This window comes from Dipteris shenzhenensis, chromosome 26, assembly GCF_047967505.1.
Source record: "Dipteris shenzhenensis isolate YYH24624 ecotype China chromosome 26, Dip_SZ_1.0, whole genome shotgun sequence".
Lineage (NCBI taxonomy): Eukaryota > Viridiplantae > Streptophyta > Polypodiopsida > Gleicheniales > Dipteridaceae > Dipteris > Dipteris shenzhenensis.
This window is the reverse complement of record NC_141621.1, coordinates 51299911-51444089: the sequence shown is the minus strand read 5'-3', so window position 1 is coordinate 51444089 and position 144179 is coordinate 51299911. Positions and strand designations below refer to the sequence as shown.

Here is a 144179-nt window from a genome sequence, read left to right as displayed (position 1 = left end):
GCCAGGTTTGCTCATATGAATGCATAGTACATGCACATGAGTCAGCTGTATCTTTTGATGCTTTGAGCTTTGAGTTTTGGTGATATTTCACTCTACTGTGGCATACACATTTGGGTGCACCTAGTATTTGGTGTGATTCTATCTTGCAGGCACTAGCATTTGGGATTTTGCTTTATTTGCATCATGGCATCCTCTTCCATGTCTGAAAAGGAGTTTTTCAACATTAAAAAGTTTGATGGGACAAACTTTTCTTTGTGGAAAGAACAGATAAGGGATGTGCTTCTTCAAAAGAAGCAGATTAAACCCTTGGCAGGGATTGAAGCTAAGCTTGCAAATATGTCTGAGGATGATTGGAATGAGTTGGATGCATTAGCAAAGTCTACTATTAGACTTCATCTTGCAAAGTCAGTTTATTTCATAGTAGTAAATGAGCAAATTATGGAAGATTTGTGGAAGAAATTGTGTGCCACTTATGAGAAGGAAACTGCCTCTAATAAAGTTTACCTCATGAAGAGGTTGTTTGAGCTGCAGATGAAGGAAGGGGTCTCCATTGCTTCTCACTTGAATGAATTCAATATTATTTTCAGCCAGCTTCAGGCTCAGAAGATGAATTTTGATGCGGAGACTAAGGCAATATTTCTCTTATGTTCATTGCCATCCTCATGGGATACCTTCCGTATAGCTGTCAGTAACTCCGCACCTAGTGGAGTACTGAAATTTGATGATGTTGTGGGTAGCTTATTGGCTGAGGAGATTAGACGAAAGTCTATGGATGGCAACAAGCAGGATGCAGCCTTAAATGTGCAAAGGGGCAAATCACAGTTTAGGGGGAAGTCCCAAGAAAGAGGGAAGTCTCGTAGCAAATCTAGGGCACGAAACACTGAGTGTTACCACTGTGGCAAGAAGGGCCATATGAAAAAGGATTGCTACAAGCTGAAAAGAGAGCAAAAGGATAAGAAAAAGAATGCAAATTGGGGTGCAAATCACAAGGAAGAGAGTCCAAGGGAGGACAAAGGAAAAGTGAAGATCGAGGAGATCAATGCCGTCACACATGATAGTGACAATGACATTCTCTTCATGTCTAGTTTATCTGCAGAGTTGCTTACCACTTTAGATGATGCATATTCCCAGGATTGGATTTTGGATTCTGGTGCTTCATTCCATGTTACTCCCCATAGGGAATGGTTCTCCACTTATGACAGTGGAAGACAGGTTGTGTGCATCTTGGAAATGACTATGCATGTGACATAGTGGGAGTAAGTGACATAAAGTTTTCTTTTGCACATGGGTCTGCATTTGTTTTGAAACATGTGAGACATGTGCCTAAGTTGACCAAGAGTCTTATTTCAGTGGGTCAACTAGATGATGCTGGTTTTCACACCACTTTTGGCTTTCACAGAAGGAGTATGTTACAAAAGTATTGCAGCGTTTCAATATGGATTTTGGATTCTGGTGCTTCATTCCATGTTACTCCCCATAGGGAATGGTTCTCCACTTATGACAGTGGAAAGACAGGTTGTGTGCATCTTGGAAATGACTATGCATGTGACATAGTGGGAGTAGGTGACATAAAGTTTTCTTTTGCAAATGGGTCTGCATTTGTTTTGAAACATGTGAGACATGTGCCTAAGTTGACCAAGAGTCTTATTTCAGTGGGTCAACTAGATGATGCTAGTTTTCACACTTGGCTTTCATAGAAGGAGTATGTTACAAAAGTATTGCAGCGTTTCAATATGGAGGAGTATGTTACAAAAGTATTGCAGCATTTCAATATGGAGGGGGGGAAGGCAGTGAGTACTCCATTGCCTCCATATGTGAAACTGAGTCATACAGATAGTTTTCATTCTTGCTTCCGTTGAGAGCACTCTCACAAACAACTGGTTCTTTTTCCTTCAGTGTTGTGCATGTACAGAATGTAGCCTCCTTGCAGACTATTCCCAACAACGGAACCAAAAATGTGTAGCCTCGAAACACATTTGGCATCCACATGGCACTGAAAGCCACTAAGGAGGTTGAAACCAAACCTCTAAGGAAACGACCTAGTGTAACCTATCCTACACAAGGAAATGCAACCTCAAATCCTATCCTCCTTGCAGACTATTCCCAACAACGGAACCAAAAATGTGTAGCCTCGAAACACATTTGGCATCCACATGGCACTGAAAGCCACTAAGGAGGTTGAAACCAAACCTCTAAGGAAACGACCTAGTGTAACCTATCCTACACAAGGAAATGCAACCTCAAATCTAACCTAACCTAAGGAAAACAACAAATAGCAAATAATGAAAATAGCACAACTATCTTGCTCTCACCTTCTCTCTACACACCTATACTCCCATCGAACCATGTGCAAGACATGGGTGTCATATGAGGTTCCCATCCTAACCATATGAAGTCTAGCCACACACGTATGTCCTGAGGGATAAATCAAGCCTCCATGAAGTGGGTAAATAAGGTATGCAATCCACATGTGGTGGGATAAATCAAGCCTCCATGAAGGGGGTAAATGAGGTATGCCATCCACATGTGGTGCCACACATGAAGAACCTCTAAGAGAGGAGAAGGAATGCCACTCAAGTGATCACAAGACGCTCTTCTACTCTGAACCACACACATGAATGCATTATATCTTGTGAGGATCATCGACCAAGTCTTGATGCATGCAAGCAACCTTAAATCTCTCACTCTCAAGGGAACTTGCATACAATAAGACTCATAAGAAGGAGACAAGCACTCATGCTGAAGCCTCACCAAAAGGACATAAGTGCAGATTCCAACAAGGGCTAAAGGGAATGAGGACTTATCCCACCATGCTCTCAATATATATAGATAGAAGAGGCTAGCCCTTGTGCCATGTGTCATACAATGAGAGGCTAAATGGATTGCAACAAATAGGATGTGGAGGTGGATCTAATCCTCCTACCCTATGGTCCAAACCATATGATATATGCACACCTAAATGCAATACAAATATAGTGCAAAATGTGCACATATTCCTAGCATGAATCTGACATGGATGGCCAACAAGTTAACCCTAGAAATGGGTTAACACTCTTATACGCATGCAAAAAATACATTTAGAAGTAAGTTTTCTACGATTCTCCCCAGGTCGAGTGCATCATATTCTGGATTTGCCAATGGTGAAGAGGCCTCTACCTCTCCCCCCCCCCCCCCCCCCCCCGATGATTGCAAGAGGAAATGCTTCTAGTACTAGAGCTGGACATTGCATCGGAGAGATCAAAAGATTTGGGAAAGAGCAAGAAGACTTTTGTGGAGGAGACTGGATTCCAACTCAACCCATTATCATCAGAGGAACTCCACTCTTGAACAATGAAGCACCAAGCATGCAAAAGCTAATGCACGCTGTGGGAGCATCACAGAAAAGGATGTCAACCAAACTCACACTGGTGAGAAATCAGACATTGAAGGCCCATCCCAAACTCACCATCATCCCTTGAGCATCCCACTTGAGGAGCCTTTAATGAGTCTAAAGTGCAAAAAGGAGCACATTAATGTGCTGAAGAGAGAAAAGATCTTGTGCGCACATCAACAAAACATTCTTTAGGTACAAGCATTTCTCAATGATGAATTATACATGGACTCCATGGATTGGTTAAAGACACATGCATTGGTAGATTCCTTACTAGGTCTCAACCCCTAGCCTTGCTTATGGAGACATGGATTAGAACTCATTGGATACTAAAGGAATGAATGTCCTCAATGTTAGATTTCTCGGGAAAGGCTACTTTGTTATTCTGTTTGAAAAATCTAAGATGGCAGAGAGAGCCTTGGGCCATGATCTATGGGCTATTAAAAATTAGCCTCTATATTTAGAATGGTGGTCAATTAACTTCTCTCTTGGCAAACAAAGATCCCCTAAGATCCCTGTTTGGGTGGAGTTACCTAACTGCTGCTTATGTCTCTGTAATTAGCTTCTAGCTCTTGTATCAAGTTGGGCAAGGTTATAGGTATTGAAAAGTAGAAATTCATTAACCCTCGAGGCAACCCACAAGCATGTGTGTGCTAATGGGCATGGCTGAAGAGCTGCCTAATACCCTAGTTATAGTGAATAAATATGGGTTGGTGTTTAGAGAGCAAGATCTTGTGTCTACAAAAACTTACCCAAGTCTTGCTTCTTGTGTTGATTGTAAAGTCACACTGTCAAGAATTACCCTCAAAAACAAAAAAAACACATCTATCCCTACTCAAACACTAGCTCCTTTCAAGGAGAAATGGATCCCCAAAGAAAAATCAACAGATTCAAGGGAAATATATTTTAAATTTAAAAAAAAACATGGACATTCTCAACTCAAGAACCCATATCATACAAAAAGGAAAAAACGTGGAGAGTGTCAAAGAAAGAGCTCACAATGAGAGCTTGATCTTGATTGATGAGTACCGTATGACAAAGTCTTAGCGATTTTCACTCTATTGCCTCTATTAGGAGGTAACAAAGTACTCAGTCCATTGCTTAGTCCTAAGACTCGGTCTTGTTCATGGGCAAATGACCAAGCCTCTGCCTCCCCCTCCTAGATTCCCTTACCCATATCATACAAAAAAGAAAAAACATGGAGAGTGTCAAAGAAAGAGCTCACAATAAGAGCTTGATCTTGACTGATGAGTACCATGTGACAAAGTCTAAGCAATTCTCACTCTATTGCTTGTATTAGGAGGTGACAAAGTACTCAGTCCATTGCTTATTCCTAGGACTCAGTCTTGTTCATGGCGGACGAATGAATGAGCCTCCCCCTCCTAGATTCCCTTACCACAAGTGGAGAGACATTGAATCACTTCTTGTGTTGGTCTACTCAGTCAATTTCTTATTCCTAAGACTCGGTCACCCCCTCCTAGATTCCCTTAACACAAATGGAGAGACATTGACTCACCTTTTCTCTTGTTCAGCACTCAAAGGAATTAGACACCAATCTCTCACCATCTAAGCAAGCTTGTGGTAACTCATGCTTACACCTTGGCACTTTTCATCCTGTGCAACATATGGTTTCACCTTTCCACCTTCTCGCCACCATTCTAGATGCCCCCCCTCCTATCAAAGATTGTACCACCCACATGATGAGCATTCAGCATTCCACAGGCCCCCTCCTCTTGTCCAAGATTGTACCACCCCACCTGCCCATTCAAAGTCCCTTCTATCTTGAAAACCAACCCCTCAACTATCTTATTACTTTGCAACTATCCTATTAGGACCTTGCAACAAGCCTTATGTGTATTATTTTCCCTCCCTTTCTCTCAATGAGATCTTTGATATTGAGCATATTATTGTCATCGTTCACTCCTAAACTATTACCCTCATGTCCCCCTCTTGCTTCCTCTCGCTAAGATGTCATGTCTACAAGCATATTATTGCCATCATGCACTCCTATACTATCACCCTCATGTAGCTCACCACTCCAAAAATGCATGAGGTCTTTTTAGGAGAGGCTCTCTTACATTTGCATGTGGAACACCTCTGGTCAACTAAATGGTCTATTTGCAAGGACATTTGGGATTTATCTTATTCATTATGCTAAAATACCACACAACCAAAAAACAAGTTTAGAAGGATTTCCCATTGAGAATCAACAATCGCAAAAAAAATGATTCAAGAATACAAAGCACTCCACCATTTCAAAAGAAAACAAAAGTATCCTATATTGAAGCCCAATGCTAGATTGATTGCCTAAGATTTGAAAGTGCATTTTAGTGGACACAATTACTCAAATGCTTCCTCTTACAGTTGCAACTAATTTGTCAGATTGTAACTTACCAAGGCATCAAAGGTGTAAGCTTCCAAATCCTAAGCGGTGAAATGTTTGCAACATGCCGAGACCTTCAAGCTATTAGAGCCTAAAGAGCTGCTCTCAATACTTAACCCATTGTTGTAGTTATGACCTTATAAACCTATGACGTAGGCTATGACGTACTCACTTGCAACTAGCGGATCCTTTCCAAGCGTTTCTTGACCACGTCCCCATCTGGGATCCCGAAAAGTGTTCACATTGGGACTCTAGAATGTTAAACCTGCTAATCCCCCATTACACATGGCTAGAGCTTCTATAGGCACTGCCTGCAAGAGACCCACAATTGCGAATAACGTAAACGGTGGATCCCACCATGCCAAAACTACAAATAGTACCACAAAGTGCACTAACTTGTGCAATCAGGTTCCATAAGGTGCGATTAAAAGAGGTTGTGGTGAGGATGACTTGAGGGAAAGTTGTAACTACAGGGACTTCTTTTATCCCTCCTAGTTCTCCTAGATGGACCCGGGTGTGATTTTTTGGTGAGCTTTTTCTCATGAGCTTTATGACTTTCAAAAATCCTTTCTTTTCCTCTCACCATTGGTTGGATCATGAAATTTTGAGCAAATATCCTCTTTACAATTCCTCGGGATGACCTAAGAAAAATACATAATATCTTTTTAATAAACCCTCTAAGTGTATTTTGCCAAAGGAATATGGTTTGAAGAGCTTGCCCCATTGATATTCCACCGGTGGAATACCCTTGGAGAACCTACGCAGAAGGGGTCATAACTTTTGCTCCTTAGCTCAAATTGAGGAGTTGTAAAAAGGAAAAATGTTCAAAATTTCATGATCTATGCAATGGTAGGATTAAAATTATACTTTTTATAATTATAAATTAGGACGGATTTCTAATTTTTGAGCAAAACCATTTGAGCATTTGAGCAAATTGGATCAGAATGTAGTTTTTTTGTGTCAAAGTTTATGAAAACAATCCAAGTGTATGGACCCCTTTTGTGAATAAAGGGGTCATATTGCTTAAGAAAAGAAATGATATCCTCATTTCTGACTAAACGAGTTTTCTAACTCTTGAAGTTCATGAAATGAGGCCATGATTATGAAACCGTTTTGTAAATGAAGGGTCCATATTGCTTAATAAAAGAAGTGGTTATCCTTGTAAACTAATAAACCACAACCACCAATAACCAAAAAACAAATCTTGAAGTTGCTAGACCCCTTTTTTGATTAAAAGGGATGTATAGTCCACAAAAAAAAAAAAAGATTACGTTTGACCTTAGCAAAATCCAGTATTCTGCATCTTCGTTATACTAGCTTAATTTTAAGTCAAAATATTTTCCACTCATAGTTTTCTAATTATTATATATTGACAATTTTAATATGTTTCCAACCTACATCACTACAAATGAAGATATGATTTATCACATAAAAGACACGTTCAAAGTTTTGTGATTGTAAAATCATCCTACAAGGCATCCCATCACAATTATCACAATTATTCAAGTATCAAGTATGTTTCCAACCTACATCACTACAAATGAAGATATGATTTATCACGTAAAAGACACGTTCAAAGTTTTGTAATTGTAAAATCATCCTAAAAGGCGTCCCATCACAATTATCACAATTATCAAGTATCAAGTATAGAAATAGCCCAAAGTTTCCATAAGGAGTAATGAAAAAGACTCCAAAACATTATGTTGGTGGTTCAAAATCTCCATCGCAAAAAGTATTATTATAATAGTCCTTTCAAATTTTGTTCAACATCATGAAGGTGTGCAATCTGCAAAAACCAGGCCTTGAGGCATGCAAGATAATGCTGTGAAGATCTCTTTTGTACTCAAGTTAGCTTGGTGACCAAAAATATTATCTTTTCTATCCATATAAGTAATATGTAAATAATATAGCCCAATTTTAAGTCAAATACACTCACAATATTTTCTATTTTGTTATTTGTTGTATATTCCAATACATGTTCATATTATTTCAAATAAGTTTTCAACCTATGCAAATGAAAATGAAGACATGATTTATCACATAGAAGACATGTTCAAATTTTTGTGATGTAAAATCATCCTTCAAAATGTCCTACCACAATTATCAAGTGGAGAATAATTAGCACACTATCCTTGTGGTTCAAATTACTCATGGAAAAAAGGATTTCTTATATCCAATCCAAGGTACAAAAGGAAATGTAACAAATATAGCCAAATTTTAAGTCAATATTTTACACTCATAGTTTGGTATTTTGCTACTAGACGTGTTGAGTTCATGTTATTTCAAGTAAGTTTCCTACAAAGCGTCCTGCCACAATTACAACAAGTAGAGAAACAAACCAAAAATTTACACAAGGAGAAATGCAAAAGGCTCCAAAAAAATTGTTCTTCTGGTTCAAAATCTTCATGGAAAAAAGGATTATTATAGATATCTTTTCATTTTGTATTCAACATCATGAAGGTTCAGTCTTCAAAAAAATACCATTTTTGTGGTTCAAAATCCTCATGGAAAAAGGATTATTATAATAGCCCTTCCATTTCTGTTAACCATCATGAAAGTACAGTCTCCAAAAACTAAACCTTAGGGCATGCGGGACAATGCCTGGAATATCTCTTTTTTACTCAAGGTGGCTTGGTGAACAAACATATTATTTCTGCTATCCAATCCAAGGTATGAAAAGAAGATGTAATAAATATGTTTGCATGGAATATAGGCATCCAATTTGCATGATCGTCCAATGAAGTCTTCACAATTGTAAGAAATGTCAACCTTGTATTCAATACCTTTTTGCATTGATCCTTCTGTAGAAACAATGAACTCAACATGCTCCATGGCCTTCACAATTGTTGCGTCCTTAACAATGCATTTCATGACCAATGACCTCTGAATTCTATCTTCCATTTCTTTGGAGATTTTGTTTCGCCATCTGATTGCTTTGCCATCTCGACGCCGAGGTCGATCTTCATGCAATACTATTGTTTCATCATGGGCTTGAATTGGTGAAGCACAACTTGCACCCACCATCGGAGTTGACACTCCTAATATGACAAACCCCGAGCTTGTCAACCTGGCAATCTCTACACTTGTCAAGGATGTTCCTGATTGAACCTTCCACCTTCTTGGTGATGGTCCTGGAATACCTGTAATGCTAGTTGATGGCTTCCACGTGTGGGTTACATCATTTCCACAAAACCAAATCATTTGGGAGCGCACTCCAATTGGTGTTTGAATCCTCCCAAATAATGATGGTGCAACAACTCCACATCGATTTTCACGATCCTTTATATTGACAAGCTTGTTACATTTTCCTCCTTGTCCACCAAGCCAAGCCTAGCAACGGACTTGGCTTGTTACAAGAACTCTTTGTAATGCCCAATTTCCATCATGCACTTCATATTCTTGTACACTCTTGGAATAATCATCCTCAAAACTCTCTGTTGCAAATTTAGTACTAGATTTTGGAGACATGGAGTATCTTTCCTTATTTGCATAACTGCACTTAGGGCGGTGACTATCATCCTCACATATATTTGAAGGCATTGACTTGGCCTTTTCCTTCACACAGTCTTGTCATCTCCATCATTAAAACATACTTCAGATACAACACCCATTTCCTTTGCAACATTACTTGTTAGATCAACAACTGTTTTGGCACTAATGTCAATCCAAGATTTTGAAGATCTTTTTTTTAAGGTCTCTAGACTCGGCCCACTTTCGATAAACTGGCCCTTCAAAAAAGATGTGTATCTAGAGCTTTGTAAAATTGCATTTGAGAGGTCACTAATAGAGGCATTGTAGAGACCAACATATTTGACATGGTTCAATCCAGCCCTCCAACTACCATGAATAGACTCTGCTAGATTTGTTCGAGGTATCAAGTACTTCTCGTTATCTAACATACTCTACAAACCAAGCATTGCAGAGATATTGTAATGGCAAAATTACATTATTAACATGATAAAAAAAAATTCAAGAGAAATACAAAACCAACCTCTATAATGTAGTGGCCCAAATGGGAAATCCTAGCATGCCACCATGCAAACCAAGTTTCAAGCCGTGGCAAGTCTGAATCACTTGCATGGCCTACATTCCACCATGCCCTTAGGCTTCTCATTTTGACTTCTGCAGCTTGCTCTGTAGAGGCATCCTTCCAGCATCTACATCGGATTTTAAATTCCTCTTGGCTGCCAACTTTTATACATGCCTTTGCATGGGAATGAAGACTTTGCTCTCAATGGAAAAGGCAAGAACGCTCTTTCCCTTCCACTATATTGTCAGGGCCACCATTGAAAGTGGCACGTACAGCTCACCAGTTGGCTTGGGCCTCATCTGCCATGAACCCTTTGAATTCAGCATTGTCAAACCTTTCTAAAACCATTACTTTGTTGAGAGTATCCCAAAATAGAATTTGTGCATCAGTATCTTCCACCTTGAAGTCACAAGTTGCAATTGTTTGCAACTCTTGGATAAAAGGATTATACACATGGCAAGCCATGGTAGTCCAATCTTTTATTCGCTTCACAAAGTCAAACAACACCCAACAATGACCCAATTCTCCTCCAGGTCTCATTTTATTTACCAAATCAACCCCTAAACCAGAATCTTGGGTAGACATTTTAAATACATGACACCTACTGAATGAACTATGTTGCAATTGTCCAGGATACACTACACTTTGGAAATAATTATATCTACAATGTCTTTTCAAGTATAAAATTCCATCTAGCCCATCTGACACAGGTCGAGAGTCACGTCGACCCTCCTCAATCCATCTTGATAATCTATACATAGACATAAAGTTGGTCAATATTCATTGTCAATAACATAATTTAATAAACCAATGCAATAACAAATATTTTGGTAATTACATTCTTTTGTCGAGCAAAGGTTCACATTGTTTTAGCAAATCTTGTAGCTCAACATCCGACATCTTAATCCCATCTTGCACTTTTTTAGACAATAAAGTTTCCAGAATAATGTCTTAGAAAATTATATTTTGTATCCCTTTAGGGCATACAGCACCACTAGCCCTCACCATTTTAGAAACTTTGGTTTTAATGGCATCCTTTGTTCTTCTAGTCGAACCATCTCCAATGGGATGATTATGATGGCCATGGTGTATGACTGCACGAGTAAGATTCACACCATCTCTACATTCTGGCATGCAGAGTAACATTTCACAGTAACATCTCTCCAAGCAAATTGATGGATGACCACAATGTATACATGATAAGGAGCCATATGATTCAATTGACACATTTGCTGGGGCCACTCTAATAAATCTCCCATCCCATTGTGTCTCATTCTCTATCCCAATTCTTTTTTTATAACCACAAGTTACATTTATACAACGGAGGTGACCTCCACATTCCTTTCTATGAACCACACGAGGAAATACTATATTTGTTGTAATAGGATCACTCCAAACATGACCATCAAATTTTGACTCCGTACCTTTTGTGCGATGTTTCATTGAAGTAGCTGGTAGCTCAAAGAAAACATCACCATCATAAGTAGAAGGCAACTCATCCACAGTGACATGCATTTCAACCTTCTCATAGGCCTCACGCAATCCGTTCTTTATAGATAGTTGCATAATAATCTCAATGATACTATGTTGTTTGTCATTCTCAATGTTGCTAGCTGAACCATGTTTCCTTGCCTCATCATTTTTGTTGCAAATAGAGTAGAAATCTTTTTTGTTTTGGTGCACTAGAGTCTTATGAAGTTCAGTCATCAAGCTTGAATCTTTTTCCCTTCACGGTGAAAATATCACCAAACTGCACATCAAGGTGAAACATTTTGTATCCATCGTCATGGACTTCGTATTATTGCAGCTCCATTGTCAAATTAGACCCATTATCACCAAAGTGCTGATGGACAGATATGGACCCAAGTGTGATTTGAAAATGGCTAGCAAGCACCATCTCTGACAACACTCCTCTACCTATGGAAGTGCGAACAAACATATGCAAAGATCTATCCTCATTCTAAATTATGACCGATTCCATAAGGATGGAATGGTTGAGCTGTGCAACTCAATGAGATGAAGTCCAAAGAGCGAGATCAACAGCAGAGTGTTCGTTTTAAGAACTCATTTGAAACAAGAGTCTGCCGCAAGAAAAGTTGCTCACAAATGTTCTTCACATAGTGCCCATTGTTTATACTCACAACTTTGTAAGATAGGTCTTGTGAAAGTCGGCACAAGTGTGACAATGGTACTAAACCATGATGTAAATTTTAGCCATCATTTGTTAACAACAATATTATAATACCATGGACTCTTAGACCTTTTAATCCCCATTATTTCTTTGACACGTATGGGAGTTATTGCAAGCCATTCTCACTAGCAATGACATTTCATTATTGCTACATATTCATTCCAACAATTTGATATAAGTATTTTAAAGTTGATAGATAGATATAAATTATAATTATGGTGAACAAGACATGGTTGGTTAGCACATCTCTAACCTTTTGAATATAAATTATGATGTTAAAAATATGCCAAAATACTGTTTCATCGATGAAAGGGGTCTATTGAACTCTATTTTTCATCAATTATTAATGAAAGGTAGAGGCCAATAGACCCCTTTCGTCGACGAAAGGGGTCTATGGGCCTCTATCTTTCATGAACCATTAATTAAATCTAGAGGCTTGAAGAAAGGGGTTTATTGGCCTTTATATTTCATTATTTTTTCCAAAAGGGGTCTATTGGCCTCTATCTTCCATTAACAATAAATAAAAATTATTTTCTCCAAAAGGGGTCTATTGGCCTCTATCATTAATTGAATATAAATCAAAAAGATATTTAATTGTATGTCGATAAAAGGGATCTATTGGGCTCTATTTTTTTTAATTTTCAAAAACAATTATGAAAAATTATCAACCTCACACAGTAATGATGTTTAATTAAATTATCACTCATCATTGCTGCATTCTCATTAGTAGTCGAATTCGTATGATAATCATTGTAAGTCATGGTTTCTATTAACATCATAGTTTGGTAGCATTTCTATAGCCAGTATGTCATCCCGTCATGATGAATAAAATAAACGCATTGATTGTAATGATTTGAAATAATAAAAACGAGTGCTAGCTAATAAAGAGGCAATGTTAAGTACTTGGGTCAGTCGAGGACATGTGGTGGTCCCTTGCTAGCAAAGGTAATCTTTATCATGGAAGAGGGATGATTATTTCTACAAATATCAATGTGAACTTTAATTTTTATGAGAGCCCTTAAGAAAATTAAAGGCCAATAGACCCCTTTCATCGACGAAAGGGTCTATTGGCCTTTAATTTTCATGAGAGCCCTTAAGAAAATGAATGGCCAATAGACCCCTTTCGTCGATGAAAGGGGTCTATTGGCCTTTCATTTTCATAAGAGCCCTTAAGAAAATTAAAGGCCAATAGACCCCTTTCATCGACAAAAGGGGTCTATTGGCCTTTCATTTTCTTCTTCTTCTTCTTCTTCTTCTTCTTCTTCTTCATCGTCTTCGTCTTCCTCTCAAGCTCTTCTTCTTCTTTATCATCATCTTTTTTCTCTCATCCTTCCCTCCTCCATCGCCCTCCTCCCTTGCTTCCATTCCCCTAATCTTCCTTTGCTTTTTGTGCCGCACATCTTCCCTCCTTCGCCTCCCCTTTGCCCCCGATCTCCGCCCCTAGTAGCTTTCTGGGAATTTCAGTGCCTCTTGGCTAGTTTTGTGCGAATATTGGGTTTTCGGAGCAGAGAGGTTTAACTCCTAGGAGTAGCCCTCACGCAGAATTTGGTGGCTTTCAGTGGGCATGGTAGGGCTCGACCGAGACGCGTTGCCTCCCTCGCTCCCTCGCTCTGCCTCCCTCGCTTTGCCTCCCTCGCTCCCTCACTCGGCCTCCCTTCGTTCCCCAAGAAAGATTTCAGAGAGCATCAGCTTCTCTCCCCTACAAACTGTCACATCTTGATCTTGCCGACCATGACTCATGCTTGGAGCACTGCAACATCAAGAACAATGGCACTTTGAGAGTGAACAAGCTAGCAAGCAAGCTAGTCTAAAGAGTTTTGGAAAATTTCATGTGTTTGACTAGAAGTTGAAGGAGATGGTCCTTCGATGAATCACACAATTTGACACTGATTTCTAGAGATACTTTACAGGAACACTGTTGCCTCTTTGCAGCGGTTCTTTGCCAGCAGATGAGAGGTATTGAAGAGAAACACACAGCTTACACAAAATTTATTCAAAAATCTCGTGCCTCCTTTTCCTCATGTGCCTCTTCCCACTCTTGTTCCATTTCTATCTTCCCCGCTGGGGAGTCTACAGATTGTGCTTTCATAGCATCTATGGATGCATTTGAGTTATGTTCATGGATGGAGCTTCGCGCCTCCTCTGCTACAGTCTCCCCATTTCTTTTGCGCCCACTCAAATCCACAAGTTTGCATCCTTGCCCGTGGCTTCACCCCATGGTGGCTATTTCCATCAAATCGAACCTTTTAATGCTACACTACTTTCTACATATCAAATTCATCGGCCGCTCGTGAGGAAATCGATTAGCTGCAAATATATGGGCGAATCGAGGAAACAAAAATTTGCAATGGTCCACTTTTTACTGTGTTCGACTAAACGCGCTACAATCTAGCCTCTGTCGAAAGTCTGGCTCCCTTGCTCTGCCTCCCTCGCTCCCTCGCTCTCCCTCCCTCGCTCCCTCACTCTACCTCGCTCCCTCCCTTGCTCCCTCCCTCGCTTTGCCTCTCTCCCTCCCTCCCTCCCTCCCTCCCTCGCTTGCCTCCCTCCCTCGCCTTGCTCTCCAAGGCTTCTATGATTTGCATACTATGTTTGCAGCATCAACTTGGATATTTTGAAGTTCGATACCTCTCAAGGCTTCTATGATTGTTGGTTGCCTATTTTGAGTAGTAGAAGAGACTCAATAGGAGTTTAATGATCAAGATTCTTGGTGCTTTTCCCCAATATCTCCCTTGTGATATTAGGGAGGTTTTTTGTACGTATTTTTTGAATTAAAGATGTATAAAATGCAAAAAAACATGTCTTTTTTAGTCAGTCATTGCAAATTGTTGACTAGATCATTATTGCACAGTGAACATATATACCAAGCTATATAAACAAAATACACTATGTGGTTTAAGGGCACATCACGTGGTATTCCTATACACCACATGATAGTTTGACATATGTACGCATAGCACTTGGAGAATTTTTAGTTTCCCTTTTAAACACATGCACTATTATGAAAATAAGGCAAGGAGGGGGAGGCAAGGAGACGAGGAGGCCTTAGGAGACACAACACAGTATATTCGAGATATTTTTGGTCTTGTATGCTTAATACTTTTCTTTCTATGCTTTTGTTGTCCTGCTAGTCTCCTCAAGCCCCATCATCTCGCCAAGTGCAGCTTCAATTAGTAGCATCACGATCAAGCTTCAGGTATTTTCTATTTTGAAGCCTCTTGGGCTTTCTTTGTATGCTATTGAAGTAATGCTGGGACTTAATTGACCTTGTAAGTCTATTCTATGCCATGCAATGACTTTTTTTTTTAATTCATTTGTGTCACATTGGCAGGATGGTAAAAATAAAAACTTCTGAGAGGAGGGGGAGAGGTGGAAGAGGAGAACAAGGAGGCAAGAGAGGTGGAAGGACAAGTAGCAAGAGAAGTTTGCAAGTGGAATCTACACCAAATTTAGAGATTTAAAAAGAGGTTGAAATTGGAGTTGAAGAGGATAAGGAGATGGAAGACTTTGAAGACACTACTATAATTGTGGAGGAATCTTCTAAGAAGAGAAAGAAAGAGGATAAACAACTAGATGAGGAGTTTGAGCAAGAGTTTCCTGCTGCACTTGATATTGGCTAGCGGAAGGATGTTATTGAATCTCTTGCAATCAATCCTGGAAAGATTGCTCCCTTGATCCCATTATGTCGTTGTGTTGTAAACACAAGAGTGAGAGGCCTACGAACTGATATGGATAGCCTAAAGCAAGCTCTAGAGGCAGAAAAATATATTCAACAAAAAGGAATGTTTATTTTATCTACAACACTTCCGGATGGTGTTTCACAAGAGGTGACAGATGAAATTGAACAATCATGGGATTCTTATTGGAGGGATGTAAATGCAAAATTTGAGGCACAGGTTGTTGATGATGCTGATTGGTCATTTTTGTCTCGAAAGATGTTTTTTGTGTGGGAGGGGAATCACCGTATTGTTGCATGGATGTCTCTAATTGAAGAGAAATTCAAGACATCAAAGGCATGGCATATTCGAGTTTTAGCAAGTTTTATTACTCCAGAGAAAGAAACAAAAATGAAGCTAATAGCTGCTCTTCAAAGGTTCAATCTGTAAGTGCGAGTTCTTGCTTATATGTGTTACCTTTTTTCGAGATTTTAGGGGTCTTGTGAACAATTCTTAATATGTTTGAAGCTATATATTTTTTATTTTTCAGCCTTAATGAAACATCAATTATTAAAACAAATCTCAAGGATTATTTGTACAACATGAAGACAATGTGTTTGTGTGATGAGAATGAGTACTTATCACTTTTTTTTGAGGAAGAAAAAAAGACACTTGGGCAAATGAAAGCAGTAAAGTATCAAGTACTTGGTATCCTTTGACATCTCTGATGCTAGGGAGAATGGTATTTGTAGTAAGTTTCATACCATTTGTCATGGATGTCTTTTGAATTAGAACTAACTAATTCATTGTACTCATTCATTTCTTTGGAATATATTTTAGCCACTATACAAGCAAGATTATGAGGCAAATCTAAAGGAACTTCAGCCAAATTTGAGTGTTGTTGATATGGAGAAAGCATTAAAAGTATTCGAAAGGATGTGAATCTCAAGTATGGTCGAAAAATGATCAAGGTATGGTTAATTTAATGATTCTTAACATAAAGTTGATTTTTTAAAGTGTTCATGTGTTTTTTGAGATTGAGAAAGAACTCATAATATTAAAAAAGGATGTAAATATGATGTTTGTTTAGAAAATGATCAAGGTATGATATATGCATGTATTGTATGATCAGAAAATACAGTTGAGTGTGACGACTACATGTATTGTTTATATGTAGATTTTGTCTATTGTCAAACCAACAAATGGTGAAGATTAGAGCCTCCCATTTGATGACAAATCATCCATTGTCACATTGGAAAAGTTGTATAACATCTCCATTGCAAAGGTCTCAAAGGAGACACAACTAACAACCCTCATAATCTTAGGGTCAGATTCAAATTTGAGAACAAGTTATGGAAGTATTTCTTGGGGTGCAGATTTTGTCATTCTTGATCTGCCTACACAACTAGAAGCTCTTGGAGTAGAGGATTCCACGTCTCCATCTTGGGATTTATTAACAGAGGACCATGTACACTACTCCTTGCTAGTAGCAACCACAGTTGTTTCCGATTCTAGCTAGATCTTAGTTATGTGTGCTCCTCATGTTCTTCATTTGGTTGAACGTTATGCTAGGATCACTAGATTGGAGTTTGCATGTCGAATGTACATGCAATGCTTGGATACATATTGTACAATCAAAGTTGGTAGTATTGATCATAACAATGACCTGTTGAAAGAATTTATGCTCTTGTATAATGAAATGGCTTGTACTAAGTATAAGTTTAATTCTTTTCTTGTCTTTAGGTGGATGTTGTGGCTTTATGCCTTCTTCATCGGGCTGGTATGTCTTGTGTTTGTAATCCTGGAAATGCTTCCGTGGTTGGTACCAAATTGGGCATTGCTTTTGGAAGTAGTTTGTTTCATCATTATTTACCAACAAGTGAGCAGACTATAAAACATGGAGAGAGTATTCCATGGAGAGGTGCATTGGAGAAGGCTCCATGCATGATGTTGTACTTCTTGGAGTTGTTGTGTCCAATTTCTAGACATGTGGTGGACTTAGGTGCTCGGACTGGGTTCTATGCAAAAAGCATGTGTGCATTCTGGGAGAGCATGCTTATCTATTGAGAATGATCCTAACATTTGCAATGCTATATTGCAACCATTTTTGGATGGGCAAAAAGGAAAGGGAAATGTGTTAAGCAACCATGGGACTCTAAATGATTCCGAAGATATGGAAATGGTTGTTAATCTTCCAGATGACCAGTAAGTATGTTACTCTCGTCTTTTATTTTTTTAAACCTATTTGTTGAAGAATATTATTATCAATGAGGCATTGATATTGATTGATCTATTTTAGCTTTTTGCCTTCTTATGCAAGTGCTATGGCTGAGATGATGTGTAATGACATTGCATTCAATGCCCCCATCAAAGAGAGAAGGCATCATCACAATATCTATGTGGATGACATCAGTAAAGAAGATTGAGTCTAGTGATTTGACATGAGTTTTTCCCTTCAAGCAATTCATTTTGCTTGTGATGCCCTAGTATTAAACATGCATAACTTTTGTGGTGTCTTGCACCTATTTCATTTGCTAGAGATGTAGTAATCATATTGAAGAACTATTAGTACATCATGTGAGTACCCATGAATATTAATCTCAATATCACATATTCAATTTTGAGCATGTTGGTTTCATAAAACTTTTTCTATTTGCTAGAGATGTGACAATCATGTCATATCTTAGTTAAGGTTTGCATGTCAAAACTATGAGTTGTGTACAAATGACCATCATGGTGAATTGAATCTTAAAGTATCTCCTTGATGCAACTAATAACTGTTTCGGCATAGATGCATGCAAATTTGCACCCTAAATTCTTCACCATGTGACTTGCAATCATTTCATCGATAAATCACTATCTATCATGATAGTATGAATGATGGATGATATAGGTGGAGGGTGTTGAAATAAAGTAGACATGAAAAGTAGCTTTGTGAATAAAGGGATCTTATAAGCCCTAAATACTATTGGAAAGAAATGTAATTAAATGTATATAGCATCTTTGTGGGGTAGTTTTATGACTAAAGGGTGTGTGATGTTAGCGGCATCTTTGTGGGGTAGAAATGTATATAGTATCTTCTTGGGGTAGCTTTATGACTAAATGGTGTGTGATGTTATGATAAAATTGTCTACGAAATCACAATATAGGCCATGCTCAGAAAAATGTGCTCAGACCAAGACGCTCAGAGAAAAGACATACCCTAAAAATTAGGGTGCGGTAGGCTGCCTAAGGGGAAAGGCAAAATGAATTATGAAATTTATAATAAGTTAATTTAAATTAACAATATTTTAAATTGAACTGAAAAAAGTAAGTTGAGAATATTAGAATTGTATGCTTTTTTCCTTTTTTACATTTAAAAAGGAAAGATATGCTTTTACCCAAGAGTTTTTATGCTATTTGAATAAAACCTTCATAATTGACATTAATTAAAATCAATCTAAGGGCTCATATTCACAAGGGCTAAAATCAATCTAGGGGCTCATATTCGTTACACATGGCTCACAAAGAAAGAAGAAAAATATGATTTCTGTAAGTTTTGACTCCTCAGTTGTTCTTGGGTCTGTTTGCGGTGTGGCAATGGCAAAGTTTGGGATGGACGTCCATCGTGTGTTTTGAAGAAAGGGAAATACCTAACTTTAAACTAAGCAGGCAATAGTAGGTCCAAGCAAATGTTGTGTGTGTTTAAGCTTTCCCTTCTTGCGAGTACCTCAACATAGAAACAGATAAGAATTTAGAATATGCAAAAGCAAAAGTCAACAAACAAGGTAAAATTCAAAACATATATATACATATATATATTATACTTTATATAAGCACACATAGTGTGGGCGGGGAGGCGACACACTTCCTTCCCCAAAGAGTTATAATCCGAGGGAACGGGCCCTTCCCCATGCGCCGAGATTGGAATCATCGAGAATATTAGCACCGATATTGAGTATCACGAATATGTAAGAGATTGACACATTACTTAAATCTCAATGGGTGTGTTTGTATTGTAAGTTGAGCATCCAAATTCGTGTATGCACCAAGTTTGTATGTCTGCTTCACTTTTTGAAAAGATGCAAAAAACACGTCTGAAATGGAAACGATATTAAAAGATGGTATTATTGAACAACAAATCATTAGTCTAGATTTTATTAAAATTATATATATAAATTGCTAGATGTAGTGTTGGAATGTAAATGACATTTTCAAGAATACATTTCAGTTACATTAATATAAATTATTTTTACATGCAAGGAAAATCAAAGTTTCCTTCACCATATAAGTGTAGCACTTCAAGATCGGATGATGGGATCGACTTTGATTTTTTTTCTGTGTGTCTATATTAGCTTGACATTTCATCTCCTTTTTTTGTATGTAAATATTCTTCTCATCAAGAGACTTCTGGATAATCTTCCAATATTTTTTTTTTGGATTTCTTGATTCATGGGTACTTGTTGACGATGCCATTGTTATGAAAGTAATTATCAAGAAGTCAAAGCTTACTGTATTGAGCTGTATGCCTATGATGCCTTGCTTAATACTAAAAAATCTACTAGATCTCGATCAATTACACACTTGAAATCACACAAGTCACTACATCATTACGTTACCCAACAAAAACATCCAAAATCTCTATGCATGAGTGCATTAAAGAATTGTAATATCGATGAGTGCATAGATGTCCTAGATCATCCGTAAGCTAATTCTTACACAAAAAACATGAGGACAAGGAATCGTACAAATCTCTAATCAATCCACATCACTGATTTTCCATTTGCGTGAGAAATTTTGCAGATCATTCAGACATACTAAGTCCCAATAAAATGATAGAGATTTTATCTTGAATGGGTTTGTGGGCAACTCCCATGGTCAAACTTGGATTTGAGCCCTTTGAATTTCAGCATGGTGAGCTCGTATTCTTGTAAACATTGCATGGAAGAGTTGCCATTTTCAAAGAGAATGGCTCTAGCCCCCCTCTAGCCTCAACACAGCATTAACACCATAAGAGGACTCCCTCTTCTTGAAAGGTGTAATGTTGAGCCTTAAACAAATTCTCATGTAACTTGGGAGCTATTGCCCTGCATTGGCAAAGTCATCACGTGATCTTCCTACAGAAGAGCAGGTCCTCTTAGTGATGATGTACATAACAAAAAGCAGGCCGAGGAGTCAACGCTCAGGAGTATGCAAAACTTTAGGACCATGGGGATGGATGAGAAGAAAACCGTAGCCCATTGTAAGTGCTCTCCATGCCAGCAAGTCACTTGAATCTACTTCGAGTTGACCAGTGACTCTTTGATCGATAATGTCCATGCACCACATCTCAGTGATGAAGCTCTAAAAATAACACATGCTCTGAAAATGAAAATAAGCTTCTCTCGCTTTGCCCCTCATCCCTTTCTCCCAACCCTCGGCTTCTCCTCACCTTCCTCCCTCATAGGCCGCTCAACCTTATCTCCCGAACTAATAGCTGCTTCTACAAGCAAGGCATTTAAATGTGTAACTCTCACAAGGCAATTAGGCGATTTGAAGCAACCTCTAAACAATATTATCATTGCCCTCCTTCAAGTAGGCACTACTTCATAAAAATTTTCAGAAAAAAATGCATTTACGCATACTTGAACATGGAAGGCTCGAGGACAAACCTGTAAAACAATCTAGGTAGCCGAAACATCCACCTCTAATGAATACTAATTCAAATTTCCCAACATTGATCCAAGCTTCACCCGATAGGCTAGAACAAAAGTTTGACAACCACTTCCGATCAACGCCATTTCTACCACAACGCTGCATTGCTACCGCTTCAGATCAAACATATGATAAGCAATTCCTACCCAACTTTCATCAAGTAAGACTAATTTGAATTTCCCAACAGATTATTTGATGAGCTCTCAATATTAATTCTTTAAGTAGCGATGCAACGAATGTGTTGCCAATGGGGTCAACTTCTGGTAATGGAGTTTCTATCTCTTGGGTCTATATATCTGACTTGCCTCATCATCTACTAGACTCACATCATTCTATTTTTGCCCCGCCGTAGAATTCAATCAATACCTTTTTCTGAGCTCTCTTTTTTTTTCCTTCAAAGGCTCAAATTTCCTTGTCGATGTTCTCATCCAAAACTACAAAAGCATCATCTTCCATATCTTGGATGGCGGTAGCTCTTCCCTTGGATTTCAAAAGAGTCAAGAGAGGGAAGAGAGTTTATCGATTTGGTTCTGCTTTGTCCATTGTCGACTCCAACTTTGCTTGGTAACGATACAGCCAGGAATAGTACACGCAAAACCTTAACTTCAAATTCTTCACAGTTGTTGTCGAGAATAGGATGCGAGATGGAAGAAGAAGATGGGTGAACATTGTTAAAGGTGAAAAACCAATAGATCAATCACTGCTCATTGGTATGAAATCTATCTATCTAGTAATCCAGCAACATGTCCTCCAAATTTGTAGTGCTAATATAAAGCAAAAAATCAAGAAAGTCCCACCATTATATCTTTAGGAAGATCAACGTCAAGAGATTATGACATGTGGTTATATGAGGGCTCAAAAAATGAAAACTTCCCTCTAGGCTACCTACCATAAAAAGAGAAAAAGTGAAAATTTCAAGATGTATATGAGAGTTACAACTTCTCCCTAATTCATATTATGGTAGGAAGGAGTTCAGTAGAGACCACATTTCCTTAAAAGTACTTAGGTTTGGAGAATTGGAAATATTCTGAAAATCCCTCCCTTGCCTTCCCATATTTGATATTGTATTAAAGATTAATTTATGATCGATTATAATGGCTTCAAGTATGAGGTTTCCAATATCTTTTTTCTACTCATCCAAGGAATATGGTATACATTGTTATATGAGAGCTTCAAATATGGGATTGCTAAAGATTAGGGAAACTCTTTTAAATTGATTGAATTACCATAATCCTCAAAAGAGAGTATAGTAGTAGGGAGGTATTTATATGAGTTTCTAAAATGTTCACTATTTGTTCATATATAGATGATGTTCTCTAAAATGAGGGTTATAATGAAAAATAAGTAAGTATATGGCTCCATAAATGAGAAATTAAGAAAGAATTGTATATTCCTTTGAGAAATATACAAGCATGGTTGGTGTCAAAAATTATCCCTCGTACTTTTCTGCTTGTAGGTTTTTGCGCGAAAACTACCCACATCCTTTAAAAGAAGGCAAACTTTGCAACCTCCTACACAAAAGGGGTGTGAAATTTGAAAAGAATTCATTTATGACCCTACATTTGGAAGCCCTATTTCTAAAAAAATATCACTCTTTGATCTTAGATTATGAAAAAGAAAACATATAATTTTCTTGTAATATAATCTTATAATTTCATTCTTCTAAATTCAATAAGCTAGATTTGTGATGCATATTTGTTCTCTTAAACTTCTTTATTAGTTTGCAACTTTTAATTCCTGTTTTCTAAAGAACATTTATTTTTCATCAAATTTCAAGGAACTATTGTACAATTGCATATGCTAATACCTTTCTATTCATTTGTAAGTAGAGGCATACATAAAATGCAAACATCTCAAGTACCCTTGAAAGAAACAACTAAAATGGATGGCATAGCTTATGTCGCATCCATCTTTCTAGAGTATGTATGATTGGCCTAATTGCTTAGAATAATAGCCTATACTTCATTCCACTAACAATTCAAAGGCATGGATTATTTGTCTAAACAAACTAGCATAAAATAAATACCATGCTATTTGTATTTGGGAATAACATTTGAGATGCACATAATACATTTCCAAAATATGCATATAAACATCTTCATAATTGGAAACACATGCAATTAGTTATCTGTAAATATGGTACAAATATATTTTATTAACATATTAGCACTTTTTTTACACTTTTTTAAAAATGAGTTTAGATTTCCTTTGCACATTTTAACTTATAACAAGGATTCTTAGTTCTTGAATCAAAATATCAAATAAAAAATAAGTCACATTGAGTCCAACAACTTTACATTAAGAACTACATTTTGAAAACCTATACAAGTACAATGAAAGAATGGTAATAGTCTACATCTTTAATAAATACTCACCCTCTCCCAATGGACTCCCTTGCTCCACCTTTCTCATCTTCTTATCCATTGGAGTGAGGATTTCCTGCTTCTCTAGTTCTAGAACCTCCCTTTTCTCATCTTAGATTGTAGGTTAGGGCTCAATAAAAGCTACCTATACTCTACCATTATTAGAGACGGACGTGGCACCCACATTATTACACAAAAGCATACTTTCATCATCTATTCACAATGCTTTTAGGTACTATATATTTTTTGGCACTAAATAAAGGCATATCATTGGAAAAAATAGTGGATCATTGGCAACCAACTTGCCTTGGAATGTGAATCAAAATGAGCATTGGTATACGTGCCAATACTAGCATCGGTATATTTTATAATTATTGATGATAATTTTGATGATTGTTGAGGACAATTCTGATGATCATTGGTATATACACCATTACTAGGATTGGTATATTCCACGATCATTGGTGACACTTCTGATGGCAATAGCATCATGTATGCCAATTTAACAAATTTACTAAAAGCGATTTTCTTTATATCTCATAAAAATATTGCTTTGTACTTTTGATAATTTGAAAGATAAAAATTTTGAGAACTTCCATACCAATTTTGGACTGAAATACATTTATATAATCATGAAGATGAAATCAATGAATCAAATCTTATTTTGCAAATACAAGCTAATTGGCAAAGGTAGAAAATCTCTATCTATGATAGATTAATCAAGAAGTAGCATCTACATGAATATTTGCATCTTTAATTAAGTCTTGCATTCAAAATAAGTCTATCTCACTTCTATCCCTAAGTCTTCTATATCATTGGGATTGATAGTAGCTAAAACTTGATTATTTGATGGTGACGATGATGCAATAGAAGTAGTAGATGATGATGGATCACCTTTTGAGAGTTCTTCTCCACCAGTAGTAGATGGATCAATTGGAAACACTGGCATCTCTATATACATGTCTATATCTTCAAAATATTATTTAATTAGGGCAACAATTGGACCACATAACACCAGCTTGGATCATAACAATATGGATGAAAGATAATCTACATTCACTGTAGTAGAAGTAGTAGAAGATAATAATGAATCATCTTTTGAGACTTCTGCTATAATAGTAGATGGATTAACTAGAAACATGGGCATCTTCGCATCCACATCTCTATCTTCATAAAATGATTTACTTTGGAAAATAAATTGGACCACCTACCATCATCTTGGATCAAAATAATAAAGAAGAAGGATCACCTATGTTTGACACAATTATCAATATGATTCTTAGATCAAGAGATATGGCTTGATCAAGAAGAGTGGGCAAAAAGGTGATGTGGCAATCAAGTACACATGTAGTGTGTGCCTATGGAGCACTATGATGATTGTGCACAATGTGCCTAGAAAGGGTTATGCATGATTGGCACTATGTTTGGCACATGATAGTGCTAATAGGGCAGATGACATGGTAGTATGACATAGTGTGATCACATGGCAACATGGCTTGTGACATGGTAGAGTGATGTGGCACTGCAAACTTAGTTGATGATGTGGCAAAGAAGGCTAACATGGCTACCACATGTCAAAATATGTGTTAGACATGATCACAAATTCATGATTTACCAAAACCATAGAAACCAAGAACAAGGGAACAAGTAGGGAAGAGAAGAGAAAGAGAGAGTGACACTACATGGAGTCCAATCTGCCCCCCCGAGATGGTGGCTTTTGCTTCCTATCTAGAGTATTTATATTTGTAATTCCAAAAAGCAAAGAGCCAATAATAGTACATCCAAGAGCATCCCTTGTCCATAATTGGAGGGATTTCTCAACATAGCTCCATGAGCTCAAAATATCACAAGGCTTAATATGCCCTCGTCCACAATTAATAAAATAAATTAGCCCACGGCTTGATATTCATTACTTACAATATGGCCCATGGCCTTTAGTAACCATTTGATACTTCAATCAATCCAAATCACCTTCACCATCTTCGCTTCCTTATTATCCAACTCATCATCTGTACTCAAGGTGCCAATTGTGTTAGTTGCTATAATCAATTGATGAATCATCACCCCAACTAATCCCAACACAATTGTATGCTTGATATACAGACATCAAAATACACACATTGCGACCCATTGCAATATCACCAGTAACACTAGCAATATTAGTATTAACATGGAATCACCCCCAAAACTAACAATCTAGCCTAGCAAAACATAGGTAGTTAGCCATCCCCAACTAAACTCCACAAAGCATCCACTAGGACCCCCACCACGTCTAGTGTGCTCCTATGAAATACTTTGCCATAGTTACACTTGACTAAAATAAAAATAATTTCCATAGCAAGAAATATCAGAAATATAATTCCATAACATCCCTCTTTCTTGGATTGCAATTGACCTTATTTGTGTATTTGACTTTCTGAGTCAACGAGTAGAGATGTGAAGAGTACTCTCTTGGATATCCATAAAGTATTATCATGATCAAAAAAGATTCTTCAATAGAGATTAACCTCCCATTAACAAAAAAGATAATGAATTTTAGCCAATTCAAAACTTATGAAATATTATTTTTATTCTTATCCTGTACTAAGAGAAAGCACTATATCGCATCCATTCATTGCTTATGTTATTTTGGTACAGGTCCAAGCATTATATTTGTCATATTTATCAATATCTATACCGTCCCATACCTATATGATATTGAGAAATAATAACAAATAAAAAGCATAATTCTTTTTCCTTATGATATTTGAAATAATAACAAATACAAAGCATAATTCTTTTTCCTTATGATGTGAGTAGCAGTGAGTGACATATACTATGGGTATATGTACGTCATTGTCTAATCACACATCAAAGTTTTCGACTTAACTTGGTAGCTAGTAATGATCAAATATGTATTTTCTTCAACTGCTAGAAAATACATAGAAGATATTATCTGACATACCAACTTTTTTTCATTATCTAGAAAAGCAAATTTGTAAAGAAATTACTAGAGCAAAAAGCTTGCCAGCCAACAATCATGCCTTCACTCTTGCTTAGCAAAAATGTCATATGCTTTTTCTTCACTTTAATTTTCTCTAATTCGGTTCACTTTAGTAGAACACTTTATCGAAGCATACCATATTTATCACATAATAATAATTTTGCTATCTGCAATTAAGCTAGGATCGGTGTCTACTCAAGCAAGCTATGAGGATAAAAGCCCTCTAAGTCATTGTATTTCTTATTTCATACATACGACACATAATATAAGTCTTCTCATCCTTATCAATGCACATAATCATGCTTATTTAATCATTAAAAAAAAATTATATCCTAGATCCTATATAGGCTTTCAGATTTTATTCTCCTTTTTATGATATTTTAATATTATCTATCACTCTTCTTTAGATTCAATCAAGTCCCTTCCATCGCCATACTATTATTTCTTGTCTCTATATGAGTACCTCTATGGGAGTAAGAAAAATGAAAATATGACAAAACAAAAATATGGGAATAGATACATATATCCTTTGTCATTTCAAATCTTTGCTTGCTTGGTTAAGCCCCAATCAACTTTCTGTTGCTTCCTGTTCAATCATTGGCTTGATATCTTTGTGGTTCAAAATAGATTCCTTGTTGAGCCTCTCTTTCATAGTGACCCCATCATATGCAACTTAAGAAAAGCGATTAAGTAGAAAGAAAGAAGAAGGATAAAAGATTTATAGCCAGGGAAATTAATATTCACTAGCTTTGCCGACTCCAAGTCATACACCCACCACCGAAGCATGTCCTCCTTGTAGCTATTTTCTTCCCTCTTCTTCAGGTCTGTTTTTGGGAGTAGGTCATCCAACATCATTGTCAAATAGAACAAAAACATTCCAAAGCCTTTTGGGTATGCCATAGATTTGTAGTAGGTGGACCGGCGTATAGATCAGAGCAAATAATGAATCAACTACCTATTTCATTTTTTAACATGGATGCCTCCCTTATATTTGTAATTCCAAAAAGCAAAGAGCCAATAATAGTACATCCAAGAGCATCCCTTGTTAAACAATTAGAGGGATTTCTCAACATAGCTCCACAAGCTCAAAATATCACAAGGCTTAATATGACCTCATCTATAATTAAGACAATAAATTAGCCCACGGCTTAATATACATTACTTATTACAATATGGCCCATGGCCTTTGGCAACCATTCTATACTTTAATCAATCCAAATCACCTTCACCATCTCTCCTTCCTCATTATCCAACTCATCATTTGTACTCAAGCCGCACCAGTTGTGTTAGTTGTTACAATCAATTGATGAATCATTACACCAACTAATCCAACACAATTGTACGCTTGATATAGAGACATCAAAATACACACCTTGCAACCAATTGCAATAACACCAATAACACTAAAGATATTAGTATTAGCACGGAATCACCCACAATACTAACCATCTAGCCTGGCAAAACACAGGTAGTTAGGCATCCCAAACTAAACCCCACAAAGCATCCATTAGGACCCCCGTCGGATGGCAAAGCATCCACTAGGACCCTTGTCGCATCTGGTGCGCTCCTATGGAATACTTTGCCATAGTTACACTTCACTAAAATAAGATAGTTTCCATAGCAAGAATATCGAAAACACAATTCTATAAGAGTCACGGATGTCCATGTGTGCTTTCTTCCATTGTAGAGCATATCGCTAGTGTTCGCATTAATGTTGCATTGCATAAAGGCGTAAATAGAGAGAAATAGGTGAGTCTTGCATATCAAATGTGGCGACCTCTTTTGAGAGATTGTTGTAAAAAATAGTACAAATCACTTAGTCACTTGACTCCATTTCGTAGTTATGTAAGAGTCATTCAATTTTCAACCTACTTCTTATGCTTAAAAAAATGTGGTTCCTGATCAATCTATTAAGGGGGTTGCATGCTAAGGTGGATAATTGTTGCTTTATGCAGAATCAACTTGACACTCTATTACCAATGGTGTACATTAAACATAAGTTATTGAACAGTTTTGAATAGATGTTTAATATTCAAGGTTTCCAATTAGTAGAATTATGGTAATTGATTCATTTTGCAAACAAGTGAAGCTCATCTTTGGTCTTGATAAATTTAATCAACTATTCACATGCCCTCTCATGAATCAACTAGGGTTTTAAATACAAGTATGATCTCTATTCAATACTTCCATGTATTGTAATTGGAGTTGTCTAGCTGAGTAGATGACTCTGTACTGAGATTGCTAAATGTAGACATGATGCAAAAAATGTACTCAAACTACTTGTGAAAATATTGCGTGTATCAACTACAATCTTTGAACTACCAGAGTGAAGATAGAAATCCACTCTAGTGAAGATGGAAAATGCAATATACCCAATCTATTATTACAAGTCTTGATAGGTCCTAAACATGTGCATAAATGCTAAGATAATAGCTGGGTAATGCTTTATAATGAAGGCATGTGAAGTGCAAAATGAGTACAATGCAATATGCCCACTAATACAATGCCAATACCTTTGAAAACTCTAAACTCTACTCAGTAAATTGTGGATGGTCAGGCTTAAGGATATGTGATAAGTGTAAAACTGCATGTGAACGAAGGGATTGACTACAATAGGAACTCGTCGGGTCAGTTCAAGCAATGGACTAATTGGTTTTTAGTCTCCTCTGAGATTACCTAAGCTATCCTAATCTACGCTACACCAACCATCATAGCAATGAAAAGTAAGAAATATTATCTTTTCCTAGTCTTTTTTAATGTATTGGGTTGGATACATTGATGGAGAGGCTTTAATGTACAAAAGAAGTGGTTTTAGAGTAGAGGCTCAAAAAATATCAAATACCAATGTCAAAACTTGCATGTGAGTTAGCAATAATCACATAGAGCTTAAAAACCTAGTCGATCTACCTTTTTGGACCACCCTTAAATTCCTCATGGATCAAGAGAGATGACTTGATCAAGACGAGGGGGTAAAAAGGTGATGTGACAATCAGGTGCACATTTAGTGTGTGCTTGTAAAGAGGCATTCCTGTGGAGCACTATGCTGACATGGTAGTTGTGTGCACATGGAGAGTGCACATTGTGCCTAACAAGGGGCAATTTCGCCTAATTGGCACTGTGCCACATGGCAATAGGATAGGGAAGATGACATGGTAATATGACACGGCTTAGTGACATGGGTTAATGATATGGCTAAGCTAACATGGCTTTGTGATGTGGCAGAATTGATGATGTGGCAAATAAGGCTAATGTGGCTAGCACGTGCCAAAAACTTGGCGAAGCCTGCTATGTATGGTGATTTTGACCTTGTTATTGACCAAAGGTCATCCTGTTCTCCACATGGCTATGACATGGTATATCGTTCTGGAGGAGGTCTATAGGAGATGTTGGCAAGGTTCTGTCTTCCTTAAAGAAGATTTTGTAGATGTTACCAAGATTCTGCCATCCTTCCCAAAATTTTGTTGATGTTGTGTTCCAAGCATCGAGGTGTGCTTTTTGTGTTTAAACTAAAGAGCTTTGTGTTTGCCCAAGAGCTTTGTAGTCTCATCCTTGCCATGCGTTTTAGCAAGGTTTTTATTGCAAGGTGTGTTGTTGTGGCAAGTCCATTGGAGTCTAGTTGTTGTGCATTGCTAATACCTATTTGAGCTTTCTTGTGTTGTAGAGTCCATCATTCTACTTGAGTTGAACTTGTGCTACATAGAAGAGGTAAAACCTGTGCATTGTTGATGCTTATTTGAGCTTTCTTGTGTTGTAGAGTCCATCACTATGAGGGTCTTGCATATCAAATGTGCCAACCTCTTTGATTGGAAATAGTACAAATGATCGTTTACTTGAGTCCTTTACATCATTCTAATTGCAAGGGCTAGAAAAGTGAGAGAGTCATTCTCTGATGTTCAAGTATTGAGTCAAGGTTTCATTAAATTTTGAGGGATAAAGGGATGGAACTTTTTTTCATAGACTACATAAACATTGAGCTCCATTGATAGAGTTTCATTGTTCCTCATTCACCTTCACTTACATTTTAATGTTTTTACTTCCTTCCAATTTATACATTGTGTTTCCTTCTACAAGTTACTAGAACATTTTTTTGTAATATTTATATGAGCTACTTTAAATTTTCTCTAAATAGGGTGCAACCATCTGCAATAGGTTCATTCAAGGTTTTCAGAAAGGATAGAGCAAAGAAAGAGAAGCATTGGAAGGGTCGCATTGTTGGGTTTTATAATACAAAAAAAGGATTTAAGGTGAAAGTTCAACACGTGTACATGGCTCGAGACATGAACTTGGATCCTGCCGGTCAAACTTGCTTTCCTTCAAATTGTCTCTCTCTTTTACATTAACTTTTTTTCATTTTCAGTTCAATTGTGTATTCTAATGATTGTATGTGAGCATGCGTTTTGAGAGAGGGTGTCTTGTGGTGATAATAGAGGGGGAGGGGGGGAGAGAGAGATAGAGAGATGGAGGGGTTGAGGGGTGTTAGGGGGAGATAGTAGAGGGGAGAGATTTGTGAGAGAGAGAGAGAGAGAGAGAGAGAGAGAGAGAGAGAAAAGTGGACGGATTGTGAAAAGGAGAAGCGAGTTTACTCAAGAGATCAACCTTGCCTTAGAAGTAATGCTCATGAGTACTAGTGATCTCAAAGGGGAAATCCTATACATGAACTTGGCAATGGCCTTGAGAAGAAGCATCCATTCATAACAATAGACCTTGTGCATATGTAGAAGGATAGTAGTATGCACAATTTCGACGCTTGGACTTGGTTTTAGTTTAAATTATACTTTGAAAGCCCCCCCCCCATCCCCCCTCCTCCCCGAAAAAAAAAGGAAAACTTTTTTTTGTTGAAAATTTAATAAATCCTTAACCTTTGCATTTTTGTTTTATATAATTCAAAGTCTAGTCAAAATCTTATAATGCACTTACTAAAATTGCTTAGATGTTTGATTATAGCCAAGTCTAATCTTCTTAATCACTTGTTCACTTATATCACCTATCTATAATTTTAACTTATGCATGAACCTTTTTTATTTTTGAATAATAGATTTGTTGATTTGATGAAGTGAACTCTGTCATACTAGTTTCTATTTAACTTGACTTACTTGCCTTGTTAACCCTAAAGAACTCTAGTAGGAATTTGTCAAAAATTAGTACACATGCACATGAGTATGTGCGCGTGCACACACACACATACACACCTTCACATGCCCATGCACACAAATATGTGTGCGCACATGCATGCGCACACGCGCACGTACACGCATGCACACACGCACGCACACACACATGCACATGCACATACATACATAGGTGCACATGCACAACAACACCCACACCCATAGCCATAGCTATAGCCACACCCACACCCATGTACGTGCATACACACACTCACATGCCCTGTGGTTGCATCTATGGTTGCTGGCACAAAGTTAGCCAATGCTTGTCCCTTAGATACAGAGATGAGGATATTGCAAGAGTTTTTGCTAATCATTTGGCAAAGGTTTTGGGCTCAAGACCCAACAAGCCAATTGATTGCAAAATCAGAACAAGGTCCTTCATGGCTAACATGCCTTGCAAGGTGTAGGACTTTGAAGTTGCTAAGGAGAGATTAAATTCAAGGTCATGCAAATGGCCAAGGAGAAAGCCCTTGGCCCTGATGAGATTCCCGAAGAGTTCTTCCAAGTCTACTGGGACACATGCAAACACAGCTGGTTAAGCTCACAAATTGGTGCAGGATTAAGGGCATGATGCCCATAGAACTAAACATGGGTGTTATAAAACTGATTCCGACGTCTCACCATAGGTTATCTCCTGGGCAATGGAGGCCATTGTCCATGCTCAATACGGTCCGTTTGGCTACGGTGTCAGTAAATGGCTACCATTATTAGCGGTTTGAATTGAAAAGGTCGATAAAGCAAGGCTGTCCATTAGCCCCATCACAGTTTGCCATAGTCACTGAGCCTCTACTAGTGTAGATCGACAAGCAACTCAATAGTAGAAGCCTTTTTTGGAAAGTATGGACGTTTTTGCCACACTATTAGACTCTAAAGTCAATAAGAACAAGACGCAAGCTCTTTGGCTTGGTTGGGATGAGGAACCCCCATGGACAGCTAATTTTGAATTTAATTGGATTTCGAAAGGACAAGTATTGAGATATCTTGGGTGCCCAATCGGGATAGGAGTCTCCCTAAAAGACAAAATTGACTGGGCAATCAGAAAAATAAAGGACAAGTTTGATAGATGTGCTGGGAAAACCCTTTCTCTTGTTGCTCGGGTCACTATTGCAAAGCATATGCTAGTCTATGTGCTTTCAGTTATTCCTTTTTCCAAAGCAAAGTTAAGGACAGTTGACAGACTTGTTGCAAACTTCATATGGGAGGAGAGGTGGTACTCAATGAAGTGGGAGCTAATGACAGCCCCAAAGGAGAATGGTGGCCTAGGGCTGACCACTATGAATGACGTGGTGTGCAGTATGTGGCTATTACAGCTTCGTAGTAGCAGTCAACCATGGGCAACAATCTCAAGATTCTTCATCTGCATAAATGCTCCAAAAAAGATTGACTACCCTTGGCAAGATGTGATGCTATCAGAGTTTGCTATTAAGATTCCCCAGTCCGAGCTACTTGCCAGGTTAGTGCAAATATGGAAGGGTAAATTGAAGGGCTGTTAGTGGGGGGGACTAAGGTCGCTTCATGGTGATGCATACCTTTGGAGATCAATTTGGTTGACTGATTGGTCATCAGTTACAGGCCCAACCCTCCTTAAGAGTTTCCCTCGGCTTGCTGCTTGGATGTTCAAGAAAGGGATTCAGACCTTTATCCAAATTTGGGATCTTGGTGGGCTAAAGTGGTTAGATACTGAGACCATTGTATAGAGATATGGGCTAATGGTAAGAGAAGGTGAGGTAATCACACTTCTGTTGAGCAAGATCAAAGGAGATTGGCCCATTAGTCAATATTTTCAAAAGGAACTCGGGTTCAAAGGGTTTGTTTGGAGACAAGAGAAACCATTCTCTAGAGTATGCTTAAGGGACTTTAAGGAGAACCCCTCTCTTGAGGCCCCCCTATCAGCCAATAGACAGTGGAGGTTCCATACCCCAAATGACAAATTGCCTATATGGGTTGCATGGCTTAATAGGGTGTGGAAGGCCACACCATCATACAAAATGAACTTTTGGTAGGCAAAATGCCGATGAGGTCAAGAATCGCCAAATGGAATCCAAATGTAAGTCCGACTTGTCTAGACGTTCTACAGGGATGCCAAGGAGACTCATATGCATCTATTATGGGACTGATTCTTTATCAGGGATGTGTGGAAACAGACTGGACTAAGCCTAGCAAGAGCTCACATTAACTTCAGAATGAACTGGAAAATGGCACTGCTAGGAGACAGATGCAGGATGACTGACCCCATGTGTGAGGTCTGGCAGGTGATCAGAGGACACGTGTTAACTCATGTGTGGAGGCAGAGGAACAATCTAGCATTCCACAGACCGCACTTGGGGAGACTGGTGACTGTAGCCATCATAGAGGACACAAGAAAAGCAATGCAGGTTTTTGGGAAAAGAATGATGCATGTAACCTTGTAGGAAAGATCTGGAACTGAAGGTTCCTGCCTCATCTTCTGGAGGACGACTGTTGTATATATTTTTTCTTACCTTTTTTACTTTAATACAATGATCTTTACCGCAAAAAAAAAAAACTCTTTTTGTGTCATATGAGACTTAAACTCAATGATAAGACCTACCAAAATAAGGACATCATTCATGTTTTAGCATGACATCATTCCTTGAATTGAGGTGGTTATTCACTTCTTGCCCTAAGATAGGGCCCCCACCTTACAATGTGAATGACTCACCAAATGTAAAGCAATGCTCATTCTAAACAGTTCTAATTATTATTCACTTCTTGCCCTAAGATAGGGGACCTTACAATGTGAATGACTCACCAAATGTAAAGCAATGGTCATTCTAAATAGTTATAAGCCTTATGAATGTGCATGGGTGAGCAAGTAGTGGCCTTTTGAAAGAGCTTGCTGTGTATTGTTAGGGTGCTTACATGATGGGTCAAAGAGGACAATTGGGTAAGGAAAACCCCACTGACGTGACTAGGTGAATAGAACGGGTGAAGAGACGCCACACAAAGGAACGTTACTGGGGGGGTGTGTGTGTGATCTAGTTGTAGGGGCAGGTTAGCCCTAGAGGTCAGGTGCTTTGGCTAATAAGGTTAAACTCTGCCAAATCAGAACGTCAAGAAGCAGGGATTGGTGGACCGCGGCAAGCACGGCCAGAGCATGTCAAAGCAGTCCGTTGAGCACCAGCATTTTCAAGCATTGTATGGCATAATATGCTATGGTAGAATTCCGTGGGAACGGCTTGTTAGGAGGCGAAGCATTTAAAGTGTGACGGAAGTAACGATGAAATGCAGGTGAACACGGCCTTGTGTTCCTGTAGGTACCCTTTGTTGCGGAAACTGTTGGAAGCTGAAGCTGCGTGGAGGTGATCCGTGAGATCGTAGAGATGCAATTCGGTAAGCTTGGCACCAAGCCTGCCAAGCCTTCTTCCAGGGCTTCATCCGTTAGCTCCGTTGCTCTGCTGGATATCGAAGACTTCAAGGTTCTCCTTCTCTATCTCTGTGTCTGTGTGTGTTTTTGTCTCTCTGCCTGTTCAAGTGCGCACATTTACGAGGTGTTTAGATCTGATTTCCAGCACTGCTGCTCCTCGCAACAGGGATCATTTTCCTTCGATGATTTCTTCAAGAAACTTGTTAGTGACGTGTTCCCCTCGCTCCAAGAGGAGGACTCGGATTCGCTGGACGGCAGCCAGAATGGTCGAGACGCGGTCCCCAATGGATTTGTGCGAGGATCGTCCGACGCCAAAGGCCTTGCTAGAAATGCAGGGCCTACGTTTGCTGAGGCGGAAAGGTTGCTCCCGCTTTTCAAAGATGCTCGCAAAGAGCTTGAAGATCTTAGCTATCAGGTGAATTAGAGAACATTGTATACCAATCTTCCACCATGGATCTCTTCTTGGACACTTTGTCCTGACAGTGTAAACTTGCGTGACTAGGTTGACGCACGGTTGGAGAAGTTGAAGAAGGAGGTGGCACTGCATGACTCCAATCACCGCAAAACGTTGGCTGAGGTGAGTAGGCTACGAAGTTTTCAAAGCAGCGCGCTATAGATATGTTCCATCTATTGAAAACAATCCCTTCCCCGCCTTCGACGTGTTTAAACCTCTTAAAAGCACACATGTAAAAAGACATAGGCACCAGTTGTGTAAAGAACAGACATAGGCACCAGTTGTGTAAAGATCGAGCCCACTACGAGGCAAGCTGTTTTGCCAAGTGGAATTTTCTTGAAGACAGAGATCATCTGAAGGTAAAATAGTCTGTGTATATGGTACCTGTACAGGAAGATGATGAAGAAAAACAACAATAGGCACCACAGGGAAACCCCAGTAAAGACTGGTAGGCGGGGATGAACCTTTCAATCAGGAGTGGCTGATCAGATGTCCTGAACAGTCTCATGTTTAGAAGGAAAACATTTTCACGTCATCAGAAGTCAGATAATGGTGGTGGAATTCTCATCGGGTTGAAGCTGTATTTCAAATGGCTACCTTTTGCCCAGTCTTGAGACTTCTCGACTTGCAGTAGTTGGGTAGACTCTTTTATTCCTTTCGAGTTGCCCCAAAATGGGGATTCCAACTGCTACCATGCACAAGTTCCATGCTTTAGATTGTTTAGCTGTTTGACAACACCCTTGCCACTGTAGCCTGCTTAGTCTGGGCTGGAGCTTTACATTATTTGAACCGCCTGATTTGGCAGCACCCTATGCAATTTAACATTTATGAGACTTCTCACATGACAATTTTTGATGACATATTTCACTTCCAATTGAATGATGATGGCCTGAGTTCTTGTATCTCTAGCTGAAACAGTAGCAGATGGTTGAGAGCTTTTGAAAGGAATTGAAAAGCAAAGTCAATCCCATGAGAACTCATGAGAGTTGGCCTGTTTAAAATACAGCAGTCAGCGTTGGTTGCTTCGAATCAGAAGCAGAGAATGGAAGGTGGCATGGACGATGGATCCCAACAGAAAGTAGTTTCCGAAGGTAAGAGATATGTCCTCATTTCCTATGACTTATACTGTCAGCTTAGGAATAGCCACCAGATATCCTCAAAACTTACAGGAGCTTTGGGAACAACAGAGAAACAAATGGGGAATTTCACCATATAAGTTTTAGAAATGATGTCTAACCTTTAGACTGAAGGAATAATAGAAAGGTAAGCAGAGACTTATAAAATTGATAACGGTCATCTTGAAGCTCCAGCAAGAAAGCATGAATCTGCAAGGGCAGCACGGGCGCTAAATTTAAGAGATCTATAGAGTGCAACTCAAAGAATGAATACAGTAGACAGGAAAGTTGACCTGGAGTATGCAACCAGATTACTCCCTTCAAGGAAATTTCAGAAAAGTCAAAACAGGGCTTGTCTGTGTCCAAGTATTCGTACCCAAGTGAGCATTGAACGTAAGACAAAGGTATGAGATCTGATGCACCGAGCCGTAGTGGTTGAAGAAACGAAGAAAGATTTGCTACGGACAATGGCTGCCTCAAAAGAAGGAACACGACTCCGACAGTCCAGGGACAAAGGCAGCTCCAATTTCAGAAGCCAAGGGGTCCATTAAAGCCCTATATAGGAAAGTTGAAGTTTTCACAAGAGCCACTAGAGGCCTTCTGAAAGGAGGGAAAGTGTTTCTATTGTGGAAAAGAAGTGCATTTGGTTGCCCAGTGCCCCTTAAAGCCTCTAGGTTCAAGCATAAAGTGCCAAAAGCACCATCAAAGCCTTTGGCGGGAGGAGTCCCTGATATGTTGGGAAGAGTGATTGATTAAGAAGCTTGAGAACTTTGCCTTTGTTGGAGTAAGAGACCGGAATGCTATGATCTTATTCGATCCAGGCGCTACAGACAATTTGATGTTAGAAGACCTAGCTTTGAGGCTAGGAATCAAGACTGAAATAGTTGGGACCAGCTCTAAATGCAGAACATGTGTTTGAAGGAAGACCAGTTAAAGTCACTCCATTGATTGGAAAGCTTAGAATTCATATCCAGGACTATGTGGACCATGAGGAGTTCTATGTTTCTAACCCCTCCGACATCATGATATTATTTTGGGTATGTCATGGTTCCATAGAAAGGAAGTATAACTTGACGTCAAGACAAGAACCCTCAGTTTCATGCACAGAAAGGAGTGCAAGATTTTGGCTTAAGAAAGAGGCGAGACAATCTTCGTTGTATCTAATGTTTCTATTGCTAAATCAAATAAAATTAGCTATTTCTTCGTAGTTTGTTTTCGTACAAGAGAGAGAGGGTGAACCTCAAGTGGAAGTGAATCTTGTTGAAAAAGAAAAATTTCAGTTTCTTGATTCTTTCAAAGTTTGTTTCCTAGATTCTCTTCTAGTAGAGCTTCGTCATGAGCGGCCAGAAGATCATGTCCTAGAGCTAATTCCAAGAAGTGAGCCTTTGAATGGGCCATCTTATCGCGTGAGCGCTGCACAGACTGAAGAAATTATGGCACAGGTACAAGATCTACTTTATGAAGGACTCATTAGACCCAGTTCCTCACCCTTTTGTTCACCTGTGCCCTTAGTTCAAAAGATAGTGGATTATAGAGTTTTAGCTGAGCTCTCTAGATCCCTCCGTCCCTTGCCTTTCTTTTTGGCGTTGTTGACGCCCATTCTTCCCTTGCCCTAATGCCATTTTAAGCACCACCTCCTCAACAAAATGACGGTCAAGAATAGGTTTCCAATCCCTTGCATAGACGATATATTGGACAAACTAAAAGGGGCCACGATCTTTAATCGCATTGATTTGAAAAGTGGGCACTGTTAGATAAGGATCCATTTCAGGATGTTCCTAAGGCAGCTTTTCAGACCATATTCTGAGTGTACGAGCTCTTTGTAATGCCAAGTCACTTTCAATCGCATGATGGACAGCATTTTCAGACCCTACAGGCATTTCACAGGTATTTTCTTTGATGACATATTGGTCTTTTCAAAAACAAAAGAAGAACATAAGGAGCATTTAACTTTGAAATCACAAGCCTTTCATTAATGGCAATAAGAGTGAGTTTTTCCTTGATGAGATGTCACTATCCTGGGCACAATATTTCTAAAGAAGGGATTCGGATGGATCCCGCCAAGATAAGAGCTATACAGGAATGGCGAAGTACGTAGCTTCCTCGAGCTTTGCTCCTATTATAGACGCTTCATTAGACACTTTGTTGATATAGCAGCCCTGGTCCCCGTTACATGTTTGACCAAGAAATATGTAATCTTCAGATGGGGAGAAGGAAAAGGACAGCTTTCAACACTCTCAAAGGAAAGTTAACCGCCGGGCCGATTCTCGTTGTTCCAGATCTACACAAACAATTCGATCTGGGCTGTGATGCACGTGGGGAGTATGTAGGAGCTGCCCTTCATTAGGATGGTCGAGTCATAGCTTATGATAGACAGAGGCTACGTGATGCAGAAAGATTCATGGGTGTGTATGAAAAAGAGATGCATTGGTCATTCATGCATTAACCATTTCAAAGCATTATCTTCTTGGAGCTGACTTTACAGTCAAGATCGACCATTAGAGCCTCAGGTTGGTGTAACTGTGTTAGAAATGACCCAACAGAGGGTACGCACAGCGGAAGACTGATAGAGTTGCCCAGGAGCTCACACAGTGTGGTGTGGGGTGTGGAATCACAAACTTCTTAACTTACGTGCATTAAAGACAATATTCCAGCCAGATATAGAAGACACCAAACTCTTATATTTCCGTCCAAAGCTATGGACACAATACAAAACAGATAGATCCAGAGTTCCACCAATAGTGTGGTCCTCTGATCTTACCACAAGGTCCTCCTCCCATCTGCCAGCTATCTCTAGACTCGAGCCAGCATGCTCCACCTCGAGCTTAAGTAGACTTTCCATCCAGATCACAACACCTTGCTGCCCTAGAAGACAGCCAAGGTCCAGCCTCTAGGGAACTCAGTCTGCAGCACACCTTTCACTCTCCTTCACCCCCAGTGTGAGGCCCAAGGGAGTGGCTTCTGGCTGCTCCTGTCTGCTCCTGTCTGCTCCTGCTCTTGCTGAATGGTTGGATGATGAATGAGGCCCAAAGCCTCTCCCTTTATAGGCCCAAGGCCTGCTGCAAAAACCGACCAAGGGAGGGGCAAAATAGCTGACTCAGTCAGCCCCTCCTTGGCCGACTTGTTTGCCACAAAATGCCCCTTTTGGGGCTCTCTTTTCCAGGGCCTTTGGCCCGGCTTTAGCCCTCCTTTCAAGGCAGGGTCCCAGCCCCTTCTGTCTGCCTATATAAGGCTTGGTTGGCTGGCTCCAACCAGCCCAACCAGCCCCTCCAAGATGGCCGACCCTCCTGCTGGTACATCCGCATCTGCTGCGCCCCTTTCCGGCACCCTGTTTTGCCCATACGTGTGCGCCTTTGCTGCGCCACATGCAGCCTCTGTCTCGCCTCCTGTGCGCCTCTGTTAGGGGCCTGTTCCAGCCCGTACAAACAGGCCTTGAAGTGCCTCTGCCAGGCTGCTGTGCTGCCCACATGGCAGCTCATGTGCTGCCCATGTGGCAGCCCCTTTTGGCCTTGGTCTACCTCCCCCATGCTCTCCTCATTTGGGGGCTTACAGATGGGGAGGTGACCTTTCCAACACACCCTCTCACCGACACATCTCGGCCCAATGCCAACATGTCGATGACGATGCTCTAGTAACTCCCTGGTCGTAGTCCCCTAGAACACTTTGATGTCGAAATCTTTTCATCTAGTGGCTCCTGTTCCACAAAGTTTGGTTCTGCTTCCACACACCATCCTGGTACACAGGTTCATCTTTGGTAGCACCTCCTGGCACCACCACCTTCAGTCACGTTCCCGCCTTCAAACTCGAGCAATCCAACCGTCACGATCTTCTAGTTGCCGGCCTCATAATGAGTGAACAACCTGGAGTCTTCCAGGCACCATGCTCTGAGGGTCTGTTTCAACCTGTCCTTCCTTTAGCAAGGTTCGCAACAAATGAATATCTCTAGATAACCTAGACCATGAACTCTCACTGAGCTCCCAAGCAGGTACTCTTCTGGCTTTAGTACACCTTGTTCTTCACCTTCTAACAATTTGCGTCCGAGATTTGAAGAAGCATCCACACTTCCTCTTCTGCCTTCGAAGAAGGCCAATTCCTTCCAATCTCGCATTACTTGAGACCAATGAAGAGCAGAGTCTCTCCACAGCATGCTATAAAGGCTCAAATGAAGAACATCAAGTACATACTAGATCGTTGTACTGCTTGTGTGCTTGCTCTGAAAGCAAACCATGCACCTCATCGAGGCACACACCAATAGCTTGTGTAATCCTGTATTGGCCCCTTCTGAAGTACAACATCCATTTGAACATGAGACCCCAAGGCACTCCATGGAATCCACCCTTGTGTCAATGTCAACAGCGACGCACTTCGAAGATACCAAGCACTCCATGCTGTCCGTCACCTTCACAACGGTCTCTAACTCCTCGTCGACCCACATCTCAATGTCAGACTGTAGCGGAAGATAGACTATCCTCACTCTCTCTCTTGCTCAATACTAACTGCAATTGGAAGATGATGCACTCAATACACAAAGTGAGTTGTGGATGTGAGTGAGAGAATCAGAGGGAGAGAATGTAGTGGACCTCTGAATAGGAAATAGATATAACTAAATAATGAATGATACAATTGTATGAAGGGGCTGAAACCCTCACTGCAAACCTGGAAGGCTAGACTACCTAAAGGAGGTGAATCCTCACTAGATCCCTGAAGAGGCTAAGGCTACCTTGATGGTCTGCTGTGGGGAGGCATGACTCTGCTGCTCTGAAGTCTTGAAGGCCTGAGGAGTGAATGAAGAACAAGGGCCAAAGGCTATCCTTTTATAGGCTGATAGGTTAGCTTGCCGACTTGGTCAATGACAATCGTTGACCTTAGTCGGCTGGTCAACGCCGATCGTTGACCACGCATGCTAAAAAGGTAACAATGACAAAAGGGTCAACGCGTTGACTTTTGACCCAAAAAAGTCAGCTCTGCGTTTTTTGACTTGCAATGACGTGGCGTTGATTGTGTGTTGATTGCTGAGTGCGTAGAGCTTCCTGAATGGCTGTACGGATGCCTATGTGACCGTTGACATGGCTGCTTGCGTTGGCACTAGGTACCATGGCCACGGGTGTGTGGATGCTCGTGACATCCCCTTCTGCTGAAACTCGAACTAGGATATAAAAGGGGCTTCCCATCGTGCTGACGGAGGTGACTGTTTGTGGTATACCTGGATGATAAGTCCTGATTCAAATGCCTGAATCTGGTGCTAACTTTCGGTAAGGATCTGTGCTGTTGGTTGATGCTCCAGGATGATGATCCCTGTGGTCTTCCTCGGTGCATATAGGTGATAGGGACGGAGGAAGATTGGGTTTGAGAGAGGCATCCCGATCTTGTGTAACCTTGTTGTGTGTTGTAATACTACATCCTGTTGTAACACTTTATCTTGTTGTAATACTGTGTCTTGTTGGCGCCAGTCTTGAACCCCTTGAATGATGGATATCAAAGATTGAGGTGGAACACCCTTACTCCGATAGATGAACTTGGACCCATGGCTTGGGATTTTGACATCCAAGCCTTGGTGCTGATAATCTGGTCGGACTTCGAAGTGGTGCCACCATCGTGCTCCCAAGATGACGTTCGCTGCCTGAATAGGTGTGACCTTGAGTGGTTGACTGTGTACCCACCCTGAGATCTTGAGAGTGGCTGAAGCTACCTGCATGTTGCTTTCTATCTGCTGCCCTGGAAATGCACCATTCAAGGTCATTGGTTCCGTTGGCGTAAGAGGTAACTGAGCCTTTTGAGTTGCTTTGGTGGAGATGATGTCGTCAGAACTGCCTGAGTCTGCCAGGATAAGGACCTTTTGACCACCGACCTGTCTATAAAACTGGAACATATTGGGAAACTGACGAGGCTCCCCCTTCTGCTGAGCTTCAAGCTCCTGGATGACTACTGAGGTTGTCCTTGTAGTCTGTTGTTCATCAAGCTCCTCAATGACTATTGAGGTCGTTGAAGCTGTTGCTGAACCACTTGACGTGGATTCTGCTATTAGAAGCTTCTGGTAATGCGGGCAATCTTTCTTATTATGGCCCGGCACATAATGAAAGCATCGGTTCTCCTTGGCATAGAGTGCTCGTGTCACTGTATCCAAGTACCCACCATAGCCATTGCTATCCTTCGCCATCCAGCTCTTATTCTGCTGCCCATTCCCACCATCACCTGGTGTGGAATCCTGGGACTTCTTACTGTTGACCTACTTGGATCCTTGACCCTTGTGCATGAGCTCAAAATTCTGAGCAAGCTTATATGCACACTCATAATCCCGTGGCTTGAAACTTCTGACATACCACTAGATGTCTGTACGCAGCCCATGGAGAAATTTGCTTAGTTTCTAACTGTCCTCCAAGTGCAACTATATAAACACCTGAGTGAACTTATTGGCATAATGATTCACTGTCTCAGTGTCTCCCTGGCGTAGCTCGTAGAACAGACTCTGGAGCTTGTCCAGGTACTGATGTGGTAGGAACCGTGATCGAAGATCTTTCACGAATTCCGTCCAATTGTAGAGAGGTGTCTCCTCGTCTGCATCATAGTGGTCCTTTTGCCACTTGAGCCACTAGGTGATCGCCTCGCCTGTGAGGTGCATGGATGCTAGGATGCACTGTTCGTTGTCCTTCGCAGGCATCACTGAGAAATAACTTTCGAACTAATTGAGCCACGAAGTTAACACTAAAGGTTCACATGCCCCGATTCAACCACTTGCTGATTTTGTTCCTCCATAGGGTGTGGATGAAGTTGTCAGGCAAGAGATTCAAGAGATCCATGCAGCCAAAACAGTTCCGAATTGGTTGCTACAGACTCTCAGGGAGAGTAGACTTAAGGCACCTTTGCCTGGCAGGGATCATAGTGCAATAAGGCAAGCAGGGGGGGCTCTTTCTGTTGAGACAGCTTATGCAAGTACTCTTCTTGATGAAGAAGAACCTGACTCTTTTAAAGAAGCCAAGGATAATGTGCATTGGATGAATGCCATACACAATGAATTGCAGTCCATTGAGAAAAATCAGACTTGGGATGTTGTGGATTTGCCACCAGGGAAACATGCCATATGTACCAAATGGGTTTTCAAAGTGAAAAGGAAGCCAGATGGGTCCATTGAAAGGTACAAGGCACAGCTGGTTGCCAAAGGCTATGCTCAGAAAAAGGGCATAGATTATAAGGAGACTTTTGCTCCTACATCCCAGATGACCACCATCAGGTCAGCTATGCCATGGCTGCAAATTTTGTTTGGAATGTCCATCAGTTGGACATAAAAACAGCTTTCCTTAATGGGGACTTGCAGGAAGAGGTTTATGTCAAACAACCCCTTGGATTTGAACTTTCGGCCAATGCACTTCAAGTTTGCAAGCTGAATAAAGATTTATATGGGCTGAAACAAGCCCCACGTGCATGGTATGCCAAGATTGATGCACTCCTGGCAAGTAAAGGGTTACACAATAGTCCCACAGAAAGCACCCTCTACATCAAGAAGGATGGGGGGGATATTTTGGTCATCACTCTTTATGTAGATGACATGCTGCTCACAGGGTCGAATGAGGAAATAATTGCAGATTTCAAGGATGAATTGAAAGCTGAATTTGACATGACGGATTTGGGCATGTTAAATTTCTATTTGGGGATCAGTTCATACAAGACAAGCGTGGCATTGTAATGTCACAATCCAAGTATCTGCAAAAGCTCTTGGATAGGTTCAACATGCAAGATTGTAAGCCTACTGTTGGATGCCTCATTTATTTGTGCAATACACAGCCCGATATTTAGTATGCAGTATCTCAGGTGAGCAGGTATATGCACAGCTCAAAGACAACACATTGGCAGGCTGTAAATTGCATCTTCCGTTATTTGCAAGGCACAAAGTCTTATGGCTTGATGTTTCCCAGGGGGGGGGACTTGCAGCTGCATGCTTACAGTGACTTAGATTGAGCTGGAGACTATGATACCAGGCAGCCCACTAGTGGTAATTGTTTCTTTTTGGGCAAAGCTTGCATTTCTTGGCTGAGCAATAAAAAATCACAATCCAAGTATCTGCAAAAGCTCTTGGATAGGTTCAACATGCAAGATTGTAAGCCTATAGCTACTCCCATGGAGCTGGGGCTGAAGCTTACTATGTATGATGCAGGTGAATCAGTGGATGCCACACTCTACAGCCAGGCTGTTGGATGCCTCATTTATTTGTGCAATACACAGCCCGATATTCAGTATGCAGTATCTCAGGTGAGCAGGTATATGCACAGCTCAAAGACAACACATTGGCAGGCTTTAAATTGCATCTTCCGTTATTTGCAAGGCACAAAGTCTTATGGCTTGATGTTTCCCGGGGGGGGGGGACTTGCAGCTGCATGCTTACAGTGACTTAGATTGAGCTGGAGACTATGATACGAGGCAGTCCACTAGTGGTAATTGTTTCTTTTTGGGCAAAGCTTGCATTTCTTGGCTGAGCAATAAAAAATCTACAGTGGCTACTTACTCATGTGAAGTTGAGTACAGGGCAGCTTTCAGAGCGACAGTTGAATGTGTTTGGCTGCGTCGTTTGTTTGTTGATCTTCATCTCTTATTGTAGGGTCCTTCTCCAATTCTCACTGATAGTCAGAGTGCTATAGCAGTGGTAAAGAATCCTGTGTTTCATGCTCGCACGAAGCACATTGAGGTTCATTATCATTATGTCAGAGAGAAGTTGCAAGCAGGGGAGATCAATATGATCTATATGTCAACACATGACAATGTTGCAGACATTTTTACCAAAGCACTTCTGCGTGAGAAGTTTGAGGCATTTCGCAGTGCCCTGAACTTATCTCCTTTTGGTGATTGATCACTTCCTTGTACATCACATTGGCACTGCAGGGGGGTGTTAGAATTATTGACATATTCTAGGCAGTGACGAATGTAATTAATAAGTGAGTTAGGGGCACTTTTCCCTCACTATGAGGTTTTTCTCCTTAACCATAGTTAGTGGGTTAGTATAGTTTTGTCACTCGGACAAAACTATCCTCTCACTTGTAATGATCTTATCTTCTTCTATTGCATACTACGTTTTGCTCTTGCTTTCACTCTTGCTTCTTGCTCCCTTCTCTTTTACAGTCCAGCCCTGAAAAACAAGTGTCCAGCCCTCCAGAAATAGGTGCTCAACCTAGGAATGATTGTTGTGTCCCCAAAAAATAGGTTCAGCTGGCCGTTTTTGTTAAAAACGGGTCTCAAATGAGGTCGCCCAGCCCAAAAGAAGCTCCTAAAGTGGTAAAAAAGAGGCTCCCAGCCTTGGACTTGCAGTAGGAGGCGATGGCTGGTCCAAACCAGCTCGAAATCAGCAAAAAAACCTCCAAAAACTGATCATCCAAGTTCAGAACAGTGCTAGAACTTCTGCAAAAGTGGCGCCCAAGCAAGAGGACCGTGTAGGAGGTGGCTGTCAGCAAGAACGAACTGTTTTGGCCAAGTTCTTCTTGAAAAAAGTGAAGTTTTTCGTGATGGAATCGAAGCTAGAGGGTGTGGGGTGTTCGGGGAGAGGTGTGGGAGCGAAGGGTAACCTGCTTTGATACCAAATGTTGGAAATTGAAGCGAGAGAACACGAGAGATGGAGCTGAAGCAAGTTGGAATGAAAATGTAGCAACAACAATGAACTACTAAGCTAGGGTAGTCATAGAGGTGAAACCCTAGAATGAACGCACCCCTAGTCCCTTATTACATAACATCGGCCACCGCCTTAGGAAATATAAATATTTCTAACATTTATTACGGCGGTTTTTTTCAATAAGTAGAGCCACCATATCATTAAATGTGGTAGTAGCAAGGCGTAGAACTTCAAGGGTCTGCTCAAAACGAGGTATCCCTTGCATACTCTTCATAAGGACAGCCATTTTATCCTCATCATTAGGTGGGATTTTCAAGCTTGAGAGCTGTTGAACAAGAGATTGAAATCTTGCTAGATGATCTTTCAACTCTTCACTTTCTCCCATGGAACTTGAGCCTCAAAAATACTTTAGAGTTGGTGATATTGTTACGAAATAAGCTCTCAAGGCAATCCCAAATCTCCTTAGTAGTTGACTTGAAGTCCGCATGATGAAAGAGAGAGTCGGCCAAGCCAAGACCAATGAGAGCAATTGCTCTTGCATTCTGTTGCTTCCATACTTTGCATTGTTGCTAATCAATTGTATCAACCTGGTCTTCCTTAACAACGTCCCAAACTCCTTCATGCATAAGAAGCAATTGCATCTTTGTTTGCCATGTCGGGAATCCTTCCGCCTTGAACTTCTCCACGAGCAAGGAACTAGAAGACAAGGAAGTCATGAGGGAAAAGGGTTTTGTGAAGGCGGGCAGCAACTTGAGGTGACAAACTCGCAGCACCAGATGAAGAACCAGCAAGGAGTTTGCTGGTGTAGGGCTCCAAAGCGCAATAGTAGGCTCCACGTGTGCAAGGTGGCAGATGTAGGTGATTGGTCGATGGCTGTAGGTGCTCTAAATGCGAACCCAAGGTGCTCCGAAACGCAGAATTGAACCAGAAAGGCAATACTTGTGGTTGTTGAAACTGCTCGATGTGCTGCAAAAGGTGCTTAGAGCTAGTTGGCTATGCAGCGGCAGCACCAAAATGCTGATATGCAGCGATGGAAGGCTCCACAATGGTCTCGGGGGACCACACATGCAGGCGCGTCTAGAGAAAAGTGCTGACCAGCAAATTGAGAGGCCGTGAAGAGCGCCTAGAGCTCCAAGAAATCTCGAATGGAGGCGGCAAGCTGTAGAGAGGCTCAAAACAGATGCAAACGAAATGAGAAGGAGAGGTGACCAAGAGGCGGTTGTAGGTTTGAGCAAAATTAGGGTTTGGGCTGAAGAGGCAGATGACGTGGCAAGATAGATTAGGACAGGGCCGACTTGCTCTGATACCATGAAGTAAACATGGTGTTGAGGGGGAGAGAGAGAGAGAGAAGGTAGGCTAGGGTGAGAGGAAATGGTACTTAAATGAAGACATAATGGAAAGGCTTTCATTCATTCATCCAATGATGTGACAAATGAAGTACAAGCCCTTATAGAACAGGCACACACACTCTAGTACCAAGTGCATATGGGATAACTTCCAAGGTGACACGTGGCACTCACACATAGAACCACTACTAGACCTCCTAGTAAAACACACCAACCCACACTCTTTGGCTATGATTTCTCCAACATCAGGGGCCATTTCGTCGCTGAGCAAGAAACAACCCTCAGTTTGCCCTTTCTTCTATAGAGGTGGAGTACCGAGCTACTTGCACTGTAGCACGTGTGGGATGTGACTTAGGAGGAGGTGATGGTGGTCATGTGGACAACTAGAGTTGCATAGCCAACGCGAAGAATCCAGTGTTTCATGCACGAAAGAAGCACATCGAAGTCCATTACCACTTCGTACAGGAGCCCGCCATCAACGACGTCATGGAGCTGATGTGCTGTTTGACCGCCGACAATGTTTCCGATGTCTTCACGAAGGCTCTCCCACGGGAGCAATTGGAACACCTCATGGGGATCGGCCCATAGTGGCGTCATTGAGAGGGGGTGTTGGAAGTCAATCTCCCTCAACATATGACGAGGACATGGGGGGGCATACGACTGTGAGGGGGACGGATATTGGGGACCAGTTCTGGGCTGCAGGACAGCAGCAAAGAGGGGCTGGAGGAAGGCCAGAAAAGGCAGGGCAGGAAGCCCTAGTGAACCCCCTGGAAGCCCCTTATATAGGCTGCCTAGAGGGGGCTTTTTGAGGCAAGGAAAGGGCCGACTAGCAGGTCGGCCTGCTAGCCTCTGGACCAACTGGAAAGTCGGACAGTTTGAGGCCCTACAGCCCTCTATAAAAGAGGCCCCTTCCCCCCCTCATTTCTCATCAGCCACAGAAGCCATTGAAGGCCACATAGGCAGCATGGAGCAGGAGTAGTCTACTAGATGCTCAATTTGAGCTTGGTTTTCCCCACAGGTTAGTTGAGGAATAGATCTGAGTTCTCTCTCATATTCTCTCTTGTATATGCTGTCTATACTATCATAGGTTCTTTTGTGTGGTCTGCATCATTGAGTGTGTGAGACGGAGCTGTTTCTATTCTGCATAGGTTGCGAGGTTAGATTGATTCTATCCTTCATTTCCCACAGGTTTATGGACTCAAATTATTAATTTTTCATAAAATTTTAAAGTTAATTTGTAAGATTGGATATATTCAAGTCTTATGAAGGTATATATATGTTTATGGACTCAAGATCCTTAGGATCACAATGTGGAATGTGAAGTGTTTATTGCTTGGTAAGGCATTTGCTTTGGTCTCAATCCTTGCTGAAATTGTACCTAGCATTCTAAACATGAGGATATAAGAGACATGAGATTGCAAACATATATGGTTTCACAGAAATATTAAGTGGTACAAAGAGGGGGGGATATAAAGAAGATGTGGTCCTTGGAAACAGGGGAGGATCACATCATGGAGACTGGAGAATGAGGCAAAAGTACTGATTGAGATTGATAATTGATGATAGTGCAAGTACAAGAGGCCTCCTTAGAGAGCCTGGGCAGCAGCACGTTGTGCATTAGCTGCGTCTTTTGGTCTGCCTCTACTAGGCCTGGAGGCAGGCCCAGGTCATGAGAACAGGTAGGCTTGTGAAATGCCTTACTGCCCATGTAAGGGATGATTATCAATCGGAAAGAGCCCAACATGGAGGCTTTTCCATCCATTTTACAGGTTGGAGAAGTGACTGATGCATGGGGTTTACATAATTATGTTTTTTTCTTATCATTAAAAGAAAAATTGATTTTACTTTGGCAGGTGGCAGAGGTAAATGATATGTGGTCCTGTTCATAGCTATGTAGGTATCCTCCTGCTGTTAAAACAGTTAGGCCCTTCGCTCTCTCACAAGGTGGTCTATATTGTTCTAGCATAACCTAGTTCGTTGTGCTGTGTGTGCGCGCGTGCGCATGCGCGGGTGTGCACATGTTGTTGATTGGTTGTGTTGCTACTCACAAGAGGATTATGTTGAGGTCTCATTCAATCTCTCTTGGTCATGCAGCTGGAAAAGGGGGTGGAGGGATTGTTTGAGAGCTTCAGCAGACTGGATTCCCGGATCTCAGGTGTTGGCCAGACTGCTGCTAGGATTGGTGACCATTTACAGGTCTGGTAAGATTCTCCCATCTAAAGGAAATTTGTTTGGTTGTTTTTGGCGAGCTATGCATCGCATTTCTTATATTACGAACTCATAAAATGACTGGTTTTCTCTGTCTGAAATTCTTCTTACAGAGTGCTGATGCGCAAAGAGAAACTGCAAGTCAGACTATTGATCTTATAAAGGTAAGCATTCAAGGATTGGCTGAAGAAATTCGATTTTTCTTTGCAGGAAGCTCAATTATATTATTTAGTTTTTCCTAGTAGAAGTCCTGTATACACACACTTAATTAATTTTAATGTGTGGATAACCGTTGGCCAGTATTTGATGGAGTTCAACAGCAATTTAGGAGACCTGATGGAGCTTTCCCCACTATTTTCTGATGACAGCCGTGTTGCTGAGGCCGCTGCAGTTGCACAGAAGCTCCGTAAGTGATGGTTGTGCAAGGTCACAACAATCTGTGTCTCATGTTTCTGAATCAAAAAGTAGTTTGAGAGAGGGAATTCTGTATTTTGGAAGAGCTCGACAAGTAATTGCATGTAGATATTGTGGCAACAGTATACTAGGATTTGCTTGTTGAGCTGCAATGGAGATACGAGTTTAGAGTTGCACAATTGAGAAAAACTGTCTCGCTTTGTTTCCCTCTTTGCCGCTTTGTTTGCCCTGTCAGCTAAGTGTTGTAAAAAATCACTTTTGGTATCTTTTGTAAAGCAATAGCTCTCTGCAGATTGTGAGCAACTTCTTTTTACTAATAGTCGAGGGTGTTTAGATGCGTAACACACGACACGTTACACGCACAATTGTGTGAAAGTCTTAAAACTTGAGACACTAAAGAAATGGTTTTTGAAAATACAACAATTACAATAAAAACTTAAATATAAACATAAATTTATTTTACGAAGGTGTGTGTATATAATGTGTGTGTGTGTGTGTGTGTACACACACACACACACTTTTTTTTTTGGTAAAATCCAGTGCATTGTATTTATATTGTCATAACTTTACAAAATGGGAAGTCTCCAAAATGGAGAGTATCCCAAAGATCAGAAGCATAAAAAGAAAAGCTCTATGCAAGAAGCATGTATATCACCCTCATGGCAGGCATCATATGAAGATTGCCACAATGAGGCTCTGAAAGATTCATATGACTTGTGAATCTGGCAGCCAAGTATGCCAAATTATGCTCATCCCAGATTGTCCAAAGAGCCCAATATCTCACCCATGAGAGAAATAGTGAGTATTGAGATAAAGTCCTCCTAAATCTGCCAAATAACCAAAAAAGTTTCCCAAATCTGTGACTCGGAAAACGGAGGCGAAGATGATCTGAAATTTTCCCAAGGAGGTTCCAAGAAGACGGGCAATGCCAAAGCAAATGAGGGATAGTCTCTGATGGAGCCTGACACCGTAAGCATGTGGATGATGCAATGTGACGTTTGGCAAGTGTGATTCCCACTGACAATGTGCCGGTCATGCATCTCCAAAGAAAAAGTCTTTGTTTTAAAGGCATTTTACAGCTCCATAATATTCGGAGATTCTTCCGCCACCATGAAAGGGGCTGCCTGATATGCCACAGAGTATTAGCATATTGATGAATCCATGGGGCAGGCTGAAGAAGCTTGTAGGCTTTAATGGAGGTCAAAACAGGCAGAGGAGTAGGATGAGAGCATGTAGCAGAGGGGTGCAATTGCCAATCCATAAGCCTGTCTGTGTCAGCCACAGGAGGAATAGGTAGAAAAGGATGCAAGAGATCAGCAATTTTCTTCCATATCAACCTATGATGCATTCCCAATGCATAAGAGGTAGTGGCCTGAGGAAAAGATAAAACATAGCCCTGATCATCTACCACATCATTGATGTATCTAATTCCCAATTTCATGAGATTAGATGCCCGAACAGGTTCCTACACACACACACATACACACACACACACACACACACACACAGAGAATAAAATGAACAAGGTCCTTAGTTACTTTCAATCTACATATATATGAGTAATGAATTGATTCAAAAGTCTAAAAACATCAAGGATTTAGTTTTAAACTGAAATTTTGACAATATCTACTAGCTATAGCCTACAAGATATAAACATTGAAGGTTCAAATCTCCAAAGTTTGAAGTTGTAACATGGACATAAAGACATTAGGATAAGTAATGGCTACAATGCACCTGCCAACTTCTGATAGTGTGACAATGTTATAAGAAGAGTGTAGACGTTAACAAAACCAGAGTCAAAATTTGACACCAACCATGCTGATAGGGGACTTATCTTTGTGCCCGATTTCCTAGCATTGCCTTTGGTAGGCAGTTTTGGTTGTTTGGGAGATATACCTCTACGCCCGACTACATTCAGTTTTTTAGTAGGTGTTATTGGGGTCTGTGATCTTTATATCATGCCCGTAACTCTCGGCTCTATGGACAATCCACTGTGGAAGTTTATCATTTCTTTGGCTCCCGTGCATCACTCCCTTCTGAATGCGAATTTCATGGGAGATCTTCCTGCGGCCCAGCTAGAAGTGTTCTTTCACTGTTTTTAGCTTTCTTGTACTAGTTGTTGTTTACTGGAGCAGCTACAGTATGTTTCTTTTCAGTTTTTTAAAGCATATGATAGTAGTTGTCTCACTTTGAGACAGCTATGAGTACATTCTTCTTAAAGAAAGGTTCTTTTACAAAAAATTGTGTGTGTATGTAAGATAAGGCTCTCCAAGCCCATAAAATGGGCAGTTGTACTTTGTTTAATTATCAATCAATCAACATTGGTTTTGTGCCTCAATCTCCTCTCTCACCGTGTGATATGTAACACATGGGACAATAAAAGCCCAATCATAATGAGCAACATTTGCTGACTCATCCTTCTCTAATGCAGAAGAAGCATCAATAACTGCGAGGCTAAACTGCTTGTATTTCTTTTCTTATTCAATGTGCTTCCTACATTTAGAAATGTCATGTCGTGGCTTTCTGCAATAGTTGCATCTTTACTTTTTCTTGTATGCATTTTTAAAATGTTAGTAGTAGATGTATTTGCTGTCTCTCCCTTACCCTTATGATGGGTAGCAAATGCTTGATCAGCATTGATAGAGACAGTCTGATTTGCACGGCTTTACTCTTCCTGTAACAACAAAGCAATAAAGGTATAGTGATTGTGATTGCCCGTTGCTACCAATCTCAAAGTGGTTTGTAAACCCTTGAAAGGCCCACTAAGTGTAGTGTGGACACAATCAGGAAGTCCACTAAGTGTCGTGGACACAATCTATTATCGGGCACAATTTCATCAATGTTGACCAATTGCTCATCTTTGACTTTAGTCAAATATGCATCCATGCTTTCTCCCTCACAGATTGCCAAGGCATCCAATTGCTTTCTCAACAGTGCTTCATTCCAGGTTCTATATAAAGATGCCAATTTATCTCAAGCATCCTTTAATGTTTTGCATGACATGACGTGAGGAATTATACCGAAAGGGTCCCACAGCCAAGACAAGGTCTCGGCCTCCTGCTGCTGCAAGATCCCTAGATTGCATGCCAGGAGATTCGCCTTTCAACTCCCACCAATATGAAGTTTGCCAAATCATACGACTGTAGCATGGACTCCATCATGACCCGCTAGACACCATAATTGGGGCCATTCAATTGATGGCCGATTGGGAAGGTGGGAAAAACTAGAATTTTTGCCTTGCTCTCCACCATCTCAGCTAGGGTAGACACCTCAGAGTGATCAGAGAAAGAGAGAGTGGATGGGAAAGTAGGTAGAGAGGGGAGTGATGCAAAAAAGGAGAGAAGATGGCTGAAGAAGATGATGAAGAGGCTTGGACGCCTAAGAACCTTCATACCTTCGCTATCCCGACCCTCGAGAACTCCTCCTTTTGGATCTGAAAACCCCCTTCAAAGAATCTACACCTTCGACGACACCCGTATGGTCCGCACCTCTGCACACTCCCTCTAGAAAGCACCTCCAAACACCAACCCTAAACCTCCTCTCAGTTTGCTGGCTCAACACTCCCTCCATGCCTTAGGTCTCTAGCCAACTGTGGCTCTGATAGCATGTGAGAAGTGCAGCAGATATGAACAGTGATGCAGAGAGAGAGAGAGCAAACGACACACCAACAAAACTGGAAAGGAGAGAAAGAGGCAAGAGAGGCTGCAAGGGATCTCAGGAAAAAACACCTGAACTGCAGGGAAACCTCTGCTAGATACAGGCACAACTGTACTCCACGAGATACTGGTCTATATAAGGCAGCCACCCCCTTTGGTCGGTTGGTACATATGGGCCGACCCCTGCTGTAGGTGGCTGATCCCCTCTCCTGCCCATAGGGGCTGCCACGTAGCCCTATGAAGGGTTTGCTCCCCTGCCATGCATAGGCCGACCAGGCCGCCTCAGCCTGCTGCCCTATAAAGGGATGCAATGCAGCCTATAGAGGCTGATCCCTGCCCTACACAGCCCGACTAGGCAGAGTAGGTGGCCGACCAGCAGGTCAGCCCATCTCTGCCTACAAAAAGGCTCCTGTGGGGCTGGAAAACAGCAGGTATGCTGTCCCAAAGGTGGCCACACAGGCCCACCACAAGGGCCTGACATAGGCACCTCCAAGAGAGCTGCCACGTGGCGATCAGCAAGCCAAATAGGAGCCCTAACCAGAGGCGAACCCTCCTAGGAGCTGTAGCATCAGTGTGCCACCATAGCAGCCCCATCAGGCCCAAGCCGCCTCCACCTAGGCATCTCTGCTCTACTCTACACTATTGACTAGGCTAACCTCACAGGCACACCCACAACAAAGGCCCTCACTCAACCTAACCTAACCTCTCACGGGGCGGGCACACCCACAAGCAAGGCCCTTTCTCCCTACCTAACGTAGCCATGTGACATCATGAGATGTTGACCTCCAACATCCCTTGGCTGCAAGTGTAAGGTACACAGAGGGTGCACATTGTAATCAATTCTTTTACCCAGTTGTTAAGACTTGAAGAAAGTGTCATGTTCCCAGATCCTTAATAAAGATGAGAAGTAGTTTAAGTCAAGTGAGTTACTGAAAGCAAGTTCTTGCAAAGATTTGATATACAGAGAAAATTGGAAAGTGCCCCCCGCATATTTCCAATCTCTTTGATCGGGCACTTACTTACCATGTTTATCACCTTAAACCACTCCTTATTCGACGTGTTGCAAAACACCACCGTTTGCCTACCTTCCTTGGCCATGGTTCATTGTGTAGAACAATGCCGCATGATGAGGAAGAAACCTTTATAAGTGACAGTGGTAGTCTCTAACAACAATTCTCTGGTCTTGTAGTCTTCCTGTTTGTTTGGTCTGCTTTCTTCTCCATGGCCAGGTTTATTGCAGCAAAGACATTTCTTTTCCTTCTTCTTGAGGCTTCTCACACTTGAAATCTTCTCACTTTAAGTTTTACTGTGGCTATAACTTCTTGCTTTTGTCATTTACTTCAGCTGTTCCGCTCCCCACTTTCAGTCATTGTTAACTAATTGGAGTGTCGCAATTGTTTGAAGGTGACAGTCATTACCATGAATGACATCCAGTCACCCTCGCTTGGCCATGGCAATTGTAGAGTGAGTCATTGTTAACTGAGTGTCGCAATGGTTTGAAGGTGATGGTCATTACCATGAACGGCATCCACTCGGCCTTGCTTGGCGATGGCAATCGTAGAGGGAGAGGGCAAAAGATGATGAGATCTCGCAGGTGTAAGAGAGGTCCTTGGCCACCATTCTGGGAGGAATGCAATGGCTTTAGAAGTAGTAGAAGAACATTGCTTTAGAAGTACTAGAAGAAGAAGCCAGTGGCTGAGGTAAAACCAAAGGCAATTTCCTTCCTCAAAAATCTCTACAAGCTAAAGGAAGACTAGAGAACATCGAGGCTGACAATCAAAGAGGAAGAGAAGCTATGCTTGCGGGGCTCGTACTCTCCAACCTCCCAATGACTACGCAGCCAGGAAGAACACTCAAAATGACAAGTTGTGATGTAAAGCTACTTTGGAACATGCAAAATGACCACCAAAGAATTAAAGAGCAGTAGTGAGTAAGCACTAAATGAAGCCCTTAAGCAAGACCTCACGCAAATATCAAACGTTTTCAATAGCAGTGCCTTTAGTGCATTGCTAACAATGTAAATCACCTCAAGTTTTAAATGAGGGCGCGGGAGTGTATTTCCAAAATTCCAAGATGTTTAAAACTGTGTGAACTGGAGTTTATCCTATTGATATTATGGTCTGTTTTTGATCAAGGAGAAGATAAATGATGCAGCCTACCAATTACGGCTCTGTGAAAGTGTCAAGATCCATCCGATGTTTCACATAAGCTGACTAAAAGAAATGTTTGGTGGATAGGACAGTCTCAAATGAGGAGCTATATTCCATTTGAACTGGAAGGGGTTCTTGGAAGGGGTTCTTGACCAATGGACAAGACGCTTTAGGAACAGGATCACTAGGGATGTTTGATTCGACAGACAGGTTATCCTTACAAAGTGATACCTAGGAGAGCAGGGATATTTTCATGAGATGATTCACTAACTTGTAGATCTCGTGATACAGCAGATATTAGGTCAGTTTGTAACTCTCGGAGCTACAAACTGTGTGTAAGCTCTGAAGCTGAGAAGCTGAGGCTATATAACGGCTCTATAAAGGGCTTGGGCCTCATGATTCGGCTATTACTATGGATCTTCGATTTCTCAGTGCTAGACCACAGAGCTAGACTATGACATGACCTTCTTGTTGTTTGCCTAGGCTTGTGTGGGGAACCATAGACCTTTGCCTCATGGGTGATACAATGAATTTCAGCTCTTTTGCTGGGAGGTGAGCGTAATGCCTAGTCTCTTTGGTAATTTTGCTTGTGTGTGATATTTTAGTCAGGTGTTATACGAGAGTTGATACATGAATGAACTCGACATGTGTACAGAGGCTTTGTGATATTCTTTACTGCAACTCTTACATATGTTCTTATCTGTATAAAGATCCACTCAATTATGAGAATTGTGCATCTCATATGGTTGGACTGGGCAGTTGTCGATAGAGAACTGAATAGGACCTGTGCTAATAAACATGCCTCTTATGTGATATAATTTTTTATCTTTAGTTTTTTCTAATCTATGCAAAGGCAATGTACTATTTTCTTGGAGCTTCTGCAATATTGCTACCATTTAGGGAAATCTAAATTCTTTGGTCTTCTTCTACAATTCAACACATGCGTATTTAACCATGTAATCAGTGCCAATTCTGTAGAGCAAATGCACTTCATAACCTTTTGATTGGATCGTGAGTGCACACATGTAGATGAAATTTTGCATATATTTATTTGGATGGCTTTTTGTAGCTTGGTGAAAGATGGCTCGAAGGGCAGCAATTATTTAGTATCCAGCTCTAGTACCTACAAGAAAAAGGGGAATATGATGGTTGTATAAGCGAAAAAGATGTTTTGTGGCCCAAGGGAAGGGCAAGTTTTCAAAGAACAAACAAAGGGTGGAAAGCCCATAAGAGGTTCCACTTCAAAGAATTGTCAAACAACGGATAAGAAGCAGGTGAAGTGCTTCTCCTATCAGAAACTCCAGCACCATGCCAAAAGGAGGAAGCAGACTACACAAAGAAGTTTAATTCGACTCTGGCAAAGCCAAAGGAAGAGCCCATGAACGTTGCCAAGCATGAGTCATCTTCGCATAGATCCATGAGGTGGCACTTGTATCTACCTCAGAGGATCCATGGTGCATTGACAGTGGAGCTACTTGCCATGTGACTCAACACAAGGAGTGGTTCTGGCATCTTGCACCTGTACCTCATGAGTTACTTATCATCCTCAGTGATAATTCAAAATGTTTTGTAAAAAGGAGAGACTTTATTCCTTTCTCTTACTCATGATGGTGTCCGTAAAACTCTCTCTGATTTTTTGTATGTGCGAACTCTTGCAAAGAATCTCCCTTCAATTTCATCCATGACCTAGAACAACATGGAAGGTGGAGTTTGATGACAAGTAGGTCTTAGTCATATATCACCACAGCAATGACAGTGTCTCTCAAGGGATTAAGGCGGTCATCTATACCATTCATACATTTTTTGCTCATGATTGGGATTCAGCGAGCACATTGTGGCCAAAGCATTCTGGGCATGTACCACTCACCACATTGGCAGGCATGCATTAGAAGAGTATGGTGATAGGACTTCCCAAGCTTCACCCACATTCTTCTATTTGCACAGCTTGCCTTGAGGGTCAGACTTACAATTTTGATTTCTCTTGTGGGGAGTCACTTTAACTGCCTATTTGTATGTCAAGTGTATAATTGTGATCAGAGTTAGAGCACTAATTTACATAAGAAAGCTTCGAATTGTTTAAATTTCTTATGTTGGATGTTCTTGAGAGTGAATTAGCAGTTTTCTTTTTTTGGGGGGGAGGACAGGCTCATTTGCAGAGGAAGATATTGGAACTGGTGGGCAAGCTATTGGCGTTTCATCTGTGAAAGGCACCTCCAATGCTAGTAGGGGTTTGGAAGTCGCTGTAGCTAATCTTCAAGACTATTGTAACGGTGAGTTGTACACTTTGAGTGACACCTTATGTCAAGTTTCTTAAGATATTAGTGTTAGGCTCCTCCAATGCTATGAGGGGTTTGGAAGTCTTTTAGCCAACCTTCAAGAGTATTGTAATGGTGAATTGTCAAGTTTCTTAAGATGTTGTGCTTGGTAGTTTCTGTTGGAGAACAACTGATTTGTTTTTTTGGCCCTCAGAATTGGAAAATCGCCTTCTAGCTCGTTTTGATGCTGCATCTCAAAGGCGAGAACTATCAACAATGGCTGAATGTGCGAAGATTTTATCACAGGTATATTTTGTTTGGAGTTACAAAACATGCACATTTTAAATTAATGAATTGTTCAATGTTGTTGAACCTATGTACTTTGTTCTAGCTAGGGCCCTAGCATTTGCAATTTGTAGACACTGTTGTTGAATGGCTTTTATCTTGTTTTGTTGACAACTATTGCCATAGTTGTCAACGTCAGTAGAAGTAGGTCCATTGAATGAATGCTCTAGGGCATTTTATATTTAATGAAACTGATTTTATTCTTGAATAGAAGTAGTCTCTTTATATGTGTCAAGAATAGACAACGACTTCTTCATAATTCCTCTCGAAGGGCTTGGCTACACAACTTGTAATGGACAGTTTGCCCTTTCATACTCCAAGGTAATTGAGTAAGGCTCGTCAGTTTAGGAATCCCACGATAGAGCGATGGCAGGATCCATCTCGTCTCGAGCATTGTCGGATTAGCTTCGAGGTAGTTGTGGACAACCTCATCTAGATGATCACTTGCATTACCCGTCTCTAGCTCCCTCTTCCTAAAACCTCTCTCCACTTAGAACAGCGTCACCAAATCCTTTCTTTCTTGCTGGCTGAGCAAACAGTTGCTGAGAAAGTCACACACTCTCTCTCTCTTTCTCACTCACACACACACACACACACACACACAGAGCACGAGGGCCGAGGACAACTTGTCGGGCTGGACACCCTCGAAGGTTTTTTTTCATTCAATGAAAACTGAGTACAAAGTTCAGCTCATGGGTGCTTGCTTGAAAACATACGTGAATCCTTTTTACAAAGAGCTCTCAGGCTCATTTCTTTTGGCAAAATGGACACCTCCTAGCTACCCACTGGGCTCCATAGCACTTGGGCAATCAACTCCTCTTAGAAACCTGCAACCATTAATTAAAGCGCACATAGCCATGGCACCCATTAATCGTTAGCGCTTTGCATGCAAATAACTTCTAGACTAATCCTAGTCTCTGCGCACCCCCACCAAGCAAACATGTGCACATAAAATTACTAACTCTTTGGTTGATCGAAGCCAACCCTTCTAGCTGTAATTAAGGACTTTGACCAGGGGTCAAGGCGCCTTAATCAATGCTAGAACTCTCCGGCCGGAGTCGGTAATGATCTAGATTGACTGGAGCCTGCATTGGCCGAAGCCATGTCTTGTTGACGGAAGTCAACTCTTCTGACCAGAGTTAGAGGTTCTTTGGTTAACCGTAGTTAACCCTCTTGGCATACCCCAAGTCTTCTAACCGTGGTTAAGTATACAAACTAGGGCTAAGTATATTTGACCGAAGTCAATACTTTGACCAATAAAATATAACTTTTTGAACAATAATTAAATAAGCGAGAGACTCTTTAATTATGATCAAATAAATGGTCAATTGAAACTTTGACTTTGGAGTATTTACAACTTGGTGACACTTCCTAGGAGACGAGTGCTAAAGTATAAGGAGCTCTATTGGACTAGAGTTAGGATAGTACCATGGCTTTACGGTCAAGGACATGTAGATGAAACACCACATTGTATACTATATATTGCTCCAAGGTCTCCTGAGGGTATATTGCAAAATCATCAGTTCTATTGGTATGCATTTTGGTATTGTCCTTGACACCCCTTGTCATGTGCACGAGTGCCAAGCATAGGTGACAGTGACACCTTGCTCCATAGTCAGCATCTTGTAGCATGTAGACACAGCTTTTCCACCTATTTTTGGGGCCATTCTAGTAGCCTATTTGCATGCCAGTTGGATCGCCTAGGGTCGGCACAAAGGCTGATCGAGTAACTTGACCAAGCAGGTTGATTGACCTGATCAACAGGTCAGTTAACCAGATTGGTAGGTCAGTCCACCAGTCCAGCCCTATCTAAAGGATCCTTAGCCCAATCATTCGAGGGGGACATTACAAAAATCATTCTAGGGAAGCTCTGGCTTCTAGCCTCATCATCTAGCCCTGCATTTACAGTTTCCGGCTCAGTATTTGCATCCGTAGTAACTGCGGATGCGGCAGCATAGTCACAAGAAATGGCATTTCGGCCCCTCCGAAAAGAATGCCGTTTCTAGAAACACAGCGTGGCGCGCCTGCAACCATTCTCCTAGACCATGTTTTCATGCATGGCGCCTTCCGGATCTGATTTGCCCCATTTCTTCCTCTACTTCGTCACCTTCAGCTTCATAACCCCAAGCTTCATCACCTTGGTCTTGACTTCTTTGTCGACAACTGCACCTTTGCTGGAGCGCACTCTTCTTAGCTTGTTTCCTTTTCCTCAGTCGCATCTCTTCTCCTGCTTCCTTTTCTCTTTTGCCTCTATCCCCGTTAGCCTTCAAAGGCTTCAGCCGTAGCTTTCCCCACCTACCGAACGCACCCCCCTTGGAAAAGCTCTTGATGCAGCACAAAAACAGGCTGTAACCTGTTGCAGCCTGCGTGCAGCCTCTACAAGCTCAAAAACAGCCCGTGTTTTCTCTTCCGACACAGGTGACATGGCTCCGGATCCATTTTGGCGATATGCAGAGAAATAGGGGAGCTATGAAGGGTTTGGTGGTTCTAAATAATGGAAATGTATATATTTTGGAATGGTCAAAACGAGGAGTATCACTAGATGTGAAGGACCCTCTTGCCCATGTGCCAAGCAAAGATGTAGGGCCATGCCCCCATGTTCCTTAAGATGTTAAGGATAGCCTTTGAAGGGTGGAGGCAAAAGCGTTTGGCCGTTCCGAGAGAGCAAGATTCTATGACGCCATTGGATGAGGAGGAAGTTGGTTCAAGTCAAGCAATGGCAGCAAAGAGGTAGAGTCAGAGAGTGGCCATTTCTCCTCTACCTCTATGTCGGCTACGCATGCAAAGAGGACTTCTTTTCTAGGGGATATATCATGAAACTCTCCTCCACCACATAGGAATTTTGTACAAAAGACGAGCATCCAAGCTGGCTTTCAAAAGCAGAGAATTGCAGAGGCAACTAGGAAACTCATCCGGTTGTTCATACATCTCTTTCATGTGGCCATGTCAAATCAATGGAGGAAGACCATGAGGACCATCAGCCACATCTTCAATATTTCCATCTGGACTATACTTAACTTTGTAAACCCATTTGTTTGCAATGGCCTTATTGTTTGGTGGAAGGTTACATAAATCCCAAGTGTTGTTTTTGTACAAAGCTTCCATTTCTTCTTTCATACCAGTTTGGTATTCCGGCTTGTCAATTGCAGCTTCAAAGTACACTGTCTCTTCTGTAGCCATGATGGTAGTCATAAGAGCATAATTGGTGGTTTCAATTTGCATTCCTTTCTCTTTCTGAGCATATGTCAATCTGGTGGGTGGTCTGCTTCTGGTAGACCGTTTGAGTTATTGCTCTTCTGGTGGATTCTCTGGCAACTCTTGTTCTTCTTCATCAACCTTTTCTATAGGCTGAGGGTGATAATCTCCTGTGTATTTGATGTTTTCCATTTTGATTCTTCATAAAAAATTACATCTTTGGAGATTATGACCTTTCGGTTGATGGGATCATACAACTTGTATGGTTTGCTTTCTTCATTGTAGCCAACTATGATGCATTTACGTGAGACTTAACATCCAACTTTTTTGATGTTCGTCATTTAGTGGGCATATATTATGCAACCAAATATGCAGGGATGCCCAATGCGTGGCTTGTATCCAATGAATGCCTGGTAAGGTGTCATATCCTGAATCGGTTCGGTGGGAAGCCGATTAAGCAAGTAGAGTTGGCTAAAAAATGGTTCCACCCAGCCAATTTTTTAGATGACTAGCAGCTTTGAGAGCTCGAATGCGCCCAAGTCCTGAAAATTGGTGCTTGCCTTGGAACACCCGTAGGAGTGATCGACCAGCTGTAGACAGCAAACTGAAGACCTTTCCTGCAATAAAAGTCGAGGTCCTTGTGACAGAAGCGTAGCCCCGGGACAGAGAATGTGAGGGGACTGATGTGGGAGCAAGGAGCAGCCTGCTCTAATGAGAGCAAAATGGAAGTGTGTGTGCAAGGGAAGACTGAGAATGGAAGCTGTGTTGATTTGCAGGAACAACAAACAAGAAAGTACACTAGTGTAGTCATAGAGACAACACCCCAAGATGGAGCCTAACTAGGGTCAAAACATGTGTTGTGACTAACTCAACCACTAATTGTGGCTAGGGAGAAAAACCTTACATAGGAAAAAAGGTACCCTAACACTTATAGCATTGGCTACTACCTTAGTGCTAGCCTTCGTCATGGCTGAGTTTGCCCTTCACCTCCAAAGTGCCGACAGAAACTCAGTACGAAGACTTTGTATAAATGGATGCTCAAGTATGTGTGGGTGTGTGGATTTGTATGTGTGAGAGCATATTTTTATACTATGGTCTACACCCACTGTTGGGCGCTGATGACATCAGTGGGGATGTCATAGTAGGTAGTCCCTGCTATGCATGATGGAGTTTATGGTTTTCAACCTTGTGAGTGACTATCATGAGATTGAAACTGCACTATGTTGTGTTTTTAGAGGATGAGTTTGGGAATGTTCCCGGATTCATCTAGGTATATACTACCTTAGTCCCCCTAACAGTTATTACGTTGGCCATTGTTTTAATGATTAATATTTCTAACAATGTCTTGCATCTCTCTCTCTCTCTGTCTCTCTTATGAGGACATTGGGAGGCACTAGTTCTCTTGCCGGTTACTTGCTCCAGATCCTTTTGTACGCTAATGATGTCGTGCTATTATCCTCGTTTGTTGAGGGGCTCTAGAGACATTTAGATTCACTACCTGCTTTTTGCGAGTCTCATGACTTGAGGGTCAACCTGGGTAAAACCAAGGTTATGATCTTCAACACCTCTAAAGCAGCCGCACATACAGAGTAGTTACTTTTGTTTTTAGGACCTATCTTCACGATAAGTGATGCAGGCCCGAAGTAGAGGTTACGCTTCCTTGGCTTGACTGGAGAGAGAGTGCTTCCACTCGCACTTTCAGAACTTGCGAACCTAGGTTCTCCTTTTCGACTCCTTGGTCTGACCTGCGGGCATGTATGGTAGCACTTGTTGGAGACCAGACCTCTCCGACATAGATTGGGCTTGAGTGGAGAGATTACAGGCTCTCCTACTCTCACGGATGATACATACTTGCCCAGTGCAATTTAAGAGGGGGTGTTAAAAATAGTGTAAATTGCACTATCCACATTGGGCATAGGGAGTGATAGTCTGGAATGCCACATCTAATTGTAGAGGAGATGACCGAACTCAGCCTGGATGATCTAATGAGGGATCTCTACCGAGTGCGCGCATACGGCTCGTGTACCATAGGACGATGCAAGCTACCTTGGCTGGCACTAGCATCTTCTATGGCACTGGCAGCTAAATGTCCCAAATGCTCTCTGTAACTGTCGCCTGCAGAGGTATGGATAGACTCTCTGTAACTGTCGCCTGCAGAGGTATGGATAGACTGCAAGTGGTACGGACGCCTGTATGGACTTGAGTGTACACGGGAGGTGAACGGGGCAGCAAGAGCTGTTGACACAATCCGTACACAGTATGAAACTGTACGGACATAGTCCGTACACCATACGGAAATGTACGGCGAATGGAGCGATCACCTGTATGGCGCAGGACTTGCAGAAGCTGTACGGCGTTGACAAAACCTGTACAGGATGGACGGTACATTGGTACGGCGCAAGACTAATAGCGACAGATTGAACGTACGGCGTACGGTTTTTTGACTGGCGATGCACGTGTGGAACAGTGTACGGATGGGAATCTCGAGTTGCTGTAGGCGTGGACTGTACGAGCGTCGAAGGTGTATGTTAGGGTACGAAAGGAATTTCGTAGTCATACGGACTATACGGATGAATGGCGAGGCTTGATGTAGAGGCCGTACGGTCGGATGGCTAGGCGTGGAGTGCGAGCTGAAGTTGGGCTGTCGGTCCGGGAGCAGGGGTAGCTCTGATACCAAATGTGAGAGAGGAGCAGACAAGCAGGAGCAAGAGAGCTAGAGAGCAAAACGTAGAGTGTGCAATAGATAAGATACAAGGAAACAAGAGTGGAGGTGGTTTCGTCTAAGTGACAAAACCACACTAACCCACTAACTGTGGTTAGGGGGAAAAACCTCTAGTGAGGGAAAAGTGCCCCTAACTCACTTATGGATTACATTGGTACTGCCTAGAATATGTCAATAGTTCTAACAATTCCTATGCTCAGGTGTCCACTTTTCACCACATAGATAACATAGATCTTCTTCTTTTCATCCTCAATGATGGCCTAAGATAAAATTTTCACCACTTTATCCTTATCATTTGGCCCTCCTTAGAGCTGGGCCTGATTGAAGCCTTTGGATCCTCAGCCCTTAGGGTTTGATGTTTCCCACCTTGTTGCCATAAACAGAGGGATACTTGGGAACATGAGTGGTTGTTGTAGAAGGCACCACTTGCTTAGAATATGGATGTTTATACATGTTTATGTGTATCCATGCGCATGCGGGGTGTTTGTGCACACACTTTTTTTTTTTTTGGGGGTGAAAAAGCGCGCGCGCGCACACACACACACACACGTCTTCTGCTCTTAACAATACATCAGTGACTTTACTATTCATTGGTGATTTATATTGGCTTGGATGAAAATATGGATTTTTGTTTGTAGTGGGCTTGCTTTGAGGAGATCAATTTGTTTGCTTTGTGGCAGTTCAATAGAGGAACTAGTGCAATGAAAAGATATGTAGCATCTCGACCAATGTTCATTGATGTGGAGGTTATGAATGCCGATACGAGAACAGTTATGGGTGAACAGGGCTCACAATCCAGTGCTACAAGTTTGTCACGGGGGCTGTCCACTCTGTATAAGGAAATAATAGGTTGTATACTCACATATAAATATTGTGTGCATGTAGTAGCAACAGTTTCTGATAGTTTATTGAGCTTGGAATGATATCTTTGCTTGTCACCTGATGATTTGCAGAAACAGTGAGGAAGGAAGCAGCCACCATTGCAGCTGTATTTCCTTATCCAGATGCAGTGATGTCTATTCTTGTGCAGGTGTCTATTTGACCTGAGAACTCCATTTTTCTTTTGCCTCGAAGAATGTTTTGTCTCTATTATGGGCAATGAAATTTTTACAATCTTTGGGGCCCTTGTCTGCATGCATCTGTCCTCCAGGTTGTTAGACAGGGTCATAGTGCAGCTATGGAGTATATTCTGTGTGGCATTTTAACACTTTGATGAGAAAGCAGTTTATTGCAGCAGCTGCAGCTAATTGAGAAAGCCAAAACAGTATTTGTAATGCATGTTTTTCAGTGCTAGGACTGTTTACTATGGAAGGTGTATGCTTCAGCATATATAAGTCTTCAGGTTTTATGAACTTGAACGTTTTCTCTTGTGGCTCTTAATAAGTTCAATAAAATCTATGTGGCTCTTAACTAGTTTTTTCTTTTGCCCTCTAGAATGTTTTGTCTGTATTATGGAGAATGAAATTTCTACTATCTCTCTCTGCATATATCTGTTCTCCAGGTTGTTAGGTAGGGTCATAGTGAAGTTATGGAGTGACATTTACATATTGATAAGACAGTACTTCATTGCAGCAGCTCTAACAAATCGAGAAAGTCTGGACGACATTTGATAATGTGTATGTGTGTTTTCAGTGCTAGAATTTTTACTATAGAAGGTAGAGGACTTCAACACATAAGTCTGCAAGTTGTATGAACTCGAAAGTGCAGCAACCTCTGTGTGGCTCTCAACTAGTTTTGTATTCAATGACATGATATGATGCTAATGATAAGTATAGCATGTCATTTTTTTTACGTGAACTCTCAAACAAGTATTTGTGCACGGGGTTTTCTTTTTGAATGCCCCAACCAGTTAGGCAACTGCAATTGAACAACTGCTGCCTGACCATCTGGTTAGCTGGTTGAATAGCTGGTTCGCTGTGAGATGTCATCTCTAGGCTAGCCTTCTTTACGAAGCTACTCTATTTGTCATTTGTGTTTTGTTCTTGATTTGAGCTTTCTGTTTGAATTCCTCAAAAGGCTTTTGTTGTGTTAAGACATTGCAGAGATCGTGTCTTGATAATGCTGCCAATATTTGCTCTGTGGTGTAAAATGATAATAAATTACTGACAGTGAGACGTGTGAACCGTGAAAAAAAGTTGCCAAGCATTAGGCTTCAAGGTAAAATTTGAGAGAGGTCTGTGGCAAACATGCTTCTTTGAATTACAATGTTCTGACCATGTTTATTCTACTTGAGCTCCATCTTTGTTTAAATCTCTTGATATTGACTGATGTATGAATAGGGAGCTGCTCACAGGGGAGTACTTGTTAATGGGCTTCCAGATTTTCTATGGAGAAGCAGTCACCTACATATGCTTCTATGGTGTTATGAATTCGAGTCATTTTGTGGGCTAGGCTGCCAGTTAAACTGTTAGTCTGCATTTTTAGAGAAACAGCCTAGATAAACGTGCGCACACATATCAACGAATTTTGTAGTTGTATCTTGAGGTTGTTTCCGTACGACGGCCATACCTGCAGTGAAAGACCCTGACACAGTCCGCACAGCTGCAAATACCTCCGTACAGCTTCGTACAGTGAATAAACACCCCGTACAACAGTCGGTACTGTGTATAGACCTGCACGTGCGAACTTAACTGCAATAAATGACCTGTATATCGCCGTACAATCAATAAATGAACCTGCCTGCAGTCTGTACAGGCCGTACAGACTGTACGGATTCCGTACAGTCACACGTGTGAGGTGGCTGCAGCAGAAACTGGTCGAAAATGGCTGTAGGAGGTGGTGAGTACAGGGCAACCTTCACGACCATAGTCGAGTGTATTTGGCTGAGGAGTTTGGTGGGTGATCTTCATGCATCATTGGAGGAGCTTACTCCAATTCTCACCGACAGTTAGAGTGCTATTGTAATGGCACAGAATCCTATGTTTCATGCTTGCACAAAACACATTGAAATTCATTATCATTCTGTCAAGGAGCGGCTACATGCATGGGACATCAGCTTGGTCTTCTACCCTACACAACAAAATGTGGTAGATCTCCTTCACCAAAGCATTACCTCATCCAAAGTTTGAGGCTTGTCGTAAAGCTTTAAAATTATATCCATTTGGTGAGTGCTTTCTAAGTTAGGATTGTAGTTTTGCATCTTCGTAGGAAGCGGTATATAATTGTAAGGTTTCCATTTAGTTTTTTATGTTTTAAATAAGAAAGAAGAAAGAAAGAAAAATGTATCAACGTCCACGGGAGGCCTCGTGGGCCTATGGGACAAAGTACACAGAAAAGCGAACTCATACTAGCCTCAATGCGCTGAAGCAAAGGGCATGCTAGGACCCTTGCTAAGTACTAATCTATGCTAACAAAATCATAATCATGAATAGAAATAGTCAATTGCAACTGAATAGTGGACCAGATCAATCTATCTAGTATCAGGTACAAACTGAAAAACAAGTCAGCCTCGGCGTTGGGACAGAGAAACAGAATCAGAAACCGAAGCTTGATGGCTCTTTGGTGGGATGCAAAGATGTCTCGTATCTATGTCTGTCGAGTTGTCTTGCGTTGCATTGGGGAATGCGGTCTCCTCGCTCTCTGAACTCTCTGAGCTATGTCCAGAGTGACCCCTCGTCTTTGTCGGTCCCCCCTAAGGAAAGCTGTGATAGGTCGGACCTCAATAGAGTGTACTCTGAGGACTCTCTCTCACACATGTGGTCTCTGCATCCCTCTCTCGGTGGTACCGTGTCTGTTGCTCATCTAGACTGCTCTCATGTCGGCTAGCTCCTCCTCCTCCACTCCAACGTATCTTGGGACTGACTCAAATGTATAGAAGTCTTTGATGCGTCGCTGTCCTTGGTCATCCTCTATATCCTGTGGTGGTCTGGCCATCCCCTACTGCTCTTTGATCTGTCGCAGCAGTGTCTCCCTGTGCCGGTGCGTCTCCATTGGATAAAGCCCGATACAGACGTGGTCATGGAAATGGATCAGTCGTGATAAAGGGCTGAAGCCACTCCCCTCTAGGTAGAGACAGTGGAGCGTCCCCGGATCTCGTAGTAGGCTGGGCAAACACAAAGAAAATGCTCCTGTGTCTCAACTGCCCAAAATGTACATAGCATGCAAACCCGCTGCTCTCTGGGTATACTCTCTGGGTATACTTTGTTGCTCTCCGAGCCTCGATCCTCAGCTGATGGGACAAAACCTGCATCTGACCAGTGGCAATCCTCAATGCATGGGGGTTTATTAAAGTCTTCAGAAGACCGATGGGTCTATGAGACCGTGAGAATCCTGATACAAACAAACTGTGAGGGTGGAGCCACTAAACGAGAATCCACACCAATGCAGAATGCATAAAGCTAGTGCTAAGTACTGCATAGTCATGTTAGAGTGATCAACTACATATCAGTATCATCATCATCCTCATCCTCATCCTCATCATCATCAGGTCATCTAGGTGGATGAGACAGCGGAAGCATGAAGTCGGTGATAGTGCTGTTGGCCGCTCGTGAGCATGGTCCTGTGTCGTCTCCTGGGCACACACACACACACACACACAGAGTTTTTTCAAAGATTTTGTATCTTGATTTGCTTGTTTATTTTTTCTTAGTCACCTTCTTCCTTTCTTCTTTTTTTATATTTGTCTTACTCGTTTGTTTATTTGACGTATTTTAGTAAGCACTGGGTTTGCCCAAGAGACTCCGCGGGTCTTTAGAAACCCAGTATAGCTGCTTATGCTTGGGCATTGATGATGACATAAGTGTTGCTTTGCTTACTAAGTATGTCTTCCTATTGTTTTTCAAAAAGCTTTTGTTACCTCTTTTTTCTTCTCTTTTGTTTTTTGTGTACATTTTTGGACTTCAGAACAACAAAAAAGCTAAATTTGTATGATTGGATATATTCTAGTCTTACAAAGGTATATTTTTCTATCACCTTAGTAGACATGCACATTCTTTGAATTTTTGTCCAAGTGGTGATCAACTGTTCAACTACATCGATTTATCTTACGCAGGTGCAAAAGCCCCAACAGCTAAAATTTCTCAGTTATTATTATTAGTATTATTTTTGAAAATTTCTTTTCATTTTGTTTAATATTTTACTTTTATTTATTCCTTTCTTTCATATTATTATTATTATTTTTTATTTTTTAGTAAAGTTTATTATTTTCATTTTCATTTTTACAAAAAGTGAGCTTTTTGCTTATTGTTTTAGTTGCTCACATTTGTTTATTTCACCTTTCGTTTCTCATTTCTCGTCTTTGGTAGTGTTGTCCTCTTCTCCGCTTGATTTCTGTTTTTCAAAATTAAATTTGTCTTGGTACCTTTCCTCTTCTCTCTCACTTTTTTTTTGTGCTTCTAGGATGAAAAAGCTTTTACAATGGCCTTGGGGCCTTGGCTAACCCTAACTGTAATTGCCAGTTTGGGGGGTATATTGACTTAGCGATACACGCTATGATGAATTTGCCTTTTGGAAACCAACTAGGCGATCTTTTGGGACGTCATTTGGCTTCTATGACTTACCCTTGTAGTAGTAAGGGAGGAATTACCTTGGGACGAGTAACGATTGTGCAAGCAAGCCCCCCCTAAATACTAGTCACTCCTGCTAGAGTTAGGGGATATAGCAAAGGAGAAACTACCTTGGGATGGGCAAGGAGAGTGCAAGTAAGTTCCCCAATGTTGGATTGTCTGACCTAATCAAACAACATTAGAAATGCTAGTGCATAGAGAAGGTTTAACTTTTTAGCTAGGTCAAACATGAATAAACTTCATGATTTTGGGGAAGGTAACATTAATTGTTCTAACTTGAAGGCTTTATTAGTTAGCACTCATTATACAAATAATAACATAAGAATTCTTAATAAAGTGAGACGTCTTAGAAACAAGCATCTCAAAACTTCTGTTTCTATGAGTCCTATTCATGCCACACAAGTAATTTATGTTGTCTATAACATACATAGTAGTAATATGCTTTATGTAGGACAAACCTATAGGGCGGCTTTTATTTGTTTTCAGGAACATGTTAGGGAAGCTAGAAAAATTCATAGGAAGAATTCATTGATTGAGAAGTCAAAACCCTTATATGCGGCAATGACAAAGTCTGATTTTGAATCTTTTTGTTGCTTTCCTATTGAGCATATAGAGGGCCATAAAGTCTGATTTTGAATCTTTTCATTGCTTTCCTATTGAGCATATAGAGGGCCATTTTAATAATGCCAAGGATTTTTGCAAGGCTGCTCGACCTCCTGAATTGTTTGGATGAGAACTTTACACACTTTCTTACCAAAAGGTTTTAATATGGAAGGAAAATCAACTCATTGTAAGAATACAATAACCTCTAAAAAGAACTCTTTGATGTGGAGAATGCACATGTTGATCGCGAGTTGCCTCCCTCACTTCCTCTTCCTCCTCTTCCGCCTCCTTCAATTCCTTTAACTTCCTCAGTTCCAAGAGTGCATCGCTGGTCTCATCGTGAAGATCGGGCCGGAGAAGATGACCCCCAAGTAAGTGTATGAGGATATGATCTCAACTGGTGACCCACCGAGAGAGAGAGAGAGAGAGAGAGAGAGAGATTTTATTCCTGTTTTATGGAAGATTTTGTTTCTTAGTTTGCTTGTTTATTTTTACTTAGTCACCTTCTTCCTTTCTTCTTTATTTCTTTATTTCTTTCTCTTTTGTTTATTTGACGTATTTTAGTTAGCACTGGGTTTGCCCAAGAGACTCTGCGGGTCTTTAGAAACCCAGTATAGCCACTTATGCTTTGGCACTGATGATGACATTGCTTGCTAAGTATGTCTTCCTATTGTTCTTCAAAAAGTTTTTGCTACCTCTTTTTTCTTCTCGTTTGTTTTCTCTTTTATTTTGTGTGTACATTTTTGGACTTCAGAACAACTAAAAATCTGAATTTGTATGATTGGATATATTCTAGTCTTACAAGAGGCATTAGCCACATTATTTTTTAGCAAAATGAATTGATTTATCTATGTGGCATACACTGATCTAGAACTTATCTCAAGATGTAGCAACCCACAAAGATTAAAGATAATATGGCACTGCAGTATGTATAGAAATTTTAAGTGCAGCATCCGTAATGCAGCCTTAAGCTCTAAATCTTGCATTCTCTGTGCGTATTTGCAGCAATATGGTGCTGAATCTTTGTTTTACTCTTTGGAATAGAATGTAGAAAACGGGATCTGGAAGATCCTGGTGAGTTATTGGAGAGACAAATCCTGCCTAGGTATGCACCTAAGTAGTGTGAAGTGGACAGACAAGCCCATGGCAAAGTAAACATATAATAAAACGACATGAATCTTTAGAATTGATGCTTGAATACTCAACATGATACTTCCTCTAGTATAGTGAATTCCTGCCTTCTTTTTCTGGATCCTCAAGAGTATTTGCCGCTTTGGCTTATTGGGAAAAACCGTGGAATGCATGTCGGTACTGTACATGTCATTCTGTCTGTCTGATGCAAGTCATTGGTGATGCTGTTTTCCCTATGTTCAAGCTAGAGTTGTTGCAATTGTGTTTTGGCTTACATCATGGATTATGGCAGAGGGTGTTGGAGCAGCGGGTGTTTGCTGTGCTAGACAAGATTCTACCAAAGCCTTCACTTTCAAATCCACCTGCCATGGAAGATGGTGGTCTTTTGCAGGTTATTATGACCAAACAGTTTTTTCTTTATATGTGAAATTATTTAAAGTAGATCAGCATTGATATGTGTTCAGGATCTTGGGCAGATGATTTAAAGTTCATGAGAGTGAACCTACTTACCGCTTTCTTCTTTTGGTAGTATCTGCGAATTTTTGCAGCAGCATATGAGAAGACACTGGAACTCGCAAAAGAACTTTGCGCTCTTGGATGTGGTGATTTTGATGTAGAAGGTAACTTCAAATTTATTTGTTGAATTGCAAATTTTTGGTTATCTTCTCTTCCATTTACATAGTTGGGCTTGAGGTTAAAACATTTGCCTTTTCAGCATTCATAATGAATTCAATTTCTGAACTAAAGAGCTCTCCAATCCATAATTAGTCCATTATTAGTTTTGGCTCATATGGAATATAGACAATCAAACTCCATGTGGATAGTTTTTGACTTTTAAGCTGTGGCATTGATTTTCTTAACATTTGTATATGATCCACATCTGTACTCAAGTCTCATAGTCTTTGAATCCTTTGGTATCTTAACATATACCGACATGCCTTCTTGCAGAATCTAAGGTGTTTTACCATGGTTAGAACAATAACATGCTCGATCTTGAGAACTCCTAATGCTCTTTAGCTTGCTGAAGCATATCTTTAAAGTATACATCAGCTATCTTTAGGTTGACATTCCTTTTATAGATTGATTCATGTTGTGATCATAAAATAATTGATATCCTACTGTAGCATATTCTTTGGAGGCATATCCTATGACTTTTGAAATTGCCTATTCTGAATCTTATCTTCTATAAGTAGAAGATACCTTTCCATTCGTACCATCTTTCGGAATTGCCCTCAACATGTCTTTCATAGTCTAATTAGTTCGACCATCTGGTTCAGGCTCATCTGATGGACACATGCTAAGCATAGTTTTGAATTTTTTAGTACTAATTGCCAAAGTGGAGTGAATATCCTATCCATATATCACGAGGCAGTCCTTAGAGATTAAATTGCTCCTTCATGAAGACCTGAGCTAACTTAGAATGCTCATCCCTCTAGCTTTTATTTAATGATCCCTCTAGCTTGTACTTGTCAGATGGCAGACTAGTCCATGGAGACTAAAGAAGAAGAGGGAGGGACCTAGACAGAGCATCAGTAGTGACCATCGCTGTTTTCTTCCTGGACGCCAGCCCTCACTACATCCAGAGCCACTGTCAAATAAACTCCTCTGGTCTCTCTTAGTCGTCGGGTGGAGTTGGTCCCACTAACAACATACATAGGTCTAGTCCCTCGGATTCTTTCTTGTTGCTTACTGATCTGCCAAATCCGTCCAAGTAGGCTGCTTTCAATTCATGATGAAGTATATGCATGTCTCCTAAATTCTAGAAGTCCCAGATCTTATAGTGTTGCCAAGCTTTGATACCACTGAAACTGATATTGACAATAGAAAAACCACGGAATTTACTGATTTACAAGATAAGAACAAAATTATAAAAACATGAAACCAAAAGAACATATGTGAAACCGGCCTTCAGAAACACCAAAGGGCGGTGAACAATTAATATAACCAGCAAATACCATAATTTCAACCACTTACGGGCAATCACAGGCGATGGCATTGTATTTTTCCTCCCAGCCTCACTTGTAGATTGCATGCACACGAAGATACGTAATTTCTTTTTTCTTCATGCCTATCCACAAGCCCACAATTCCCTAGATGGTTCCCTCCTGCCACATGTCATCATTTTAGACCTTTAGCTTGATACACCATTTACCCCTCTCTTGGGGCATAATTAAAACATTTGCCCCTTGGCATTCTTACACATTTAGGTGCACCTAGGCCTGAGCACTCAGAACCACCTAGTCGATGCCAATACACCCTCACCTAGGACCTTGGCAGTTACTTCCCTTGACCATTTAATTTACGCACATGAAATATTACAAAAGTCGGTCATCTAAGAGAAAATGCCCACCGATCTTCCGAGGTCATGCTATCTCGGCTATAACATTCCTTCCCTCTTCAAGCATCAGCGTCCTCGATGATGAAATCTGGGAACACTCTCCATAACTAGTATACGGATTCCCAGGTAGCTTCTGATAGAGGTAGACCATGCCATGCAACCAACACCGTGGGTATCTTCCGATTGCGCACTTGCATTGTTCCTCGGTCCAGGATTCTTGTTGGTTTGCGTCTTGCATTATCCTCTATCTCCTGAAATAAAACAACACCTTCGATTAGTGAGTCACCAGTATGCAAAAATTTCTTTAAACAAGAAACATGAAACACTGGGTGCACCTTACACCCGTGTGGTAATTCTAATTTATAGGCTACCTTGCCTATTCTTTTTAGAATTAACCATGGTCCACGATATCGAGGTGATAACTTAGCACACTCTCTTGCAGTCAAAGACTTAGAGTACGAAGGAACTCTGAGAAAAACCTTTTCTCCTTCCTTAAATTCTCTAGCGGATCGGTTTTCATCCGCATACGCCTTAGCTCTATTCATAGCTTGGCGGATGTTAGCTCTCGCAAATGCTAGCATCTCCCGCATCTGAACCACAAAGCTCACGGCACTAGGCACTTTTTGAGGTATTCCAACTATAGTTGGATTCGCTGGTCTATAACCATAGTTCAGCTCAAACGGATTGAACCCTGTAGAGGAATGTTTTCTATCATTGTAGGCAAACTCTAACAATGGCAACCACTTGTCCCATGTATGTTGCCTCAATGACACATATGCTCTAAGCATATCCTCTAAAATTTGGTTGATTCTTTCTGTCTGACCATCCGTTTCTGGATGATTTCCACTACTCATTCCCAACTCCGTCCTTAGTGTCTCAAATACCGCAGTCCAGAAATGACCGGTAAATTTGACATCTCTGTCTGACACTATGGATTTGGGTAATCCATGCAGACGAAATATATGTCTAATAAACAAATCCGCCACTTGCGGGGCACTAACAGATTTTCTAGTTGGAATGAAGTGAGCCATCTTGGTAAGATGATCAACCACCACAAGGATAGAATCATATCCACCTTGTGTTGTAGGCAAACCTACAATAAAGTCCATGGAAATGCTCTCCCACTTACTTAGTGGTACTCCAAAGGGCTGTAAAAGTCCGAGTGGCTTCACTTGCTCTGCCTTACTTACCTGACACGAAAAACAACGTGTCACATATTCATGAATATGCTTTTTCATCTTTGGCCAAAAGAAATCTCGCTTCACGAGATCATATGTCTTCTCGACTCCTGGATGTCCCGCACATGGGCTATCATGGCATTATTGAATGACTCTCTGCCTGAGATCATTCTGATTAGGTACTACTACCTTGCCATTTCTTTTCAGCATACCATCCCTTATGGCATATCTTGCATAAGTTTGGCCTTTTTTGGATGCCAGGTCATCCTTTTCCCCGGGTTTTAACACATGAGCCTTAGGCCATAGGCTCTGGACGAACTCGTCCACCTTTTGAGTTTCTCTAATCTCGGCCATTAGAGCACTCTCTAACACCGTGAAACTCATGTTATGCATAATGCGTGACAATGCATCAGCAACTTTATTATCTTTCCCTCTTCGGTACCGAATCGTCAAGTTAAACTCCTGCATGAGTTCTGCCCACCTAGCTTGGCGGCCTCTCAAGTCAAGTTGTTTACAAAAATGTTTCAGAGTATCATGATCAACATCCACATAAAACTCTGATCCATACAAATAATGTCTCCATGTTTTCAAAGCATGGACAACAGCATACAACTCTAATTCATGAGTTGGCCAATTCCGTCCCCCAACTCTAGTCGTGTCCTCGCCGAACCAGTCAGACACATAGTCATGACGCTGCCCGTGCGTCGCCCCTCGCCACGCCTCAGCTCCACGACATAATCCTGCGCTGAAGTGTTCCTCCGTTACCTGCCTTACGGGAACCTTACACTCCTGCGACTGCTCATAAGCCTGGAGCTTGGCTGTATCGTCGTCACATATCCCGTGCCTGCGCTCCCTTCATACGCAATCCCCTCGTCCAACCTGAACGCTGTGATACCAAATGATACACTATTTACTACTATCTGTTCCTTTCATCGAATCACGAGCAATCACAGGCGATGGCATCGTATTTTTCCTCCCAGTCTCACTTGTAGATTGCATGCACACGAAGATACGTAATTTCTTTTTTCTTCATGCCTATCCACAAGCCCACAATTCCCTAGATGGTTCCCTCCTGCCACATGTCATCATTTTAGACCTTTAGCTTGGTACACCATTTACCCCTCTCTTGGGGCACAATTAAAACATTTGCCCCTTGGCATTCTTACACATTTAGGTGCACCTAGGCCTGAGCACTCAGAACCACCTAGTCGATGCCAATACACCCTCACCTAGGACCTTGGCAGTTACTTCCCTTGACCATTTAATTTACGCACATGAAATATTACAGAAGTCGGTCATCTAAGAGAAAATGCCCACCGATCTTTCCGAGGTCATGCTATCTCGGCTAGAGCATAACATAGAAGATGTAATTGCACCAAAAGACCCATTATCAGATGAGCCTGAGGCAGTACCAGATGTACCAGAGGCATTACCAGATGTCCTAAGTCCCAAGCATCCCAAACAAATCGTCCTTATTGCTAGCCATAGTGCTGAAATGCCAGGCAAAGGGACGGATTGACAATGCAATGAGAGGAGGCCAACCTCTCAAAACCAAAAGGCAAATTTCTGCTCAAGCTTCAAAGCTTTTCATTGCAAATGAGTGGCTGTCTCAAGGTGTACCTTCTGCAAAAAGATTCCCAAAAGGCAACACGAGGCCTTCCAAGGCAACATGGGGCCTTTCCATAGTGCGAATGAAGCAAAGAAAGGACCGTTTTGCAGAAAATAAAAGGAATCAATGCAATAGAGGCTTACCCAACGATGTAGACAAAAAATGCAGCAAGGAAAATGCTCCAAATGTGAGCACATATAGTCACCCTTGGAGGAGTGTTGAAAGGGACAGAAAATGGCAATGAAGGGTGCCAAGAGAAGGCTGGAAATGAGAATTACAGCAAGAGAATGTGTTCCCACAAGGAGGAGAGCACCTCAAAATGAGTGGAGAAGGATCCAATGGAGACTATCTTGTAGCCCAAGGCAAGGGGACAGCAAAAGAGAGGAATCAGGCTCAAGGAGAAGTCTTCGAATGGCAGCAGGCAAGCTCGAAAACCCAAGCACAAACCTCCAAATGAACAAATCGGCTGAGAAGAGGCTTCAAATTGCTGGCACAATCTCCGAGGCAGGTCTGTACAGCATTAATTGCATCAAAACAGGTTTGCATTACATTAAATGCATCGTACAAGGTTCATTAAATGATGCCACTACAGGCTGTACAGACTGCATGGAATTCCGTACAGTCACACGTGTGGAGGTGTTTGTCTTAAACGGGCCATACAACAGCTACAGCACCAGTAAATGCAGTGAATTTTACAGCAGGAGCTCCAAAATGCAGTTTTTCGCGATAGAAAAGCTGGGAGAAGCCTTGAAAGCTCACACGTGTGGAAATGCCTAGGAAAATGAGCCAACCAACATAGTTACCAGAAATGGCCGTTTCTGGCCTGGAAATGGGAACTCAAAAACGCCGTTTCGTAATCACTATTTTTTGCCCTCTTTTGATTAAACTGTTTTTCGTCGATTTGTCGCCTCCTGTCGTCATTTTCGCCGCCTCTCGTGCTGCTGCTCTCCAGCCTCTCCATCTTTGATTCCTGGGCCTTGGCACCCGCAACTTGCTCTCCTCTCCATCCCTCCATCTTGCAAGCTGCTCTCCATCCTACAGGCTCCAGCCTGCTCTCCATCCTCTCCATCCTGTAGGTTGGCAGCTGCTCTCCATCCTCAGCCTGCTCTCATCTCTCCATCCCTCCACTACCTCTTCTCTCTTACCTCTTGATCCTACTACCTCTCCATCCTCCTACCTCTCATCCTTCTCCGACTTCTTCTACCTCTCCATCCTCTTTCACCTCCTCATCCTCCTTCTTCCTCTCCATCGTTTCCAACCTCTCCATTCTCCCTCCAGCTAACAAGAAGCCATCCTACGCTGCCATGGCGTCGACACCTTCTCCCTATGCCTTGACTTTTCACAGATTTTAGAGAAAGCTTGATCCACATGAGCGGATCTACTTCCTACAACAAGAACTCAGAGATGCAAAGCTTCGCATTGCTTCTCCGGAGAAGATAGTTTCAGAAATGAAGAATGAAGGCAGACAAGAGGTAATCCAAGATGTCCTACAGCAATGCAATACTGCAACTCTTGCACCACAACTTGTAGCCAAGGTCCTAGAAATTGTCACCACTCAGCTCAAATCCATGGGACAGGAAATTACAACAAGATCAACAAATGTGATGTTTATACATAGATACGAGAGCAGCAAACCATAGCAAGTAGCAAGAAGATTTCACGTATTGGGGGATTGAAATGGAAGAGGAAGAGGAATGCATTGATGAGGAAAAGATTACCCAACTCAAGAAGGCAGTGCCACAAGTCAATTGGGATGAAAATGACATAAGTCTTTATCACTCGAAAGGGAAAGCTAGCAAATATTAATTTCAAAGAAAGGATACGGTTTTTTCCGTTTCCGTTTCTTCCTTTTGTTTCGGCTGGCAACTATGCCGACCAGTAGAGGAATAGGCTGCCAAACAGCTCCCAATGGCTTCGAGAGGACTTGGAGTGGCTGGAAATGCCTAGAGGGTGACACCCTGGCCTGCTCTCATACCACTGTAGACTAGGGCAAGCAATGGAAGCTCAAGAAAACAAGGAATGGAGGCAAAAACGAGCTGCTGTAATGAATTGCTGCAAAACTGAATGAGAGAGTACAAGAGACACCCAATATAAGAAAACCCTAGAACAGGGTGTCCTAACTGGTACATGTAGTAACTGTACCAACTATCCTAATTGCCTATAACTAGGCCTACAAGGCACATACCAAGGAATGAGTAGCACTTATGGATAGCCCATAGAATGGCCTACAAGATTGGCCCTAAAACTTAGCCCTCTTTTGGTAATTCTTTGTATTTATTCAAAAGGCAACCAAATTACAGCAAAAGCACTTTTTTGCAACTATCCAAAACCAGCCAACTGAATATTCAGTTCATAGGCACTTCCACCTTGCTTTGCAATCAGTTCATGACTTAGATAGGCATCCCAGCTGAGTGCAAAATTCCATGGCAATCCTCATAATTACGTGGCTGTCCAATTCTAACCATGGCAGGATAGAAACAACCAAGCCTGTCCTAGCAGCTCTAAAATTGTTCTGTCAGGATAGAAACTAGCAAAACAACCAACCCTGGCTGTTTCCTGGCGCACTTAAAGTTTGTCTGTAGCAAGGTAAAGCTTTTGAAGGTTTTGAGACCTCTGTTCGGCTGCTGGGAGGAAAGTGACTATTCAAGAGGCTTTGAAGACCTTGGAACAACTTCAGGAAAGCAGGCGACTTCTCTTTTGGTAGCTTTCAGGCACCTTATAGTAGATGGCGAATCTTCCTAGCTGCACCCAGTAGCCCTGCACCTGATTGTGAATCTGTAGGCCATCTTCTCCCAGTTCTAGTGATGCCCTATAGGCCTTGTATGTGCCTTGTAGGCATTAGTATAGGCACTTAGTTTATTGTGTGCCTTTTATGCCACATAGGACACTTAGTCCTATGTGACACCTAGGACACTTAGTCCTAGGTCTCGGTACAAGTACTATGTACTTTGTTTTTACACACTACTCAAGATTGACGTGACGGTTGCTATCTTCGACTCTCTCTCTCTCTCCCTCTCTCTCGTTAATCGATCCTACAGTGGTATCAGAGCTCAGATTTGCTTCTTGTCCCCAGACCTTCTTTGCTTCCTAGGCCCCTTTTTCCTTACAGTCCGTACAGATACGTACGGATCCTGTACGTCTTTTCTCCAACAGCTGTCCAAGGCTTCCATAGCTTTTTCGTCGCCACAAAGTGCCTCATTGCTGTTCCCAGGCTGAGGCGACTGCTTGTAGGCTCCAGTTGCAGCTGTTTCGAGGCCCTTTGCAGTACCCATGGCCATCTATCGCTACTTTTATACTGCAGATCCAGACGCCCGTACACGTAGCCCACACAAAGCACGCACCTGCGTTCTCTACAACGTACCTGCGCTGTATCTTTCGTACTGCGTCGTACATCTTTCGTACAGTCGTACAGCAGGTCTCGTAAGTGTTCTGTACTACATTCCGTACACTGTGCATCGTACTTGCTCCTTACATGCACCCGTACAACAAATGTATAGTGCTCTGTACAGCAGACGTACATGCTCCGAACCGATCCCGTAGAGCGTACCTATTCGTACAGCCTGTACCTACTCTAGGTATTCCGTACAGTTTCACATGTGTGAAACTGTTGTCAGAATCTGTACTTGTTGGCATTGGCTGTGAATCAGGACATTGGCAATTTTGGGGCTTTCAGCTCTTTTCACCTTCTTTGGTTGCAATTTCTTGCAAGAACATTGGGGCTTTGGGATTTGGTCTGCAATTTCTTGTTTGTTTGCAATACATTGGGTCAGATTGCATAACATTGAGTCACTTTTGCAGGACATTGGGTCAGATTACTATACATTGGCTCACATTTGCAAAATCTCAGCAAAATTTGGGACTTTTTTACATTCGTCCTCTTTTTGGCCTATTTTCCCTCATTAAATTTGGGGCTTTTGCCAGATTTGCTGTTTTGTAGTGAACATTGCCTGACACAGTCAGATTTGGGTCAGATTTGCATTTGCCCTTTGATTTGGGTTAGAAATTTGCAGAACATTTATTTACAGATATTTGCTGTCATTTTTGGATAGCCAGCTCTTTGTAGTGATAGCCTTGAGGCTTTTGGGTTTTCAGGTCTTTTTCAGGGTATCACATTTGCAATGGCTGGGAACAATCAAGATCTATTTGGCATTCTTCGTGAAGATGATAAGTTGGATGGCACCAACTATCCGATGTGGTCTTATCTCATGAAACATATTCTTGTTGCAAAGCATTTGTGAAATATTGTTTTTGGGGTTAATCTGAGGCCAGCCAATGCTACAGTGGTTGCCTCTATTGCTGGTTCCTCTGCAGGGGGTACTCCTCCTGATGCCTTGTCTTCTAGAACTCCTGCTACTGCTCCCGTAACATAGGAACAATCAAGATGGGATGCAAGAGATGCGAATGCACATTCCTGTATTGCTTTATCATGCAAGAGAATCATTATTCCACACATCCGGTCTTGTAGGACAGCAAAGGATGCTTGGGACAAATGGGCCTCTCTTTATCAGATTCGCAATGAGGTACATGTTGCAATTTTAAGAAGACAGTTGCAGGAGGTCAGTATGAATGAAGGTGATTCTATGGATGCCTACCTGACAAAGGTCAAGGACCTCATGGAACAACTTGCCAATATTGATGAGGTGGTGTCAAATTCTCAGTTTGTCAGTACCACATTGAATGGATTGCCCGATACATATCAAGGGTTTGCTACAACCCTTCGGTTAGTGGCCATGGGTAATCAAGACCACTGCTCTTTTGATCAGCTTGTCACTTTGCTTTTGCAGGAAGAGCAAAGTCGTGCTAATAGACAAGTCATTATTCCTGATCATGCATTTGCTTCACAGCAGAGAGGAAGAGGCAAGGCTTCCAAGCCTATGGGCAAGCCTAAATCTGCGCATAGAAGCTGCAATTCCTCCCATGCATCTAAAAATACAGCAAATAAGTCAAAGAAGAAAAGATGCAAATATTGTCGCAAGCCTGGACATGACATTTCAGAATGCAGAAAGCGCATTGCTTCGGAGAAAAAGAAAGCAGGATTGACAGTTAATGCCTCACATGCAATTGAATCCCACGAGCCAGCAGATGCTTCACATGCACATGCTCTCCAGGATTGATTGGGCATGGGCTGTCCATTGCTCATTTGATGCCTCCAAAGTTGATGCACTCTTTACTTCTAATGATGCTCAGTCTTGGTATTTTGATAGTGGTGCTTCCAAGCACGTCACATCTTGCAGACAATTGTTTCATTCTTTAGCTGATGCACCTGGATCCTGTCACTTTAACAAATGTTCTCTTTGTGCTTGGAATTGAAGTCAACTTGATTTCAATTTCAGCAATTGCCACTTCAGGTTTGAGAGTGATTTTTGATGGCTACAGATGCCTAGTTTATGATCTTCGTGATACAGCTTGCTGAAACTCATCTTTGGCATGAGAGAATGGGTCATCTCAATTATAGAGCTCTTGCAAAGCTACATTCACAGCAAATGGCTAATAATGTACCTCAAACTCACACAGTTTCCAAACATGTGTGTGAGGGTTGTCTTTTGGGTAAGATGCATTGGTTTCCTTTTCAAAAGAATTGTCAAAAACTCTCACAAAGCAAATTGCAGCTAGTACACAGTGATGTCTGTGGCCCAATGAGGACAAATGCTATTGGGGGGTACAAATATTTTATGACTCTCATTGATGACTTCACAAGATATTGCTGGGTATATCTTTAAAAGTCAAATATGAAGTGTTTTTATGCTTTCAGAGGTGGCTGAATATGGTTGAGAATGAATGAGGATGCAAGCTTGTCACCCTCAACACAGATAGGGGGGGAGAGTATATGTCAAAGGAGTTTGATGCATTTTTGTCTTCACGGGGCATTGTTCACTCATGCACTACTCCTTACACTCCTCAGCATAATCCTGTTCCTGAAAGGAAGAACAGGTCTACTATGGAGATGGCCAGATGCATGCTTAAGGCCAAGTCTTTGCCCAATAAATTTTGGCTTGATGCATGCTTAAGGCCAAGTCTTTGCCCAATAAATTTTGGCTTGATGCTTCTGTCGTATTAGCGGACATGCAAATTTCACCTTGTGAAGTTTTCGTCCAAGTTGCGACGTGTTGGTATTGCGATGATTCTTTCTATCTTAAATGGTGCGTTGCCCTATCAGCTAGATTTAGATTTAGATGCTCGTTTGGGAGAGACTAAAATGAAATCGTTTAGACTTCACAAGCAGTTGTAGCTTGAATGAAGAGATTTGAACTACTTTTTGATTAGCCTTCTCCTTTAGTGCTAGCCTTCGTCATGGCTGAGTTTGCCCTTCACCTCCAGAGTGCCGACAGAAACTCAGTACGAAGACTTTGTATAAATGGATGCTCAAGTATGTGTGGGTGTATGGATTTGTATGTGTGAGAGCATACTTTTATACTATGGTCTACACCCAGTGTTGGGCACTGATGACGTCAGTGGGGATGTCATAGTAGCTAGTCCCTGCTATGCGTGATGGAGTTTATGGTTTTTAATCTTATGAGTGACTCTCGTGAGATTGAAACTGCACTATGTTGTGTTTTTAGAGGATGAGTTTGGGAATGTTCCTGGATTCATCTAGTTATATGATGCAGTAATGTGTGCCAACTATGTGCTGAATAGATCACCTACAAGGGCATTGAAGACTATTACACCTTATGAAGCATGGAAAGGCAGGAAGCCTCCACTTTCACACATGAGAGTTTTTGGGTCTCTTGCATATGTTCATGTACCATCTCAGCTGAGACATAAGCTTGATGATAAGGCAATCAAATGTATATTTATTGGTTACAGTCAAGAGAGCAGAGGGTATAGGTTATACCAACCAAATACTGGGAAGATTATTGTCAGTAGGGATGTAATCTTTGCTGAACATTCGGCTTCTCCTCTCGTGGATTGCAAAGCTAAGCCAGAAGTTGCCATGTTTGATGCCTTTGAATCTTGGTTACCTCTGTCTTTCTCAGAAGAGGACTTTGACCAGCAACATGAGCCTCCTGCAGGCCCCCCAACAAGCAATGATCAGCCATTACCCCATGCTGATTTGCAAGTTTCTCTTCCAGCACAAAATGATCCCACTATTCATGATGCAGTGATTGAAGAAAGAGCTGTCAATAAACAACAAAGGCAAGTTCCCATATGGCTTCTTGATACATTGAGGGACAACAAACAAGATTAGCCTTTTGCTGCCTGGACAAGATCAAGGAATAGACAGATGCATGGTCACTTTCTTGAGTTTGCACTCCTTGCTACAGCTTGCAATGAAGAGCCTCTATGCCATAAAGATGCTTTTGACAACAAAGAGTGGATGGATGCAATGAGAGCTGAGTTACAATCCATTGCAATAAAAGGACACATGGGAATTAGTAGATCTCCCTCTCGGCAAGCATGCCATTGGTACCCAGTGGGTCTACAAATTAAAAAGAAAATCTGATGGTAGTATAGATCGCCACAAAGCTCGTCTTGTTGCAAAAGGGTATGCCCAACAACAAGGCATTGACTTTGAGGAGACATTTGCTCCCACATCCAGGATTACTACCATTAGATGTGTCATTGCCATTGCAGCCCATCGTCATTGGCAAGTGCACTAGCTTGACATCAAAACTGCTTTTCTTCATGGGGATCTGCAGGAAGAAGTCTATGTCACACAACCTCCTGGCTTTGAGGTTGTTAATTCTGAAAACAAGGTATGCCGGCTTAGAAAAGCCCTTTATGGTTTGAAGCAGGCACCCAGGGCATGGTATGCCAAAAATCATGCACACTTACTATCCCTTGGTTTTCAGAATAGCCCCACAGAACCCACTCTTTATGTCCGTGGGAGTGGATCTGATTTTCTAGTGCTGATTTTATATGTGGATGATATGCTCATCACGGGCCCAGATACTCAGCATATTGCAGCTTTCAAGGCTGATTTGCAGCAGGTTTTTGAAATGTCAGACATGGGACAGCTCCACTATTATTTGGGCATTCCCTTTGCTCATGTTGAGGGGGGTATCATGATGTCACAATCCAAGTATATTGGACAGCTCCTTGATCGTTTTCAGTTCGAGGATTGCAAGCCAATCTCTACTCTAGTGGACCTTTCTCAGCTCATGATGGGAGCCCACCATGTGATATCACTCTCTATCAGCAGGCTGTTGGATGCCTTATTTATTTATGTCACACCAGACCTGATTTACAGTATGCAGTATCTCAGCTTAGCAGATTCATGCACATGACCAGTTCACAGCATTGGCAGGCAGTGAAGAGAGTTTTTAGATATCTAAAAGGCACTCAGACTTTAGCCCTCTTCTATGGTGATCAGGGCTCACTTACCATGCATGCTTACACGGATAGCGATTGGGCAGGATGTTCCGACACCAGAGTGTTACATACCGGCAATTGTTTTTTGTTTGGCAATTCATGTATCTCTTGGCTTAGCAAGAAGCAACCAACAGTTGCCACATCTAGCTGTGAGGCTGAGTACAGGGCAGCTTTCACCGCTACAGTAGAGTGTGTTTGGCTTCGACAGTTGATCTTGGTGTTCGCCAGACATCCTTCACTCTGGTCTACACTGACAGCCAGAGTGCTTTGGCCATTGCGCGTAACCCAGTGTTTCATGCGCGTACCAAGCATATTGAAGTTTACTATCGTTATGTTCGGGAGTGGCTGTCAGCAGGAGACATAGAGTTGGCCTATCTTCCCACAGAGGACAACATAGCAGATCTGTTTACAAAGGCACTTCCTCGTCCCAAGTTCGAAGTCTTCTGCCAGGCTTTACACTTGGTTCCCTTTGTTACATGATATGACATACCTTGTACATTCATAGGTGGCTATATCCTTTTGGATGAACATGTGCCACCACGATCAGAAAATACCAGGTATTCTGAGACGTTTCCAGAATGCTTCAGCCCATACCATGGAGGGGGGTTTGTAGGCCATCTTCTCCGAGTTCTAGTGATGCCCTATAGGCCCTAGTATGTGCCTTGTAGGCATTAGTATAGGCACTTAGTTTATTGTGTGCCTTTTATGCCACATAGGACACTTAGTCCTAGGTCTACTACTCAAGATTGACGTGACGGCTACTATCTTCGACTCTCTCTCTCTGGTGGCTCATTGTGGTACATGTGTCTTGTTTTCCACTTTCTCTTGTTTATTGGAATTTTTCTACACCTTATTTGTGATAAGTTTTGGAAAATGTATATGAATTGCAAAAATGGCTTGCTAATGTCAAGCAAGATTTCTGTAGCTGTCTCTGAAAATTGTGTTGTGGAAGGCAATAATCTATGTTTGTGAAAGAATTTACTTGCGACTTGCATCCAGATTATGAAAGAGTAAAAGCAAGAATAATAAAACGAAGTGCAAGGATGTGAACAGTACTCTTAATACCAGACTTTAGTATATATGGACCATACATGTTGAATGACTGGTGACCTGCTATGTTTTTAATTCTTAACGTAACTGTTAGGGCATTGTTGTGCATGCAAAGCTGATATAAGTTGATTCATCCTTAACTGTAAGAGGCCCTTCCATATGTTAAGGGGATAGAACGTCCGTTTCATTTTTCTATTTTATTAAGCTATGAATTTTGTGCAAGATGAAGATTTGGACAGCTTAATTGATCTAATAAGTTGCAGGTCTTGCTGAGTCCTTGTTTTCTAATCACAGAGAAGACTATCCAGAGCTTGAGCAGGCTTCTCTCAATCAGCTTTTCCAATCCAAGGTTCGTAATTGTGATTGTATTGTGTAAGAAATTGGACTTGGTAATTAGCTTTTCTGATATAATATTTTCTTCTAAGAATTAGAAGATGTTGGGTATACATTGACTTGTTTGCCGGCAGAATCTGCACTTCTGTGTGTGAAGTTTAGTGTTTTCATTGTCTTAGTGGATAAGGTTTCGGAAACGGCTAATATTCATTGTTTTTAGGTTTACAGACAATGGATTGCAATCTTGGGAAACTTGTGATTGTGAACTTCTTAGTGTTTATTGAGTTGGGAAAAGCTAACAATTTCTTTGGGCAACAATACAGTTTACATGTTTTTCCAATTTTTGTGTCAGTTGATGGAATTGAGATCTGCAATACCACCACAAGTTGATGTGCAAGCTACACTCCATCGAAACAGAAGTGTGGCACCTGCTCCTTCACTCCAGCCTATGTCCACTAGTGTTGTGACTGAATTTGTACGTTGGAATGAAGAGGCGGTACAGCGATGCAGTCTATTAACACCTCTGGTGCACTCCACTCTCTGATTGTGTGCCCTTTGTTTGTTTACTGACTAGGACCTTTAGTGATAACTAATAGAAACTTTTGTATTGACATTTACATCTTGGGATTCACACATACACTGAAATTTTTGGGGGAGTGACGTAGGAGCTTTGCGTTTGAATGAGGAAATTTCCTTCTTTCCTGATGTGGGGGGGGGTGGATTTTGTGTGTTGTTTTTGGGGTTGGGTGGGCAGGGGTTTAGGTGGGGGGGGGCTTAGATTGCCTTGTCCCCCTGGGTTTGAAGAGTTTTTGATTTGATGTGAGTTTGGAGGATTGTTGCTGTTATTTTAGCAAAGGCGAAGTGATACTCGAAATCTGTTTCATTACAGCTGTGATTGGGGACTAAAAATTTAGGATTGTTTTTGGTTAGCTTTGTATTTAAATGCAGCCCCTGACATATTTGAGTGTGCTTGTAATCCTTGAAGAAATAAATAAAGACCTGTTCAGAAATTGTCTGCGTTGGTTTGAATACGAATACACAAATATAAGTAGATATTCATTTCACTGCATTTAGGCTGACAATGCTTTACATGTTTTGCGATGTTCTACCCTCGATTGAATGGAGTGGAATCATTAGGTTGTTTTGTTGAACCTCAACTTCTAGTCTGGTTATAATTTAGCTTCTCAGGCAAATATTCGATGTTAGAGATCTTATGATATATAAATCGGGTTGTTTCTCAGCCCATTCCATTAGCAACAAATGTGAGAGCCATTTTTACATGCTTGCTCGATCAAGTAAGTCTTCTGCAATCCCTCTGTTTAATAGTTTGTCTGGTATTTTTACTTCTTTGTTACTCTACATGCTCATCTTAAATACCATGCAGGTCAGCCAGTATACTACAGATGGCTTGGAAAGAGCAAGAGATGCACTGAATGAAGCTGCAGCATTGCGTGAACGTTTTGTGATTGGCACAAGTGTTAGTCGAAGAGTAGCTGCAGCAGCTGCATCTGCGGTAGGTGCTTTACTAGACAATTCCATGGTGAAATTACAGTGGACTTGAACTGTTCTGACAAGTAGTGGCAAAGCTTGTTAGGAATAAAGATTGGTAAACTGGTCAGTAGTAAAAAAGAAGTATTTATGTCCTCATTGCTTAGATATCAAGGTTACTGTGATAATTTAAGAAGGGAATTTATTGGCCCAATACATCGAGGACATACCAGGTTAACTACCTGAAATAAAACTAGGCAACTGAGTGCAACTTCATCCAGTAAGGACCAACATCGTTGACTGAAGATACCTTAAGTGATGGAGCTCTTCGCATGCAGATGACGAATGGAACTTAGTTAATGTAGCTCAGCGTTTGAGTCCAAGTCGTTGACATAGGTAAGATGTTGCAAGCAACTATTGTGGTAGCGAATTAGGCTGTTGCTTACACATATATACCTTGAATACACCTTTATGAAGAAGTTATTTGGACTGACATAAATGGGGATTATGTTGAAAAACAGAGGTGGAGGTTGCTTGCTACAGCCAAATGCGCGTAGCACAATGGAAGATAAATAAAGAGGTAGCTCAGGAATCACACAGTGCTAAATTTAAATCCAACTCTCTTTCCTTAGTGTGTATAGTATAGAGAGAGATGTGCAACCAGTCAATGAACAGTGCTAAAGAGAGAGTAGAAACCGTAGTACATATTGAGCCAATGGTGGACAAAACCATATACAAAATGGGTACACAGTGTGTCAATGAAACCCCGTATTTCTCTCTACGCAATAATGTAGCAATTCACAGCTTAACTCTCCTCTCTCTCTCTCTCTCTCTCTCTCTCTCTCTCTCTCTGTCTGTGCACAGCACTAGGGCCCAGAACCACCCCCGGCTCCCCCACCCCCCCACTGAAAGGTCTTTATTATGTGAGAAATTCTCTGTTACAAATCTCATAGCCAGCATCCTCAGGCTGATTTTCATATGTGAATGATTAAGATTACAAGAGAGATGATCTCTCTACTCTTGGCAAGTGCCAAGTGTTAGAACTCTAGCTACTATCTAAACTCATACCATGGGTTGGTCTTTCTGGGGCCTTCCAACACCCATGGTCATATGCCTTTGGTGAAGTTCTCAACTGTTAGCTTTTGCATGCAAAATAGCTTTAGACTAATCCTAGTCTCTGTGGGTGTGTAAAGACCGCTAGACAATGTGCCAGTCAAAACCAGGGTACAGGCATGTGTAACATCATACACCGCACACCTCACACCATAAAAAATAACCTACAAGCCACATGTAGCAATGGCTGAAATAGAAATGAGGTTCTTTCGAATGCCTGGAACATAAAGCACATGCTCTAGAGTGACAATACCACCAGAGACAGAAGTAAGAGCAACTTGCCCAATAACTTTCACGGTATATGATGCATTATTGGCACATGTGATACTGCCCCCCTTAGATGTAAGCTCCAATGAGCTGAATAACTTTCTGCAGGAAGTGATGTGCTTGCTAGCATCACTATCAAAGAACCAGGCATCACGAATATCTGAAACTGCCATACAAGCATCATGAACATCAGGATTATACTGACATGTAACCAAGAAAGACCAAATGTGGTCTTGTGCGAAATTAGCGGACTCATGTTGATCTTCTGCACTAGAAGAACTAGATACTGCAAGACCAGACTCTTTTTTTTTCTTTTCAGATGCTATGCGCCTCCTGCATTCAGAAATATCATGTCCAGGTTTCCTGAAGTAGTTACATCTCTTCTTCTTTTTGTCATCCCCTGAAGAAGAGACACCATGGGAATGATCAGCATGGGAATGAGAGGGCTTTCCAGCTGAAACCTTGCCTTTACCTTTGTGTTCGGGCAGCAAATGCTTGATCACTAGCCATAGTAGCATTGCGATTCACACGACTTTGCTCCTCCTGAAGAAGAAGATCAACAAGCTGGTCAAATGAGAAATGATTGGCATCACCCCCTGCAACCAACCTCAATGTAGTAGCAAAGCCTTGATATGAATCAGGCAACGCATCAAGGGTATTAGAAACCAGCTGAGAATCAGGCATAATCTCATCATTGTTGGCCAACTGCTCTTTCAAATCCTTCACATTAGTGAGATAGGCATGCATGTTACCACCCTCATCAAGCTTTAAATCTTTCAATTGCTTGCGGAGATAGGCAACCCTCGCCTCATTCCACACCTGATACAAAGATGCAAGTTGATCCCATGCTTGCTTAGCTGTCTTGCAAGACCGAATATGAGGGATAATAACCCGTTTCATTGAAAGAGCAATCAAGGCATGTGCTTTGGCATCACGACCATCCCACTGAATTTGCTTCTGTGAAGGAGGCAAAGCACCTAGAGCAGGTGCAGGAGTCTTGGCTGTAGCAGTAGAACCATCACCTGAAGACCCATCACCTGAAGAAGCAGAGGCTGCAGGTGTAGCACCAGTAACAGTGCGTGTAGGCTTGGCCTCAGAACCTGAAACAATATGCCATAGATTCTTGGCAACCAAAACATGTCCTATCATGTATGACCACATGGGGTAATTGGTGCCATCAAGCTTGTCATCGGCCCCAATCAGCCCAAACAAATCATCTTTGCCACCAGACATGGTGGTGAAGTACAAGGCAAATCCAACTGGCAAAGCAAATGAGAGAAAGGAAACCTCTCAGAATCAAGCGCCAAAAAAACTGCCCAAGCTTCAAAGCTTATGTCTGTAAAAGACTTTGCTGTCCCAAGGTGTACCTGTTGTAAGAAAAATCCCCAAAGGCAACACGAGGCCTTCCAAGGCAACATGAGGCCTTTCCAAAATGCAAATGAAGGAGAAATTGGAAAAAGCCAATGCAACAACGGCTTACCCAATGATGAACAGAAGTGACAAGCTCTGAAAGCGAGCAAATGAGGGCTGGAAATGAGAATTACAGCAAAAGAAGTGCTGCCGCGAGGAGGAGAGCACGTAGAAATGGAGTAAAAGAGATCCAATGGAGAGAAGCTCGCAGCTCGAGGCAAAGGGATGCCAAATGAGGAGGGAAGGGCTCAAATAGAAGTCTCCGGATCAATTCAGCAGCTCCAAATGGCTCCAAACACTGGCATGCAGCTCGAGCAACTCCAAAATGATGGCACGCAGCTCGAGGCAGCTCTGAAATGCTGAGAAACTTAAAAAATGACCGGCGCGCACCTTGAGGCAGCTCCCGTACTGCAGTAAATGCTTGCTGACGCAGTCCGTACTGCAATAAATGCTTGCTGACGCAGTGTACAGAATTTTCTGATGCAGTTGTACGGAATTTTTTGACGCACTTATACAGAATTTTCTGACGCAATTTCTGACAGTGCCTATACAGGTGTACGGATTTTCTGACAGGTCTGTATGGGTGTATGGATTTTCTGCAGGTCCGTATGGTTGTATAGATTTTTTGATAGGTCCGTACAATTAGGTTTTTTTCTGCAGAAATTGCTCAGATTTGCTCCAAAATGCGTCTCCTTCACGGTAGCTGCTCCAAAATGCGATCTTCTCGCGTCAGAATGAGATCTTTCGCAACATAATTGCTTGGAAAGGTCTCAAACACTCGTGGGAGTGTGAAAGCCAGCAAGACCAGCAAGAATGAGGGCTCTAGAGGCTGCCAAACAGCTTGGGAAAGCTGTCAATGGCCGAGGGAATGGATTCCCGACCTGCTCTGATACCACTGTTGGGTGTTGGAAGCAATGGAAGCTCAAAAATGGAGAAAAACGAGATGCTGTAATAGATTGCTGCAAAACTGAAGTGTGGAGGCTCAAGGGAGAGCCAACATAACAAAACCCTAGACTGCCCTAATTGGACTAAGTGTCCTAAGTGACCTAGTTGGTACATAAACTAACTGTACCAATAGTCCTAACTGACTATAACTAGGCCTACAAGGCTCATACCAAGGTATAAGTGGCATCTATGGATAGCCCATGAGATAGCCTACAATCCCCTCGGCTTCTATTCAGTTGACCTGAATTGAAAAGCCTCTTTGTAAATATCCATAACTTGTGGATAATTAGACAACATGTCTTCATCCCATCCACTTGGCATTCAATGCGGAGTAATTCTTGAACTCTACAAGGTACCTGTAAAATACCTTGCCTTGTGCCCTTTGCATACCGTAGGGTACACAATCTGTTCTGGCTGGAGGATCTCTTCCAGTTCTTTCACTTCTGGTGGATCTTCCATTATAGGCTCTGTAGGCTCTGGCCCTTGATAGTTCTTTAGAAGACTCACATGAAAGGCATTGTGAATCTTCCAATGCTCTGGCAGTTGCAATTTGTATGCAACCTCCTTTAGAATCTCTGCTATAGCTTTTGTTTTGTGACAGATAAAATTGATAGATACAGACTGACAGGTAAAACTATTTTTTTTTTCCCTAATTGTTAACTGTACCTCAGGTCTAGTTTGGTTAAGTGTGGTCTGGTCTGGTTTAGTTAACTTGCCATGGCCCTTAAAGGAAAAAAGACACGCTGGTTAACTAGTTGCAGTTTGATTAAACTAACTAGGCCTTTATCAAACCTTGATTGTGGTCTAGTATGTAAACCCAACATGGGTTTTCTGTGCATGATACCCATGAAACTGGTCGTATCAATTTCTGCCTATAGCGTTCAATTCGCGTGCATAGCGTGATGAATTACTTCCCTGAGAGAAGCGACAAAATTGGGGCAAGCATAACGAAGTGATTGCAAGTGTTTTTTAGTTGGACGCTGCCCAGATTTGCATTGCTTTCTGATAGCACTGGAACCTGCTCAATCCATATAGAGATCATCCACTCTTTCACTGTAGCCAAGCTCTGATACCAATAAAACCACGTGGCACCGTAATTTGGATCGTCACCTCAATTTCTCTCTATGCAATATAGTAGCAATTCATCAGAGAGCGACTAGGTTACCTGGATATATGGAATTTGGGCATGCATTAGGAGCGTTAACTCTGAGCATCCGACACTCTCCTGATTTTTTGCTACCCTACTACTTTGTTCACTAGCTTAGCACTTTAGCTTTCAGCAAGGGCCTTAGTGAGCCCTTTGCTTCAGCCCTTAGTGGCTTGTATGAGTTACCTTTTGGCTCTTCATTTGTCTCATAGGCTCGCGAAGCCTCCCGCAGATGTTAATACATCTCTCTCTCTCTCTCTCTCTCTCTCTCTCTCCCTACCCCATCTTGTTGGTTGAGACAGGTATGATACCTCTTGAAGGAGAGCCATTGTGCCAATTCATGGCATACCTCAGCAAAGTTGGAAAGATGGACGCCAATAGGATACCTCACAAAGCAATGGAAGCTACGCGAAGCGTTGGATGGCACAAAGAGGGGCTGAAATGGATGGAATTATGGGGTATAACCTCTGCTGATATCCCCGAAGATGCATGGGAAATCAGGGAGCTAGTGACGCAGAGAATGCTACAGAAGCTATGGCAAGAACCGGGGGCAAAAATGCAGTTTTATAAGCAGGAAATCAATCCGATGGAATGCAGAAATACCTCGGGGAAGACACATCAATATTCAAAAGACATTTAATCTGCAAAATCAGAACCAGCTCACATGATCTCAAGGTGGAGAGGGGAAGATGGGCAAGACCCAGGGTACCAAGAGAGGAAAGAGTGTGTAAAATCTGCCCCGCAGGAGAAGTAGAAAATGAGCAACATGTACTTCTAACATGTTGAGCATATGCGCAAATCAGAGAATGCTATAGGGGCAATAGAAGCAACCTGAAACCCCTACTGCAGTGGCCAGCCAAAGAGCTAGGCAGCTACATAAAGGAAATTTTAGAATATCGCAACATAATACTTGGTCTAGCACACAGGCTAGCACAAGAAGTACTCACAGCATAGCACATTTATGCTTTTATTTATGATATTTTCTTTCAATGGATGTAAACAATCACTACTTGTTGATAGTGATCACTGTCCCATAGATCCTGAAGGGTCTCACGAGGACGTTAATACAATCATATCATATCATATCTCTCTCGGATACAAAGGTTGAGGAGACCACGCCCTCCGCCACCGCAAGAGACAACCCGACAGATGCATATCTACCAACGAGCTACCACAATGCCGGGTTTCGGCTACTGAGTTTTGTCTCTTAGATTTTTGTTTAGCACTCAGCAAGGGCCTTAGTGAGCCCTTTGCTTCAGCCCTTGTGGCTCGTCTGAGTTTTCATTTTCATTTGCGGTACTTTGTTCCATAGGCCTGTGAGGCCTTCCGAGGACGTCAATACATCTTTCTTTCTCTCTCCTCTCCTATCATAGCTGTCACGGGGGCGTCAAATTCTAAGTACTTTAATGTACTACAAGACTGTGACAACTTTGGTTTTAAAAGTCCAAGCGTGGGCTTAATAATGTGTAATTAAGCGCAGCATGGTGCCTAGCACATAAGCGTAATTAATCCCTAGGCCCAAAGGCATCCCAAGGAGTTAAAAGAGTGGTTGTTGGGAAATGATGCCCTTGCATTTTTAATGGGCCCCCTAAAGGGCCATGTACCTTCAGTGGCCCCCTCTAGAGTTCTAGGTGGCTCTAGTGCCTTCTACATGCTTCTTTGCCATTCCTGGACCTTCCTGGGCCTTCTAAACTTCACATGTGTGGTTTTCTCTTTCATCTTCTCCATTTGTTGAGATTTTGGACTGGTTTTTCAGCCTCTTTCAGCTAAATTTCGTTTTTCTTCATAATTCCTCACCCGTTTGGATTCCTCGACTCCCGTTTGGATTCCTCGATGACTTCCCTTCTGCCTCTCCTTCGCAGTGATATGAATTTTCCTCCGTACGTTAGTAGAACGGGCAGAGCTGAGCGCTTCTTTTGCTGGTTGAATTTGCAAAAGTGGCTTTTCTGGACCTCTTTGCTTCTACAGCCTCTTGCGTCTCTCCTCTTGCAAAGCTATAGCTTTTTGTTGAATTTTGAGTGGTCCCACGTGCTGGTTGACTGGTTTTTCTCAGCTTTGGAGGACTTTCCGGTGATGAAACTTCTCCAAAACCTTCTCAATGCATTCCTCTCTGAAGCACACTTCTTTTGAGTCCAAGAACTCCGACTTCTTCGTGACAGAAGTGCTTCTTTTCATATTTTTCAGTGGAATTCTTGCTCGTCTGCTCTTGTCAATGCTCTTTCTTCATGCCTTTGCACTCCTCTTTGGTCGAGAATGCAATTGGGCATTGGCTACTATGCCCTCTTAGCGATTGAGGACTTGGTTCGAGTTTTCAGGTTTTGGTGAGTTGTGATTTTGTTGCTACAATTTCTTTTTGCCACAAGCTATTGGTTGGCCTCGTATGCCGCCTCTTTCTTGGTTCACAGGTGCTTAGGCAGTGCTACATGAGTCATTCTTTGGTTGGGTACTTTGCTGATTTTAATTTGGAGCTTTGAAAAGCTTTGTGGATGCCATTTGGAAACCACTCAAAGAGAGTGCAGCTGGGGTGCAGTGTGATTGCATCTGGACAGCCAATGGAATTGCACTCAGAAAAGAGAATGCCTTTGGATTGAGCCTATGGGTTAAGTGCACTTATGTGATGGTGTTCTATGCTTGAAAGCCTTGTGAAGGCTCAATGAATTGGGGTTGCGTGCTTAGTTGCAGGGAACGTCTCCCAGATGCAACTTGTAATCATTTCACAGTGAAATATAAAGAAATATTGAAAGGGGTGCCACGGTGTTTGGGGCCAATCGGGTGCACTTGTCTATGTTTGTTGAGCATGGGCATTCTAGCCTCCATCCCTTTTTCAGTGGTTTTGTTTGTGAACAAATGGGTAGATGCCAAATGGTGATCATGCAATGGTTAATGGTTGTGATATATGCTTTGTGAGCTGTAAATAAGTGCTGAAGTGATTAAAGGTTTAGTTCCACTACCGTCTGAGTGATTAGAGGCTGGTTTCATTGGTTCCATTGTCGGGATACCGCACACTCTTCCGTAAGAGGTGAGCCTCGGTAGTTTGGTGGAAGGATATCTTTGCTGCACTTTTTGACAGCTGAATATTACAGCCATAAACATGGTGAGTACGCATGAGCAAGAGAGCTCCACAACTCCTCAAAGGAGAAGGCTGGAAAGCCTTAATGATCTAGCTAGTGTACAGATGCAGGGAGCACAACAAATGCCTTTTGAGCAGGCCTCACATGAAGCTACAACTCAGCTCAATGGTGATACTATTTCTAGCAGCGAGTCAGATGATGCTACTATGTTGAATGCACAGCTTGCAAGTGCAGTGACTGCTTTGACTCAGCTGACTCAAAACTTGGCTTAGATTGTGCAAACAAATGCCAAGAAGAAGAAGAAATCAAGAAAGCACAAGCACGGAAAGAGTGAGTACACACATGCATCAGCTTCTCATGGCGGACAGCACACTCATGCATCAGTTTCCCATGAGGGACAGCCATAAAAAATGACTCAGAAAGTGACTTCCAAGAGAGAGGAATCCCCCAAAAGAGCACTTGAGAAAGAGGTACAAAAAGTACAGCGAGTGCAACAGTATGAGCAGCCAGCACAAGGCCTTGGTTTGGATACTTCTACTCCTCAAAATAATAATGTGCAGTCCATAAATGTGGCTCAGCCACCTCAGCCATATTCGAGGCAGCAACCTGAATATTTTGGTACAGATTCTATCTTTGATGCTATGTTCATTTCACCACCAACTGGGCATAGAAAGCAAGCCATGTATGACAATGTGGGAATGCAGCTAGGCATGCAAGCCACATCACATGCTCCCATGCCTAATGTTCAGCCAAGCATGGCTCTCCCTAGTGAAGGGAATGCTGCAAAAATACAGCCATCTTTGGGACAGCCAACATCAAATGTATATAAAGAATTGAAGGATGGTGGTTCTCATGTCAAGTTTGAGACATATAATGGAGTACAGGACAGGTACAAAGCCCTCACATTCCTTCAACAGTTTGATGCTGCATTTCTTGGGGGTTTGTTTACAGAAGCATTCAAGATGAGGAAGATTGCCACATTTTTGAAAGGCAATGCACTTAAGTGGTACACCAACCTTATGCTTCATGGAGATGCATCTGATACTTGGCTGCAATTTAAGCAAGTGTTCTCTTCTACTTGACTTACTCCAACTTTTGACGTTGAAGTACTTTCACACTGGCATGACTTGTCATACAAACTTTGCAAGAATCTTGATGATTACACTTAGAGGTTTTGGGATGTTTTGCTGTCATTGAGCTCTTACAGGCATGTTTCTTTGAAAGAGCAAATAGAGAGGTAGTGTTGTGGATTGCCTAGTGAGCTACGTGATTATTGCATCAAAACCAAGGTGGGTTCTATGACTCAATTAATTGAGAATGCAAGGACAGCATATGCATGGATGCAGGAGAAGAATTTGGGCTTTATGGACAGCAAGAAAGAAGACAGCAAACGGGCTGCCAAACACTAGGATAAGAAGGACATCAAATCTGAAAATAAAAATTATGGCAAACGACCGTTTCAAAAGGGAGGAAAAGCCCAATTCAAAGCTGGTCAAAGGCGTGGACAGCCTAATAAATAACCCCGTACCAAGTTATCTGATGAAGAGAAAAAGTCACTCCTGGAGCAAAACAAATGTTTTATATGCAAAGGAGAGGGACACCGCTCTTATGATTGCCTATCCAAGAAAAGAGACAGGTCAGATGATGATAAGAATGATGATAAACATGTTGATCGGAAGGGCAAAAGGCCTAAACCTTCCGCAGGACTTCTTCCAGATGTGATTGGGAGTTTGCCACATGCACATGATGAAGAGGAAACGAAAAAGACTGAGATGTGCAGAGCATGGGGAAAAATAACAAATTAGAATTGTTTGTTTTTCTTTGATTCTGGGGCAAAGGCGAATTTCATAACTTCTGATATGGCAGGAATGATTGGCATCAAGCCTGAGGAAATGGGACCATCAGGCATGTGTGATATGGCCAACCCTGAACTCAACACACCTGTCACTCCTATCATTGGCAAGTTGAGGATGCATATCCAGGGATATCAGGATGCAGAGGACTTCTACATTATGCCTTTGCTAGAGTGTGATGCTTTGCTTGGGATGCCCTAGATGTAGAGGGTGGGAGCTGATGTGCAGATGAGAAACAAGAAGATTTCTTTAACTCATAGAGGCAAAAATCATGTACTTGATGTAAAGTTGAAAGGGGAGTCCATCCCTGTAGTTTCAGCTTCTTGTATTTCCAATGTAATAAAATGTCATATTTCAGCGTATTTGTTTTTTGTCGAAGAGGACAGCCAATCAGTTTAGGAAGGCTCTATTCTTTCTGCTTTAGATAGAGAAAGGACTGCTTTTATTTAAGATTTTCAGGATTGTTTCTTAGATGCACTTCCTCAAGAATTACCTCCCAAGAGGCCCGAGGATCATCAAATTGATATAATTCTTAGAAGCTCACCGCCTAATATACCTCCCTATCGTGTCAGTAAGGCACAACAGGAAGAGATAATGTCACAAGTGAAGGAACTCTTGGAAAAGGGATTAATACAGCCAAGTAATTCTCCTTATTGTTCCCCTGTGTTGCTTGTGCAAAAGAAGGTTGGCAGTTGGAGAATGTGTATTGATTATAGGGCTTTGAATAAAGTCACAATTAAGAACCGTTTTCCAATTCCGCGCATTGATGATATATTGGATCGGTTGGAAGGTTCCTCAATGTTCAGTTGTATTGACCTTAAAAGTGATTATCATCAGATAAGGATACGGCCTGAAGATGTCTACAAGACTACCTTTCGCACTTCGTTTGGCTTTATATGAGTTCCTTGTGATGCCTTTTGGTTTGACAAATGCACCTGCCACTTTCAATAGAATGATGGACAGAATTTTTAGAGCACACAGAAAGTTTGTGGGCACTTTCTTCGATGATATCATTGTGTTCTTTAAAAATGAATAGGAGCACAGGAAACACCTCACTATTGTGTTTCAAGAGTTGAAAAGACACGAGTTGTTAATAAACACCAAGAAAAGTGAGTTCTTTATGCATGAGATTCATTTTCTCGGTCATATAGTGTCAAAGGATGGAGTCAAGATGGATCCTGCAAAAGTTGAGGCCATAAGGAGTTGGCCAATTCTGAAAAATTTGCATGAAGTCAGAAGCTTCCTTGGGTTGTGTTCATACTATCGGAGGTTTATAAAGTACTTTGCAGAAATTGCTTCTCCCTTGCATGCTTTACAGAAGAAAGCTGTACTGTTTCGGTGGGAACCAAAGGAAAATGCAGCTTTTGAAGAGCTGAAGCAAAAGTTGTGTTTTGAACCCGTTATTATCTTGCTAGATCTTGCAAAACCCTTTGCTGTAACTTGTGATGCATGTGGGAACAGCATAGGAGGCACTTTGATGCAGGATGGCAGAGTGGTTGCATATGAGAGTAGAGGTCTCAAAGATGCTGAATTGTACTTGCAGACATACAAGAAGGAAATGTTAGCAGTGATACATGCTTTGACCACATGGAAAATTACCTTCTTGGAGCTGATTTTTATGTGCAGACAGATCATCAGTCACTTAGATATTTTCTCACGCAGAGAAAATTATCTGAAAAGCACATGAGATGGGTTAACTTTCTCTCAATGTTTCATTTTCAAATTGTACATGTGCCGGTTAACAAAAATGTCGTGGCTGATGCACTTTCCAGGAAACCACAGCCTGGAGCAGTCTCCAAGAAACCCAGTGTTTCAGTAGTGAGCATTGCTTACAACAATGTGTTAGATGTGATGAAAGATCAGTATGTTAATGATGCTGATTTTTCAACTATTTATGATTAGCTTTCTGATGGTCAAAGGCATGATCACTATATGTTGAAAGAGGGTTTTATTTTGATGCATGGACAACTCCGTGTCACTGATCAGATGCGACAGAAAGTCATAATGGAAAGTCATGCTCCTCCATATGTAGGATATAAGGGAATCAGTGTCACAAGAAACGTTTCTAGAAACACATTTCTAGAAACGTTTCTAGATTTTTACAGGCGTTTCGTCCAGAAACGCCTAAAAATACTATATTTTATAGAAGTTATATATACTTCATAAATAATTGTCTTCAGATTCTCTCTCTCTCTCTCTCTCTCAAAAGAGCTCTTAGATATCCATATTGTGCACACAATGCACACACATATTACACAGTTGAAAGAGTAAAAAGATGCGTCACGCAGCCTATAGATTGAGGTTTACAAAGACATAGACCTTCCAGTTTATAAATTACTATTAGTTGCAAGTGCATATGGTTGCTAGCATATGCCATGGCCCATAGTTCAAACAATAAACTTTTAAATTTATAATTCAAATTTCAGAATCAAATTTCAAGATTCAAGATTCAAGATTCAAAATATAACAAAATGTATTATGTATTACTGTTTACATCATACATGTAACATGCCATAATGATATACTGGTAACTGTATGGTGTAAACTGTATATATAATCAAAGCCCGTCGCCTGCGAGCCGGCTGCTAACAACTGCAGTGTACACAGTACACTCTAGAGTCTAGTCTCGACTCTCTAGAGCTAGGGACCGCTGCCCTCTCCAAGATCTGCTGCCTCATCACTGTCATCATCAGCACTGGAATCAACAGATGGATCTACATCCTCTGTGGATGAAGAGAAAGTGCCACCCTCGAACCAAGTAGGGGCTCGCAATTGATCTGAGTCCTCTGAGTCCGCACTGTCTATCAATGCCGCCGCCTCCTCTGGCTCATCTCTGCCTCGACGTCCTCGGGATGACGATGCAAGAACAGATACCTGTGATCCCCCTCGTGAGGCTCGTGCTCGACGTTGATAACCATGAATCTGGGGTGTCCCTGTATCCTCTGCAACAGTAGCAGCACGTACTCATGGTGCACGAGCTCGAGCCATCGAACGTGTTTGACGTCGGAATCGAAGCATATCCTGTCGCAGGAACTCGTAAGCATCGTCATTCTCTCGACTGTGCTGGATGATGGACATGTTGACAGGTTTTAGCTGATCTTGTGAGGATTGACTTGCTTGGGCTTCCACTCGATGCTACCGATGGCATCTGCAGACCTGTACTTCTCAAGTAGACGTAGGTTGGCATTTACATATACCAACCTATTGAGCTGCTCCACGCTCAACCTGACATAGTTTACAAAGCATAAAGAAGTCAATTCTGACGACTTAAGAATTGTTTTTCAAAATGTTACAAGCTTGACGCTATACTATATAGCCTATAAATAAGAACTATAAGAAGTTAGAACTTACTTGTTTCTCTTCCTGGTGTGTATGTCTGCACATATGCTCCATATCCTCTTAGCTGGACCTGATGTGCAATCTTGCGAAAGGATGCGGAGAGCTAAGTTCTGCAATGAGGGATTCAATTTCTCCCACCAAGTAAGAGCCAACAGCCTTTTGTCTCTTTCCTTGGCAATTGCACGGGAGAAATGACCCATGTCATTGCGGAACTCCACTATGTCCTCTTCAATGCTATTGCAATTTGCAATACAGAAGAAGACAATATAAATAATTAGATAAATCATAAATGATAATACAAAGTTGAAAGCACTTAGAAGTTAGTAGTGAGCAGGCTGCAAACTTGTACGCCATGCTACCTCACCTATTCTGGACCGATGAGTCGCATACTTTCTCCAAGTATTGGGTCCATCCGTTCACAAGCACCCGATCATTCCATTTAGCAGGCTCCTTCCACAAGGGATGGAGCATATGTGCAACAGTGTGGATTGGCCTATGAAACCAATCCATCTCTTCCTCTAAATTCCTAATATGTCATCCTTTCTGAAAATTTACCAAAAGGAATCAAGTTAGAGGCTAGAGCTAGGAGAACTGAGTGTTAAACTTACAAGTTTGAACTTATATGTACCTGCTCTGGTTGAGGATCTCAATAGGACAATCCTCCGTTGCTTTTCGAAGCTTCAGCATGAACTCGTATAGCAAGCCCATAGTATAACCCTCATGGTCAAAGAGTCGAAGCACGAAGTACAAGGGCTCTATGGACATCTGAATGCAAAGGGCTTCCTACCAAAACTGATTGTCAAATACAATCCCCTCGACATTCTGTCCAGCAAGCAATCTCGAGTCACTCCAATCCAGCCAATCTGAATTGGTCATCATGCGACGAAGGCTCTCTTTGGTCTTAACCAACCTACAAATGATAAAGTTTAAACAAATTTAAACAATGAATAATTTGAGGAATTGATTTTTGAATGATGAAAATTGAATCATGATTAATGAATCATACCTGCTAAGAACCAGGAAGATGTAGCCAAAGCGTGTCTTTGAGGGTCTCATAAGCTCCCACTTACACTTCCTTTTGAATAGGGCCAGTGTATGTGGCTTACGAGTGATATAAGTCACTAGCTGCATTGCTTTTTCAACCACACTAGACACCCAAGGCAGCTTTCCAATATCCTCCATCATCAAATCAAGAGAGTGTGAGGCACAAGGTGTCCATACTATCTTGGGATACTTCTCCTCAAGAAGACTTTCCATTCTCTTGTAGTTGGAGCCATTATTGGTGATGACTTGCACCACATTATCCTCACAAACCTCCTTGATGGCTGCCTCAATATGACCCCATATCCACTCTCCGGTGATGTGAAGGCCGGCATGTGAGGCATCAACCGCCCTCAAGAATATGCTTCCCACACAACTAGTGACCAAGATATTAATCATGTGTCTCCTCTTCGTGTCACTCCATCCATCGGAGACTATGGTGCATCCATACCGACTCCAAGCTTCCTTGAGTCGCTCCATGTCTTTCTTCATTAATCCCACCTGCTTCTTCAAACGTGTGGTGCGGAGAGTCTCAGAACTAGCAGGTGTAAGGGATGATGCTCCTGCTCTACCAGCAGCTATAAGTGCATGATAAAACTTCTTGTAGGCAGGAGTCCTTGCAACATTGAAGGAAATATTGCAAGCGTAGAAAAACTGCTCCTCTGCAATTGCAGACTCTTGCTTCAGGCGTGGTGCCCAAGCAGCCTGTATAGGAGTAACTCTCGGAGTGATAGCTGCTGGACCACGCGGCTTCTTGGCAGGAGGCCGTGGAGGAGCTGATGGCATAGCGGACAGCCCAACTGATACGGATGCCGATGGAGTGGTGCCATGTAGAGGCTGAGTAGAGGCACTCCCATGAACTTGTGATGTTGATGTAGATGGAGTATACCCATGCCCCTCCTGCTGTGAGTGAGAACACTCCACATTCCCGGTATCTGACTGGGATGATGTGAGAGATACGGTTGCCTCTATGCCCAACTTCTTCTGCTCAACCAACACATTAGCTTGAAGAACTTGATCTGTGATCATGGGATGGACGAGGAATCGAATCTCAGCAAATTTGGATGAGGTACCTCCATATGCGAAGAAGATCCCCTCTGGAATGGCATGGCAAGCACTCTTAACCTGGCCTCCGATTTGAGGAAAGATGTGGAAGAATATGTGAGAACATGCATGGTTTGTCAAAAAGCAAAGTTTGACAGATAGAAGGCACCTGGGTTGTTACACCCTTTGCCAATTCCGGATAGACCATGGCAAACCATAGCTATGGATTTTGTGTTTAATCTTCCACGTACTTCTACTGGACATGATGGATTGTGAACAATAATTTGCAGGTTTAGCAAACAAGCCCACTTTGTGCCAATAAGAAAGAAAACTACAACAGATCAAATGGCCAAATTGTTTCTGCAACATGTCTTCAAGTATCATGGGATGTCTGAATCCATAATCTGATAGATCCGAGGATGACCAGCCTCTTTTGGAGAGGGCTGTTTGAAAATATGGGCACTACGCTGAATTTTTCGTCATCTTTTCACCCTCAGTGTGATGGACAATCGGAGCAGGAAAACTCTACCATCTTGGATATGTTTAAATGCTATGTCTCAGACCACAAAAGCAAATGGGAGAATTATTTGCCTTTGTTGGAATATGCTTACAATAATACGGTGCACACATCCACAGGTAAAGCACCTTTTGAAATAGTGAAAGGTGCTAGGAAGATACCTCCCATTTTGCATACAAAAGAGAAAATCTTCGAAGCTAATCGTTTTGTGGAAAGCCTTGAAGAGGCTTACAAGAAGATCAAATATGCCTTGCAAAGAAGTCAGGACAAGCAGAAAAGAGCAGCAGATAAGCACTGCAGGGAATTGGTATTCATAGAAGGTAATTGGGTTTTGCTGCGTTATCAGAAGGCAAGGCTGAAAAATAAGAAAGGCAAGGAAGGGTTGCACACAAAGCTGAACATGCGTTACTATGGTCCTTTTCAGGTTTCTGAAAAGATAAACGAGGTAGCTTACAGGTTGAAGTTGCCTCCGCATTAGAAGATACATAATGCCTTTCATGTGAGCTTGTTAAAGCAATATCATGGAGATATTCCCGAGGATTTACCTGATGAGGTACAGCATGAAGTGGAAGAGCAGGATGAACTTTTGGTCCCAGAGTAGATTCTGGCACACAGAGATAGAAAGCTCAAGGGTAAAGTTATCTGTCGCTACTTGGTAAAATTTCAAAATTACCCATCACTCGATGCGAAATGGATGGAGGAAGGTGAACTAGCAGATTCACCTGGGATATTGCCGCTTTACCTTGATGCTTTCCAGTTAGAGCCGACTGTGGTCCGGGCTCCTACAGGTAGTTCAGCAGAGCGAGCGTCTAGAACATTACCTGGTGTTCGAGAGGGGGGTAGCACCTCCACTCCCTTAGTATAGACGGACTCACCGTGATTTCATGAGGTCGCTTGATGACACTGTATGTTTCATCCACCAGTACCTCGAGGACAGAGGAGTCTCACATGTACTGGGGTTTGCCATTGGACAAATGCGGGTCTCATCCCATCAGCTGAGGATTGAGGCAGGTAGCTGTGCATGCATACCTAGAGAGCAGATGGTTTGCAGGCTATGCACGCTGGGGGAGATTGAGACAGAGGAGCTTTTTCTATGCATCTTCCATCATACTTGAGATCCGGGGACGATACCACTGCCTCTTTTAGGAGGGACACAACTTTGGTTTGTTCCACTTCCATGACCAGGTCTGCATTCGGCTCTATGTGATTGAGATGCGATGACATAGGGAGACACTACTGCGATAGATAAAAGAGCAGCTTGAGGCCACAATGCCACAAGCCGACCGAGCATAGAGGCATGTCACGGATTTTTAAGCATATGAGTTAGTGTCAGGACACAGTGAGGCGGAGGAGGAGGAGCTAGCTGATATGAGGGTAGTATGGATCAACAGAGAGAGCCGACATGATGCTGTCGACTGAGGGACGCAGAGATCACACACGCCACAGAGAGTGACTAGAGCATGCACGATTTAGGTCCAGCCTATCTCAGCTCTCCTCAGAGGGGACTGCTAGAGACGAGGCATCACCCTTGATAAGCCCGTCGGATCCAGAGATTTAGGAGACCACGTCCTCCACTAATAGCGCGAGACTGCTCACCAAACACAGATGTGGGATATCCTCGCAGCCCACCGGACTGAGTCTCAGCTTTCAGTTTTTCAGTTATTAAGGATTCCTGAGATCAGGTTGAGTTTTCACATCATATTAGGGGCGGTTGTGTCTTCGTATTGCAAAAGGCTGTAGGAGAATTTTCCGAAGCAGCTCACATACATCCATGCATACATACATATACATGCATACATACGTACATCATACCTCAGCAGGAAATTAGAGTGGTGTTATTTGCAGGCAATAAGAACTTCAATTGTGTCATAGTAACACATATTTATACAGAGAACAAGTGCTTACATGAACAATGTGCATATGCAGGCTGAAGCGGCTGCTGCTGCAGGGGAGAGTAGCTTTAGGGCCTTCATGGTAGCAGTGCAACGTTCCACTACAAATGTTTCCATGGTTCAGCAGGTTTGACCCATACTTTCTACTAGATGGCTGGTGTGAATGTTCTTAAGTGGCCCCCCATTTCTCCCAAAGATCTCAGAATTCGCAGCAGGATCTTAACCGTGTTTATTAAGAGCATATATTTGCAGAACATGTTTCCATGTTTAACATTAGATTTAGGTGTCAGGTTGTGAAGACATGGAATTTTTGCAGAGCTGATGAAGTTTTGACTGCTGTTTGTCTCTTGAATAAAGCACTTTGTCACTGCTATTGCCCGATTGCTGTTGCCGGTGGATGGGGCACATGCAGCATGTTGTGAAGAAATGGCAGCAGCCATGTCAAATGCTGAGACTGCTGCCTTAAAAGGGTTGCAACAATGCATTGACACAGTCATAGCTGAGGTAAGCGTAAATTCAGATTCTCTGCAGTAACGTTTAGTAAGATGTTGTAAAGTGTACTCCTATGTAGGTGTTGTTTTATGAAGATATGCAATTTCCACACAAGTTGAGAAGTTAAAAGTTCTGCAGCAGATTTGAAATTGTTTTGAAAATGTTTCAGCTCTCAGTCTAGAAAAATTATTGGGCATTGGGAAATCCTGTGATTAAGCACATAAAAAGTTATTTCCAAGACAATAAATTGTTCTTCCATGGAGTTAAAGACTCAAAATGCCCAAAGACCTAAAATCTTGGGCCATATCTGTAGAACTCTAACAGGGATGCAATTCTAAAGTCATATCTTTTGCACAGATGGAGTGGGAGTCTCTCTCTCTCTCTCTCTCTCTCTCTCTCTCTCATACATAGCACTAGGGCCTAGGACAAATTGTCGGGTTGGACCCCCCCGAAGGTCTTTATTCAATAAAAAGGATATGAGTACAAGAGTTCAGCTCAGGGGCTGCTTTTCAGAAAATTATACATGAATCAAATTACAACGGAGCTCAAGGCTCATTTCTTTTGGCAACATGCCGAGTGTCCAAATGCTAGACTAGCCTTAATTACATTCCTCGAAGGCCAATTTCTGGGATCTTCGTAGCACTTGGTCACATGAACCATTCCTGGTCGCTTGCTAGGTTCCATATCGCTCAGGCGTTCAATCCCTCTTGGTACCTACAATCATTAACTGAAGTGCACAACCATGGCACCCGTTAATGGTTAGCGCATTGCATGCAAATAATAATCTATGGACTAATCCTAGTCACCGTGGGCGTCCCCACCAAGCAAACATGTGCTTATAACATAGAAGAAATTCTTTAGTCGACCGAGGTCAATCGTCTTAGTTGTAATTAAGGCCTGACCATCAGTTGAAGTGTCTTAATTATGGCCAAGTCTCTCTAACCGAGGTTGGAATATCTTGGTTAAGTGAAGCTAACCCTCTTGACGTAAGCTAAGTCTAGTTGATCGAAGTCAACACTCTCTGACCAAAGTCAGCACTTTGGTTCTTTGGTTAACCGTGGTTAACCATCTTGGCCGAAGCCAAGTTTTTCTAACCGGGGTTAGGCTTACTTAATCGAGGTTAAGTATCTTTGACCAAATAAATATTACTCTTTGAACATAACTAAATAAATGGTCAATTAATTATGATCAATAAATGGTGAACTAGAACTTTGACTTTGGAGTATTTATAGCTTGGTGATAGAGTCAAGCGCCCATAAACATGTGGTCTATCTTGCAAAGGACAGTGAAAAGAAAGTTTGGTCACCATGATACATAGTCTAGAGGTGGACATTTAAGGCTCTTAGGATGCCTCGGATTTCCAAATTATGTGTCTCGACAGAACATATGTTATCCTTTGTGAAGAATGGTTGTATAGTCTTGGCATAGCTTGAGTGGAGTTATTTAAATTTCTCCATCATTTTTGAAAAACATGGTAGAGTCTTCTAGATCTTGGGGGGGGAACACGATCTACTTGATTGTCCACTTAATTCGATGGGATTTGAACGACTTTTCACCAACAAGAGTGTGATATATATATTTCCGAACTCAGGTTTTTGGATGATTTTATTTCTTTTGCATCTAAAAGAAGTAAACTTTAACTTGATGTTGTTGAAAAGCATAAATATGCTTCTACTGATTAAACATATTAGAAATGGCCAAATTCAACCAAGTAGCTCACCTTGGCCTTCACCAGTATTATTGGTAAATAAAAAGGATGGTACTATGCGTTTATGCATAGATTACCGAGCTTTAAATAAAATCATAGTGCATAATAAGTATCCTATGACTTGCATTGATGAGCTCTTTGATCAATTGCAAGCGGCTAGATATTTTACTAACGTTGACTTAAGATCTCGATATCATCGAGTACGAGTTAGAGATCTTGGGGGAGAAACACGATCTACTTGATTGTCCACTTAATTCGATGGGATTTGAACTACTTTACACTAACAAGAGTGTGAGGTATATATTTCTGAACTCAGGTTTTTGGATGATTTTATTTCTTTTGCATCTAAAAGAAGTAAACTTTTACTTGATGTTGTTGAAAAGCATGAATATGCTTCTACTGATTAAACATATTAGAAATGGACAAATTCAACGAAGTAGCTCACCTTGGCCTTCACCAGTATTACTAGTAAATAAAAAGGATGGTACTATGCGTTTATGCATAGATTACTGAGCTTTAAATAAAATCACAGTACAAAATAAGTATCCCATGACTTGCATTGATGAGCTCTTTGATCAATTGCAAGCAGCTAGATTTTTTACTAACGTTGACTTAAGATCGCGATATCATCGAGTACGAGTTAGAGAAGAGGATGTTCCTAAAACATCATTTCATATTAGGTATGAGCATCATCAATTTAGAGTAATGCCAGTTGGTTTAACCAATGATGTAGGCAACTTCTATGAAACTTATGCATGGTGTCTTGAGGCCATATTTAGGAGAATTTGATGTAGTATTCTTAGATGATATCCTTACTATAGTAAAATGAGAAAAAAGCATATGGACCATTTGAGAAAATAGAGATAACACTCTTTTTTATAAAGAATTTGGGAATTCTTTGCAAAAGAAGTAAGGTACATGGGATATATTATATCTCAAGAATAGGTCCCGAAAAGATAAGAAGGAAAGAAAGACAGAAATTTTATTAGAGTCTTCGGAAGACTGATGGGTCCATGAGACTGAAAGAAAACCTGATACAAATCACAGTAAGGGTGGAGCTACTAAACGAGCATCATCACCCGTGCTGAGTCCTAAGTCTGATCATACATAATCAAATACATCTGAGTGTGACAATGAAAAGAAAAAAGACTGGAGTGGGAGTGGAATCCTCCGTATGTCATGTCACCTTGGCTGGTGCATAGCCGGTGATGGGACGCTGGCGTCTGTTAAGGGGTGCCGTGCGTCTTGGTCTCTTGGAGGAGGCTCGATGCAAGACCAGAGCCACTGTGACTCCCGTGGGGCGTGCCCCGGGTCTAAACAATGACGAGAGGTCCCCTAGAGTGATCTGTATGTCCCCTTGATGCCTCGTGTGTCGTGCTACGATCGTCAGGTCGGGGTCTCTGTCACGTCTGCGTCTAGAGACTGGAGGATCAATATCACTCGATGGGAAGAACTCTGTGATCCTGCTCTGAGAGGTGTCTGGTGGTGTGGCCAAGCCCCATCGCTTGAGTAAGTACTCTCTGTGTCGGACCTCCTCGTGAATGAAGGCGGCTAGGCATCTCTGATCTGGGTAGGCGAGGAACATGGAAAGGAGCCCGAAGCCGTCTCTGAAGAGATAGTGGTAGCGACCTCGGATCTCGTAGTGCACTAGGCACCTAAAAATGAAATGCTCCCCCGACTCAACCTCCTGACAGTCGCACAATGTGCATATGCAATGCTTTCTAGGAATCCCCTCTACTCTACTGCTCTCTATGCGGAGGCGTGTGACGATACCCAAAACTGTCCGATGGAGATCCGTAGTGAGTGAGGCATGTGAAGCTCTTTGTATCCCGGTGGCGTGATGAATTCCTCCTCCAAAATACGAAGACAGTGATCTTTGTAAAAGATCAGCTTCACTGGAAGGTCCCTCGGCTCTAACCAGGTCCTAAAGGTGTGTAGCTGCAGGAGATCCTCTCGAATGACCTGGTTGGTGAGTGGCCCGATCGGGATGGTGGTTGGGAGTACCGGAGGGGCATCCAAACTGTACTGAAAAGGAGGTGTCCTATCGATGTGAAACCCCAGTCTCACAAACCATCTGTGAGTCCGTGCATACCAGCCTCGCTCGTCTCCCTCTGTAGCCAACCTCATGGAGGAATCGAGAGCCAACCATGGCAACCTCTACCTCCCTGATGTGTAGTCCCCATGTGATCTAACCTGGTGTAGATATGTGATGGTCTGAAAGGCTGCATCTAGCTGGAGTGGAGAAGCACCAAACTCGGCCTGAATGGTATGATGTTGCAATGGCTTTTGCATTTTGCTGCTTCCATAACTTGCTTTGTTGCTGATCAAGTGTATCAACTTTGTCGTCCTCAACATCCCAAACTCCTTCACGCATAAGGAGTACCTGTATCTTGGTTTGCCATGTGGGAAAGCCTTCCCCCTTGAACTTCTCCATGAGCAAGGAACTAGCTGACAAGGAAGTCATGATGCAAAAATGGCTTCGTGAAGGTGGGCAGCAAACGGAAAAGAATAACCAGCAAATGCTGGAAGCCTCAGAACAGTTCTGAGAAGTCTCTATTGTAGGCGGTTATGCAGCAGCAGCCTCAAAACAGGTCAGAAATGCCTTCAAAGAGCTCGAACTTCTGCAAAAGATGCACACAGGTGGTCGGCTATGCTGCAGCAGCAATGGGATGCTGATTTTGGCTATGAAAACCTCCACACATGCAGATGCGTCTTGAATGAAGTGCTGACCAGCAGGCTGTCAGGCCATCAAGGGCGCCTAGAGCTCCAAAATGCACATGCAAGCTGTGGAGAAACTTTAGGCGGGTACAGAGAGCAGAAGAAAAGAGGCGGTCGGCTATAGAGGAGGCAGAATAGAGGCGAAATAGCTGAAAGGAAGAGATAGAGGAAATGAGCGGACTGCATACGAGAGGCGGCTGAGCAGAGTTAGGGTTAGATTGGAGAAGATGATGATGTGGCAGGGCGAGTTAGGGAAGGACTGACCTGCTCTAATACCATGTTAGAAACATGGTGAGAGTGAGAGAGAGAGAGACTAGGGAGAGACTCAAATGTAGACACCATGAAAGGCTCTCATTCGTTCATCATCATCATCAAATGAATTACGAGACAAGTGAAGTACAAGCCTTTATAGGCTACAAACACACATACTAGCACCACGTGCATATGGGATGAGTCCCATGGTGACACATGGCACTCAAACATCAAACCAATACTAGATCTCCTAGTTACAACACATCACACCACATCTCAGATGCTCTTTGGCTATGATATCTGCAACACATTATGATGATGTATGGATTTCAACCTAGAGCCCCAATTTCAGTGGGACTCTAAAAAGAGAAGATTCAAGCACTAGAGACTTTCTTGAAGATATGAATCAAACGCTTAAATTAGCTAAAGATAGTAGTAGGAAGGCTCAAATAGAGCAAGAAGTTATGCAAACCCACACTGTAGAAAGTTGGATTTTGAAGAAAATGAGAAAGTTTATCTTAGGATGCCATAATTTTTAAAGATGGGTAAATGTCTAAAATTATCTCCTAGGTATTGTGGATCATTTTGGAGAACTTTAGCCTTTACTAGAAGGATCATCTAGTTTTTAATGTAAGTAGGCAAAACAAGAAGGAAGGAGAATATGACAATCTCATTGGAAATATTATTGAGAGAGTTCAACATGGGAAAGGATAAGCAAGCTCCAGAGGAAGTTTCCTAACTTTGTTCTCGAGGATGTAACCATTCTTAAGGAGAAGCAAATGTTGCGTCAACCATAAATTCAGAAGCCCATGACTTGGTTATGATGAGGCGGGAAACCAAAGGGCTTGACAATGCTTGCATAATCAAGGGCATGGGAGAAATGCATTCATCTTAGAGTGAGAGTTTTAGAGAGAACTCCAAGGTAGAAGAAGAGAGAGGAGGCGAATGAAAAAGAGACTCTCACGCTTGGAGAACTCTTGAGAACTCGTGTCTGGGTGGAAGCTTGAAAGGAAAGCTCTCTTGTCATCATTTGTCACAAGGAGGTAATAAGGCGCCATTGTCGTATATCTGATCGGTCTTTGTCTTTCGGGATTAAACAATTCCGGCCACGATTAATCGTTTGGGGAAGTAATCCGTAGTCAAGAAATCTCCTAGAAGGCGAACTGCTAGAGAGCACAAATGCACTTTCAACAACATCTGAAGGAGGACGGAGTCACGTGCCTGTGAGACAAAGGGGAGCAATGAGCAAGAGTGAGAGCAAACGTAAGTGTACTGAATAACTGAATAGAATGAGTGAGTACAAAAATGAGAGTGAGGGGTTTTGTCTAAGTGACAATACCCTATCCTATCCACTAACCGTAGTTAGGGATTGCACTGTGGTTAGGGGAAAAAACCTCAATGAGGGAAAAGTCCCCCTAACCTACTTATTACTATACATTGGCCACTGCCTAGAATATAATAATAATTCTAACACCCCCCTGCAGTGCCGATTTGGTGTACAAGGTAATGATCAATCACCAAAAGGAGATAAGTTTAGGGCACTGCGAAATGCCTCAAACTTCTCACGTGGAAGTACTTTGGTGAAGATGTGTGCAACATTGTCATGTGTTGACACATGATCATACTGATCTCCCCTGCATGCTACTTCTCTCTGACATAATGATAATGAACCTCAATGTGCTTCGTGCGAGCATGAAACACAGGATTCTTTGCCACTGCTCTAGCACTCTGACTATTAGTGAGAATTGGAGAAGGACCCTCCAATAAGAGACGAAGATCAGCGAACAAACGACGCAGCCAAACACATTCAACTGTCGCTGTGAAAGCTGCCCTGTACTCAGCTTCACATGAGGAAGTAGCCATTGTAGATTGCTTCTTGCTCAGCCAAGAAATGCAAGCTTTGCCCAAAAAGAAACAATTACCACTAGTGGACTGCCTGGTATCATAGTCTTCAGCTCAATCTGAATCATTGTAAGCATGCATCTACAAGTTACCCCCCCGGGAAACATCAAGCCATAAGACTTTGTGCCTTGCAAATAATGGAAGATGAGTTTTACAGCCTGCCAATGTGTTGTCTTTGGGCTGTGCATATATCTGCTCACCTGAGATAGTGCATACTAAATATTGGGCCTAGTATTGCACAAATAGATGAGGCATCCAACAGCCCGGCTGTAAAGTGTGACATCCACTGATTCACCTGCATCATACATAGTAAGCTTCAGCCCTGGCTCCATGGGAGTGGCTATAGGCTTACAATCATGCATGTTGAACCTATCCAAGAGCTTTTGTAGATACTTGGATTGAGACATAACGATGCCACGCTTGTCTTGTATAAATTGGATCCCCAAAAAAAAATTTAACATGCCTAAATTTGTCATGTCAAATTAAGCTTTCAACTCAGCTTTGAAATCTGCAATTATTTCCTCATTTGACCTATGAGCAGCATGTCATCTACATAAAGAATGATGACCAAAATATCCCCCCCATCCTTCTTGATGTAGAGGGTGTTTTCCGTGGGACTATTATGTAAACCCTTACTTGATAGGAATACATCAATCTTGGCATACCATGCATGTGGGGCTTGTTTCAGCCCATATAAAACTTTGTTCAGCTTGTAAACTGGAACTGCATTGCCAGAAAGTTCAAATCCACCAGGAGGTTGTTTGACATAAACCTCTTCTTGCAAGTCTCCATTAAGGAAAGCTGTTTTTATGTCTAACTGATGGACATTCCAAACAAAATTTGCAGCCATGGCAATAACTGACCTGATGGTGGTCGTCGGGGATGTAGGAGCAGATGTGCCCTCATAATCTATGCGCTTCTTCTGTGCATAGCCTTGGCAATCTGCCATGGTTTGTATTGATCAATGGACCCATCTGGCTTCCTTTTCACTTTGAAAACCCATTTGGTACCAATGGCATGCTTACCTGGTAGCAAATCCACAACATCCCAAGTCTGATTTCTCTCAATGGACTGGAATTCATTGTGCATAGCATGCATCCAATCCACATTATCTTGGTTTCTTCAAAAGAGTCAGGTTCTTCTTCATCAAGAAGAGTACCTGCATAAGCTGTCTCAATAGAAAGAGCCCCCCCCTGCGTGCCTTACTGCACTACGAGTCCTGCTAGGCAAAGGTGCCTCAAGCCTACTCTCCCTGAGAGTCTGTAGCAACCAATTCGGAATTGTTTTGGCTGCGTGTATCTCTTGAATCTCTTGCCTGACGACTTCATCTACACCCTGTGGAGGTACAAAATTAGCATGTAGCTGAATCGGGGCATGTGGATTAGGAGGAGGTTGCTGTAAATTCTGATTTTCAGCATGAGCCTCAGCTTGGGAACCAAATGCTATAGGAAACATCCCCTCAAAAATATAATCTGAAGAAGCCAGAATAGTAAATTCAGCATGTGTATGCTGAATTCTCTAAAAATATGACATCTCTACTCACAAAAACATTGTGAGAAGGAGGATTGTAGAGACGATAGCCCTGGCTTTGTGCACTATATGGTATACCCAACATAAATGCATTTATGTGCCTTATCTGACAACTTATGTCGAAACTCCACAGGCACATGGGGCATATGCAACACAACAAAAAACGCTGAAGTGATCCACTGAAGGATTTCTCCCATGCCATGCCTCATAGGGAGTGATTGTCTTCAAAGCCTTTGTGGGAGCCTGATTCAAAACATAATTTGCACACATGAGGCCTTCGAGCCAAAACTTGTGAGTCAACTTCTTACTGGTAAGCATGCATATCCATCTCCATAAGAGTGCGATTCTTGCGCTCAGCTTTGCTATTTTGCTGAGGTGTAAGCCTCACTGTAAGCTGATCCGTGATACCTTTCTTCTTCAAAAATGCCTCAAACTCATGAGACATATTCTCCCCCCCTCTATCTGTGCGAAGTGTCTGCACCTTGAGTGTTGTCTTATTCTCAACCGTAGCCACGAAGTGTTTGAAATGCATAAACACTTTTGATTTTGCATAAAGGCTCTAGACCCAAGTGTAATTGGTGAAGTCATCTATGAATGTAACATAATAGAGATAACCACCAAAAGCAGGTGTCCTGATGGAACCCCAGACATCACTATGTATGAACTGTAATTTTCGAGTAGCTCTTACTGCACCATCCTTCTTAAAAGGAAATCTATGCATCTTGTCAAGGATGCATCCCTCACATGCATGAGGAGGGGGTGACTTTAAAGCAGGCAATGCATCAACCATAGCATGCTTCTGAAGTGTCATTAAGCTGCCATAGCTCATGTATCCATACCTAGCATGCCATAACCTCGCATTCTGCATCGCAGCAGTGGGAGTGCTCACTGAAAGTGCAAGATCCGATCCTTTCTCATATATGTCAAGCTGAAAAAGACCCCGATACAAAGTGCTAGACAACATCAAAGCATAGTCATTCTCTTTGTCTCTGACTGCACACTTAGCATCATCGAATATAACCTGAAATCCTCCTCAATTGAGAGAGGACATTGAAAGCAAATTCTCTTCTTTATACTTGGCACATAAAGAACAGCTGTAATTCTGAAATTTGTGCCATCCATGGATGTGAGGATGATGTCTACCGGTCCACACACTGAATAAGAAGGATTATTTGCACATGTCACCTTCTTTTTAGTAGTTGGTGGTTGCAGAGATGAAAAAAGGATCTCCTTAGAAGTGATGTGCTTAGGAGCACCACTATCAAAATACCAAGTGTTCAGTGTCTCATTGACACTGAGAGAGCATGCATCCTTTGAAGGGTCATAACTGTAAGTCAAGAAATCATATGGGTCATCGTCAATAGTGGTTGTAGTATCTGAACTATCCACTGAAAAATCTGAAATGCAAGACAAAAAGGCATAGTGCTCTTCCACAAAGTTGGCTGTAACATCCCCTCCATCATGTGCATTAGGAGCTGATGCATCTGAGACAGCCATACCTGAATCCCTTTTCTTTTCTTTAGCTATGCGCTTCTTGCATTCACCAATGTAATGACCTAGCTTCTTACAGTAGTGACAAATGCCCTTCTTTTTAGGGTTATCTGCATCATCCTTAGCCTTATAAGAGGGCTGTCTAGAATCAGTTTTATGATGATGTGCGGGCTGATTGGCATGTTGCTTTTGCTGCCCTTTTTCTTTGGGCTTAAACTTAGAAAGCATGGCATGCTTACTAGCCCGTGTTGCCATATTTCTTCTTGTCTGCTCTTCCTGCAATACAAGTCCTACCTACTCGTGAAAAGAGAGAGGATTCCTGTCCCCCCTCAATGACAAATTCAGCGAGTGTGGAAACCAAGATAGGACTCAGGAAGGGAATTCAGAGTGGTGGTAATCATCTCTGAATCCAGAATAACTTCATCTATATTAAGCAACTGTTTCCTCAAATCCTGAAGTTTTGTGAGGTGAGCATTCATGGAATCTCCCTCATCCATATGCGTATGAGATAACTCTCTCTTCAGGAAGGAAACTTTGGCATCATTTCTTGCTGCAAACATACTCTATAAAATCTCCCAAGCTGCCTTTCAGATCTTGCATGACCGAACGTGAGGAATAATGAATCTCTTGACAGAAAGAGAAATCACAGAAAGAGCTTGTGCATCCCTAGAATCCCATCTTTTCTACTCTGTCGTGGGAGCCACTACAATAGCAACTGCTCCAATTACTTTTGCTGCATTTTGACCTCTACCTTTGCCTCCAGCTGTAGGAGTGACAGGTGTAGCCACAGATTCTGGCCTTTCCTCATCTCCATTGACATAATCCCAAAGATGTCTGCCATCCAAGATGTTGCGAACCATAAAACTCCACAAGGAGTAGTTGGTGCCATCCAACTTATCCTCCTGTGTGAGGACTCCAAACACCTTATTGGGGTTGTTCTGAGCCATTTTTGCTAGAAAAACTAAAAAAACACAGCAAACTAGACAAGTAAAATCCCTTCCTGGGATGTAAAATGCACAATCAGAGTTTGCCAAAGAAAATTTGCCCATAGTGACAATTACTGTTGCAGCCTATCAAAGGCTTGAAATGCACCACAATGCTCTGTAAATGCCCAAAATTCTGCAAAAAATGGCAAAAGTATGCAATTTGACTCACACTGAGTCCAAATCTGCTTGCTAATCTCCCAAAGGGTCTTTCAATTGCCAAATTGTATCCGAATGCCAAAAGCCCCAATTTCTTGAGGGAAGTTGCATCCAAAAGTGGGCAAATTAATTGAAAGCCCAAAAATGCTTGAAATTGCAATGCAAAGCCAAAAGCCCCAATCTTTGAGCTGAAATTGAGTAGAAATAGGGGCAAATTCACCAGAAGCTCCAAGTGTCACCCAAATTTCAAGTCTCCCGCAAAAGTCCCAAAATTTCACCTACTACAAAGAAATGCCTGCTTGAATCCACAGCCAAACAAGGGCTCAATGCAAAAATGTGCCTTCAAGAGGACAAGAGCCAACAATTATACGGACTGCTTCAACTGACCAGAATCGTACGGTGTACGGTCACTGTACACAAATACCTTAAACTACACTTGTACAGAAACAGTTATACCGTGCAATGATGGGGTTTGTACGGTAGGTGTATGAGCAGAGTACGGAATGATAGCGCTGATGCAATAGCTGTACGGGGTGGCCCTTTACGCACGGTACGGACTGTACGACGGAACTCGCACGTGTGGTGCAATGTTGTCAGGTATGGAATCTGTACGTTGCACGACTGGCGGCGCTGTACGGAATACCTGAGGAGCTGCAGGTGAGAAATGCAATGGAGCTGTATGGCTGACATACGGATCTGTACGGATTGCGACGAATGAGTGAGTATAAAAATGAGAGTGAGGGGTTTTGTCTAAGTGACAAAACCCTACCCTATCCACTAATCGTAGTTAGGGATGGACTGTGGTTAGGGGAAAAAACCTCAATGAGGGAAAAGTGCGCCTAACCTACTTATTACAATACATTGGCCACTGCCTAGAATATAATAATAATTCTAACAGTGCCTTGCTTGGGCACCTTTGTGGTGGGAGGGCCTTGAGGGGGTGTGAGAGCTCCTTGCCTGTGAACGGACCATCCATCTGTCTGTTGAAGGCCCGAGAGATCGATGGAGGATTGTGTGGTAGCACTGAAGCCCAGGCTGCAAGAATCCTTGGTGTCTCCTCGTTTGACTAGTACAACTGGCGATAGGAGGCTGTGATCCGCTCAAGGATCTCCTGAGTGTTTGAGCGGATCTGTCCACTCTTGTTTGCTCACAGTGGAGCTGAGTCCTTGTTGACTGTGGGCCAATGATTTGAAAAAACTACTTTGTCATCCTTTCCCCTTGTTGGACCTAGCGTGTCCTGGAGGAGTGGTAAGAGAACTCTGCCCTACGAATCTCTGTGTCTTGGAGCTCAAGGTGTGCGCTTTCATACATGTCTGCAAGCCATTGAGAGGACATGTTCTGTTGCCTTGAGTCTCTCTATGGAAGCCAAGTCTCGTCTTAGTGCTCTTACTCTCTCTTGAAGGGACCGTCGCCTCTGGAGTCCTTGACGAAAGCTCCTTATTGCTTCTTTGAATAGCTGTTGCTACTTGGTTGGCCCAACCGCTCTATGGGGGCAAGTCTGGTTGCTGCTAGATCACTGCTATGGCATGCTGTACCTCCTCTTGTAGCAAAGTGTAAGGGATCCGCACCTTTTTTTGAGAGGGAGTCCATGAAAGAGCTGCTTCAAGTGAAGTAGGTCGCCCCAGCTACCCCCTAGTCACTCCTCCATCATACGTAACCTCTGGTCTTGTAGCATTGGTAAAAAATAAGGGGGTTCCACTGCTATTTGTGGCTGCAAAGTTGAAGCCATAAAAAGGACACGAGAAGCTCCCAATTGCTACGATACAACACTGTTTCCAGAGTTGCAGGATCGGGACTGACATCGCCGATGTGATGGGGTAGTCATCTGGAACATCGAGATAGTTTCCAGGCATGGGCATTTTGTGTGCGATTCCCACAAGAAGTTATGTCGCAAGCGCCTCAGCTTCCCCATGCACCCATGGTTACTAGGGACGGTGCAATCCAATAGAAAGTGGATCCCTTGGGGAACGGATATGGGAAGGAGAAAATCATAGGAAGTGGGAATAAGAAGGGTACACCGTATCATCTTACTCGTCAACAAATACACTTTTTTGTACCTTGACAGTTGGAGTTTCAATTCAATACACTCAATTATTTAACTTAGAATTCGTGAAAACTGAAGTCTCAACTCAAGAGTCAAATAAAAATATGTAGAGGAGATGAATCAAGAATGATAATTGACAATAGCTTGCCAAATGGCATAATAAAGGATAGGCCAGAGGATGCAGTGATTTGAGGTCAATCTCAATGTGCACCATTATGATAGCTCATGCCAGCTGCTTCTTCCTGTCCATGATTTCCATCATCTACGATGAACCATGGATATACATAGGCACAATGTTTTGGCCATACTCCTGCTTCCATCGATTGAAATCCTGATGGCTATAGCCAACATTCATCTTCTAAAGCAAACACAAGTTTGCATGCATAAGCACAAGGTCAATTGGCCTTTTGTGTCCCAAGTCCGCTCCTTTTCTTTGATGCACACCCATGGGGAGGAACTAGCTCCTTGACTTAAAACGTAGATAGCCAAACTTGTAGGAAAGGTGTATCCTTCACCATAGAGCTGATGCTACCTTGTACATATCTCTCTATTCGTCCTTGGAGGCATAAATTCCATAATTTTACTATAAAAAGTTAACACATCCTTAACCTTCCTTTCCTCTTGTGCATCTAATACCATTTGGTTCAATATCTTTTCCCATCCTTGCATCACCTTCTATCTTATTTCCTTGCGTTCAGACATAAGCTGCAGCATAGGGCGAATGATAAGAGTTTTACCGTTCCATTGCCAGGGCCACTAACTCTTGCTTCCTATCATGAATGGTCACCACTTCCTTCACATTTTTAATCATTTTGTCGGCCCTTCACAAACTTTGCCAATGGATGCCTCATCACTACCCATAAGCCTCATTAAAAGGATGATGGGCTTCACTATTTTCAGAATGTGAAAGACGTTCTCCCAAAAGCCATCAGATAAACACAAAGACTTGCACTCCAAGGCAGTTGCAACGGTTTAATCCTTCCATGTCTTCTACTCATTTCAAACAAAGAGCTCTCTTATAGCATTTTCAACTTATTGAAGACGCTCTAACATGATGAAGTTTTAAACAAAACGTCTCTCTCAATACTTAAAGAGGTCTTTGGGTGCAAGCTTATGATACTGAAAGAATGTAGTGGAACAAATGCCTTATGCAAAGGAACCATGGTTGCCATTGTAGCCTCCTTGGAAGGGGATGTTGGAGATATCATAGTCAAAGAGTGTGTTGGTGTGAAGTGTTAGTGTGTAGTACTAGGTGATCTAGTACTAGTTTATGTGTGTGTGTCTTGTGTGAGTGCCACGTGTCATCATGGGACTTATTTCATATGCACTAGGTGCTAGAATGTGTACATAAGGCTTGTACTTCACTTGTTTTGACATACTTGATGAATGAATGAGAGCCTTCTCATTATGTCTTCATTTGTGCATTATTTCCTCACACCCTAACCTTCTCTCTCTCTCTCTCTCTCTCTCTCTCTCTCTCTCTCTCTCTCTCTCCACCATGTTTCTAACATGGTATCAGAGCCACCTTCCATAGTTGCTACGTCACCCTTACCCTAACCCTAATTTGTCACTCTTGCCCTAACCCTAATTTTGCTTCAGCTAACTCTCCTATGTAGCATGTTCATTTTCGCCTCGAGCTAACTCTTCCTTTCAGCTTATTTCGCCTCTATTTTGCCTTCTCTATAGCTAACCGCCTCTTCTTTTCTGCTCTTTGTACCGCCTAGTGCCTCTCCATAGCTTGCCTCTTTCATCACCGTCTTTGTTCATATCTTTTGGAGCAGTACGCGGGCTTTGACAGCCTCCTGGAGCTACTAGTCGGTACCTAGCAGCCACAAATGCTTGCACACGTGTGGGTATTTGAGCCATCTTGTAGGTCTTCAAGCTCAGCTATGGCGGATATCAATTTCGTCAGTTTCACAGCAGCATCACGATTCATCATTTGCGTGGATGGCGATTCAGACAAGCTGCTCTCGAGCCTATGGTGGAACCTTGAGTTCCATCTCGATTCTTACCCACGTAGAAGGGAGAGTTGATGGAATGAGCTTGACGTGTCACAGTGGGCCTAGCAAAGGAGCGAAGAGAAGGCTGGTTCATTAGAACTCTAGAAACAAAGGCTACGTGTCTTTCGAATGCAAGGTCCAGAAGCTACTTATCAAGGTGTTGGCACTGCTTTGTTCCTCACCTTCACATTCGTTCTCCTCGGCAATTACTGCATTCAAGACTTCCTCTGTGGCTGGTGGTCTGGATCAGGTCATCAACGTACGTACATGAAAGGTCGCCACTGGGGCAGCAATCTCCAAGCGAAGTTCTATGCACAGAAGGGCACGGAATACAAGCGCTCCATTTACGATGCTGCCTCTACCTTCGCCTCTTACCGGCTTCAATATAGAGACCCACGTTTGAAAGCTGTGGTCTTTTCAATCGATAAGCATTCTCTTCGGGGACTTATTTGCCTATATGAGTGGGATGCAATTAATACAGAGAGATCTGGGTACAACAAGCTGATTGCTGTTTGTGCTAGTCTTGGAGACTCACAACCTATGGAAAGCCGCTTCAACGATCTTCATTTGAGTGTTGTGACACTGCCAAGACTTGCAGCATTGTCTAGGAGGAAGAATGTATGCCACATGCTTTCTATCGATACTGTGGCTGAGCAACATGACAAAGCAGTGGCGCCCTCACTACTTCAGCCAAGGATATTTATGCCACATCTATTGTACTTGAAGAGCAAGCTTTATTAGCTCTATTGCATGATCTATTCCTCTTTGAGGAGGAAGATGATGCTTGGTTCTATGTGTGTTTGTGTTGAGTCACGTAAAGGTTCTCAGCCTTGAGTCGTTCCTCTAAATTGAATGTATTTGGAGTCAATAAGAGGTACTCTGCTCTGGGTTGTTCCCCAAAAATGAATGTATTGTGTTTTACTTTTGTTGATGGTATTGACCACCCAGTTTAGAGTAAGGGGGGATGACGAGTGATGGTTTGCCCTTGCTGGTCGCAAGCTGACTAAGAAGTCACTATCACACGAGAGGTGTTGTATAGTTGGACTTGCTCTTTGTAGTATTGCGGTGGAGGGGGGATCGGTCTACTCTTGCGTGTTGGGTCTCACACCTCTTTGCTTTGAAGGGGGGTGTTGGAGATATCATAGTCAAAGAGTGTGTTGGTGTGAAGTGTTAGTGTGTAGTACTAGGTGATTTAGTACTAGTTTATGTGTGTGAGTCTTGTGTGAGTGCCATGTGTCATCATGGGACTTATCCCATATGCACTAGGTGCTAGAGTGTGAGTGAGTAGCCTACATAAGGCTTGTACTTGTCTTGTCTTGACATACTTGATGAATGAATGAGGGCCTTTTCATTATGTCTTCATTTGTGCATCATTTCCTCACACCCTAACCTTCTCTCTCTCTCTCTCTCTCTCTCTCTCTCTCTCTCTCTCCATCATGTTTCTAAAGGTGCTAGGTCCAAAGAAGAGACTCTGTGGGACGGTTGAATAACTCCTCTTGATTTGGGGAGGGTAGTCTTTCCAGCGAGGTTTAAACGATTTGCCTTGCCTCTATTTAAGATTGAGCCTCTGGTCGCTCACATGGCTGTTGACGCCTGCATTCTCTTTGCTTTACATTTTGTCATATTCTTCCCCTTTCAGTCCCCATCCACTCAAGTATGTACCTTGTCAGAAGGTCCTTTGTAGGGGTTTGAGACCGCAGAGGAGTGGGGATGTCAATCTCAAGAATCTTGAACACGCCTTGGATAGGTAGTACATTAGGCACTAGCCAAGACCTAAAACCCTGACTGCACACTCTCACTCAAAGTCTCCAACAACACGTCTTGGAAGTTGGGGGTGAGAATTTAGATCCTCAACTATCAAGTAGACCTTTAATACTCCATCATTCGAAAGTACCAAAACTACTAATGATGGGGTCTTGAGTATCGTCTCAAAGTAGGCCTCTATGGGGTTTGTACTCCTTCTAGAGACTTGGAAACGAAGTGCATCCGATAGATCTCAAAATCATCACCATGCAATAAGGGAGCTTCAAAATAGATGGAGGGAACTAATGGAGTTATACTGATCTGAACATTGAAACATGTGAAAATGAAGGGTATTCAGAATGTGATGGAGGGGCCATAATCACATATGCATGGAGAAGCACTTAAGAAAATCCCGTCAGGTTTTGGAATCACCAGAATACCGTGTTGGAAAGATGATCAAAGGGGGTGGAGATCACAAATATTTTTTTTTCTAGAGAAGAGCTCACAAATATGAAAATGCCTACAAGACTTTGCATCAGTAGAGTACCATGTTGGAGGAATAATCCAAGGGGGTGGAGCTAATGAAACCAAAAAAATTGACAGAACTTGAAACCAGCAGAATACCGTCTTGGAAGAATGACCAAACAGGGAGGTTGCACAGGTGAGGGAGGGAGGGCCGCGGAAGAGGGTGGGGCTTGCAGAGGTCAGATTGAAGAATGTGGGATAGCCATGCATTTAACTACTTGTCTCATACTTTGCATTCTCTATAAATAGGTAGGAGGCCAGAGGAATTCTCATTTTTTATAGCATTGTATTATTTACTGGTATGCCAAACACTGTATCAAAAATTTTCCAAACCAATCTCCTCCACTTGATATCGGCCTAGCAAACTTAAAAAGGACTAAAAAAAAGGGTGTTTTCGCAACACTGCATATACTCATCTCCACAAATTATGACCCATAGAAGCAGAATTGAAAGTTAAATTTTTATCAAACATGAAGAATGAGTCAATTGTCTTGCATACATGCATTCCAATTCCAATTTTCAACCTATTAGCTTAGGATGTTCAATGTTCTTTCATCAACGTTTTCCATGTTCAAGTTTCAAATTTGAACATCTAAGGTTCAAGTTCCAACCTCCATGAAAAATTTCAATGGTGATTTAATGTCAGCAATGTTATGTTCTCCCAGCCTTTCACCACCACCTTCCAGTGTAATAACTATTTTTTGAGTTGTAATTTTAAACAAAATTGGCATATTAGTGCATAGGTTGAAGTAAATTCTTGAGACATCTTATTGTTAGATAGAAAACATTTCATGGCCCTCTACCCCAGAAAAAGAAGAGAGTTAAAACAAATACCAAACTTAGTTCAAGGCATTCACATATAGGGGATTTCCTTGCAGCACAGATAATGTTGTACCGATGCAGAACAAAAATTTGTGTAAACAGAAAGCATCTAAGATCCTCAAATTAATATAATATCACTAATAAACCATTTGGAAGATTAAAAAAAGTAATCAAAGGGAAGTGAAATGCAATCATTGTTAGGAAGCTAGAATTAATCTAGGAGGGTAACTATCTAAAGATGGATCTACTAGCACCAATGATTCTGTTATTAGAGCAATTTGGCCAAGAAATGCTTTGAGATTTAAAGACTAGACACTTTTGCTAGAATGTATAGAACTTCTGAGCAAGAACTTTCCTTTTCAATACATGCCTCATACATGAGTGAGAGCTTTGCTTTCCAATGCATCCCTTGTACAAGTTGTGAGTAAGAGCTTTCCTTTGACATTCAATGAAGCTTGCAAAGCTCATCGGCCTTATTGTGGTACAATCAGCCTGATTGTGGACATGGAAGCAAGGCATACTGAAGTTGTGCAGCTATTTCATTTTCAATTAAGACATCGGAAACACGATGCATGGACACTGTAAAATGTGAATAGTATGAAGTGAAAGAGGCTTCATGGATTGGTACCTATTGGCTGCACACGATTCTAGATTAAAATATCCAATTTACAACTGTGAACATCTTTATGGTGGTATCAGGAGCGGAGAACATAGCTGGGTGGCTATAGTGAGACCTTCCCTTAAGTCCTCCACCACTTTTGTGAGCTATAGCTTTATTAGTTTGTAGTTCAATTCAGCTAGGACAGAGTGGAGGCATCCATCTGTGTAATGATGATCGATACATTGACCAAGATGGCTTATATAACTATAAGATGTCTTTATGAGGACTATTGAACATCCATGAATGTCTTGCCACATTTTCCCTGGTATGAGCCATACAGGCTAGATTAGGACAGTACAGTTAGTACACGTAGGATACTTGGTCCTAATTTAGGCCTATATAGCTAGACTTGTACTTATATTTCATATCCATTCTTGCAAGTACACTTTGAGCTTTATCATTGCATTCCACTCAACAGTAGAGTCCCAGCATAGTTTTACTTGATCCTAGAGCTCCCTCGTGTGCACATTAGCTACCCCCTTGCTTCAGCTGCCCCCCATGTGGTTTATATTCACATATAATCTATAGTAGGTCCGTTCAGACGAGCTGCACCATCATTACATGGAAATTGCTTTTGATGTCGTATATATGGTGGGCTTGTGCGTGTTACACCGTTGCCACCTCACGGATATGGAGAACAAAGCATCCGTTCTGTTAGTGGGACACTTACATCAATTACAAATATAATAAAAAAGAATGTTTTATTCTGATTGTGTTTATGACATTTGTTCCTCTATCTCACTGCTGACTTCTTTGCATATATTGTCCATGCATGTATTGGGTTATCTCATCTCTGCCTTTATCTTCTCATTTTCACGGTCAGGTTGATCGATTATTGGCTGCTGAACAAAAAATGACTGATTATCGTCCCCCGGAAGATGGAAATCCTCCAGACCATCGGCCTACGAATGCATGCACCCGGTGTGTATGCTTTCAACCATCACTTTTTGGGGGAAGGATTCACTCTGATGAATGATTGAACTTAACATATGTGTTCTGTGTGGTAATAGGGTGGTTGCCTACTTGGCACGAATGCTTGAAGCTGCAAATGGGGCTTTAGAAGGACTGAATAAACAGGCATTTATGACAGAGCTGGTATGGAGTTCCAGTCTGTAGGTCCTTTTTACTTTCGAGGGGTCCTTTTTGTGCATTTACTGTGTTTTCAGTTTTACTGTATTTTTCTTCTAAGAGCAATGCAAAGCAATAGTTGCCTGTAAATCGAAGGCTGGCATTATTCCTGATCAATCATTGTCTGTATTTTGTCGATTGTGCTTGTGAATAACTTTGTCATGCAATGAGCATTTTCCCTTGTGTAGACAAGCTGCACTCAGTAGCTGCAGTTGGTAAGGTTTTTGAATATAAAAATAGAATCATTTCATGGGCATGATTGGTAAGGTACTATTCTCTATGAAACACAAGTAGGAAACACAATTAATGACATATAGGTTGCATGCAGTAGGAGAGCTACATCATGGCTCGTTCTAGATGATGAATTGCGTGGTCCTGCTGTTTCTTCCTTTTGTCCTTTTTAGCACATCAGATTTGAATGGGATATTTTCCTTGCTAGTGGGCTGATACTTGTCCATCTTAATGAAAGGATTTATGTTTCACTTTACATGCCATCAAAGCTGGCAAATATGTCTCTCTAAGACATCTTTGGCTGAGTGAAAAAACAGAGTTTGGATGCGATTGACTTTGCTTTGCACTCCTTTTCCATATTGAGTATTCTTTAGTTTCCAAATGAAGCTGCCTGTTGACCTCTAATGAATACGAGAATGATAAACTTTTCAATGTGTGTCAGCTATGGTGCTATTCTTGGGTTGGATGAATGCCTCAGGTAGAAACTCAGATTCTCAGCTGCATGCTATGCCCATGTCCCTCATGCTAGGTTGCTAGTGAATCAGACTGCTTAGATTCTCAACTTCATGCTATGCCTATGTCCCTCAAATATGAGTGCTAGGTTGTTAGTGAATCAGGCTATTAATGTCTCAGTAGTCACCATCAGCTAGATTTTATTTTAGCCTAATTAATGAAAGCAAATATGTCTGCATCAAACCTTTAAAAGAAAACTAATCAATATGAAAATATTTGAGTACATCAGGGAACTTGTTTCTGATCTACTAGCTTAGTCCATGTCATTTGGTTAGTGACATCTTCCTTGAGGTATGCCTTTTTCCTTGTCTAATTTATTTTCTTTGATGATGGCCTATATGTCGTTATAGCGTTGTGAGGCAGTAATAGATTTAATGTTTTCCCATAAGTCTCAGGCATGATGGCAAGAAGAACAAACACAGCTTCCTTCCCTCAATTTGAAATTATAATAGCTTCTTTTGGTCAGCTGTCTGGGCTCAATATTTGGAAATAAGTTGTATACATCATGCTAACGATTGAAACATCCATAAAGGGGCCCATATATATATCTCACAAAAAGTATAGACAGAAGGGGAAAATATAATACAAGATGGTTTTTGAAAAGAGACTAAAAGTATTCCCCCCTTTTGCTTACAGGGAAACCGGTTGCATAAAGGATTGCTTAGTCATTGGCAAAGATTTACTTTCAGTCCCAGGTATTAACTCAGTTTTCTTCAGTTCACAAGATGTCAATAATTTTTGGCACAGTTGATGAAGGAAAAATTTGGTTCAGACATGTCATTGAATTTATTGTTGAGTTGAGGCAGTACTAAGGCTTACATTCTTGAAGAGTTAAGGAAACAGTTGGAAGCACCAACCTCTTTTGTCAATTTCCACATGGTTCAGCCTTGCTCGGCTAGGAAACTCTTGCAAGCTATCATGCTAGGATAGAGAGGACATCCTCAGTTCAAAGTTATCAGGGCTAAAGCAGTTGCAAGATTTTTCCGAAATATTTACAAAAATTTGGGGAGAAATGTGTGCAAGAGGGTCTTTTGCATGACTTAGGTTGCTGGGATAACATAACTCTTGCAAAATCATGCTAGGAGAGAGATAAGATCTTCAGTTTAGGTTATCAGGGCTAAAGGAATAACAATATTTTGTCCGGAGAAAATAGTGCACAGCTGGGATCAATAGACAAACTATGTGACTCAGTCAAGTATGTCTAGCAGCCTGATATTTGGGAGCCATGTTCATGTGAACTAGGTTTGGCTTTGCAAGGCACCACGGGACCCTTAACATTCATTCCAAGACTGATAGGAAGGGGCGTCGATTCCCTTGGATGGCATTTTCATGAGAACCTGGGAATGTGAATTCGCAGAGCCTCGTGACTACCAATAAACAGCTAAGTCATCAATGTCTTGACTTAGATTTACCTCAGTAGGCCCTCAGCCCTTGCAATAGGTCGAATAGCTCAATGGATTGGGCAAAAGTACAATGTTGCAAGCTTGACCCTATGCCCAAGATTGTCCATTGGTGCGCTTGTTCAGTCTAGGTGAGGGAAAGGAGATGGGTGCAACCTAGGCGCAAGGTAGCTAAGCCCAAGTTTGGGTGCAATCCAAGATGTACTCTTGGTGTGTGCGTGTGAGTGTGCGTGTGGGAGTCGATACCTCAGCTTGTTTTGGCATTGCCCTGAATCTCGTGACGTGTTGTTTTTTCTACAGCAATGTCTTTAGGCACGGTGTTCTGGTGCTTGCTTTGGCAAGCTATTGTGGCTTTTTGGGATTCACTTTGGTAGGCAGGGGTATGATCTTTTCTTACATGCGTTTGCTATTGGGCACTATGGGCTCTATGGAAGGACCAAGATCATAGGGTCTTTGGTGATTCATCCCTCGCTACGTATTACTTTTTCTGGGTTTTTTAACGGCGATCCTCCTTTGAATGTCTGCATGCTGAGGATCTTGACTAACCTGCTTCCTTGTCATATAATGAGATCTTCGTTTGTACATTTTCTCCACTCTTCAGTCTTCTTTTGTCTCCGTTTTGAGTTGCCTTGCTGCAGCCCCTTCTCTGTATATTTTCGCCCTGTAGAGATCTCTTTGAAGCTCTGCTTTCAGCCACTTTTCTCTGCTATTTTATGCTTACTGGGTGCTGGTGCCTTGGCTCATACACACATCAAGATGTGTTGATAGGTTGATATTGAAAAAGCATTTGATACTGCAGATGTTATGGACACAAAATGCAAAATTGGTTTACTGGCTCTATAAGGATGGCACGGCATGTTGCCTTTAATCTGATGCCCTCTCTTCTTTGTGGACCATGGGTTGTTATATTCACCAAGGCTGTCCTCTCAGTGCTTTGCTTTTTGCCATTGCTACTCATCCACTATTGACACATATATCCGCCTTAGTTGCACATCAGTGTTTGCATGGTATTTATTTTCTTAGATGTGTACGTTTTGTCAGCCAGGCCTATTCAGACGACTCTTTTCCCCCCCCCTAAGGAATTCTGAATCTGATGTTTGGCACTTTATAGGCACTTGATTTGTTTGGTCTTGTAGCTGGGCTGAAAATGAATTTCTCTAATCCAAACTCCCGCCCTTGCATCAATGTGACTAGCATTGCCTTTTGTGGCGTGGTCTCTTGGCTGCCTCCTGATCAGATTGTGCGTCGTTTGGGCTACCCCATTGGATGGCACTTGATTTGTTTGGTCTTGCAGCTGGGCTGAAAATGAATTACTCTAAAAGCCAAACTCCTGCCCTTGTATCAAGTGACCAGCATTGCCTTTTGTGGCCTGGGTCTCTTGCCGCTCCTAATCAAATTGTGAGTCATTTGAGCTACCCCATTGGATGCCACATTCCTTTGCAACAAGAGAGAATTCGGGTACTTCAAAAGCTCTTTCATGAGATAGACTTTTGCAAACTGTCTACTTGGCCACTGCATTCACCTCCGGATAGTGTAGTGCATTCTTATGGCATATGTGTAGTTTCATTATTCCTTGGTCTTTTTTTGACATTGCAAAATTTATGTCCAAGGTTATGGAATGTTTTTGGCACACTAAAACTGACCATGAGACACTCTGTCTCCTCAAATACAATTATGTTTGTTTGCCCAAGATGCATGAGGGTTTGAACATTTTTAAATATTCGAACAGATGTGTTAGCCTGCAAGGCTTGTTAGAATGGAAAACAATGGAGTGGAACAATCTGAGGAAAAAATGAAGTATTTTCAAATGAATATGAACAACATATATGTGGTGGCCTATATAGGTCCTAAAGTCAACCGAAGAGTTGACCAATGAAGTCAACTTGAGGGGTGATTGAAGTACCAACTAGCCTACAGGTGAATACTAGGGCTAAGTGCCAACAAATTCTTCTCCATGGTATGACCATGGAATGACTAAATTATATATGAGAAGACAAAGTATATACAATAGATATCATGCTTGCACATGTTTATCCAAGAAAGGATATAGCAACCTATGATAATGTGGAGAAGCAGATCATAGATGCAAGGACTAAAAAGAAGACTGGCTGGATGCATCATGCTCAACTGGAGGAGAATGACAAATCACAACAAATGCCCAATCATCATGAGCAATGTGGAAGGATTCTTTGGGGCAGCAGAGACATTTGTAACTATAAGACTCGAAAGCAATGTGCTTTTGACATTCGGTGACAGCGTGGCCTGGTTTCCTGAAGTAATTATAGTGCTTCTTCTTCCTCCCATCAGAAGATGATGAGGTGCTAGATGAAGGTTTGGTCTTGTTGTAAAATCACTCCCACACCCCCTTCCTTCCTTTCCCCTGTGATCTGTGGCAAAGGTCTGATCTGCATGAGTAGAAGTAGCTTTATTTTGACGACTCTACTTTGCTTGCAAGAGTAGGGAAACAAGCTGATCAAAGGAATAGTGGGTGGGGTTAACCATGGCAACTAGCCTCAATGTCGTAGCAAATTCCTACTATTGAGTCAGGGTGCCCATCAAGTGTCGTAGATACTAGCTAAGAATTTGGGACGATTTCATCAACATTGATGAGATTGATAGAAATGGGAGAGAGAGCAGGAAGCAAGAGAGAGAGTGCAGAACGTTGAATATGCAATAGAATGAAGTAAAGTAATACAAAGAGGGGATAAGGTTTTGTCTAAGTGACAAACCTTATCCTTCACTAACCGTAGTTAGTGAACTAACTGTGGTTAGGGTGAAAAACCTGTAATTGAGGGAAAAGTGCACCTAACACACTTATTGACTTTAGATTGGTCATTGCCTAGAATTTATCAATAATTCTAACACCCCCCTGTAGTGCCAATGTCATGTACAAGGAAATGATCAATCACCAAAAGGAGATAAGTTCAGGGCATTGCGAAATGCCTCAAACTTCTCACGTGGAAGTGCTTTGGTGAAGATGTCTGCAACAGTGTCATGTGTTGACACATCTCTCTTGCATGCAACTTCTCTCTGACATAGTGATAGTGAACCTCAATGTGCTTCGTGCGAGCATGAAACACAGGATTCTTTGCCACTGCTATTGAGAATCGAAGAAGGACCCTCCAATGAAAGATGAAGATCGGCAAGCAAACGACGCAGCCAAACACATTCAACTATCGCTTTGAAAGCTGCCCTGTACTCAGCTTCACATGAGGAAGTAGCCACAGTAGATTGCTTCTTGCTCAGCCAAGAAATGCAAGCTTTGCCCAAAAAGAAACAATTACCACTTGTGGACTGCCTAGTGTCATAGTCGTCTCCATGGAAGTGCGATTCTTTTGCTCAGCTTTGCCATTCTGTTGAGGTGTAAGCCTCACTATAAGCTGATGTGTGATGCCTTTCTCCTTCAAAAATGTCTCAAATTCATGAGACATATACTCCCCCCCTCGATCTATGCGAAGTGTCTGCACCTTGAGTCCTGTCTCATTCTCAACCATAGCCACAAAGTGTTTGAAATGCATAAACACTTTTGATTTTGCCTTGAGACCATAGACCCAAGTGTAGTTGGTGAAGTCATCTATAAATGTAACAAAATAGAGATAACCCCCAAAAGCGCGTGTCCTCATGGGACCGCAGACATCACTATGAATAAGCTGTAATTTTCGTGTAACTTTCACCGCACTATCCTTCTTGAAGGGAAGTCTATCCATCTTGCCAATGATGCAACCTTCACATGCATGAGAAGGAGGCGACTCCAAAGGAGGCAATGCATCAACCATATCATCCCTCTGAAGTGTCATTAAGCTGCCATAGCTCATGTGCCCATATCTGGCATGCCATAACTCCGCATTCTGCGCATTCTGCATTGCAGTAGTGGGAATGCTAACTGATAATGCAAGATCGGATCTATTTTTATATAGATCAAGCTGAAAAAGACCCGGATACAAAGTGCCAGATAACATCAAAGCATAGTCATTCTCTTTGTTTCTGACTGCACACTTGTCATTATCAAAAACAACTTGAAATCCTCCTCTATTGAGTGAGGACACTGAAAGCAAATTCTTCTTTATCCCTGGCACATAGAGAACATCTGAAATTCTGAAATCTGTGCCATCAATGGATGTGAGAATAATGTCTCCCACTCCACACACTGAATAAGAAGAATTATTCGCACAAGTCACCTTTTTGGTGGGTGGAGGATGCAGAGATACAAACAGACTCTTCTTGGAAGTGATGTGCTTTGAAGCACCACTGTCAAAATACCAAGTATGAAGTATCTCATTGACACTAAGAGAGCATGCATCCTTTGAAGGATCATAACTACAAGCAAGAAAGCATATGGGTCATCATCTTTAGTGGCTATAGCATCTGAACTACCCACTGAAAAATCTGAAGTGCAAGACAGAAAGGCATAGTGCTCTTCCACAAAGTTAGTTGCAACATCTCCCCCATCATGAGAATGTGGAGCTGATGCAACTGACACAGCCATACCGGAATCCCTTTTCTTCGCTTTGGCTATGCGCTTCTTGCATTCTGCAATATAATGACTTGGCTTCTTGCAATAATGACAGATGCCCTTCTTTTTCTTACTTACTTGTATCACCCTTTGCCTTATAAGAGGGCTGTCCTGAATCAGCTTTATGCTGATTTGTGGGCTGATTGGCATGTGGCTTTTGCTGCCCTTTACCCTTGGGCTTGAACTTGGAGAGCATGGCATGCTCGCCAGCCCGGGTTGCCATATTTCTGCGTGTTTGCTCCTCCTGCAACATAAGTCCTACCAACTCGTGAAAAGAGAGAGGATTGCTGGCCCCCCTCAATGACAAATTCAGCGAGGTGTGGTAATCGAGATAGGACTCAGGAAGAGAGTTTAGAGTGGTGGTGATCATCTCTGGATTTAGAATGACTTCATCAATATTCAGCAATTGTTCCCTCAAGTCCTGAAGCTTTGTGAGGTGAGAATTCATGGAATCTCCCTCCTCCATATGCGTATGGGAAAGTTCTCACTTCAGAAAGGAAACCCTGGCATCATTTCTTGCTGCAAACATACTCTCTAGTATCTCCCAAGCTGCCATAGATGTCTTGCATGACCGAATATGAGGTATAATGAACCTCTTGAGAGAGAGAGAAATTACTGAAAGAGCTTGTGCATCTCTAGAGTTCCATCTTTTCTGCTCTGTTGTGGGAGCTCCTGGAGCGGCTGCTCCAACTACTTGTGCTGCATTTGCACCTCTACCCCTGTCTCCAGCTGTAGGAGTGACAGGTGTAGTCGCTGTATCTGGTCTTGCTTCATCTTCACTGACATAATCCCAAAGATGTCTGCCAACCAAGATATTGCCAATTATGAAACTCCATAAGGAGTAGTTGGTGCCATTCAACTTATCCTCCTGTGTGAAAACTCCGAACACCTCATTGGGGTTGTTCTAAGCCATTTTCACTAGATAATCTCAAAAAAAACAGCAAACTGACCAAGTAAAATCCCTTCCTGGGATGTAAAATGCACAAGTCAAATCTGCAAAGAAAATCTGCCCACAGTGATAAATACTCTCACAGCCTATCAAAGGCTCAAAATGCACTTCAATTATCCTGCAAATGCTCTCAATCTGTCAAAAAACACTGCAAAATTTGCCAATGTCTGCAATGTCACTCAAAATGAGTCCAAAACTGCCTGTAACAGTCCCAAACTGCTAGTACACTACCAAATTGCATGTGAATGCCAAAAGCCCCAATTTCTTCAGGGAAATTGCATCCAAAAGAGGGCAAAGTATCTGGAAGCCCCAATTATGCAAGAAATTGCAGTGTAGAAACAAAAACCCCAAAATTTGGGGAGAAATTGAGCTGAAATTGGGGCTAACTCACAAGAAGCCCCAAATTTTTGCTTGACTTGTCCTGCAAAGCAAATATCTGCTCAAAATTTGCTTGATTCTTTAGCCGAAATCCCGAATGCACCTGCACAAAGTGATCGTACGGAATGTACGGAGAGGTACGGAATGTATGGACGGGTAGGAATGTACGGACAAGCAAAGTGCTATCGCGGGTACGATCTGAGCTGTACGACATGTACGGCGTAGGTGTACGGAGAATGTGCGGAGAGTAGCAAATCTATTGTACGGGTTGTGTATGGCAACGTACCAGTAGATAACCAGCATTGTATGGACGGCTCTGATTGATCTGTACGGCACAACTTGGAATGGCGACTGTACGGACAAAGTACGACGCCTGCAGATATGTACGAGCACTGAGCATACGTTGTATGGACATGTAACTCTTGCTGTACGGAAGGAATGTGGCGTCTGCTGTACGGACGAGTGGCGCAAGACCTGTACTTTATTTACGGCGGCAAACAGTACGACTGTCCATACAGTTGTACGGATGAGCAAGTCGAGGCTTTGTACGGATTGCCGTGTGGAGTAGGCGATGAACAGAAGTCCAGGGGTAGAGGTAGGCGTTTGACGATGGGCTCTAGGTTCGGAAGCGAAGGCAGGCTCTGATACCAAATGATAGAAATGGGAGAGAGAGAAGGAAGCAAGAGAGAGAGTGGAGAATGTCGAATATGCAATAGAATGAAGTAAAGTATTACAAAGAGGGGATAAGGTTTTGTCTAAGTGACAAATCTTATCCTTCACTAACCGTAATTAGTGAACTAGCTGTGGTTAGGGGGAAAAACCTCTAATTGAGGGAAAAGTGCTCCTAACACACTCATTGACTTTACATTGGGCACTGCCTAGAATTTATCAATAATTATAACAGAGATGCTCTCTAAAATCCTTGACTTGTGTGAGGTAAGCATCCGTGCTGTCCCCTTAGTTCATCTTAATACCTTCAAGTTGCTTGCGCAAATAGGCAACCTTGGCCTCATTTCAAATATGATAGAGATTGGCCAAAGTGTCCCGCACAGCCTTGGCTGTCTTGCAAGATTGAATGTTAGGAATAACAACCTTCTTGTCTCATGCAGCCTTGGCTGTCTTGCAAGATTGAATGTTAGGAATAACAACCTTCTTGCAATCATAGCTCCAACGAGTTTCGGAAACAGGGAAATGAAGCACGGCGAGAAAACGGAACATATATTCATACATATATCATTAATGAAAACATTACAAAGATAGTATATACATCTTCAAATCTCGCAATAACTTATAACTTTAGAGAATTCAAAGTTTGGCAAAGCTGCACACGCTACATCAATTATCATGGATGATAAATCATAAATGACAAGTAGTCTAGGGATAAAAGTCAATACAAAACATGGTCCATGATCCATATCCATGTCAAATGACAAAATCCTAAAAATAGTTACTATAGTCTATGATGTAGCCAATACAAAACATGATCCATATCGGATCCAAAAATTTGAAAAAAATCCTAGAGGTAAGTGTAGTAGCATGATGCACGCTCCAATAATCACTCCTCAGCATCATCGGCGGCATCCATGGTGTCATTTGTCTCCTCTGACTCCTAAGTGTCAGCCTCAGATGAGGATAGGAGAGGATCGATGTGGGAGGGAGGCATCAATGGCTTTCAAAAACATAGTGCCTTTGCAACAAAACACTACAACATTATACACATTTTGCCTATGTAAATTTGACCATCCGTCACCCAATATAGTGCAGCCATACTTCTTCCATGTTTCCTTAAAGGGCTCTACCTACTTCTATGCAGGCTCGTTCCCGCTTGAGCTCCCGTACTAGTAGAGCCTTGAATGAAGGGACTTCCCACTTGCATCCAATGCGGCTGATGGCTCTCATGGTCTTTCTTCATTGGTTTGTCTTGGCCACATGAAAGGGGATGACACACCGTATGAACAATCAGGTGAGCTCCCTAGTTGCCTTTGCCATTGCCTGCTTGAGCTCCCATACTAGTAGAGCCTCGAATGAAGGGACTTCCCACTTGCGGCTGATGGCTCTCATGGTCTTTCTTCATTGGTTTGTCTTGGCCACATGAAAGGGGATGACACACCGTATGAACAATCAGGTGAGCTCCCTAGTTGCCTTTGCCATTGCTTGCTTTTGAAAGCTGGTTTGGATGCTGGTCTTTTGTACAAAATTCTTAGGTAGTGGAGGAGAGGCTCGTGATATATCCTTGGCAAAGTAGTCCTCTTTGCATGCACAACCAACATAGAGGAATGGCTACTCTTTGACTCTTCATCTCTATCCCTCTTTGCTGCTAGTGCTTGACTTGTACTAGCTTCCTCGTCATTCGAAGGCTCCACAGAATCGAATCTTTGGGAATGGCCAAATGCATTTGCCTCCATTCTTCAAGGCGGCTCTCCTTCACATCTTGGGGAACATAGGGGCATGGCTCTACATCTTTGTTTGGCACATGGGCAAGATGGTCCTTCACACGGGTGACATTCTGTTTTTTCCATTCGATAGAATTTACATTTCCACTTTTTAGATCCACCAGATCCCTCATAGCTCCCCAATTTATCTGCATATTTTCAAAATGCATCCGGAGCCATGTAGGCTGAGGGTAAGGGCTGAGGGCAAGGGCTGAGAGGAGAACAAGCAGGAGAGGAGAGGGCAAGGGCTGAGGAGAGCAAGCAGGAGAGGAGAGGGTGAAAGGAGGAGAGGCTGGAGAGAAGAGCGAGGAGGAGAGGAGAGCAAGGATCTGGGCTGAAATGGGGGCTGTAGTTGAGAGGAGAGCAAGGAGGGGAGGCTGGAGAGGGAGAGAGTGGGCTGAGAGGGTTGTGGGTTGAGAGGAGAGCGAGGAGGAGGCGGTGGAGCAGAGAAGAATACCGGGCGGTGCGGGACGAGATGCAGATTTGGGGCAAGTTTGCCCTGTCCGAAAGGGCTTTTCCAGTTCCGGAAATGTCACCGAAACGGCAAACCGTTTGGGGTGCCTCAAAATGCCATTTGAGCACTATGCTTGCACTTTATAGCGATCGTTACATGGGTCTATGTATCTCTTTGATCCCACTGTATCTTTTCGGATGTGGGAGGCACTGCGGGAGCATTGGCAGATGAACCAGAAGTGGCAGCAGTAGTGGGTGCGGGAGTAGTGATGCCTATGCTGGAGAGACAGGTCTAGTCTTGGATCTAGAAACAATACCTCATAAATTCATGGGGAACAACAGGTGGCACACCAAGTACGACCACATGGGATAGTTGGTACCATCAAGTTTATCTTCAGCGGCAAGCATTCCAAAGGACTCATGGTTTGCCATTTGCAAATGAAGATTCCCAAAAAAGAAAGTGTGTAGCAAATGTCAAAGCCTCAAGGCTATCAAGCAGGCTGCTCAAGTAAACTGCAAATGTCTACCCAAAAATTTCAACAAAATCTCGGCAAGTATCAAAAATAAAAAAGGCTTGCTCAAACACTGAGCCGAAATGCACATGATATCTCAAAAATGTTCAGCAAGGACTGACTGTAGGAAGTGCAAATGTCTGTCCACTGAAAAAGATCCTGCAGTGCAAAAGTGACTGCAATAGCCTCGGTGGATGTTTATCATTTCTTTGAGCCTAAGGTTATCCAAGTATCGAGCTATGTCCATGGCCATAAACCTCCCGTATATGTACCATGGGTGCCCACCATTCCAAGTGTTTTAAGCCAGACATGGCATAGCCTTTTCTAGTCTAAGTATCCCCAGGAGTCAATCCCATCGGATCCTCACAAATGAGACCACAACTCATATATATAGACCCAACCAAGGGCATTCCTAGGCTAAGTATGCATGTACTCTAGGAATTGTCATAAAGTCTGAATTGACTCTTTTTAAAGGGTCCATTGCTTGGACCTAACCCAATTCCTAGGCAACTCACATGAAAGTCTGGGAAAGTAATATCAGCTAATAAGCTATGCTATTAATGACACGAATAAACCTAAAAACTTCACCAATTCATAAAGCTCACAAAATCTGTTGGGATTTCAAGGTAGACAAACCAGCCCTTTGGAAACACACGAGGTGAGCACTCGTGATGTGCGTGAAACTGAGCTCTATCTTGAGCTGTCTGAAGATTCACCTTGCAAATTGCAACGTATCTTTCTGCAATTGCAGAAAATTAGCAGCAGCTCATACCTTTTTGTTTTGCAGACCAATGGTCCATGGAGCCTTTGATTGAAGTCCATACGTTAAAAGAAATGGACTCTATGCTTTGCACTATAATATATTCAAACTCAGCCATGGGAAGATACTATCCTCAATGAGATTGTTTTCAAGAGACAAATGCACAGAGGATATCCTCAAGGATCGGATTAACTTGCTCCATTGACTCGAGATGTTTGGATGAACGCATACTCATCTTAGTGTCCAACTTTTTGAACACTTGTTGCCAGAAATGACTTGTCGACTCAGGATCACAGTCACTAATGATCTGAGCTGGTAATCCATAAAGGCTAAATAAAATTCTCCACAAACACTTGTGCTAGATGTGGGGTAGAAATTGTAGTCTTTGGGTGGACACAAACTTGGCGCCACCTATATGGCATCATTTCCACAGTTTGTTCAGTGGTAATCCCAATACAATCCATGGAAGTGCTCTCCTATTTCTTATATTCCAATGGACGCAGCAAGCCACCTTGTCTTACACGCTCCGCCTTATTGACCTGGCATTGCTAACACTCTCAAACATAACATTTGGCTTTAGTCCACATGTCAGGCCAATATTAATTCTGCTTGACCAAAGACATCATTCGTTGGATGCCAAGATGTTCAGCACAAGGAGTGTCATGATCCTAAAAATGACTTTTCCCCTTATGCCTCGGATGTCTGATATGCAAAGTTTACCCTTCGGAAAAAGAGGCCATTTTGAATAGAATACTGATCTTGGACTTCTCTCCCTCTTAAATTTGAATTGATTGGTTCATCTAGGCATAATCCGACAGGGATTTGCTGCCAAATATGGCTGAAATAGTGATCATACTATACAGGTCTGAAGGGGTATAAAGAGAGATGCAACTTAAGTATCTGCCATCACATCAGTGGCACCCCTTCTGTATCGGATTTCAAAAATCAAAATCTTGCATAAGCTCATATCGTCTAGCCTTGTGGCCATGCGAGTCTAAGGCATTATGAAAGTACTCATGTGTGGATAACGCACAAGTCACTCCATAAGCATAAAGTCAATCCTTTGGATACTTTTGCTACATGTATTGCTTTACTTTTCTTCCGTTCATTATTCTTTTTCAGGACCGCAAAGGTGCAATCCTTTATGATGTGCCTAGCTAGCCTTGTTGGCAGAAGGAGAGGGACAGCTCCTTGTTCTTTGGTGAGTCTCATAGTCTCTCCGTTGCTGCTTACATGAAAAGTTCACAGCTGTTGTCGAACTGGTGCAGGGCCTCTTGGCACGGTTATTTTTACAGTAGTCTTTGAATGTACCGCTTGGTGCACCCCTTGTTACTTGGTGTACCCCTGTCGCTCGGTGATTGTCACACCTCTGAAAAATGCACCCTCATCCTCAAGGGTTGTGATAGTGTTGCAGGCACCTAGTTCTAGTAGTCTTGTGAGAGACCACTATAATAGAACAAATGCCATACCTGGTTGGTAAATGAAGGAAACTTGCGTTGTAAAGGAATGAACTCATCCTTATAAGTTTCCAATTCTTTTTCGTTGTGTAACGAGCCTCTTGAAATCCTCAAACTCATCTAGCTCCTTCGAGAGCTAGTCCTGAATTACATTAAACTCGGCCCAATAAAGAGGTACTTTCGATGGCTTAAACCACAATAGTCACACAAAGACTTCCGTGGCCACAACCTTCGTGTCCCATAGCACGGGTGTCCTCCAGTCAAGGTTTCATACAGTATAAGCTGACCCCTTTTAAAGGGTCCCTTGTATGGACCTAAGCCCATCATTAATGCCAGATCATGCTATGACCTTGGGATCTTAACACAACTTTGGCACCTTGCCCAATTGAGGTTGTTATGAATTTTTATTTTAAGTTTGACCAGTCTCCTTGGTTGCAGAAAGCTCTTTGTTGATTGAATTTGTCCATTAAATTGTCCTGAAGCTTCTGATCTGATGGAGATTCTGATTTATCTTTTATTGGTGCTAGAAACTTCTAATACTGGGACTCTTTTCAGGGGAAGGAGGTGAATAAAGAATGGAACTGGAACTGTACTTGGAGGTGCTGAATTGTTATGTCCATGTTTTGTTCTTCATCTTGATCAATTATGCTTGTCATTTGGCAGTGGAGGTCTACGGTTAAAACGTGATGTTACTGAGTACGCTGAGTTTGTTCGAAGTTTCAAGGCCCCTGCAGTAGATGAAAAGTTTGAGTCCCTGGGAACGTAAGCTCTTACCTGCTGAAATCGGTTTTGGTCTTATTGATTACAGGCATTGGTTTTTGTAACTGATCTAGGCTGGCTTGCCTTTGTCATAACTAATAGGTGGGATTTGCCTACAGATTGGTCAATGTGTTTATAGTTGCTCCTGAAAGCTTATTCACTCTCATAGATGGAAGTTTGCGGAGCACTCGAAAGGATGCATTGCGGTATAATATCGGCTACAGCTTTTGTATATTTTGCTAGTTCTGTTTTCAAGTCATCATAAGGAACGTCACATCTCATGAATAACTTGGTACACAGGTTTATTCAACTTCGTGAGGATTACAAGAGTGCAAAGATAGCAAGCAGAGTAAGCTTATTGCAAGAAGATCATTGATGCAACCAGTCTTGGCAGATGGTGCTATTTGCTAGGGATGTTTCGATGCTTCTTGAAAAGACCTTTCTGTGGACATTGCTCGTTGATGAACTCAAGGGTCCTGAGCTTATTGTTCTGCGTGTTTTGGGGTAGTAGTGCTGAGCCAATGTAACTTCCTGCTCCAGTAAAGGTTAAAAATGCCCAAACTTTCCATTGGTATGTCCATAAAAGAATACATCAGCATTTTCCATAGATGCAAGACCAAATGGATACTCAGTTTTTGTGTCACAAGGCTTGACTATACACATGAACATTCAGCATGTGTAGGTTCTTTTCTTTGCCTTGTCTGTAGGCTTTGTACTGAAGCTAGTGCAATTCTCAACATGTAGGTGGCTGATGTCCTTAGATACATTCTATCGAATAAATGGAAGCATGCAGTGGGCTTGACTTTCCTGATGGCACTACATTAGCTGCATGCTCTTGCATTGGTATATACATTTTAAAATAATTTGAGCTGAACAAGGATCAAGTCTCACTTTAATAGTATTGTGCATGTTCATAACATTATTTCCCAGCCTACACATCTTACCTTGTACGACCATTGGTTCAAAGTGGAGAGGGGCAAGTGGCAATTTTCCAAGTGCGAATTCCAAGTTAAGAAGATTGACTTTGTTAGATTAATTCTTAGGGTGCATGTTTTGAGAACAATTGCCATGGATGGAGGCATATGGATAGACTGCACATACTTCACATGAACATTGAGTTGGTGATTGTAGATGCATTCATGGATTGTACCAACCACGGTAATCACTCGACATACTAGAGGTGCACACAATTAGGAGGTGATTATAGATGCATTCATGGATTATGCCAACAATGGTATCCTCACCTTTGATAATGCATAATGAGAAAAGGCAACCAAGAGGGCTGTTTCAGAGGTTGAACGAGTAGTAGTACAAGAAGAAGAATAGAGGAAACTCAAAACTTCGTAAATCGTAAACTATAGACAAAGTAGGGTGAGGAATACAAGGTAAGACCATATAGTTAGTAAGGCTTGGGTATTCAGGTAGATTGTACTCAATGCTAGGCTCTTATCACTACTAGGCCTTAATCATTGTTGTGGGAGGGAAGTATAACCACAATCATCAAAGAGTAACTCGTCCCGATCCTTGGCTAGGCATTCGTAGTATTGCAAGCACAAGGAGAAGGAACTTATGAGGATGGAGAGGGGGAGATTCCATTGTGGGAGTGAGTGTGATTTCAATGACATGCCTCAAGACATAGCCAAAGTGAAATTTTTTATTTTTGCGTTTCCAAGTTATATGCACGCTATCTTACCAATTGGAATAAAAAACATTTTTTATTCTTCTCCCTACATTGTCATGATGCCATGAAGCATATTCTAGGCATAAGTCTCACATGCATTGTAAAAAATAAATCACCTCTATGCCCCACACAGGACAACCAAATAGGTCAAGAGCATGGACATGAAGTAAATGAATTAACAATGCATGCCATTCAAAATCTCCACAAAGTGCCCACTTCCATGCTCCCTCTTAGCTCTATGGGAGTCCACCTACCCAGAAGAGCACTACATGCATATTGACATTGGATGATATATTTACAAACTTTCATTCTCTTTCTAAGTACCTCACTTCTCTAATAAAAAGGATCCCTTTGCAATCAGTTGATACAATCATCGGACAATTGAATACATGAAACTAGGACTTCAATCCAAAGTTGGGAAATGCATGTAAAAGAAGGGAAAGATGAGCAAGACTGTTTATAGTGAAAATTCTCTTGCAATCTCATGACATCATTGGGTGCCACATGTTAGAACTTTTGAGCGAATCTACCCACAACCACAACATGGACACTCGATTGTATTATGTGCTCCAGTATTGGTGTGGAGGTACTCTTCAGACGAATGGCAATTTGTGTCTTGCCTACAATTGGTTGTTTGTTTGACTTTAGGTGTTGTACTTTAAATTGTTCATTGTAATTATCTAAGTCTTGACACTAGTTGTTTATTTGTCTTTCAGTGTCATTGTAGCTTGGATATGAGACGGTTGCATATGTTAATTTACTTTTAAATGCTTGTTAGTATGATTATTTGTATGAGTTGTGATTTTTTTATTTCAATCACAAAGTAATTATAATAAGATACCTTGTATTGGCTACAAAAACTAGATTGGGTACATGTTATATACATCATGGGAATTAGATGGGACCACTTCCAAGGTCAGGAATTTTCCCATTAGTTTGGTTATTGATTTTTTTAAAGTTGGTGATTCCCTATATAAGTCACACTCTTGCTTTGAAGCTCGTTATGTTAGGTATCCATTTAGATGTGATAGAATCGGACTAGAACATGCCCAATCAATGCTGAAAATCTATAGTTTTTCATGCATTTACCCATGTTAGAGGTACCCTTATCCAATCACCACGTATCATGAAAAACAAAATGGCTCTAGTCCCTCTTGGCATAGTGTAATCCGTTGTAAATAGTAGCCTACTCATAAATATAACTGTATCTTGTCTTTTATGTTTTCACAGGGGTTAGATAATTCCACGTATAAGCACCTTATGGTAAACAACAATTCTTTAGTTCAAAACTGAACTTTTCAAACCACATATTGTTAGGAAATGGAGTCAATTTGAGTGACTTTTAGTGTGATCTAGAGTAGCACTATACTACTTTATATCCTAGAGTGCCATGTGTCACTATGGGACTTATATTCCCATATACATTTGGCACTTAGAGTGTGTGTGCCTATCCTATAAAGGCATTGTACTTTCATTGTCATTTTCATCAAGCCTCATGCCTTTCTTGATCATGTAAGCCTCTCTCCCTCATTCCCCTTGGAGGAATGGCTTCTCCAATTCCATATAGAGCTCTCTTCTCCATGCCATGATCTGCCACCTCTCTTCTCCTTCCTTTAGCTACATCTTTCTGTGACCTGTGGACGATGTGACGCTTCTATCCGAATCTAGAAGCAGAATCACGGCTTTGTGTCTTCGGCAAAGTTGTAGAGGACCTGGAGTACTACAAATTTTGTTTTTACATCATTGCAATCTAAGTTTTCTGTGAAAAGTTATAGCCCTTGCAAGAAGTGACGAAATTTGTTTCTGCGTGCGAATTTTGTTATGGAGCTCAATGATTTGATAGCCCAAGCATGATGCAGCCAGCTCAACGTGGAGCTCGGAAGCAACACAAGTCGAGGGCTATCGCAATCATCAAGCTTTGCCTAGATGATTCATTGATTCATCACATCGACTTCAAGTCCAAGGCAAAGGAGATTTGGGCATGCCTCGATAATATATTTGGTAACAAGATCACCAACTCCAAGGTATTTTTGAAAATGCAATTTTATAAGCTGAAAATGGAAGAGTCTGATACTTTGAGTGCGCATATAACAAAAATTCAATCTTTAGTTCAACAACTCTCCAATTTGAAGTGTTGCCCGAATGA

At 41.8% G+C, this 144179-nt stretch overlaps 2 protein-coding genes and 1 pseudogene across 5 annotated transcripts; 2 read left to right on the top strand and 1 right to left on the bottom strand.

Annotated features, from left to right (window-relative positions):
* Positions 1 to 15141: 15141 nt before the first annotated feature.
* Positions 15142 to 16077, top strand: LOC147885245 (uncharacterized; annotated as a pseudogene). Its single transcript, XR_015543539.1, has 2 exons — positions 15142 to 15167; positions 15303 to 16077. The product of XR_015543539.1 is annotated as an uncharacterized LOC147885245 (transcript).
* Positions 16078 to 34876: 18799 nt separating this feature from the next.
* SEC10 (exocyst complex component sec10) lies at positions 34877 to 141271 on the top strand. Of its 3 annotated transcripts, none has more exons than XM_087397432.1 (25): positions 34877 to 34990; positions 35064 to 35251; positions 35366 to 35614; positions 35702 to 35776; positions 49801 to 49902; positions 50028 to 50078; positions 50215 to 50320; positions 58279 to 58404; positions 58604 to 58695; positions 65332 to 65500; positions 65605 to 65681; positions 72182 to 72280; positions 72419 to 72509; positions 86641 to 86726; positions 87063 to 87236; positions 87952 to 88005; positions 88095 to 88223; positions 105872 to 105964; positions 106195 to 106341; positions 125691 to 125788; positions 125878 to 125962; positions 127376 to 127434; positions 140257 to 140355; positions 140472 to 140558; positions 140653 to 141271. In XM_087397432.1, exons 2-25 carry the CDS (start codon positions 35156 to 35158, stop codon positions 140726 to 140728), a joined length of 2520 nt encoding a protein of 839 aa, XP_087253558.1. In that variant the 5' UTR covers positions 34877 to 34990; positions 35064 to 35155; the 3' UTR covers positions 140729 to 141271. The 3 variants fall into 3 exon arrangements, with proteins under 3 accessions (XP_087253558.1, XP_087253559.1, XP_087253557.1); XM_087397433.1 differs by having other exon boundaries at positions 34879 to 34990; positions 35090 to 35251; XM_087397431.1 differs by lacking the exon at positions 34877 to 34990 and having other exon boundaries at positions 35021 to 35251.
* Positions 100645 to 103170, bottom strand: LOC147885244 (uncharacterized). Its single transcript, XM_087397973.1, has 6 exons — positions 102350 to 103170; positions 102131 to 102253; positions 101708 to 101869; positions 101356 to 101577; positions 101118 to 101229; positions 100645 to 100926 (listed from the first exon to the last, which is right to left on the bottom strand). The coding sequence occupies exons 1-6, from the start codon at positions 103168 to 103170 to the stop codon at positions 100645 to 100647; spliced, it is 1722 nt and encodes a 573-aa protein (XP_087254099.1).
* Positions 141272 to 144179: the final 2908 nt, after the last annotated feature.

What these genes read in the sequence shown, in the direction of transcription:
- SEC10 (XM_087397432.1), top strand. Translation starts at nt 35,156, where the DNA reads ATGCAATTCGGTAAGCTTGGCACCAAGCCTGCCAAGCCTTCTTCCAGG. An exon ending in TCTGTATAAGGAAATAATAG is followed by an intron (nt 65,501 to 65,604) that starts GTTGTATACTCA and finishes GATGATTTGCAG; the next exon opens with AAACAGTGAGGAAGGAAGCA. An exon ending in AGATTTACTTTCAGTCCCAG is followed by an intron (nt 127,435 to 140,256) that starts GTATTAACTCAG and finishes GTCATTTGGCAG; the next exon opens with TGGAGGTCTACGGTTAAAAC.
- LOC147885244 (XM_087397973.1), bottom strand. Translation starts at nt 103,170, where the DNA reads ATGCCATCAGCTCCTCCACGGCCTCCTGCCAAGAAGCCGCGTGGTCCA. An exon ending in GACTCATCGGTCCAGAATAG is followed by an intron (nt 101,578 to 101,707) that starts GTGAGGTAGCAT and finishes AAATTGCAATAG; the next exon opens with CATTGAAGAGGACATAGTGG. An exon ending in TCGAGTGGAAGCCCAAGCAA is followed by an intron (nt 100,927 to 101,117) that starts GTCAATCCTCAC and finishes GGGACACCCCAG; the next exon opens with ATTCATGGTTATCAACGTCG.